This window comes from Carassius auratus, chromosome 16 (genome assembly GCF_003368295.1).
Source record: "Carassius auratus strain Wakin chromosome 16, ASM336829v1, whole genome shotgun sequence".
Classification (NCBI taxonomy): Eukaryota; Metazoa; Chordata; class Actinopteri; order Cypriniformes; family Cyprinidae; genus Carassius; species Carassius auratus.
Window position 1 is genome coordinate 9,232,194 of NC_039258.1, and position 144,179 is coordinate 9,376,372.

A 144,179-nucleotide genomic window follows, 5' to 3' on the forward strand; every position below is an offset into this window, starting at 1 on the left:
GGTGGCGTGTGTGATCCGGCTTTTCTTATGTCCAGGTCAGGTACCCCTCGGCACATTAATGCGCAAGGGCGAGCAGCGCGCTATGAGAGAGTTGCGCTCTTTTAGCAGCTGTAGAACCCTCCGAAATGGTCACATGGAGACTTTCCCTCACCCTCACGCATAATGAACCGCTCCAAATGGTCAAGAGACAATAGGCCCCAGCGACCTTCCCATCCCCAAAATCCAATTTGTCAAGGGCAGAGAAAAGAGAGTGCAGAATCAAAGGTCTGGCGCAACCATTAATCCTCAGCATGTGGCTTTGTCCGCCAGACAGTTCCGATATTTTAAGTGACAAATTCACTGTATAATTTCTCCATAAATTCTCTCCCCTTTTATTGTTCCTATACAAACCAGTTTTTGGAAATCAGTGACTACTTTAAATCTACTTGGCTGCATCCTTTTAGGTTTTATGTACTTCAAAGCTCTTTATTCTCTCCCTGGCTGCATTGTCTGTTGCAGTTTCAACAAAAGGAGCAGGAATGTTTGGGAGACTTGTTAACTTCTATTGACTCCCGGCGTGTGCCGTGCTGGGACCGGGCAGGTACTCAACGGGAGAACCAGCCAAAAAATAATAATAATGATAATAATAAAAAAATAAGAGCCGCGTTCAAAATAACCACCACCTTATCATTTCACACTTTTTGACAACAGGTCACGTACCAGGATGTGCGCGTTCGGTTTTGACGAAGCGCCCTGCAGGGCTCCAGAATGAATGGTAATTTTTTATCAAAGGATGCAGAACAAAACACGAAATCTTGTACAAGACAAGAGTTTCTGCTTGCCAATATTTCATCTCCTAGCAGATTTCGTTGTCTTCACTTGTATTAAATAGAAAAGGAGAAATAACTATATATATATGTTTTTATTTATTTTATTGTTAAACATTCCGGAAAAGTAATCATTTAGCCTGCACGAATTAATACACTTGAACATTTCACATTTTCTTTTTCTTCTGCTTTTTTTTTCATTAATTCAGACATATGGCAAGAGGAGTCCACTACATTCACTCTTGACACTTGGTTGTCATTTGAAGTGACTTTAGTGGTATTGTTGCCCACTGGTTTTAAAACTTCGTTTGACCTCTTTGATCGTGGCCATCAATGACTGAACAGAGGTCCAGGGAAAGAAACAATAATTTGTGGGCGATAAATTCAAGCCATGAACATGTCCTGCTAACCTCTGGCCTGGCGACTCTATGATGACACTCGGCTGTAATTGGAGAATCTGAGGTGGGATTTCTTTCTTCAGGAAAAGGTACCCCACTGCTCCTTTCTGAAACTTTCTCTTTGGGCTCCTTAATGAGTCAAAGAGCGTGAACGACACGCGAACAATTTTTGAATAGGCGCATGCAAAGGCCGGCTGTGTGGTGGGTTATTTATTAATGTTGCCATTTGTGACTGGTTCCCATCCGCTCTGCAACAGCGGGTCCGGCCTCTACAGCTCTCACACCAGCCGGTCCCATTCTCATTCTCGTCTTGTGTTCTTTAAAGTCGAAGTTTTCCAACTAATAAATTGTGCACAAAGGCGGAAACGGGGACGTTTTTCTTTTCTGTCCTCCTCACCAGGAGAAGTAAAGGGTGAAAGTAATCCCAAAGCGCTCATTGGAGCAGGTTTTTGGGAGCTAAAGCAGTGTTCAGAGCAAATGGGATGGAAAATTAAATGAAATCAAATAGCTTGAACGCTCGCATTGTCCGCTGTCTTTTAAACGGCACATTAATTACACGGCAGCAGCTTTATTTCGGAACAACATTGTGGACCCCAACGGAGCATTCCAGGACATTTTTTACACGCCGGATTGTGAGATTTGGAGAAAGTTTCAGTCAGGTGCTTGAAAGCATTTTCTCAGGGTCTCAGCGTTACAATTCGAGTTAAATGTTGGATTTGATTTAACAGGTTGCATGAATGTAGGGTATCAGAGACTGTGTGAAGAACTGCAGTGTCTCACCAGGGGTTTCATTCATGCGTCCAAACTGGGCTTGGATGCCAAGGGTTCACCACTCTATCTCAACGATGCACAAAGCCCGAGCTCAACATTTTTTTTAAACCAACCATTAACGATCATCCATACAAATTCCCTTCATGGGCTCTTACTTTCTTTTTTCGTTGTTTTCCTTTCATTGCAAATAAGGACAACAACTCGTTTTGTATACAAATCACTTATTTTTACTTTAGTTGTGCATCATTTTCAACAAGTCGCATGGCATATTGGTGTTGTGCTAATTAAAGCTTGAGAAAATTATGAGTGTTTATTAATGAATGAATGAATGTATTTTAAATGTGTATAAATATGTTTGGCTACAAATATTAATCTTACATGCCTAATGCGCTTAACCCACTCGCTCTCGTTGCGGGAAAGTGCACGCCTAACAAAGGCCGGACTAGCTGCGTCGCAGATAGGGGATGCGGGTGGGACATTAGTGACGCGATTGAATAGTAATTATGCTTGTATGGGAGTCCCACCAGATGACACGATTGGGATTTTAACCCAGACTAATATTCAAAGTCGCATTAGAAAGTGGCGAGATAAGTGGCTACCGATTCGACTCTGTTCATGCGTGCTCCCATTTCTAAATGCTCTCAAAAGGAAGGGGGCTGCTTCGTTTCAGTATTCAAAGCCTGAACAAAGTTAGCTCTGCCTTTTGAACCGAATTTCCCCAACTTTAACTCTCTTGTCTCAGTTGAAAGGCCTCGCATAATGGGGTGTAAATTTGTCTGAATTGAAATGTTTCGGTGTACCTTATAAATTCATACCCTTTTTCACTCGAGCGCGAAAGAATGAGCCTTCAGTCTATCCGATTCTCTCTTCTGACGAACGCCTTTACCGCGAGCTCTATTTGTGAAGTTCATTTTTAGGCAAATTTATTCAGAGGAGGTTTGCTATGAATAGCTCTGTGTGTCAGCCGGGTCTAATTGGGATAAAGGCACTAAAACCATATGCAAAAACTGACCGAAATTCTCAGGTTTTAGAGAGCACCAACTTTTGCCCTCTTTTGATCCTCAGATCAATTAAGTTGTCGCTGGCGAAAAAAAGCTGAGGGAGTTTCGTGTGATGGTGTGTACAGACGGATCATTAGTTTTTCCATTGACGGCATTCTTCAAGTTCAGTGGTGAATTGAAAACATTTTGAATAATTTGTGTCTGCATAATATTTTATAATGTACCCGACAAGTAACTGTTCAGACACAATATTCATCAGGTAAGCTAAAATATGTGGTTTTGAATATAATTTGTAAGGAAAATTGTTACTTGATAAAAATGTTGTCTTTATGAGTTGAAAAATGTCACCTTGAGATCTGTAAATGAAGCCTAGGTGTTTTTGTTTTTTGTTTTTTTTAATTAATTTTGAATGAGACATTACACTTTTCCACACTTGAATTTTTTATTTTAAATGTAATACTTTTTAAAAATTATTGCATTTGCCGTTGATTCTTATAATTTGTAACAGCAAAATTTTCAACAGCTTTAAATGTGTATGTAAGCCTGGCAGGACCCTGGATAGCTCCCGTCTTTCAAAGGTCATGTAGCCACTCACGTAAACGCCAGCTAATTATATTGATAATACACGCATGCAGGCAATGCATGAGGCAGTTCATTTCCATCATGCCGTAATGCATATCACCAACTTTACAACGCCTATAGCTCAGATGTGCATTACTTGACTAGGAAAAGGCATGCTAATGATATGAATCAGCGACCGTCTCTGCGACTGTCAGTAGCCTCTCATTAATGGCCAGGATTGACATTTCTGGGTTTTTCATAATGTCCAGTGCATTTCTGCAGAGAAACAACGAAAGGCAAGTACTGGCCGTTAATTGCGCCTCCTTTTCGGGTGGGATGAGCTTGTGGAAATGATGACTGTGGATAAAATAGTAATGAGGGGCTATTGATTAATCCGATATGTTCAAGACCCTGAATCGTCCCAGTGCTGTCAATTAAAAAAAGGCACAGCGATTTGGCCTGAGATGATGATAAAAATAATTATGCATAAATGAGTTATTTTTATACAAATTGTTTTTGTTTTTGTTTTAAAAATGAAATGAACTGCTGACAAAATATCCTAATAACGATTAAATGACTGTATGACAGTTTTGACTTATTTAAACTAGACTAAATCCCTTGTGTTTAAGATTACATTATTAGTGTAATTAGGCCAATGATTCTCAAATAATGTCAGAAAATAAAATTTAATAATATAAACTTACTACTTATCTTAAACAGAAAGTCAGTGAGGATAATTAATATTTTTTTCTGAACTATATAATGTATACTGTCTAAATAACAGATCATAGAGTAGCGCATGTTATAGGCATACAATTATATGTATAAAATCCTAAATATGGAGAAAGCAAATACCTTACATTCATCTTTATTGTTGCTGATTATACTTGCTCTAAAATTCACACATATCATATGTCAGTGTGCCTCACAACTTTTTTAAAATTTAGACTTCCTTGTCTCAGTTGATTAGTTCTGGCAACCGTTCTGCATGTTTTAGTTCTTGCTATGTGTGATCAGTAATATCTGATTTGCTGTATTCTGTTGACTCACAGGTATGAAGTGTAGTTTGTCAGTGCTCAAGGTCAGGCTCATGCGCTGTCATTTAAAGTCTTTGATGGATGTGTATAGATCCTTTCATATAGGATAAATTAACAGTGAGTTATATTAACTTTAAATTGTTAGAGTGCCACATGCCAAGCTTTATATATCTTTGACTGTTTTGTGGCATGCCCCTTTTACCCACAGTGTCTGGCTTCTGTATAGTTTTATGCTTAAGTACTCCAGTGCACATCTCCTTCACACTTCCAGACAGTATGAGTGTTTGGCATGTTCCAGTGCGGACCGATCAGGATGGATCAGATGCAGAGGAGGAGTGTAGATTTAGATAGAATGGGGCCATACAGTGAGTGTGACTTCATGTTGTGGCAGTACTGTTCTTATGACGGCTTGCATGGGATTCCCCTTTGGCCAAAGAATCGAGCTGATACACTGAGCCTGGAGTGACACATCACTCTCCCTGCCTTTATCCTAAGTTGTTTTCCTGTCTGTTCCTTCCTCATCATCTGTCTCCAACACAGTCATAATGCACCCTGCATCTACACCTGTTGATTGTGTGCACAAACAATGGAGAAACAAAACATACAAAATGATGTGATGCTCAGAGCTTTATTGTGGACAAGCAATGCAAGATGCAAGCTGATCTTTGGTTTGTAAGGCACGCACATCTGAAGGCATGATTGGTGAGCAGAATACACCACTACTCTTCTTCATCAGCAGCTCCAGAGATGGAATACGATTTCTCCAGTGTGTTGCTCTCCAGCGTGTCGTCCTCAGCTTTAACGGTTCTGTGGGAAAAAAGCAATGCAGAATCTAAGTAGCCTAAAATAAAAATCTAAAACAGAACACTTTTTATTTAATAAAGAAATAATATGTAAAGGGAGATACGGGAATGGGATTGGAATTTGACTTAAGGTCAGAACTGAAGTTCATGCACGAACACATGCAAACCACTAAGTCACAGCTCTGACAGAAAGCTTGATTTTAATGCTACCTGATAAGCACAGTCTTCCTCTCAGTCATCTCCACAGCCTGTTCTTGAGTGTAGTCTGCAGCGGCGCCTGGGTCGCCAACTCCACCAGTGATGCCATTAACAAGACCTACTCCAGCACCTCCGCCATTACCACCTTCGAGACTTTTGGAAGGACCATTGCCAATCCCTCCTCCAAGACCTCTGGTAAGCCCACTGTCTAGACCTCCTCCAAGACCTGTGGCTGGAACAACCCCAGGACCTCCAGCAACCCCTGCAACACCTGCTGCTCCAGAACTTTGAACACTTACGCTGCCGCTCATGAGGGACATGGTCTGTATGCCCTGCATCACAGAAGCAATGCGAGAGTCTTCACCCTCAATGAGCTTCCTGTGAACGAAAACAAAAATTTAGAAGGAAGGATTGAAGACAATTGAAAAAAATCTGTTACAGCATAAATTTGAACAGCAAGCATGATCCAAAAAGAACAACAGAATGGTACAGACAAAAATAAATAGAAGGAAACAGAAAAATAATTTATTGTCAGAAATGCATATCTCTAACACATGCAATACTAAAGGGTCAATAAAGTAAAAAGATCACAATGATTATAAAGTATACAGAAAAATAGCACAAAAAATAAATAACAATCAAATTTACAAAATAGGTTTCCATATGTTTCTGAAATAATTGTCACTTGTCATTAACTTCTGGTATGTTTTAAACTGAAAGCTGCGAGTGGTTTTGGAGTGTGGTATTTGTTTGTATTTAAAGAGATTTTCAAGTATCTAAAATCTACCTGTATGTGGTAATTTCAATCTCCAGGGCCATCTTCACATTGAGCAGATCTTGGTATTCACGCAGGAGCAGTGCTGTCCTTTGTTTGGAGGATTTCAGCTCAAGCTGCAAGGCTTCAATTCTTGCCTGAAAATTTTTTAATAAAGATCTGAAGTCTTAAGAAATGCTAGAATCATATTTATATTCATGCATATGCTCAGATTCTTTTTATTTATTTATTTATTTTATTTTACTTTATATGTAGGCCAAGGCATGCTTATATGTGACTCAGTTTCTCACCTGGAGTTCCTCTAGATCTTTTCTGTACTTTTCTTGAGTCTCGCGAATCTGTGCTTCCAAAGCCTCATTTTTGGTTTTCATAGAGTCCAGATCACGCTCCTTATTTTGAATCTAAAAATAAGTAGAATATTAAAAACAAGAGGAAACAACGAATGACTGTTATACTGTAATAATTTTGAATTTGGTTATATTGCCCAATTTAAGCATGTATCAATAATGGTTACTTACGTCCTTCTTAGCAGTTACAATTTCCTCTCGCACGCTACGCGTCTTGTCCACGTGTTTTGACGTTTTGTTGTTGAGATCATCAAATTTAGTTTTGTACCAAGAGTCCATTTCCTGCAGAAAAACTGTTTTGTTAAATGAAGTATTTCGTTTAAACATTTAACTCAGTATTTTGCTTGTTTTTTATTTAGTTTTTTTTTTTTTTTTTTTTTTTTTGAAGCTTTTCACACAAACTTAATTCCACAAAAAAATCAAAATAAAAAATAAATATAAAATAAAATAAATAAAAAAACATGCCACCACTTTCATTTTAAACGTTTAAGATGGAAAACACATAGCAACATTTTTAACTGAAATATTTTAATTATGTATACAGAAACATTCAAACATTTTCCAATATTTTCCAATAGAGATCATGTGAGAAATCCTCACCTGTAAATTCTTCGCGGCAATGTCATCATACTGGTGTTGGATCTGCTGGATGGCGCTGGAGAGGTCTGGGAGGCTGTAGGCGTCTGCTGCTGAGGCGTGGACCACATATATCTGTTTCATAAGCTCCTCGATTTCCTGTATATGTGCGGTTTTGAAAAAAATAATCATTTATCTATTTATTTATTAAGGGCAATACAACTATTTTGCGTTTTAATTACCTCTTTGTGTACTCTTCGAAGGAATTCTAGTTCCACCTCTAGGTTTTCTAGCTGCTTCTCCAAAGCGATGCGCGCGGCGGTGGCGGCGTCCACATCCTGAGGTGATAAAAGATGTTCACCTCACTCTACCTCATTCTATAACTAAATGTTTTCAGACAATTTTACGGTAATCATACCGGACGGAAGGCTTCAATATCAAGCTCGGCTTTCTTCCTCATCTCCAAGGCCTCCTCGTATTTCACCTTCATCATCTCCAGCTGACCCGCCATAGCATCCTTTGCAGCGATAGCAAGGTCCTTTAAAAGTAATTATAGGTATTGACTGTGTCTTAGTCTGATACTATTTCCCCCTCAATACGAATCATTACCTGTTCCCTCCCTCTAAAACAACCATATTCTGCTCCAAAAATAGCCCAGTGTAAATATTTATAAAACATTTATTTAATTTAGGCAAATTAATTCACGAATACACGTTAAACATGGCTGCATGTTAATTTACCAGGTGTAGCTACATTTATTGTAGATCTTTACAATTTTATTTGATACCGGTATACTTAAGATTATATGTACCCGCTGTACTCTCATGTGGTCCGCCAGCCTCTTCAGCTCCTGGAGTTGCTCCTCGTACAGCAGGCGAAGGCCGGTGGGCTTCAAGTATCGATTCTTTAGGGCCTCGATTTCCGTCTCCAGCAATTTATTTTGCTGCTCCAGCGAACGGACCTTTGTTGCGACAGGAGAATAAGACAACACAGTACGCGTGTTATGTGCAATGTCTGTGTGCCCACAGAAGTGCGAATAATGCGCTTTATCTCGCGAGCCAGCAGTGGCATTTCCACACTGCCAGTGCCCGCGACGCATTCAAGCGTGGCCAAATCAGACAAATCCTGTCAAAGATGGCTCTAAAAATGAGGCTTGTTTCCACGAGCATTAAGAGCACTGTTAAATTATGTTGCTTTTTAAATTGTGGTATTAGTTATTAAGTATAGTAGGCTGTGTTATTCAAAATATGAATGGCACCATTAACACTGTGATGAATTTAGTGTTTTAAATATGCCCCAAGGGCATACTAATTATGTGTGAGTACACTTGCCTTCTCGATGTATGCTGCCAGTCGATCGTTGAGCAGAATCATCTCTTGTCTCTCACCGGTTCGTGTGTTCAGGAATTCACGGTTTTCTGCAGAAGCCTGGTCGAGATCGACCCCTGGACCCCCTCCGCTAAGACAGATGGATCCCATTCCGACACTGCAATTAGTTCAGATTTATCAGAACGTGAATTCCTAAGGTAAAATGAGATGTGAAGTGAATGCAAGGTAAAGTGTGGATGATATGGGAAAGATGCAGTTGTTTGTCACTTTTGTTATTATTGGGTCACACAATTATTGAGGGCGCTTGACTTTTCTAGAGGCCTTGTGTGATTTTTATCGGATCAGTAAATACAATTTAAAAAAAGTGTTCATGTTCTAACAAAGAAGTAAGTTGCAACCAAACAACAGAATAGGCCTATGTATATTTGGCAGTTGAAAAATCTCTCTAATTATAAGGCAGATCATCTCCTAAATGCCATAAAATATGAATTACTTTGAGATGAAGAAGAAGAGAAAAAATAATTCTGTATAGGTTAAACAAATTGCATTTCGTTTAATGCATGTAATGATTTTCTGCTTTGTTCCTTTATTTATCTGTGCAGGCAGGATGGGCAATGCTTACCCAGTCATAAAGGGCTGACTGCGTGAGGATGAGATGGTCCTCCGACCCAGTGCCATGCTGCTGCTGACAGCTCTGGCTTTACGGGTGTAGCTGGCTGAACGGCACCTCCCGACATCCCGTCTGATGGGAGAAGGGCTGCTGACCCTCACCTGGTAAGAGGAGGTGCTGGTGTCCTCGAAATGCCGGCGATAGGATGAGATCCTTTCTGGGCTGCGACTCATCATGGGCAAGTGACTAAATGTTAAGGCCTTGCTGTGTGTTGATCTTCCTCTTACAAGCTCGCAAATCCAGACTCCCAGAGATCCAGGCTTTTTATACTCTGTATAAACATGAGTCAATGCTATGGGAATGTTGAGCCTCTGCTCAATCAAGAATTAGTACTGTCACTCAAACATCTGTCAGGGTCTTGAGAGGTGTTGAATAAAGGGGTAAATTATGAGACAAGGTTTCATTAGAGGTGTAGTCGTGATGTGATTTGATATGTAGGGTTTTAATTACACATGCTTCTCGATAGGGCAAGGAGTAATGTCACCAGGTCAATCTGAGCAGAGGGAGATGACACTAATGTGGTCACTATTTACATGGCAGAATGTGCAAAACTAGAGTGTGCCTGTCTGAGATTCATGCTTGAGATGACTAAAGAATGTAAGTGGGGAATTACAAAGTCCTTAGATTCTTTAATCAGGATCTAAAAAATATTTCAGCTGAAATATGGTCTAATTTTTAATCATTACAGAACTCTTTTTTTTTTTTTTTTTTGAGAATGCTGACCGAATGTGGTTTATGAGATTCTATCCAACTATCTAAGATTTGCCAGGCAAGTGGGAGGAAGGCTGGGTCTACATCTAACTGAGATGTGAGCAGTGGCTAAATGAGCTCAAACACTCAGGCGTTATTTTACTCCTGCTGTCTCGTTCCATTACAGTACATTAGTCACTCATCCCTATAGCAGTGCTCACACAGAAAAAACAAACTATGACAGCATTGGTAAAGACAATAGACTATCCTCTTTATTGCCAATAATAAGCCACTGTTATATTTGTCTGCTCATGCTGCTTTGCTCACTTTTATTTAAAAAAAATTTTTTTTCAGATTCACCAGTAAGAGACAGCTTTGTCCCATCCACATTAATGGCATTAATTCTTATAAGCATAAACATATCAAAGACTAATACGACTACTGCACTCTCAGAAAAGAAAGTTAGTGAGGTATTCGCATGTTCATTAAAGGCACTATTTTTTAGTTAATAATTAGGTACAAAGATTTACCTTTGAAAGTATACTGCCCCATGTTGACAGATTTTGTACCTCTTTTAGACAATCTTCTTTGATTATATAATGGCAGTGCCCTATACAGCTCATTATCATTAGTCACAGATTACACTGAAAAATGCATAAGCAAATAAACATTAACAATATCATTAAAAATTTAAATGTAATTTATTCCTGTGATGAGAAAGTTGTCCTGCTTAATATTTTTGTTAAAAACATTAATTCAATCAGGATTCTTTGATGAATAAAATATGTATTTGCACATAAATTAAAGTTTTTTTGTAGTTCAATAAAAAAAACTGTTCATCTGATTTTTACATTATGTGAAGAAAACTTGACTAATTTTTTCCTGTGCAAAACTGAAGCCACTAAATTAAGTATTGATATTCATATTCGTAGCACAGATGATGAAGGACGAGTTACACCCTGCATTCTAATATTTATTTCAATTTTACATTAAAGTAAAAAAAAGTTTTTTTTTAAACAGTGCTATGTTGACTTCATAAATCACTGAATAAAATGCATACATTTTTCCCCCTGTTATTTGGATTGCCTTCTCAAAATATTTAGGTTTAACTATTAGGCAAATAAACAAGAGCCCTATGAACAGAAGTTATAACATACACACTGGCCACTGCACTATCCATTCAAATTAACCACATCAAATAAAATATCATTATAGAATGTGCACTATTCATCTTTCAGACTTAACAAAAAAAGGTTTTATTTATTAATGTTTTGCCCATTTTTGCCTTCCACCTGGATAATGCTGGACCCTACAAGAAGACAGAGACAACTTAGACAACTAAAGCCAACAGAACTTCAATATAGAGCACTATAGCATATTGATCTTAAACTGGTTTTAATGTGCAATTTCTTTTATTCAGAAAAAGCATTTTATAAAAATACATGCCACTGAAGCTGAATAGTATTCATTATTTGCATCAGTCTCTTTGAGTAGACCTGCAAACATAACACAAAACTATTGTTTTGAACCATACTCTGGTTGCATATAAAAAAAAAAATATTTTAATAAAATATAGTTGGAAAATGTTACATTTAATTTTGGCCTATGGCCTGCAATAAGGTTTAAATTTTGGCTCATCATAGTAAAAAGTAAAACGTTTGGGCAGCCCTTCATTAAAATATTGTAATCATGCCTTATTGTATATTAACTGTTCACTTTGTGACCCCGGTATGTTCCCATATTCCCTGAGTTCCCACGGCTCACGGACGTCTATAACCACACTGGAGTCTTCTACTGCTCTTAGGACACATCTACTGAAGGCTGGCTTGAAGAGCTGAGATTTCGTAATGAACTACCATCATAACGAATTGTACGCATGCGCACAACTACCTATTACCTTACCAGTTACGTTGGCTCCTCTTTCAAATCCCAAACTCGAATGCTTCTTTACTATTTATTTATTTTATATCGTTAAAATATCGTTATCTTTTCATTTTTTTTGTGAATCTGTTTAACAAAGTGCTATACTGTATTTTGATATAAGTAATTATGGTCAGGTGTATTGGATTATAGTGTGACAATTAATCTTAGTAGTGAAAGTGGACATGCAGGAATTAAATATTTAAGTAGCGGTACTTGGCTTGATAAGAAAATGTAGCCTACCTTTATTTTAATTTCTATATGAAAAATACATTATTATAATATTACTTGCATTACAAATACGAAAAATGCGAAGACAAGTGAAATGTGCGAATACAACATATAGGCCTAATGCATAGAGATGCTGCAAAGTGAAACTGATTCAATTATGCAAACAGTAAAATAAAATAGACCATCATAAAAAATAGAAAAAAGTTACGTTTTCTATATTATACTGCCCTTTTGCGCTAACATTTATACAAAACACCACAGCACTTTTTAAAACAACTCTTTTGTAACCACAGATATACAAACGAGTTTGGCCATACAAGTATCCGTAGTGCGTCGTTGAGGATGCGACCACGTGACACATGTGATACTTGTGCTTTCAGTTCTCCTCCAAATGCGACCAAATACGCGGACAAAATCTGTTAATCAGATTATAAACGGCGTCTCCGGATTACTCGATTCCTGATTGTCGAAGTGTAAGATCCGAAAACCAAAACCACAGGCAGAAATTCTTTCGTATTTCTAAACTTGGAAGCATATGTAAGTTAACAGCTTCGCTCTTCCACCTGGCCACTTGACAACTGACGTTCACTTGGTAGTGAGCCTGGAGAGGAGGGCACCATAAACAGGGTGAGCTGGGTTTATTACTGTAAGCCAAAGACATTTAATGTTTATAACTACTCTTTTGGAGCAACTTTGTGCTATAAACAGTTGTGACTTATTAAAGAATCAAAGGCCTTTAACCCAATATCGGTGCCTGCTGTCAATTGTATCAGTTACCTGGGCAAGTCTCAGGTTTCGTGCCCTTGTTTTCTTTGCCACAGCCCACAGTGGCTGTGCTAATAACTTATTTCCTTTGTGTGTCTTTATTATCCTCACTTCCTGATTCGTAAGTTCTAATTTATATGGTTGTACTGGAGACTTCCTTATCAAAATTGTATTCAAATGCTGTCCTCTTTGGTACAGTATACATGTGGTGTAAATAGGACTAAAAGTGACTGCAGTGTCTGCCTACTGAGATGGAAATGAACAATACTCAGGAGTGTCAATAGATTATATTAATTACAGTTTTTAAAACGATATGTTCTTCAGTGAAAACAAAAATTGTTGAGGGGAAAACTAATATAGTATTTTATTGTTATTTAGTTTGTTAGCCTTTTTTTAATTTTAGTTACATTTGTATTATTTAATAAAAATCCTGCCCTGTAGTTGCATTTATATATTTTTTTGTATAATTGTAGTTGATAGTTAATAAATCTTTTCATATATTTTAAAATTTTGTAAAAAAAAATGTGCCTATTAGTTATTTAAAAAATGTTTTAGTCTTTTAATGACAATGTCTCGTTTTAATATAATTATTTTAAATGAAAATTAATTTTATTCCCACCTTGTAAGCTTGCCAAGGCCCTCTTGTGAGCCCTGGCTCCCGGGCATGTGTTGTATGATAATGTTCAGAGTTTTAGGCTTCTGTGTACTCTCATACTTAGTGAGTGACTTTTTTTTCCTAGATACAAATGCGGCTGAAAGACCCCTTCTCTTTAAAAACCGCAGACATGACCAAGCGGTCTAACAAGCCAAAGAAGCCTCGTGATGAAGACTCTTCTGACGAGGTTGGCGGTAAGTTAAGGTTTCAATGTCCTTCCTCATTCCAGTACATTATTCATGGGACACTTGGTACTCATTTAAAAAAATCACAGAGGAGCATCTAAGGGATTTATCAGACATTAAGGATCTATCATGCATGAAGTTCATTTTGATTCAGATTGTAGGTTTACCAATGCTTGCACAGAGTTGTAAACTACATTTTGGTGCCATCCAGGGTTGACATGCCAGCATGTGAGCAGGGCTGTGGACCTCAGCTCAGTGAAGAAGGCAGTGACAGGCAGCCTGTGGTCTGTATGCTCCGATTGCCTTAAAGAGAGGAACATTCATGAGGGAGAACCGGCAGGAGCACATGACATCCTTGTGTGCCTCAAGTGTGGGTTCCAGGTGAGATCTTCTCTTTCTGCTGCAGTAATATATTGTGCTATGTAGGCGTTTTTGTCAGCGTGCAATGACAGGTTGCATGTATTTGATTGACAAATACAGTAAAATCAGTGAAATTGTAAACTATTATTACGATTTAAAATATCTGTTCTTTATTTTAATATATTTTAAAATGTAATTCATACCTGTGATGACAAAGCTGAATTTTTATTCATCATTAGTACAGTCTCCAGTAACATGATCCTTCATAAACCATTCTTGTTAATGATCTGATGCTCAATAAACATTTCTTATTCTTATCACACTTGTAACAGTACAACAGAAACTGAGATACAAATTTTTCAGGATTGGTAACTGGAAAATAACAGCATTTATTTGAAATATATATTTTTTTAACAATGTAAAAGCCTTTCACTCTCGATCAATTCAATGTGTCCTGGCTGAATAAAATTTATCAATGTATTTATAAGGGTCATATGATGTTGCTAAAAAAGAACATTGTGTTGTGTATTTGGTGTAATGCAATGCATTTATGTGGATTAAGCTAAAAAGAAAACACACACACATTATTTCCCACATACTGTACATTATTGTTTCTCCTCTATGCCCCGCCTTTCTGGAACGCATAGATTTTTACAAATCTCATCGTTCTGAAAAGCACAGTATGCTCTGATTGGCCAGCTATCCAGTGTTTTGTGATTAGCCGAATACCTGTTACGCCTCTCACCATACTGTGAATGACATGTGTCGTGCGCATATGACAAGACAAAAACAATAAAACCCTTTACAAATGAGGCATTTGTTGCATCCAGTGGGGACATAATTACTGATTATAATGACTTGTACTGTCTTTTTACGCATTGCGCTGCATAAACATAAAACCATGTCTGCCTTTGTGATCAGAGAAATGACAAACAACACGCTCAACTCTACACTGCTCTAAACTCGTGTTTGGATAGTCAGTGGCAAATTCTTTAAATATGAAATCGTACTTACAGACTGTGAGTTAGAACAACCAGCATTGTAGTCTACTCTCCCAGGTTCAGGAAGCAGTCCTCCGTAAGTAGGCTGCGCACATCTGAATATTTGGTTTGAACTGTTCTGGAACAGTGTTGTAAATACAACTTAACCACTGATTTCTAGATGTGTCCTCTTTTGGAAAACCCTAGAAAGTATTTTCTCTGCGACATAGCGGCAGCAACAACACTTTAGCGAGAATCAAAGTTTAGCCTTCTTTCTTTGCATAAACATTTGGGCGCCATTATACAAATCTTCCCTCACAGTGACATAGACGTGGGGGCGTGTTTAAGCGAGCCATTTTAGGAGGGTGTGGACAAGTCTTGACTTTTATAAAAAATATCTCTATGGGTTTGAGACTTTAGTCTTTGCATCTTTAAGGATCTCCTTTATTCACAAACAGCTTGTAACACTCCAAAGAGTAAGGAGAACGTGAAATCACATCACATGACCCCTTTAAAAAATATATCTTACACTGACCCCAAACATTTGAACATTGTTGTAAAAAGTAGAGATAAAAAATGATGGCTGGCCTAACACAGCAATGGCGGTTGGGTACTGCAAGTTTTAAAACCAAATAATGAAGTTTTATTAGGCCTGTGTGTAAAAGGTCATATTATTCACAGACTCCTGGTCCAAAGCATTTTATAAAAGTAATTGGAGTGTCCCTACTGTTTCCTTTGCATTTTACCCGCAGTTTTTGTACGGTACATTTAAGCCGTGACAGCACATTTGGCAATATGACAGGTTTGTTTGGCCTTGATTTGACAGTGTGTTAAAAAAAATTGTGTTTGCAATCACTCAATTTTATTGACCATGCTGAACAGAAAGAATTGTACTAAAACTTGTCCAAAACTTTTTTTTCCATCAAGAGTATTATATGGTAACCTTACTTCTGTGTCTCTCTCTTTCAGGGTTGTAACCAGGCAGAAACTCAGCATTCCACAAAACACCAGCAAGGTCATCACTCTGACTCTCACTGTATCACCATCAGCCTCAGTACATGGAAAGCCTGGTAGGAAATATCAACTGATACTGTATTCATGATTATTTATCCTTATGCGTTTTTTGAAAGATCACCATATAAGAAAAAGTTTGGGGCAAGAGCAAGGATGCATTAAAATTGATCAAAAGTAACAGTAAAGACATTTACATAGTTACAGTTTTCAAATAAATTCTGTCCTTCTGAACTTTCTATTCATCAAACATCTCAGTTTTAACAAAAATATAAAGCAGCACAACTGTTCCCATTATTGATAAATCAGCATATTAAAATTATTTCTAAAGACTGGAGAAATAGATGCTGAACATTCAGCTTTGCCATCATATTTAAAAATGTTTTAAGTTGTTGTATTTTGGATCAAATAAATGTGCCTTGATAAAAGCTTTAGTAAGCATGAGAGATTTTTTTTTTTTTAAACATAAACAATTCTTACGATCCCCAAACTTTTGAAAGGAAGTTGATGCTCTTTTGTAAAAGACATGAAAGGCATAGTAGATGTAAAAAATTCTCCTTTAACAGGTGTTTTGAATGTAAGGAAGAGCTCTCCACTCATTGCAATAAGAAAGCGCTGGCTCAGACTCTGGATTTCCTGCAGAAGCACTCAGCAAAGGCCACCTCAGGTAGTTATTTCACAGGAAAACAAGCAGAAGTGTGACTTTCTTTAATCATAGAAAAACACCTCTTTTTTCACCTGTGTATAGTAGTGACAGTCATTCACGCTGTGGTGGAGATTCAGCTTTGAAAAAATGAAAAATGTTCTTGTTTTCTAGTGTTGTATGGAGCTCAGAGAAGAGCAGATTTCTCTTAATTGGCTCTTTTAGAAGCTCCTCATTGTTTCTCTGTACATAGAAACGCTATGTCGGCACATCTGTGAGTCATTGACCTTTGTCCTGGCGGGATCACTGGTTTTTAGTTTGCCAGATACAATGAGGGACATATGTTTCATCCCACAGTTTTTAGGCAGCCTGAAAGCACTGTGATATTTCACAGGTAGAAACTTCTTCAATATCCTCTTCTATACTCACTTAAATTAAGTTTAATTTGTAGCACTTTTCACAATATATGAGGTATTTTACACTTGAAATAGTTAACCTTGGATCATTGTAACTCCTTGGTAAATTAAATCCTAGGTTATTTTGTCTCATTTGTGACTTTTCACACCACTTGTACTTTATTTAAAATCTTGTCTTTTTTACACAATGTTTCTGAACAGCATTAGCAACCATAATTGAATAAATTATGTTTGCAACTGATGCCATAAATCCTTCTTGGCTCACAGCATGCTGTGTTTCAGTTACTGTTTGAAGTTAATGCTCATAAATGTTATGATAATTATTGTAAGAAAGACATTTAAGTGCTCAAGACAGAAAGTACAATGACCCTCTCATTGAAAACGATGAGTTTTGTAAAAAATCAATGCATTTCATAGAAGCGGGGCATAGAAGAGAAACAATAATGTAGAGTATGTGGAAAATCAGTTTTTTGAACCTTTGTTACTAGCTGACTGCTTTCTTTCATAACAGCAGCTCCCCGGCTCCACCTAGAGGTCCAGCAGCAATGCTGCCTTGGATGCATGCGGAAGTTACTCTGTTACACATTTAGAATGAGTAGCATTTTCTCAGTTATTTCTCCACTTACTTGTCTTGTCTTGTCAAGTCTCAGAAAAGTTGTTTCCAAGATAATCAGATCCATGATCAACTAATGCTTTGTATGATTTTATTTTATTTTTTTAATTGTAAATTTGTCTTGTGGGTCAAATTTCACTCCAAAATTTGAAGAATAAAACATAATTAGAAAGGAGGAAATTCCTTTCATGTTTAAGAAAATGTTGCGTTTAAACTCATTGTTTACATGATAACATGCTGAAGTATCACAAAAATAATGTCACTATGCACATTACAGTTCAGACGTTTGTGGTCTGGAAGATTTTTTTTTGAAGGAATCAATACTTCATTATTCAACAAGGACACGTTAAATTGATCAAAATGTTAAAGATTTCAGTTTCAAATAAAAGCTGTTCTTTTGAACTTTTTGTTCATCAAAGAACCGTTTTTTTTTTTTTTCACAAAAATATTAAGCAAACATAATGTTATTAATAGTTCATGTTTCTTGAGCCCCAAATCTGCATTTTTTGATTAATCATATGACACTGAAGACTGAAAATTCGAATTTACCGTCAAATTATCCAATTTCATATATTTTGTTTTTGTCTTGTTGTTTTTACAATTTACATTTTGTTTTGCGAAATTGGAGTGAGGTATGACTTGAACATGTTCTTGCAAGTCTTAGGAGATTCATTCACCTATATCATTAATCCTGTAAAGCCTAGCTGAAATTATACAAAATAACATAAGAGTATGATCATATGGTTTAGTTGAGAAAACTATCTTAATTACTTTCTGTTACATCTGTCTGTCACGTTTTATTTGAGTTTCACCTCGTAAACGTGAGCTTGAATTCTCTGGTATGCAAACTTAGACACCTTCTCCAGTTTAGTTTGACAGTGAATGCCGAAGCACAGTGTCTGTTACACTTCTCATTTCCCTTTTCAGTGATCACCAAAGGCTAATGTATAAAATTTCACATAGCTGTGAAACATGCTACCACCTTGTCCTTGCATGATACTTAACAGTCATTAAATCCATTTCTGTCCCTGTCTGTGCCCTGATGATCTGGTGTAGCAAAGTTTAGCTCATTTAATCCCAGCATAACTGGTCAACCGCCATTCCAGTAGCAGCTAGGCTCTTGCTGGAGAAGCTGTGCTCCAATTCCGTTACTGCTGCATGGCTGCGCTCATTAATGGCATTAGACGCTTGAGCGATGCTCCTCGGTCGGATTCCCTGAAGAACAACTGCAGCTGTGTAGTGATCTGATCCTGAGCTCGGCTCCTCCCCCCGCCCTGCCAAATCTCCCATGATTCCTCGTCTCTCACTCTGAGCTTCAGGGAGAGGGTCTCATTTTCTTTAGGAGGAGCAGCTTGTTTCCAGCTTGCATTCTCTGCTGTTAAAGGGTTAGGTCACCCAAATTAAAAAATTTGACTGTGTTTTACTCAAACTCGAGACATCCTGGGTGTATGTGACTTTCTTCTTTCAGACGAATCCAGTCTGAGCTTTATAAACAATTGTTCTGGCTATTCCAGACTCTATCATTTTTAATATAACTCCGACTGAATTCGTCTGAAAGAAGAAAGTCATATAAACCTAGCATGTCTTGAGTTGTGTAAAACAAAAGCTAATTTTCATTTTTGGGTGAACTAACCCTTTAAAAGTTGGTGGATGTTGTGAGAAGGACTTTTTGCTTTTGAGGTAGCAGTTGTAATCACATTTACTACAAACATAAGAACACAAAACTCAGTTGTGATTATTTCACAACTACGCTTGGGAAATAACTTTTTATTATTTATTTTAGTGGAAAACCAGTCCACTCCAGACAGAGTCAAACAGACTCAATCATCTTCGCAGGATGATTTTGAACATATTCAAACAGCTTGGTGTTCACTGGATGATAATTGTTTATAATCTCTGATCTGATCAAGCCCGAGAGTCTCCCCGAGCCAATAGATACCAAGACAGAAAAGGGAAAAAACGTTGCACACTTGGTGACTTTCTACTGGTGAGGACTAGAAGGTAGCTGGTGGTGGTCTGTGGTATTTGGCCAGAGTTGGGCCACCTCCTGCCCACATCCTTCTTACCTAGCTCTTTAAATTACCTGTTGCCATTCTTCCATGCTCATTGTTCCTAGCGAGCTGACTAAATGAGGGAGAAACGGGCGTCCATTGTGGCTGTGAAATGGACTGGCGCTGGCATAGAGGAGTCGGTGAAATTGCATTTCTGCAAAATTTGAAGGCCATGGTTTTTTTAGACACAGCCTGTTGTTGTGTTCGCGTTTTCTCATAGACTCGTGGCACAAAAGAGCCCTAGTGAGAATTTTCCAGAATCCATAATAGTTTTCCACAACAACAGCAGGGAGAAGAAAGAAAATCTATTAACTGCGCTCTCTCACCAAAAAGGCCTTCAGCTCAAGTACCAGAGTCTTGGTAGAAAGAGACTTGACCTCAGAGAGCCAGGCTTTTGCTTGAAACACAGCTGGGAAGGCTTTGTTTGAGGAAATTAAAATGTTTTTGCTTCAATAGGCATCAGAGGCTGGCACATGCAGCAGTTGAATCTTCATTTGCTTTTATTGATTTTCAGTCTCATTTCATATTTCATGAGGTGAGGGTTCAAACTTATTTTGCTTTACATTTCTTGTTTTTATTCATGTATTCTTTTTCCAAACACCGTTGTAAATGATTTGCATGAAAATCCTGAGTAAGTGGATGATATTGAAATTAGCATAGAATTGCACCTTGTACTCTGGGTCTCTTTAGTAATCCCTTATGGTTCCTAAACCATTCTAAAACTGCTAAGCACTTAAGCGCATAGTTACATTTACATTTAGTCATTTAGGCCAAAAATGAAAATTCTATCATTAATTGCTCAACCTCATGTTGTTCCAAACCTTCATTCATCTTCGGAATACAAATTAAGATATTTTTGATGAATTCCTAGTGCCATTTTGCAGAGTATAACAGTCTTTAATGATGTTTCTCTGGGTTTGGGCTCTTTCCCGAGCTCGGAACCCTCCCTCTCGACAGCATGCCAAATATGCTACTAATTGCTTAATCTTATTATATGTTAGTGCGAACTCGTCGAGCAACGCATGTACGCGGATACTTTATTTACCTTCAGATCAAAGCTTAAACAATGTATCCGTGTACGATGATGCTGACACAGAACAGCATGCATTGTTTACATTTGTGATATTCTCCAAAATGGCGCTATTGGGTGACACGGAGGAGATGGAAATTGTTGATTAAAGTCATTATTTTTGTTTTCTTTGTGCACACAAAGTTTTCTCGTAGCTTTGTAAAATTATGCTTGAACTAATGATGTCACATGGAAAATTTTAACCATGTCCGTGCTACGTTTCTGAGCCTTGATCGTGTTTGGATCCGGAAAGCTCTCTTAATTCAGCAAAAATATCTTAATTTGTGTTCTGAAGATGAACAGAGGTCTTACAGGTTTGGAATGAAATGAAGGTGAGTAATTAATGACAGAATTAAAAAATTTTGGTGAACAACTATCCCTTTAACAAAGTAACATTTCGAAATAGGGATGCACATATATATATTTTTTTCCATATGAAATTGTGCATGTTTGTTATCCATATTTTAACATTTAGATTCCTTTTTCTTTGATTGAATGCTTACTTAAGGTAACTTCACCTGTAGCATTTAAACGTTTTCACATTTAAAAATGTTAATTTGTAAATTTATTTTCAAAATATTTGAAATTCAAAATAGAATTTTAATTCCAGCGCATCCCTATTTTCAAGTCTACTAAATGCCTCCTAAATTATATTTCTTTACTGGTTCAGTTTTTTTTTGTAACTTTTAATGTTGATTGTATTCATTGGAACTCATTAACCTTTATTTGTTGTGCACTTTTATGGTTTTTAAACCTTGTTTTACATTTAGTCTGCCGATGTTGAGGGTTTTACGGCTAAGTCTTGTTGATTACTAAGGATGATTAGCCTAGGGTGGAAGAATGCTCTTCTATTTAGGTCAATTCAGGGCCAACGTGAACAGCACATTTATATATGTGTGTGTGTGTGTGTGTGTGTGTGTATGTGTGCATGAAAGAATCAAGACGTTGGATACCCTTGGCCTCAGATGGCAATGAAACACGGTTTTCATGCCCCATGGCCACAACAAATTAACAAATTAATAAGACATTTGGTGTTGCTCGGCCTTCCTCATGACTGCTTGCTGTCTTCAGCCTGAGGAGAGCTGTCCTTCACTTAATGAGGAAAAAGGGACGATTTTCAATAGTGTACATGTTCAGTGCATTCACTTCTGGAAGTCTGTGCTTGACTCTTCTTGGCAAGTTCTTCACTGCAACGCATTAAACACTTTTTAGTTTTGTAACACTTGTTTCAATGCTTTTCCTCAAGCACCAATGAATAGTAGTGGTACTTTTATAACCTTTGGAGTTATGTATATGAAGCAAGTTATAAATAATTTCTTCTGTCAGTTGGTTGTCTATGTGGTTATTTACCCACCCTCATGTCATTTTAAGCTTGCTTTCTTGCACTAATAAATGTAAGATTTTAATCACAATTTCCAAGCTTCTTATATGATATAAAGCGGCTTATTTATTTATTTTCATTATTTAATATTCTCTATTATAGATCAGTGGTTGGGGCCTCCTTACTTTTTTGAAGGTATACAATGCATGTGAGCAGTGACGTGGCCCAACTGTGGTCACTGTTTGCTTCTATTGTATAAAGAAGAGCAGCTTAGACATTCTGCTCAATATTGTGTTTCACAATACGTTCTTTCTGGTTTAGGGTGGAAAAAAAGTGTTTCACAGTGCTTATGAAAGATCTTCCTTTTAAAACCATGAAACCACATTTACTTTGGTCAGGGTTTCTGTGGGGTCTTAAATTTAGTTTATCAAATATAAGGCCTAAAAAAGTCTTAAATTGTAGGAGAAAGTCTTAATTATGATTTCAAAAGGTCATAAATTTGGGGACTGAAAGACGAAAATTGCGATTATGGCTGAATGTTATGATTAAACTTCAGAAGACTAACTTTATGATTTCATTGAATAAACATGAGCGCTTCACATTCCAAGTTCAGTGCTGCTGCCTTGTGTTCTGCTGTTATCGGGGAAAGTTATATTTCTACCAAACGCTCAACCTGCTGGCAGAGAATGAATGAGTATTTTCAATACAATGGTTGTTTTGTTCAGAGTTCAGAACAATGCGAAAAATCGACCCATGTACTTACCCTTCAAACACGCAGGCTTTAAATGTGAACCGGTGGATCGATAAGACAATGCATTATAAAAATCTAAACATAGGGGTGTGCAATATGTATGGTCTGCGATATATCGTGATTGTAGTTTAAATGATGGGAGATATGAGTATATCGCGAAAAGCAAACACAAAACACACCTACAGAGTGCACGCATATATTAAGTGATGAAGTTTAGTAGGTTAGACTAGTGTGTGTTCGTGCATTTAGAGTGCCTTCTTTCTTTGCATGCATTAATCAGTCTATTAAAATGCATTTATATTTATCACATAATTTAAGATAGGGGGCAGAAAATTCATATTTACATAATTTCATATAGTTAATCACATGAAGTCTATCACATGAAGAGTGCAGTTTCTTTCCTCCAAAGCAAGCATGATTACAAATGTGATATTGATTTTATACAACAATTGAATAAACAAGTAGTTAATATTAAGAGATTACGTTTTAGACACCATATATCCTGGTTTTGCTCTATTTCTCAAAAGAAAATAAAAATAAATAAATAAATAATTTCCAACACAGCCTTTGTTTTACGTCTCTGGGCTACTTGACGCTGTTTTGTTCCTGAATGGCCAATATCTAAAGTCTATCAGTTTATAAAACTTTGTTTTTGTGAAAACTTGTATCTGAACTGTAAGTTATGCTTTTTACAGTAATTTTATGGTATTTTAAAAGTACCTTATCTAGTTTGCTTTGTCAATTCTTCCACATGTACAGCACATACATGCAGAGAATTGAAATTGCATTATTTTCATACATATAACACTAACAGTAGAGCATAAGGGCATGTAAAAATAAATAAAGTACAGTTAAATAAAGCAGCACAAGACACATGGCAGAGAGTGCAAACCAGTGAAGTAAACAAAAGTGCAAAAGAGCTTATTCAGACTGATTTAAAGTGACAAAAAGCTCAGAGAGCAATTCTTTATTTAAACTGACTGAAGAGGTAGTTGAATGAGGTTGTAAGCAGACCAATGCTGCACAAAGTACCTGGTGCAGGTCAGAGTTTTGCCGCATTTCCACCAAAATTACCCTGAACAATTGTACCAGGAACTTTTTTCCCCAGGATCGGTATCCCCATAGCATCAGTGAGCTTGCCTTGGCTACAACAATTTTCCTCACTGTATATAAGAGGGGAGGGGGTTCAGAGCTTATATGGTACTATAGACATTACCCTACCCCACGCATATAGTATTAATTTTATATGTTCAGGTCTTAAAAAAGGTCTTAAAAGTCTTAAATTTGAGCTTAAAAATTCTGCAGAAACCCTGTTTGGCGCTTGTGCGTTTTATAGAGAGCTGGGTGGGGAGTAGTGGGATAGTGCTGATAGTTTAGGCTGCCCCGGGGACATGCTCCACAGTGTCGCTCCTGCCCATATTCGGTGGCTGAGCAAGGAGAGCCAGGTGGTGGTGCCGAGTGCAGGACAGTCAAGCGTGGCTGTGGTGCATGCTGACATTTGCCTTTGCTAACTGCTGCAGGGAGAGGAAAAATCTGTTTTTCCATATGCTTGTTCAGGGCACCCCCCCCCCCCACCCACCCAAGTCCCCTCTATGTATCTCCTTCGTTGCCATCCTGGCAGATGGCTCTCTGAACATTGTTTACCTTGATCAGTGGGCCCAGATGCGATGTAACTCCATAGGCATTCCCACATCGCACATTTATTCTCCTGGTCCATTCAAAAAATGGGACTGACAAGATGCAAATGTACCTTATTGCCATCACACTCACTCATTATCCTATTTGCTCATTGTATGAGCTGTGCGTCCCTCTTGTCCACACTTGTTTGCACCTCAGTGTTCCTGGACATATGGGCTCCCTCCCGAATGACTGTATGGACACAGACAAACTTCCAGATGTTTCCTTGTAGTGCTCCAGATGCTTTTGGCCCCACTTAGGAATAGCAGCACTCCTCTCTATTGTTTTGATGCCTGATTAACCCCTGTGAGAAAATCGTAAGGGCACAGAAGCTGCCTACTTTAGATTTTAATGGATTTTTTTTTTCTGAACAAGGCTTAATTCTGGGCCAGTTTGCAATAAGTGTGTTTGGATCTGCATAAAATTCGGGCAGCTCCAGAGAGCATTGTTGCACAAAGGAAATCCAATTTACGTCCTGAATTGGAGAAAATGGATTGACCTTGGGCTTTTCCTCGGATGTGGCGGTATGACAATATGGGTTCAGAAGGGGAGCTAAATAAGGTGGTCCTGGGGCTGTAATGTCATTTTAACCTGAAAGGTAACTCAAGACATTTTAGTTGCTTTCCCGATTTATGATATTACTTTTTCCACCCATCCATTTGCCTTGATATTGTCTGAATTTAAGAGATTATATTGCAGCCTTGAAGTCATTAAGATAAATCTGCATTGGGGAAAATATTTATTTGATCCCCTGCTGATTTTGTAAGTTTGCCCACTTAAAAAGAAATTAAGGATCTGTTATTTTTATGGTAAGATTATTTTAACGTATTGAGAGAGAATTTAAATTAAAAAAATCCAGCACATTATGTAGTGGTTAGAAATTGATTTGCAATTCAGTGAGTGAAATAAGTATTTGATTCCCAAGCAAAATTGGTGCAGAAATCCTTGTTGGTTAGCACAGGCAAGACATTGTTTTTTGTAGTTGGTCACCAGGTTTGCACACATCTCTGGCAGGACTCCAACTAATCTGTGGGATCACATAAGTATTTCCCCCACTGTATGTGTCAGCCTAGGTGTGTTTATGAAGAAGCCTGGTATTGTCCAGCAGAGATTCATCAAAGGCTGACATGCAGAAATGTCCCCCATCTCCACAAGCATTCAACAGCTTGACATGTCTATTATTGTACATTTTAAAGTGCCTTTTTTCATAATAGTTTGGAATAGTTGTAAAGGGACCTTCATGTGTAAGTGCTTTGGTTTTGTGTAGTTTGTCTAAAAGATGACCTCCAAGGCATCATGTTCCAAGTTGTTTACAGCTCGTCAATGTATGTTGTCCTCTTTGTGGATATTTCCAACAGGAGGTACCGTATGGGAGAAATCAATGCACACTAAGGCATGTAACAACTAATTTTATCCACTTTCTAAACAGAAATCATTCATGCAAGAATAAACCAATTGGGACACAAGAATGAGGCATATTATTCCACTTGAGGGCAAAACAAGCTGTAGATAGTACAAAACCTGCACTCATCTATATGATATGAATTACTTGAGATAATTTTGAAGCTATTTAGAGCACATTACATGAATACGGTACACTTGTGTCTCCAGCAAATATAATTGTATCAGTAATGGCAAAACAACATTTAAACCCAAATAAGTTATTAGAACTTATTGATATCAGTTTACGTGTGTCTAAGTTTTTAAAATCCTTTAAGTTGCAGTGCTGATACCAATTTTGGCATTTTGTTTATTAGTACATTTTTAAAATATATTTAGAATTTTGATGGAACATGTGGCTGCTTATTTACTTAATATTTATAAAAAGGTACATTTGGTTTCGTGCTCTTATGCATAAAAGTACTACAGAAGAGTATAAATAACAATATTTAGTAGATGCAAGCAGCAACATGCTGACTTTCTCTCATTCTTAGTGCCTTGGGTGCTTGTAGCTGTTCATTAATGCTTAATTTGACAGAACACTTGTGCTCTCCTTCACAAATGGTGCCAGTGAGTATAAAAATCAAAAAGAAGGGTCAAGAGCCATTCATGGATTCAGTGTTTTGTTAAGGCTTGTCCAATGCTTTGTTGCTAAAGGCCACCACCCAGTTTGACAACTGCTCCACCGATTAAAACTTTAAAAAATATCTTGCATTCAAAAATTGCAGGTAAGCTTCTGTTGTGTATATGTAGTCCACATTATTATTCATTGAGTTGCAGCGGTTTTTTATTTATTTTTTTCCAGTGGAACGTGCATAGTTGGTTTATGCATATAAAAGATAATGTCTCGTGAAGGCTAAGTTAATGGCTGCTTCATAATATTTGTTAATAAAAATATTCATGCAAAATATTCATCCAACCTATTTCAACCAATTCCATTCATTTGGAGATTTCTGGCCTTGGCACTGGTTTGTTTTCTCTCTTCGAGCTAGCAAATAAAATAAAATAAAAAAAATTAAATGGGATTTATTATTTTTTAATAAATACGATTATATTCTGAAAGTTTATTGTTTCATGGCTTTTTTTGGCCTTGTATTCTGTATGTCATTGTGTACAGGATATCTACTTTTTACGCACTACTTTCTGTCAGATTTATGTAACAAAATTGAGACTTCCTTTAAATGACTATCATCCAATTATCAAAGCTATTGTTTATTAAGAATTTAAATACACATTGTACAATATAAAATGTATATTTATTGGATGATGAAAGACTGTACAATACAGAAAATAAAAATACTGATTAAATGCTTAAGTTGATATTCAGTTAATTTATTGCAATTTGTGACATTCATTAAAGTATGTGTGTAATAGTCTTTTTTTTTCTTCAGAAATTTGATGATTTCACAAAGAAGCAGTAACTGTTAGAAATTGTTAAAATAAATGGCATTATAATTGTATCTGTATTGTTGAAAACCACAGGCGCTCTTTCGTGAGGGGCTAAGAGCTATTTACAGGACCGACTGCTCGCTATGAATTATCATGCAGGTTGCTTTCATGTCTCCTGAGTGTTGAAGTCAGTGCACCCGTCATTTCTCTGGAGTTTTGCTTTTTTGTGCAGAAAAACTGTCTCTTTCTCTCTCGGCGGGCCTTGTGTTTAGCCGCCTGGGCCAAGAATCTCCCACAGAGTCATGGCAGTAGCGGGGAGCAGCTGGGCTTGTTCCCTGCTCCCTAACCAGTGTAGTCTTATCCAGCTGTCATCTGCAGCCTCTCCCAGCTGCTACCCAGCATGTTAACCCATTTCTCCTGCAGAAAATCAGGCGCACACTGGGACCAGGTCCAGTCTAGATCTACACATAACAGAAGAACTGTTTTCATTTAATTAAATTAAAGTTTAAGTCAAGCTCTCAACTTTTTTTCTTTCTTTATTATTGCGCTGGAAGGTTTTAAATGTAGATGCTTTACTATATAATGTCCTAACTAGAGATTTGTTCATTTATATTCTGTTCTGTTCTTTTAGGAACAACTTCAAAATTTATCAGGTTCCGAGAGGAATCCGCTGAGTATGTAGACCCTCAGAGAGGGAAGACTCCAGTGAATAGCACACTTATCCCAGTCAAGGGCATCAACAACCTGGGTAACACCTGCTTCTTCAATGCTGTGATGCAGGTAAAATTTTGTCCAAGAACTCACATCACTCACCTGACTCTTTATTTGTGTTAGTTCTGTGTGTTTTGGGGGAAGCCAGCTTGTTTATGATCGGGGCAGTTACCACAAATTAATTTAAATATATTATGTGGAAGAGTCACTAAAACTGCACCTTCACCCTTGTGGCCTTGAGAAAACACCCTATTCTTGCTTTTTTCAGAGGGACAAACTTAAATAAGTAATTTCAATAAGATCACTTCAGATAATTTTACAAATGAAGCGAAATTAAATTAACAAATAAAACTATATGTATGTGTGCGTGTTTGCATTTTTTAAAGAAGTCTCTTATGCTCACTAAGTCTGCATTTATTTAGTCAAGAAAACAGTAATAATGTGAAATATTATTACAATTTAAAATAACTGTTTTTATATTTAAATATATTTAAAAATGCAATTATTTCAGTATTCAGTGTCACATGATCATTCAGAAATCATTCTAATATGGTAGTTTGGTGCTCAAGAAACTGTTCTTATTATCAGTGATGAAAACACTTGTGCTGGTTAATATTTTTGTGGAAACTCATCTTTGAATAAAAATAAAAAGCTGTTTGTGTGTTTTGGTTTAGAATCTGTCCCAGACCCACATGCTGAATGACCTAATTCAAGACGTCAAGGAAAAGGGACATAAGATTAAGATCTGCCCCCCTGCTGAGACTAAGTTGGTAGGTTCCAGCTATCATGGACTGGACTAGTCCCGTCTCTGACATAATCTCACTCATATTAAAATATGCAAAACGCCTCACTGCTCTGTGTTTGATATGATATGAGTGCTATGCTTTCTTACAGGTGCCACTTACAGTGACGTTGCCCAGCCCAGAACCCCTCACCTCAGCCATGTTCCTGTTCCTCCAAAGCATTAAGGAGCCTGGGAAAGGGCCTGTCTCCCCCAAGATCCTTTTCAACCAGCTGTGTCAGAAGTATGTTTACACTGTCGTCATTTGTAAATATACACTATGAAAGTCTCTGAAAGCTCTGTGCAACAGCAAATCTAAACTTATCTTATTGATTGGCACTGAACGCCAAGCGGTTTCAAGCCTCTCTTTTAAACCCAAATGGCTGGTTGGATCTCTGCTCTCAGGGTTGATTTTTTTTTAAAGCTGCGCACAGGCTAAACAGTTCACTGACTGTTGTTTAAACCTTGTTTGATCATGTTGAATGGTTGGGTGGCTCAGTCAGGAGCCTGCCAGGCAGTTGGGTGTCTCTCTGGTGCTTCTGTGATATTTAACTCCGCTACTGTGCCTTTATCAGACCTGTGGGTTTGCATATGTGTACATGTGCATTCTGCTCACCTGGCATCGTCTCAGCCTTAAGCGCACCAATCCATTTGAGTATATGTATTTGCACATCATTTGCACATTTACACATCAGCCATTATGAATGCATAAAACATGCACAGTGCTTTGAAAAAAGTAAACACTTCAAATAAAAAATAAATATGAATACTTTTGATTTTTGATAAAGTTAATATATAGAAATATGTTGAAAAAGGACACTTTCTTCACTTTCTCTTTTTCCAAATCCGTCTGATGTCTTTTATGTGTCCTACACATTAACCTTCAAAAGTTTGGGACCTGTAATAAATGGCGACGGTAGAAAGCAAAAGCGAAATCCCGGATATTATGGGTGATTTAGAAATCCCGGCCTGGCGCATTTTTAGGTCCAAAAAGAGGACATGTCCGGGGAAAAGAGGACTTGTGGTCACCCTAGCATTGATAATGTTTCCTATGCAATGATGTTAGCCAATCATAACAGTGACCGATTACTGGCAAACCTTAAAGTACCCACCACTTAAAAGCAGGTAGTTAAAGAGAGTTTCAGAATGAGGGTTCTAAATGAAAAAAGAAATGTTAAGGAGCATGCCATGACCCCTTTAAACACATAGAATTTCTCTACCTCAGATACATCTGTGGTGGACCCACATGGGCACACTTTGAGCACTCCAGAGCGGCAGCTCGTAGGGTCAAGTGAAGGCCTTCTGTGCTGCACAGTTTATGTGTGTGCGCTTGTGCGATCCAGTATGTCCTTGACAGGAAAGATCCTGTTTGTTTAATGTGTTTGTTGACTGGCAAACTACTGGTCACAGCTGTTGGTCGGATGAGGTACTTGAACTCCTGCGCCATCTTGAACACCATCTTGTACATTTGCTATGTTGGACAATGTGGCAGAATGGCATCTTTTGAGACCTCACGCTTTAAAGGAAAGTGTTTTCGAAGGTGGGATGAACACCAACCATAAAATGGGTGAAGAACAAGTAGCCTGTGTGTGTTTGTGTGTGCTACACAGCTGAGTGCTATTGGCATGGTTGATTGAGGGCCAGGTCACGCTGCCAGCTGGACAGATCTGAGCAGCACCAGCGCCAGCAGCAGTCCAGAGAGCAGTCATGGTGCTAGTGAGGGTCCCAGCCTGTAAACACGCACACTGACCCTGAGCCCATATGTCTCTATCTTCCGCTTTCTGTAACAACATTTTAATTGTGTTATAATTATGTCTCAGACCCCTTGCATACTTCACATTTAGGTGGAATGAGACTTATTTCAGGTTTGTTAGTACAGAGATTCAAGCACATGTTCACAGGTTCAGCACTTTCAGGTACAGCACTTTCAGAGATGTTCTGGTTGCTCGAGTTGGCAATGTAAAATAATAAGCTCTGGTTACACTGTCTGCTATTTTGGTTCTCATATCTCATCAGTTTTCTCCCTCTTTACTAATCACTTTATGGTATTCAAAACTGAGCCAGTTACAGGTTGTACTTTCTCAGAATGTTGCTTCTTTTTGGAGTAAAAATAATTGACCTGATTTTTCTGTTTAGTTGTAGTTTAGAGACATAATTGCTGCATTAAATGCTTTACTTACAACAGGACATTAGAAAAAAAACTCAAAAGAATGCAAGAAAAAAAAGAACAATATAGCTGTCATTTATTATGTGAAGATACAAAATATACAAACAGAAAAAGCCACAGAAGAATAACAAATAAATGTAATCTAATCTGCCTGGTCTTCTGCGTTTGAGAGAGCAGTCACAACTGATATCTTCTCTGGCAAGGCATCTTGGGAAGATTCTTTTGGTATGCCTTATCCTTCCTGGTATTATTCAGCTGTAATGATTTGGCATGTGATGCAGCATCCCTTGCATCCTGGAGGTACTGAAGAATCAGATCTTGTAAAATCTCACATTTAAAATCTCACATTCATACAGGAGTCCACACAGACGGATGTTGTTCTAACTGTGTTAAGAGTTTAGGAAAGTAGTTAAAAGCATTGTCAGGGCGATCGTAAGAAACTGTAAAATAAGCAACGAAAACGCAAACATAAACATCTAAAATTTTACCACGTACTTGGAAGAACCAAGTTCTTAGAAAGCCTTAGAAAACCTTGATAAGTATGAAGTAGTCTAGTTTTAAAAGTGTGTTTTCTATATCTTTTTAATTCAAGTAAATTAAATCTTAAAATGTCATACACAATTTTTATAGAGAATATATATTTGTCTAGTTATGCCATGGCAATATTTGATCATGTAAAACAAAACTTTCCTCTTACAAACAGACAAATGTCATTTTGGTTAAAAAGAGTGGAACATTCTGGAATTTATATAATTTATATAATATATATATATACTTACTGTACATACACACACACACACACACACACAACTAGCTTCTGTAATTTAAAAAACTGAGGGAACCATCAAATATTGTTGTGGACAGTTTAGGTATTTTGAAGTCAAAAGGATACCACTGTAACAATTTAATAGATATATATTATATTATCTATCACAGCAGGCAAGCACAGCTATTTGGACATTTGTTACCTGGTGCAATAATCAGTTACAGTTTATTGTAAGGTCATTATACTAAAATATTTGTCTGTAGATTATCGGAATTGACCATTTGGAATCAGGTGTTTAGGAGAGCCATGTTCTAAATGCATTTAATAGATAAATGTGTTATTTAATTTATGATCATTTGTTTCATTTTTATTGATCCCTGATTCTACTGATGTTTGAGATGATTGATGAAATGTTTAATTACCAGATTTTGTGAGTGCTTAGCTATGGGATGAATCTGTGTGGATGTTTTTGTCTCAGAGATCTGTATGTTTTGTGCTCGGCATAAGATGCATGTTTGGGAGTGTTTTATATTTGACTGATAGTAGTATGCTTGTGTGTGCATGTGTGCGTTGCAGCATTGTGATGGAGCTGCCTGGCGTCTGGTAATAACTCATCCGCTGTTAATTGTGTTAGTGGTTACAGCTGTCCGTCTGTGGCAGGGCCATATTGGGTGCACCGCTACAGGCTCCTTAAGCCTTCTCTTCCAGTGGAATGAGCTTCCAGAACATTCTCAGTCTCTCCCACCTCTCCCACTGGAGCCCGTCTCACCCGTCAGCTTCCCTCCAGAACACTTTCACTCTGTTCCTGTCCTTCTGCAGCTCGCTGTGCTTGTTACCACTTACTGTTTGAACCTCTTACCAAAGAGCTAGTTTGAGTTTGACATTGACAGATGTGGATATCTAGAGAGACACTGAAACATAAAAAAATGATCACTCATAAAAAATATATATATTTAGTCAATATCTACTATAGACACAGTGGGGTTCAAATTCTGTTATTGCAAATAACACCATAACAGTATGAATGAAAACAAAAAAGTTTGAAAACCCAAGAAAGTGTCTTTTGGGCTTACCAAAGCTGCATTTATGTATTAAAAAAAAAACAACTAATATTATTGCAGTATGCAAATATTTATATAATTAAAATATATTTTAACGTTTTTAAAAATGGATTTTATGCCCTGTTGGCAAAGCATAACTGTCAGCAGCCATTACTCCAGGCTTTAGTTTTTCATGATCCTTCAGAAATTATTTTAGTTTGCTGATTTGTTGTACTGCTTAATATTTTTGTGGCAACTATAATATTATTTTCAGGTTTATTTGATAAATAGAATGTTTAGAAGACTGCATTTATTTAATAAATAAAAATTTCTTCATTATCATTAATGCATCCTACTGACCCCAGACTTTTATATATACATGTATATTTATAATTTATCAAATTAATCTATTATTATTTTACTTAAAACTAAACTGAAACTCCAGGTTTTATAGATTTTAAATTGGTCTCAAACTTTTAGACTCCACTATAGGTAGCTGTGGTATTTTCAGGCTGGACGTTCTTCATGCATGCTGCTACAGAACAGTAGTTTTGAGAAGAAAAGAAGCAGTGAGAAACAGAGAAAGGGGAGGGAAGCCATCTCTCCAGACCTCCTGCTCATGACCTGTGTTAGAAGCAGGTGGCTGGACATTCTTAAACGCACTCCGGTCACACAGAGCTGCGCAGAACGTCAAAACTCATCAGCCCACGGTAGAGGCGTTCCAGACTGCCTGACCATCCGTCCTGCCAGTACATTCATTCACCCAGCCTGCCCTCACAAACACAGTGCTTGCTAGCTTAGCAGGTAATAGCAAAATCATTGATGAGCATCTGGACAGCCTCAGGCATCCCAACCCAACCCAACACCTTGACTTGCCCCTTTACCCTTGAGTTCATCACCAGGCCAAATGGTCTTCCCATAATCTTGACCAGCTATCCAGTCTCAATGCACAACAGGTTGATGCAGGGCCGGCTTCAAACATCCATATGTTGCCCACAGCTGGCCCACATCTGGCCTGGGTTACCCAGCAGAGAATCTAAGGGGTTGTTTCCTAAACGCCCAACATGTTTTTCCACTAGATTTACCACAGGGTTAGCTGGGAGGAAGGACAAACATATCTCCACAGTGCCAGCTTCTTCCAGTCTGGAGTATTTAGGATGTTCTGGTCTGTGATTTCAGTAATTTTGAGCATGTTGCATTAAATGTGTTTGAACTACATCAAGATATGACAAGTGCATAGGGATGTAGTGAATTTTAGGTCAACGTAAGTGATGGTTATAATCATAAAAGCCATAAATTGCTGAGGTTGGTTTTAATAAACAAGAATATCTTGTAAAAAAAAAAAAAAAATTATTTGAACTGGATGTACTGTAAATGCAATTTTTTTTGGAAAGTGCATAAATACCACACACACATTTTTCTGGGATTACTTTTAATGGTTTTATTATTGAGTATTTACATTTTGCACTTACTTTTTTTTATAACCCTAAGCTTTTCTTGGCTTAATTTTACTGAGAACATTTTGTCCATTTTAAAGTCTTCATTACAGAACAATTACATCTTAATAGCGTAAACTCGCCAGCCTGGGAGAATCAAACTAAATTACACATCAGCAGTGAGCAAAGCTGGTATATAATCACTGTAAAAGGACTTTGTCATGTGAGGTGGTTCTTCACATATTAAAATCCGGAAAATGAATTCTTAAAGGCTCAATTTTTAGATTAATTAAATTTCTCGGTTCTTTGATATCTTAGAGAAATAAATTCCAATCGTGGGTTTATAATTCAGTAGAATTGAGAGAACTGGTGAAAGGTCAGACTATCTTTATATATCTGTTTGTGTGTGAAAGCGTATGTGTGGCTGCGTGTGTGTGACCGACCTCAGCTGGTTGAATGATGAAATGAAAAGTGAATGAAAGTTGTCAGGGAAAAATAATAGCTGCCTCTAAGATCCTGAAACCTCCCGAGAGACGGCGAGAATCACCTCATGCAGCATCAGAGAAAAGGCCTTGAGAGAAGATTATGTCCATTCTTCTCTCGTCTTTACTCGTCTATATGCTGCTGATTGCTTTTTGTGTGTGGCTAATTGGTGTTTGCGTGGCTTTGGCTCCTTTTGTCCCTTTGGATGTATTTACACTTGTGCCAATGTGTGTTGTGTGACAGGAATTCTCATTCTTTGTTCAGGGCACCGCGCTTTAAGGGTTACCAGCAACAGGACAGTCAGGAATTGCTGCATTACCTCCTGGACTCCATGAGAGTGGAGGAGACAAAGGTGAGTGCATGATTTGTTTCTTTATTTATTTAGTTTTTTTCTATTTAAAGAGTAACTTTTGGCCCTTTTTTCACCTGGGATCCGTCTTAGTAATACAGTCAAATCGAGATCATCACGTAGACTTAATGTAATGTGCATCTTCTTTAACCACTTGTGATTGAATTTTAAGGGGGATGTAAAAAAATAAATAAATTGCTTTTAAGGCCATACTCAGATTATAAATAATAAAATAAGTAGTAATATAATTATAATTAATATAATAATAATTTAATTATTAATAGAAAGTTTAAAAGCTATACAATATCTATATAAAAATATTGCTCCGTTTAGGATTTTTAAAGCTGATCTAAATGGATGAGTTTGCGGTCCCTGTTTTTTTCTCTTTTTTTAAAGAATGAGCATGTACACTGCAGGTATAGGGTGGTAGAGTTTTACTCCCTGCTTATGTGTTTGCATTGTCCTGTCTCCACTGGAGTGGCCAAAAACGGGTGTTTATTACCAGGTCTACAGGGGGTCTTGTTCTCAGCATTAGGCCCTCAGTCCTTCTCGCTGCATATATAAACTATACCAGTCACTGCAAAGGGCTACATTTGCAAACTGACGGTGGGACGATGACCTCTTTTGGGCAGATGCATAGTAGTTTGATAGAGTGGTTCTTGTCTTCTTGTGGGTCTCTTAATGTGGACGTGCTAGGGGCCAAGACCCACACAACCCCACCAGTGGCTCTAACTGCCCTAAGAAAGCGGGTGCAGCATCAGGCGATGAGCCCCAGGGCCAGCCAGGCCCATTCAGACTTGTGAATGCGGACAGTTGTGCCACTTAGGAACCTTGCAAGTGGCGCGACTGGCCTCATTGTGCATCCTGGGAAACAGTCAGCTGCTTGTTGAGGCTTTGTGATGGAGGACCGTCCCCATCTCCCTCCCTCCCTCCCTCCCTGCCTCCACACTTAGGGGAGGCTGAGGGGGGAGAAAACAGGAAACAATCTGGTTTAAATGTTCCTCAATATTGTGTACTTCAGTAAATTTACAGATGGCATGTACTTATACACATAGTTTTTCAGATGAAACGAAGTAAAAAATATTTATACGCTACCGTTCAGTAAGTTTTTTTTTTATTATTATTATTCTGCGTAGATGCATTAAATTAATAAAAAGTGACAAAAAAATAATATTTATAATGTTATGTGTTATATATGTTTTCTATTTCAAATTAATTCAACAATTTAAAAAAATTAGTTTCATCAAAAATATTAAAAGTGCACCAGTTTTCAACAATAAATGTTTCTAAAGCACTATATCAACATATTAGAATGATTTCTGAACTATCATGTGACACTGAAGACTAGAGTAATGACTGCTTAAAATTCAGCTTAATTTTTAATGTTTTGACTGTGTTTTTGATTAAAGAAAAGCAGCTATAGTGAGCATGAGAGACTAACTAAAATAACGAATTATATTTGAATTTGTATACTGATTTAGAGATATAAACATGCAGAAGTGAAATATACAAGTATATACAAACAAACAAGATTTTGAACAAAAAACATTATAAAACATATAAACATATGGTTATAAAAGCATTCTCCGAAATGCCTCCTCTCTCACCCGCAGTGTCCAACGGAGTTGAGACCCTTAAGCCAGTCACCAAACATGGACACCACAATATTTATGTTGATTAGCCAATAGGATCCCTGCTCACAATATGCTAATTAACATCAGTGAATTATCACCAATTAGCTGTTGAATAAAACCGTTAAGAATGGGCTGCTTAAGTGAGCTCAACTTATCAAGAGAGTGTGGTGGACTAGTTTTTTTAGGGTTTGTGTGATTAATTAGTGTGTGATGCAGCAGGGTCCGACAAAGATGGGGGTTTGGGGGGTTGAGTAGCTGAAGGAGTGGGATTAACCAGGCTTTTGACCTAAATAGCCCGTCCCGAGCGTGGGGACGGGACAATGGGGGAGACTGGTCGAGCCCCACAGACACCGCCACCACGGCCAATTATCTATTGATTGGTGCTATACTGTGACTGTGTCTTCTAACAGCTCTCTCAACAACACAGTCACTGACCATGTCACCTCTCATTAAGACCACAGGGACACTCGCCTTCACAGCTCTTTATGCCCACACATACATGGGATATACAATGCATATGTGCTGCTGTGTGTAATATGTGAAGCACACACTTACTTTTCATCACGTACACGTTTTCATGGCCTTGCATTTGCTTTAGTTTGTTTACCACAACAAAAACCTGAGATAAAAGAAAACATCCAAGGGTGAAGAGTTTAAAGTCTGAGGTGGGAAAACGGCCGTGACTTATTTGATTTGTTTCTACATGTCAAATTCAAGGAATTTTTCACATATAATGGAAACGTTGACGTTGTTTTGTTTATTTTATTATTTAATTGAAACGTTAACTTTTCATTATTAAAAGATACAAGCTGTGGTACTTTTCCTGTGCCTCTATTATTTTGAGCATGATTAAAGGAGCTTTTTGTGACAGCAACTGTTTGAGCTTCATTATCTGACAAAGTGGCATCACATTGTGTTTACATTGACAGCGCATTAAAGCAGGCATCCTCAAAGCCTTTAACAACCCCACGGAGAAGACAGCTGACGAGGAGACCAAACGACAAGTGAAGGGTGATCAGTCTATGTTTCCGTCACCTGCGTTTCACATCATACAGAACAATATTGCCATCTAGTGACAGCTTGTATTCACAAGATTCAAAAAACAATGACACTATTCACATGGATACATCATTTTAAAAAGGATATATTATTTGTGTTAGGTGTTATTTGAATGTGTCTTTATATAACATTAATATACTGTGTATAACCCCTATATCAAATTTTATACTGTATGTTCTACAGCTTATGGGAAGGAAGGAATAAAAATGAATTTTGTTGATCGGATTTTTGTCGGAGAGTTGACCAGCACCATAATGTGTGAAGAGTGTGAACATGTAAGAGTTTCTCTTTTTTGTAATGTACAATGTCCACATACAAAGCCAGATGATATAAATTGTTCACATTTATTTACAATAAATTAAAAATCTATTTAAAATGTTATAATATTGTAAGTGTATACATATCAATTTAGTTTACTATAATTCAATGTAATATGTATACAATATGCAATATGTAGTACAAATATATATATATATATATATATATATATATATATATTTATATTTATTTATTTATTTAATAATACAGTGATTACTAATTGTAATATGTGTAACGTGTTTATATGCTTCACTCCTAGATTTCCACAGTGAAGGAAGCCTTTATTGACATTTCCCTTCCCATCATTGAGGAAAGGGTGAGACCCACATTTGTTAAATATTTTTTCCTTCATTTTTTTGCATTTGATAATCTGTCAATTCACTAAATGTGCTAAATTGTTTTGAGTTGAGTGATGTCTTTTGAGAGCTGCTTTTTTTGCTCAGATCTCTAAGCCTACAAACCCTGGTAGACTAGGGAAAAGTGGGCGGGAGCAAGATGGACCGGCCTCCCATGATGACTCGTCAGCTACCCATTCACAAGCCAATAGAAACAGCAGGAGGTTGAGTGGACAGGTGGGTGGAGTCAATATTATAAGAGACATTGATAGTTCTTATACACAAACTTTCTGAATTTGTGATCTGAAATATTAAGATATCTTAATGTTTTTGAAAGAAGCCCTTTATACTCAAAAAGGCTGCATTTATTTGATCAAAAATATAGTGCAAATACTAATATATTGTAAAATATAAAGAACCGTTTACCACTACAGTGTTTTCAAATTTAATTTAATCCCGTGATGGAAATCTGAATTTTGAGCTCCAGTTTTCAATGTCACATGATCTATCAGAAAACATTCTAATGTGCTGATTTGGTGTTAAAGATACTATTTTTGTTCTTGTTTCTTTTATTATATCTATAAAAGGCTTTCACTTATGATCAATTTAATGCATCCTTGCTGAATAAAAGCTTTAATTACAAAAAAGTTACAAGTTTATTAATTTAAAAAAAAAACTTTACTGACCCCAGACTTTTGGAGTGTATGTGTTTCCTTGCTTCGTTGATTTTAACATTAATTTGTTTGTTTGTTGGATTATGTGCTTAGAAGCTGCAGGGTCGCCATTCATCCACTTCTCAAGATGAGAGAGGTGCAGATTTGGTTTCTAGCCGACAAGAGGAGGAGCTCTGTGTGGCTGGGCGTGGCCTGGCCAGTTGCCAGGCAGATACAATGGGTAGCCAATCAGACTGCAGCGAGAAGGATTCCAACCTGCAGGACAGCAGTAACGATGCGGACAGCGAGGCCTCCGAGAGTGAATGGTCACCACGAATCCCATCTGTGTCCACTCACAGTAGCCCATCAGATAAACTCTCAACCGGCACGACTTCGGCCTCAACAGCACCAAATCCAAGTCTAAAACCAAACCTGAGCCCCACTTCCTTAGGCCCCATTAGACCTCAGCAGGGCGGTGCTGTAGAGCAGCTTGTCAGCGCTGTGTCCAAGCTAGGCCTGGTGCCCACTTCCACTGATACTCTACCTGTCAGTCACAGCCCAGATGAACCGTCCGAGGTCCGGGAGAGAGACCGTCAGCACCATCAAGGGGCCTTCCAAGCCCTCTGTCACAGTTACACCCCCAGCTCTAAAGAGTGCTCCGTGCAGTCCTGCCTGCATCAGTTCACCTCTGTTGAGCTGCTGATGGGCAACAACAAACTGCTGTGTGAGAACTGTACTGAGAGAAGGCAAAGACAGATGAAGAGGAGTGGTATGTATACACACATGAAATATATACAGTACTGTGCAAAAGTCTTAGGCCACTAGTATTTTCACCAACAAAAAATGGTTTAAAATCAGTTATTTCTATCTTTTGTTGTAGTGTGTCAGTAGTAAATATCAGTTTACATTTCCAAACATTATTTTTGCGATTAATTGTAATAATCCAGTGAGATTTTTGTTTGCACAAGGAGTCTGACAGCAGCAAGTGCTCCACATTGAGATCTGATCTCACCATCATCAGTCTGTCTGGAATACCATGAAGAAACAGAACAAACTGAGACAGACTCAATCCAGAAGAACTGTGGCAGTGTCTTCAAGACATTTCAAGAAACCTGCCTGCAAAGCTACCTGTGGTCACACCAAGTGATTTAATTTAGTTAAGTTAAAAGAAGTTAATTAATAAAATCTATTTATGGCATTATTTTTGATGGCATCCACACTTTATAGCTATTTTACAAGTAGCTTTGCAGATTTCTTGAAACGTTTTGGAGGGGCTATTACAGAACACTGGTTTAAATCTTTATGTAGGAATAGATTAAATAAAAAAACATAAAATGCAATTTTTGTGGCTAATCAGAAATACTGTCAAAAGTGTAGATTAGACAGTTGTTTTATGTATGTTTCAGATAAGAAGGCTGAGAAGGTGTACACCAGTGCCCGTAAACAGATGCTCATCTCGGCACTTCCTCCAGTTGTCACTCTTCACCTTAAACGATTTCACCAGGTGTGAATCCTCAGCGCTCCACACATTATAACCTGCTATGGTCATTTGTGTTGCAGTACATTTTGTGTTATTTTAGACAGTTTGTAACCTTAACACAACTGCTAGATGTATTATCACCATCAGACATAAAATTTTAAGTTTAATTAATTAAGTGCCCATTGTTGTTCTCCAAACCTATTAAAGGTGCAGTAGGAATCTTGGAAAATTCTAACTTTAGCCTGATGGCACCGAAAGTGAACGTCCCACCCTCCTTGCAATCGCCATCCAAACCCACGCTCCCTGAATGCATATATACGTTCATGCACAAGTGCTCACTTCTAACGAGCTGGTTATCCGAATCGGACGTGTTAACTAAGCGAGACATGCAAATTAGTGATGGGGACACGGTGTAACATTATAACAAAACTTTCAAATGTATCTAGTATGATAAAACAGATCTTCCAAGACCCATTACAAACGGGGCATTTGTTGCATCCAGTGGTGACATAATTACTGATTATAATGTCTTATACTTTCTTTTTACACGTTTCGTGCTGCGTTAACTTAAAACATGTCTGCATTTGTGATCAGAGAAACTAAAAACTACAAACGCTACTCTAAACTTGCATTTGAATCATCAGTGGCAAATACCTTAACATACGAAAACTTGCTTACAGACTGTGAGTCATAAAAACGCAGGACTGTCCTTTGCAAAGTTTGAACTGCCCCACTTTATAGAAACAGACACCAGCATTGTAGGCTACTCTCACAGGAAATAGTCCTCATCTCTTCGTAAAATGTGCTGTACACATCTGAATATTTGGGTTGAACTGTTCTGGAACAGTATTGAATTACAACTTAACCATTGATTTCTAGTTGTGTCCTCGGCAACAGCGAGAATAAAAGTTATGCCGCCTTCGGTGTTGTGCAAATCTTCCCACATCGTGACGTGGACATGGGGGCATGTTAAAATGAGACGTTTTAGGAAGACATGGTTGACTCTAACTTTTATAAAGAATCTCTCTTTGGATCTGAGACTTTAGTATTTGCAACTTTACAGATATTCTTTATGCAACAAGAGCTTGTAACACTCCAAAGAGAAAGGAAAATTTTTAATTGCATCATATAACCCCTTTAATGATTGCTATCAGGATGTGAAGAGACTTTCAACCAGCATAACAAAAAAAAAATTCTGAAGACAATCACCTATTGCACCTTTAACCAATCATACTTTCAAGTGTGTGTGTGTATGCATGCATGCATGTATGTATGCATGTATGCATGTACATATTAGTGTTCCTGTGGCTAGAGCATTGCGTTAGCAGGGCAAGGTTGTGGGTTCGATTCCCAGGGAACATGTGTTTGTTAAATTTAATTTAATACATATTTATATACGTATATATATATATATATATATATATATATATATACGTATATAAATATGTATTAAATTAAATTTTTAATAAATGTATGCATTTAGCAGACACTTTTATCTAAAGTGACTTACAGTTCATTCAGGCTAACATGTTTTACCAAACACATATATGTGTGTGTGTGTGTGGGCATGGTCATGTGTTGTTTGCTTTATTGTGTGACGGTACACTGATTGAGCTTTCTTTGTCTTTTGCAGGCCGGGATGAATCTGAGGAAAGTTAATCGACATGTGGATTTTCCTCTTTTGCTAGACCTGGCACCTTTCTGCTCTGCCACGTGCAAGGTACTGATTAGAGTAAAACATATCAGTAAAGACCAATGATTTATGAATCTTTATAAAGTAGTGATTCAGTATGTGTGTGGCAGAACCTCGGGTCAGGAGAGCGTGTGCTGTACAGCTTGTATGGCATTGTGGAACACAGCGGATCAATGCGTGGTGGGCATTATGCAGCCTACGTGAAGGTTCGCACCCCCCAGCGTAAACCTGAGCAGCGCCGGAACCAGTCAGGTAGAAAGCCACACAGGCAGCAATAGTTTCCATATGCTAGTCAATGCATTTCTTTGCAGCTGGTTCTGAAAGACCTGAAAAACCTTTGAGTAAACAAATGGTTGTCTGCATTTCGGCACTGGACCGCAAACTTGAGGACGTGGCTTGTTTAGTAAAGGCCAAGTGGAATTTGTTTGTAGTTTATTATCTATAGAGGTTAGTTCACCAAAAAATGAAAATAAGGCCATAAATTACTCACCGTCAAAGCATCCTAGGTTGTGTTCTAATTATGTCAAAGCTCTTAGGGGGTGCCAAAAAAGAAAACCTTGTATGATTTTTTAAAATATGATTCATATTTTTGTCTTGGCCTCTTTATCGTTGAGTTTATTTTACGTTGATCAGTGAATTAGGTGTACCAGACAATCACTAAGCAAAGGAGAATTAAATATCTAGCCTAGGGGTGAGCGATATTGACAAAAAATAACTTAATATTTTCTGGGATTTTGTTGATAACGATAATCAGAGAGATATTTTGCTGAGTTGTGTTGCACTGCAGGACTGCCATGGACAGCTGACTCTGTGTGATGGTCAGTTCACAGCATTGACAGAAATTAATCATTTCCAACAAGTTTAAAACTATTTTTACCTTTGTAAAGCCATTTTTTTCCCTTTGTCAAAGTGTATCATATTCTTAGGCTACATTTTAATTAATAAAATCAATTACAATAATATGAAATTTGGGGCTGTTACCGAACAAATAAAATTGTTACCAACAAAATGTATTTTTGCAATGCAGTGGAAACACAGAAGTGGCATCTGAAGTGGAATTTAGATGCATATACACTCTGTTTAATGCAAGACATGAATGTATTTAACCTGCAGATGCAAACATGAATAATGTTTTTATATTTTAATCCTAAAACGTTAATACTGATATTTGAAATTAGTTGGGAGATGTCTACCAAGTTGGATCAGCTTAACATTGTGATGTCTGTCAGCCATTGGCAATGGACAATGATATCATCTATAAGCCTAACCCTATTTGAAAAAAAAAAAAAGGTACTTTAAATGTGAAATTAAAGCTGCCAGTAGGTGGCACCAAGTAACTGTAAATAAGTAAGTCATTGCGATTGAACGAATCATTTAAATGGTTGATTCATTCAGGAATGAAACACCAGGCGCAAAACAGTGCTGTGGCTTTGTTTGGAACCATCTTTGTTCCAAACACAGTATTCATACCCCTTAATTTTTTCACATTTTATGTTGCTAACTTATAAAATTCCTTTTTTTTTTCTCGAATCACGTTCGTCCAGGGCCGTACAGTTAATGAATAACGGATCAACTACGACAGCCTACATCGCACATCCTGTGATGTGACTATCCTGGATTCGTACATCGCAATAACAATGCTTAAACGATACATCATGCAGCCCTATTATACACCATACTGACATAGCAAAAACAGAATTGTCACAACTTTGTAAATTTATTAAAAATTAAAAACTCAATTAAGCATATTGCATAAGTATTCATACCCTTAACTAAATATTTAGCTAAAGCACCTTTACAGTCTCAAATCTTTTTGTTTGATGCAACAATCTTTGCTTATCAGCATTTGGCAATTATCTGCCATTCTTCTCATCTCTTCAACTGTTAAACTCTGTCAGGTTGGATGAGGGCAGATGCACATTTTCAGGTTTATAAATATTGGTTTGGGTTCAAGCTCAGGCTGGGGCTGGGCCACTCAAGGACATTTATAGAATTGACTATAAGCCACTCTTGCTGTGTACTTAGGGTCATTGTCCTGTTGAAAGATTAAACTTCTGCCTAGTCTGAGATTCTAAATGCTCAGGACTGTTTTCATCAAGGTATCAATTCTACTCTGACGAGTCCCTCAGTCCCTGCCACTGAAAAACAGCCCCGCAGCATGAGGCTGCTACCAGCACACTTTACTTTTGGGATGATACTGTGCAGGTGAAGAGCAGAACTGGTTTCCTTCAAACATGATGCTTTGAATTGAGGTTCATCAAACCAGATAATATTGTTTCTCACAGTCTGAGGGTCTTTTAGGTGGTGTTTTGTAAATTCCAAGCGTGTTTTCATGTGTCTTAACTGAAGAGAGGATTGAGTTTGGCCACACCACCATAAAGACCAGATCGGTAGAGTGTTGTAGTGATGCTTGTCCTTCTTTAGATTTCTCCTATCTCCACATATGATCATGGAACTGTAACTAGAGTGAACATCAGCTTCTTATAACCACTCTAACCGAAGCCCTTCTCCATCAGTTGCTCAGTTTGGCAAAATGTTAAAAACTTGTTTTTCTGCCTTACAATTATGATGTATGGAGTGTATATTGTTGTGGGGGAAAAAAAAACTAATTTAAAGCAGTTTAACATAAGGCAGAAACATATGAGGTCAGCGTTGCACATGGATCGCTCAGAAGTGACAAACACAGAAGCACAGGGGAGACAAAACAGCTGTCACTAATGAGAAGTACAAAACAAGGATTTGCAAAGAAGAATGTTAGAGGATTTCGATATAATCCAAGAGGAGACTGGTTTTCCTTTGCTAAAGTAAGGAAACTTTGCTTCCTTTGCTCCTGTTAACAAACGTTGGTTTTCACGACAGTCATCGACACATGGGCAGTGCTGACCTCATACGTCATCCTCCCAGAGCTGCTTCCTTGTTCTACTGATGGCGCAAACTACATTATATTATATTTTGAATATGGATATTTTTCTTACAAAAACACATTGTGTATATATATATAAAAAATTTTTTTTTATGGATGGGCACTTTTTATTAACTTCTTTTGGACTGAAGCACTACAGCACCCACTAAATGCCATTAAACAGCTTGAAAGATCAAAGACCTTTTTTAATATAACTCCGACTGGATTCGTCTGTATTGAGGGTGAGTAATTTATGGCCTAATTTTAATGTTACACAGTCTCTAAAAGAGTCACTGAATGGAAGCATCTTTTTTGCTTCTCTCTCCACACTTTTTTTTAGTTGCCTTTTATTGTGCTTCCATTTTAAGGACTGTTAAAATGGCAAAAGTGCCAATAGTACGTCAAATCATTTGGGACGCTTAAATAGTTCCTGTAGAATGAGGAGGATTGATTCTCACATAAAAAATATTGATCTTAAGTGTTTTGAACAAGTCATTTTTATTTATATCATATAAAAAGTAGACCACTCTACAGAAGATAGAGACACATCATGTGTTGTCATTTCATCTTTAATGAAGGCAAAGCTAAAGGTGGCATTTTATTAAAATAGGTTAATTATTGTGATTGTGTTGTAATTAAAGGTTATTTTAGTATTAATTGTGTTCTGTAATTTTTAAAGGGGTCCTATTATGCTCTTTTACAAAGTCTTGATTTTGTTTGGGGGATAGGCTCTCATTCTAGGTTGTTCGAAAACATTATTTTTCACTTATTTTACAGTATTACAACACATCTCTCCCCAGTCTGGCATGACCCGCCCGAATAGTTCCTGTATCAAATGAAGGCCCGCCTTCTGAAATATGAAATGTGCTGTGATTGGTTAGCTGGGCTAGTGTGTGTTTTGATGGGCACCATTTGACGCCTGCTCGGGAAATGTCATACTCCTGTGAGCTTCAGTGTAAATATTTGTCAAAATCAAATAAATTTGAGCGTGATTTAAACCCGGATGATTGTAAGCACTCTAAGTTCGTCTGCCTTGGGAAAGCTAGCGTGTCTCTGACATAGTGATAACACAAGTTATCCTCTCTTGAGCAGCTCAACCAGGTCTCGTCCAATTCGTCTGTATTTGTGATATCACAAATCCCAGAAAATATGCGTTGTAGTCCAAACGAGTTGTTCGTTGTAGTTTTTGACAAGTGATTTCTGTTAAACAAAATATGTCATTTTGAAGTGTACTTTGAGTTTTGTAACTTTGTGGTCTTTTTTCATGCTTAGACAGCAACATTACAGACTAACTACAGTTGAAAAAGCATAATAAGCATAATAGGACCCCTTTAATAACTGATAAATACAGTAGTATCAAGTGGATGTTTTGGAGTTAAGAACTAAATTATTGATTTCAAATATGTTAAATGTGGATGTTCTCTGAAAACTAATATCAATTTGTTTTTTAGGTTCCAGAGAGGCCAGCTCAGCCCCACAAGGCCAGTGGGTGTATGTTAGTGACACCAACGTACAGACTGTACCGGAGTCCAGAGTGCTGAACTCTCAAGCTTATTTACTTTTCTATGAAGAACTCCTATAGATCCAGACGGACGCGTGAATGCAAGATGATCCAGACAAATGCAAAACGCAATATCAGCTCCGACAACAGCGAGCACTTACTGCATGACTGTATCCCTGTATTTTAACATAGGATTCCATGTACTAAAATCTTTGTCTTATGGCTCATTCATTACTCAGTGTGATCTGAATTAAAAATGGGATCCATTATTATCGATGTAAAAGATTATGAGTTTAAGTTATTTTAGATTTGAGTTTAACTTTTTTTTTTTTTTTTTTTTTTTTTTTTGGGAGAGGGTGAAATTGCCAAAAGAGTCTATAACCTCTGTTGTGAAAGGAAAACTCAGCACAATATGCAGCTGTTGTTTCAGAGCCGTTTGTACCAGTCATATCCTGCACTGGATCACACAAACTAGTCACACACACATAGATACGCAAACAACATGTCATCATTTACTTGGAGACAATTTAATATTCACAAGGTTGCTTGAAAACAATAGAATAAATTGTAATTTGCTGATTTTCATTTATTTTTGTGTTAACATTTAACTTTGTTTTGCTTGCTCAGTACTAATGTTTTTGAATGTAGTTTGATTCAAATCATAGAAGTGGGCCCTCTTGTAAAGTTTCATGAATGTATAACTTGAGAACATTACTCTAATGGATAAGGAGTTTGTGCAATATTCCTGGACTTTGTCTCATGCCTCATTTATCTATTTCAGAAATGAATACGAGTAAAAAAGAAAACTATTTCTTATTATTTCCCCTCATGATTTTTGAAACCACATCAGTGCCTACAGTTTATGAGGGCTGAGAACTTTTTGCATATCTTTAGCAAAGTATTCCTCCAAGAGTATAAAGAGAACAGTTTGTGTATATACTGATTAGAAATATACATCATTGTATGTAAAATATGTATCTTGCTCAATACTATTTATTCTGTTTACCACAACACCATAGATTTCTGTGGTGTATAAGTCTTCAGGGTTCCTCTTCTACGGCTTGAATTTTGTGAACATAATCCAGTACAAAATCATTTAAAATGATAATTTAAATACATTTAGTGGAAGAAAACCTTTGAGTGGGTTTGAAATTATTTCATCTGGTAACATTTGGGGTCTCTGGGTGCCGTGTCTCTCTTTCTCTTTCCGGAGATGTTGTCGGCCATTAGTATCCCCTGTCGCCACAAATCCCAGGATGCCATTTTCACTCTGTCCTCGGCTGAGATTCGGCGTGACGGGTGCAAAGGCGTGCTGTTTTAGACCATGTCGCTGACTGGTGAAGAGGAGGTGGGTGTGGAATCAGAAAAGGGCAACGTCCGAAACAATCGTGTCCTGCCTTGCTCCTCTCCTCATTCCATTACATTCAAATCAAGACGGTTATCAGTTACAACAGAAGAGTAAAAACACCAACAAGAGTGTGCAATCTTTGCAAAGCATGTCTATTTAAAAAAAAAACAGGGCTCTCTTTCAGTGAGGTTGTGTGAGTGATTTAATGCGAGGTAATGATTGGATGTGTTTCCCTCAGTCATTGGAAGTGACAGAGAAACCTGATATGAGGGACGGGTGGAGCTGATTTTGCTTTCAGAAGAACCCGTTGAAAGTGAAGGGAGCCATTCAGACATATCCGAGTGGAAAAGGGTTTTTGCTTTTCTTCATACCTTCAGGGCAGACATAACAAGTGGTTCGAGATGATGGCTTGTTATCTTTTTTGACCCAGCTGTGTTTCTGCATTACTCTACAGCATGTAACCTCTTCTGTCACTCTTTCAAATGCAATTCTGTCTGTTTGGGGTGGCAAGGGAGGCTGGGTGAAATATATTCCATCACTGAATTCCACAAAAACTGTATGATATGAATTCTTGGTTTTAAACCAGCCCTACTGTATGTATACATATATCTGCTATGATGTGTTAAAGATGCCAGAGAGGTTATCTGAAATGCCTAGTGTATTCAGCTCTTCTGTGCTTTTCAATTCTTGGTTTGTTGAAGGTTTGCCTTCAAAATACCTTCATTCCACACAAGATTCAGTCGTAGTGTGGTATTGAATTGCTCGCTGAAACATACATACAGTATGGTGTGTCAGTAAATACCACACCACTCTTGTCTTTGAAACTAAATTGAAAGAATTTTTAAAAAAGCAACCGAAGGACCTAAAAGAAAAGATTGTTATGTTAGATTTTTATGTAATAATACAATATATGTCTAGTGTATTTATTGTCATGGGAACTGGTTTTTGGAATTTAAGATGTTCATGTTCATTTAAACTGTCTAGTGGTATGACACTTCCATAGCTTTTAATTAATACAAGGCCTAAAATTGCTTGCGTAAATCTCTCTTTTTTTTCTCTCACTCTCTATCTATTAAAAATATATGTAAACCTCAAGACTCAAAGTGGTTGTCAGCTGGGGGCTGGCGTGGACCCACTGGAAATTATATATATATATATATATATATATATATATATATATATATATATATATATATATATATATATAAAATAGAAATCAAGATGTAAGCTGACATAGTATTTATTTTTTCAATGTGTTCCCCCAACAACTGTAACAAATTTTATTTTTATTATAGTCTTAAAAAGTCATGGTAATGGGGGTCCATAAACATAAATAAGAAAAACCATTTAAAATCATAGTTATATAAATTCAGTTTATAAACTTAATTATATGCAGATGTATATATAACACAAATATGCATACAATTTTTACAATATTCTTTAAAAAAGGCTATCTTTTAGGCTAATAATTTTTCCTTGCTAGGTTCAGCAAATTTAGGTTATTCTTTCAGACTTTTAAATCATACAGTGAAATCGGATTTTAAGATTATTTAAAATGATTATATTTAATAATAATAATAAACAATAAAAAATGTGTATAGAAAGGCGTCATATAATATCATTTTCAAGTGCGCCACAAAAAAAGTCCCTTTAATATTCTATACTCTCTATATTATCTATATTTATATGGTATTTTATTGGCTGCATCCAAACACTCTAAAATGCTGCCTTTGGAGGCAGGCAGCATTCCAATGCAGAAAGGCATCAAGGCACGTTTAAATCTAAATTCTCACTTCCTATCTTCGGAGGTACCTTCTTCTGATTGAATTTTGAAGGCAGCATGATGTATCCCTTCCTTTGATATCCCACAATCATGTGCGTTTTATTTCGTGATCTTTGAGCTAAAAAGGAGAAGGTGCCGTCTGAAAGTTCCGTTTGGTGGTCAGTTTGTGTGTAAATCATAGACTGTATAAAAACAGGTGTAAATGTTTATTTCTGATTAACTTTTTGCACTTTTGATGTTAGTTCTAGCGATAAATCAGTATTATAGTAATAAAATATGAATTTACTTATCACAAAAACTCGTTATATTTTGTTGTAGATCATTAAACCGTTATGCTGCCTCAGAACTCCAAGTAGTCTTTGGTCGCAAGTATCCACTAGAGGGCCTGTGTTGTGAGGTCACTGTTGCAGGCATTGTTTCCGGGTCATAATTTCATCGCCATTTTACTAGTGAGAATTGGAAAGGTAAGGGATCGTAACATGTCTGTAAATCTTCAATCTAAATCTTTAGTCCTGTGCTTCTTATTCTCCTCAGTTGCGGCAATCTCTGAATTTGTAAATTGTGTGCGTTTAAACGAGAGAATAAAGTTTTTTAAATAAGTGTTGATGTAGACGCGGGGCCTAACGCTTGCATAGCTAGCAATACGACGACGCTTATTTCTATGTAATAAATGTCATAATTATATGCAGTGAAATACAGAAAGGTAAACGCACTAAAATCCGTTGTAAAACAACCCGCGTGCATTTGAAGGGTACATGGGCTATCCTAGACTGGTTTTGCAGTAGTCTGAGTGAGAGCAGTATTTCTGTTGTGTCTCAGGAACTGCAGCTGTGCAGCTTACATTACAGCTGTAATGATCGACCATGAAAAAGCAGGGCTTGTTTTTTATGTTCTTATAAGAGAACTGCCATTCAAAACTCTTAAATGCTCTATTTGCACTTACTGTTGATTCTGTGCAAGTAAGTGTTTATTTGGTAAACATCTGCATGTGTATTTCATGATGCTTCTGGCACAGGAATCGCACGGTGAGAGATGTGGGACCAGGGAGGACAGCCATGGCCTCAGTGGCCCCTGGGCTCACAGCAGCAGTGGATGCAGTCATTTCAGCATCAGCAAGATCCAGGTCGGCAGTTGTTCTTTCCTAATTGAGCTTGCAGATACTAATCATATGGTTCAGTTGTTGAACCGCTCGGTTTGGTGCAGTGTTTGAGTTTGGTGTAGTGTTTGAGTTTGGTGTGGGTTTTTTGCAGGTCAAGTGGACTGGGCTGCTCTAGCACAAGCATGGATTGCACAGAAAGAATCCACTGGAGGGGTTGCCGACCAGCAGGTGATTCAGCCCAACGGCCAGGAAATGAGGAGCATGGAACCTCCAGCCCATAATAACCATGGTGCTTTTCCGGGCAATCATAATTTTGGCAGAGGTTGGCAACCAGGTAAGGCCAATTTTTCAGTTTGACTGTGAGCATTTTAATTAACCTAGGCGTATGTGTTCTGCTGGAATGGTGTGCTTCACTGTGGAGTCAGACATCTCCAATCCAGTCAACAATTGTTCGATATAACAAAGCCCTCAACCTTTTTGCTTGAGTATCCATTTCATTCTGACATGCTTTGTAATACAGATGAAATTATCTGTTGCTACTGCTGTTTAGATGGGACTTTAAATATTAAATAATCGGTCAGGAATAGTTCACCCATAAATTAAAATTTACTCACACTACGGGCATCCAGTCCGGGCATTTTTTTTTCCCTCTCTGATACATTACATATTTTACATTTGTTGCATGCCAAAGTAGGGCCAATGCATTTGTCTGTGGAACTTATTGTTTACTTGCAGAGATTTACAAAGTTTGTAACTTAGGTTTGTATTTGCTGATTGTTTATAGAGTGGGGAATGCATGGCCAGCCTCCTCCTCCCCCTCCAGAACAAGCATGGGTTCCTCCTGGACAAGGGCCGATGGATGTTGTCAACCCGTCGGAAGACACTAACAGTCAAGATAGTTTGGAGTTTCCTGGAGACCGACACCATGGAGGCTTTCCTCAAAACAGTCATGGGTTTGGGGGTCAGCCTGAGCCTTACCCTATAGGCCCAGTTGGCGTCAATCAGTTTGATTATCAGGTACACTTACTTGGGTGTGGATTATCAAAAGTTATTCCCAGTCCCTTAACTTCCCAGTCTTAATCACATTTATTTCCGTTTCCTGTTAGCATGGAGCTGCGCCAACAGGGTCAGCATACGGACCACCCTCCACTGGCTTTCATGCACCTTATTGGCCCGAAGGACCACAGAACAGAAGAGACCGGCTCCCTGGCTTCAGACCTGAACGGCCCAGATCCCCCAATCAGATCGAATTTAAACCAGAGACGCCTACTCTTGGTGATTTATAAATATTGATTAATGTCGATGCATAGGAAAAACTGCTGTTATAAAAGGCTTCAGTTGAGATATTGTCTTAATTCCTGGTCTAGATGCTGTTAAACGGAGGACTTTGCCTGCGTGGATTCGAGAAGGCCTTGAAAAGATGGATCGTGAGAAGCAGAAAAAGATGGAGAAGGAGAGGATGGAGAAAGAGCGTGCTGAAATGGCAAATAATGAAAGGGATAACGATATTGTAGTGGAGGAAGGTGATGGGCCTCGGTTGCCACGCAAGAGCAAATTTGTAAGCATCCTTTTTCAGAATCTGTTTACAACGAAGGAATCTGCTGCGGTTACTTTGGCAACTGTTGTCCCGGGGTTCGCTGACAAGCACTTTACATGATTGTTATCTTAAATCAAAGACCCCTTGAAATTTCCTTGATGAGCGTGTTGATGTATTTTAATTAGAACATTTTAAAATGTGTACACTACTGTTCGAAAGTTTGAGGTTAGTATATTATTTTCTTTTCTTTTTTGAAAGAAATGCCTTTTATTCAGCAGTGCCTGCATTAAATTGATCGAAAGAGATGGGTTAAGACTATTTACTAAAAAAAATTTCAAATGTTCTTTAAACTTCTTATTGATTTAAAAAAAAACAGTTTGCACAAAAATATTAAGTGGTGTGCAACTGTTTTCAACATTGATGATAATACTATGTTTTAGTCTCAAAACAATAATATTAGTAACTTTTAAACGGTAGTGTATATCTGCTAAAATATATATTTTTGACAACTTCTAAGAGTAATCTAGCACATGGGTTACTAACTGACAATGACAGAGCCACAAAACTCCAACTGATTTCATGGACTCTTTAAATTGAGTTACTTTGCTTGTTAGCAGCTGCACACTAACACTAATAATTCCTCTCGGCGCTTATGTCATCCAGAAGCGTATGGTTTCTGGTCCAATCACCTACTCCTCTTTAATTTAGGACAGTGATGATGAGGATGGTGAAGAAGATGGTGCCGGGGAGGATGGCGTATCAGGAAGAAGGTTGGAGTTTGGTGGTAGAAGTTCTCCTCCTGTTCAAGAAGACCAAAGTGAACCAGAAATGACAGAAGAGGAGAAAGAGTTTCAGTTGGTGGGTTCACACACGCACACTTCTGTCTCGGCATATATCTTCCACACTTGTGACTTGTGCTTCTCAACCAGTTCTATTTGCTCCCCACAGATGCTGATGACTAAAACTCTTCTTACCGAAGTCCTCCTTGAAGTCACAAATGAGGAAATCTTCCTGGTGGCTAAAGAGACTCATCGCAAAGCCACTAAAGGTCTGCTCCTGTTCCCTTCTGTCCGTGCAACTGTGCCTTCAAGTTTAATTCTGAAGAAAGAACCACATTTCCACAGAAATTAGACTTGGTTATGTTTTGACTGATAAATATGGTGCCTTTTTGTCTGACATGCATCATGGTAATACTTTATGATAAGCCAAAGTGCAATTCTTCATCGGCCATTCTCTGCTAATGCAACAGAAGACATAAACCGCAGAGGCAGGTTGAAAATGGTCACATAGATGCAGTTAAATGCTATCTTACCAAGGGTTCTCAGTCAAATCTGTTCCTAGATTTACTTCCTGTAAAACAAAAGTACTTCCTCACGTCTATGTTTGCCAGACAGCTCCTCATTACGAAAGTGAGACTGTATTAGTACACACAGGTTCTTTCCTCCTCCACTGTTTGCTGTTTTTGATGGACTTTGTGTGATAACTTTTTTCTTCTCTCCATCTTTTTTTTTTTTATTTGTATCCTTTTTTCTTTTATTTTGCCTAAGGCAGCTCTTGTGAAAAGTGCATATGTGTACCCTCATCTCTAGAGACTCTTGCCTATGCGAAAGTGGTGGCTGTATGTGTTTTTAACATGTTGTTCCTGTTGTTGATGTGAATCAAAGCTCCTGCAAAACAGCTGGCACAGTCAAATGCACTGGCTTCTCTGACTGGTCTCGGTAAGTGTCTTCATATTTTGGCCCGACGGGGGGTTGGGGGGAATAAATGGGGGTGGGAAGAGGGGCTCTCTAATGAACTTCAGTACATTCTCGAGCTCAAGCAGCAGATCTTCTCAATAGTTAGCTTCCAGCAACACAGATTATAAAAAAAGCATGCTTCGTTTATTGAGGTGGGCTTTAGTGAAGTATCATGTAGTGGAACGAGGGACTGTTAGCGACTATGATTGCCATGCTCCTGCTGTCCGTTATAAGAGAGGGGCTTTGTTGCTGCAGGAGGGCTGGGTGAGTACGGCTCGGACGAGAGTGAGGATGAGGAGCGAAGTCCAAAGGGGTCAGACTCCTCAGACACAGACGATGAGGAGCTGCTGCACCGCATTCACCAGAAACAGGATGCCTTCCGGCGCAAAGAGAAGGAGCTACAGCAGCTGCAGGAGAGGCTGGCACTGGAGGTACAGACTGTAAAAGGTGGGTGCATCTAGAGAAAAGTGTGAACATTTTAATGGCATTTAAAAAAAAAATTTTTTTATAGTTTATCAGAAGAAATTTATAAAATGTATTTATTCATTAAAATAAATTCTATTATTTTCATGTATTATTATTTTTTGTTTAAATTACATAATGTAGCGAATAATCAAATTAATTATACTTAACATTTGGCTGAGAAATTACCATCAAAAGAAAGTCATTTTGTTAAATGAGAAAAGCATCATATAAACATTTCAAAAAGTACCTTTTGAAAGGAATATTTTGTGTGATTTATCAGGTTTACACAGACTTAGGCTACAATGGTTATGGTAATTTTTTATAACATTTTTAATTTAAAAAATATTTTATTTATACTACTTTTTAAGTCCTATAATATGTTTTTATTTGTTTTAAATATATATTCAACCTTCTTGTCAAATGTGTGTACAGTAATTTTTCTTTGTGTGTGTTTTCAGAAGATTTGGCATCAGACAGAGTAAGCAGAGAGAGGGCAGGTTATGAGGAGGAGCAGACAGAGTCTAAACACAAACAGGAAGTTAGGGAAAGGGAGGCAGAGCCCACATTAGAGCGACGCAGGTCACGTAGTGAGCCAGAAGTCAGTGAGGTCAAGTGGGCAAGCAAAGAACACACAGGGCGTAACGGAGGAAGTGCCAGCCCCTTGGCAAGTGAGCAACGTAGCCGCACCTCCACCTCCAGCTCTTCCAGCAGCCGGTCCTCTTCATCCTCCTCATCCTCAGCCTCCTCTCGCAGCTCCTCTCGCTCCTCGTCTCCCAGAAGGAAAAGGCGTCGCAGCCACTCTGCCTCTCGTGGGACTCGCAGGCGTAGCCGAAGTCGCAGCTCTCACAGACGTCAGTCGGAGCGCGACAAAGCCAGAGATAGAAGGCGGAGTAGCCGTGCACGCAGCACCGAACGTTCCTCTCATCACAGGAAGCGCAGCCATTCACGGCAACGCAGATCCAGCAGGGGCCACAGGAGCAGGTCCAAGGCCAGTCGCAGCCGCAGCAGGGAGAGGCAGCGTAGCAGGGACCGCAGGCGCAGCCGAAGTCGCAGTACAAGCCGCAGCAGGAGGAAACAGAAGGCCTCCAGCAAGGACAGGGAGAGAGACAGGAGGAAAGAGAGGAGCCGGAGCCACGAAAAGGATAAGAAGAAGAAAGAGAAAGATTTAGATAAAAAGAGAGACAAACAGAAGGGCGAGGGCAGTTCAGTAAGGGACGAGGAAGACGATGCCAAATCGAGGCGAAAAAAGGAGAGCGACCCTCACAGTGAGAGGTTTTCCCGGCAGGACAGTAAATCTAGCAAAAAAGGCTCTGCCAAAGCTAGCAAGAAGTACTCTGATTCAGAGTCCAGCAGGAGCAGGTCCCCTTCACCTGAGGTTAGCAAAGAGAAAAAGTCTAAGAAATCAAAACGTAGTCGATCAAGGTCAACGGAAAGGTCACACAAGTCTGGTAAGAAGGCAAGCCGCAAACACAAGTCTAAGTCACGATCAAGGTAGTATCCATTTTCTTCCTACTACTTTTTTTTTATTTATTTTTTTATTGTTTATTGTGTGTGTATGATTAATAGTATTTATAATATCACAGCTGTTGCAATTCAAATTATCCTGAAGTTGATTTTAAATGAATGTGTTTTTTATATTCACAGTCACAATGTTGAATGTGTAATTTCTGAATTGTGCACAAATGGTTCGGACTGTGCTTCCTTAGTGCTACAGACATTGATGTCATTTCCCCCTTTTCTCATTTAGTGTTGATCCAACAGCTGTTTACAGAGTGTGTATAAAGTTCTGGATGTGCTCTGCACTTGTGATTGCACTAATAGTCTGTCCAACGCTTCTCTTGCAGGTCGACGTCTCCCAGCCGCCGCAAGCGTTGAGGGGCGTTCTGTGCACTTCTTTTAAAATTCCATGAGTTAACAGGCTTGTCTCATTATCGAGGCAATGTTGTAGGTGAACTCTGCACTCCAAACCTCCTCCCTCCCCTCATTTTGTAAATATATGGTATTTTTAAGTGTTGTCTTCAAAACAGGAGATTTTGAATGAGTTTCTTTTTTTTTTTTTTGCCTTGTATTATGCAAGACTAAGCGTTCAAGTAGTCAGTAGAACCTTGAAACTGTAACATTTTAAAACCTAACACCAGAGGAAATAAATTCTCGTTTCATGTATATTGTCCAATAAAACAAGAATGATTCTTTCTGTCTGACATGGCCTGCCTCTTGTTTTTAAAGCTTGCTGCTTGAAATGTCTGATTGAAGACATATGGAAAAAAAAAGTAAAATAAATTACGGGCATATTTATAATAGATATAGATTTTTTTTTTTTTTTGTTAAACCACATGAAAATTACAGTTTTGATCACACTCTCGTGGTCCAAGAAACATGAGAAATATCCATCAACTATTTTCAATATAATGAAAGTGATATGGGGATATGGATGTCAAACTCCACAAAGACCATAGAGCACCATAAAGGCATCTCTTGTATTCTATAGGTACTAGATAGTATTATTACTATACTGAAGCTATGTGGTGCCTTTCACATTAAATGATGAGCTGTTAAAACCTAACTAGTTTTATGAACTGAATTATTCTTCACAGCAAACAAAAAGTCATACACGTTTGAAATTAAGCGAGGGTTAGTATAATTTTACAGTTTTATTATATGAACTCAACTTAAATTTGTTTTTTTGTATTTGTTATTTGAGAAGTGCGTAGAGAGCAGGGAATGTTAAGTGGTTTTGAAGTCAAGCACACACTGTATGTTGTGGTTGCAGATTTCTGGTTTAATTTAAAACGTATTCCCTTTTTCAGTTTTTAATCTTTTGAAAAGTTAATCGGTTAAAAAAAAGTGAAAATGTGAGTCGTACTGTTATACAGGATAGGAACGCTTTTTTTTTTTTTTACATCATAATGTTTAAGGTTATTTTTATGAATGTATACCTACCTTATACATTCATTTAATTTTTTTAAGCTAAGATAAGGTTTTCTGCACCATATTGCTTTTATCAGATAATTTTAAATGGTCTTATTTTCCATGACACATTAATGTCTAAAAGTGATGTGATGTCATCATAAAGGTTGTATGCACAATAGCTTAATTTTAAAATTTCAAAACACTGTTTTAATTAGGGATGTGCAATATACTTTTTTTCTGCCTATTTGATTTCTTTATATAACAAATTTAACTGCATTTTCATCACCTTTTATTTTTGACATTAAGATGGCATTTTATGTCTTATAATGCTTAATCTCTAAAAATGTAATAACCTCAAAAGTTTTGTGAAAAAAATCAGAACTGTGAGTTTTTATCTTTTAATTCTTACTTTAAAACTGGAAACTGAGTTTATATCTCACAATTCAGAAAAATTCTGAGAAATTAAACAAATTTTGGAAATATTATTAGAGTTGAAACGAATTGTTTTCTATTTTTATGTATTTTGTAACTTATTCCTGTGGTTGCAAAGCTGAATGTTGATCCATATTTCGTCCCATGATTCCTTGATGAATAGAAAGTTCAAACAGAATTTATGTGAAACAGATTTTTGATCAATTTAATGCATCCTTCCTTGAATACAAGTAGTCATTCTTGATGATAATAACCTTATCTGAATCATTTCTGTTAATCCAACTCAGACTGTTCTATCAATAGTACTGGCACGTCCAGAGATAGAAAACAGAAGCATCTGTCCCATGTCCAGGTAATTTCACCAATCAGGATGAAGGAGTGAGGACAGCAGCTAGAGTTTATGCAGCATGTCTGTGATTCTTGTCTTGGCAGCTGTTTCCAAAAAGGTCAGGATGGATATTGCGATTGTCACTGTAAGCCTTTCCCCTCGCCTCCTGGAATCATCCAGTGCACAATTTCTTCTCCTTCCATGAACACGAGATGAGTTGTAGTGTACAGCGTATATGGCGGTGCCCCGGGGGTTTGTTTAAATGAGGGACCTCTGTGCTGTTGCTGGTTATTACGTTGTACTTGAGGAATGTGTGTTTTCTAGTGATCAGGCAGGGAATTCCTTCAAAGCCGATGGGGTTTGTTGGCAAAGATGGGCTGAGTTAACAGGATTGGCATTGAGCACCTCGGGCTTCTTTGGTCTGCATGGTCCATCCAGGCTTTTGGGGAAGATCGTGAGGATGATGCCCTTAGGTCCAGCGAGAGGAGCAGTGAGGATGTGCGATCGCTTCAGGATGTCAGAGGCATGTGTCTAGCCAGAGGGGCTAGCAGTAAGACGTGTTTGTGGCCCAGGAAGCGCACTGTGGAATTGCATTCTGTGATTAGCTTTGGATTTTCTGTTTCACGTCAGTCTGATGCACATGCATTCTGCATGACCAGACGTGATATGTTTTCTATCCTAATGCCATCTTAACCTCATTTTGTGACCTTTGACCCCATTTTCAGGGATAATTTGTTGAATGTGCATGGCGTGCGGCAGTTGAGCAAACCTCTAGCTGGACTCCGAATCCTGGATGTCGCCTGTGGTGGAGGTGTGCTGAGTGAGGTAACTAGTGTTAATTATGAAAATGGCTACAAATAAGTATTGAGCTAGCTGTATTAGTATTTTTTCAGTTTACTGTATGATATTTTGTTATTTGAGATCTGGTCTGGGTGTGGTAGCAGTATAAAGCTGGTCTCACGTTTGTTAGGTTTATAACATGCATGATTATTTTTAGCTGGCCACAAATGATAACTGAAAACCTACCAACTGAACTACACGATTAAAACAGACAGCTTCACGCCCAGTGATTTCCTCCACTGAGATAAACACACTTTCTCCAGGCTGTCTCTTTGCCTGATGTGTCATTGTTTTGTTTTGGAGAGCATGATGTCTCTTGAGTGTATGTCATGCAAAAGCTTCTGTTGGAAGATCCCCTTTAGGGCACATCATTGGTAGAGACAATTGACTAGTTACTGCAGCCATATTTCTGAATGACCAACAGAGGGCGATGTGCAATTTTGTTATTGTTGTTTTTTTTCCAACTTTTTTTTTTATATATACACCTAAAAGTTTTACATCCAATTTTATTTTCCATTAAAATGTGTTTACCATACAAATCTAATACAAATCCACAATTAAAAACTGCTAATATCTCTCCTGTGGGTTAGTGTTGTTTTTAATATTTATATATATTATAAAGTTATGTAAGTATATATACTTATATAATATATAAGTTTACATTTCTAAACATTAATTTTTGCCATTAATTGTAATAATCCAGTGAGATTTTTGTTTGCACAAAGTATGACAACAACCAGCACACAGAGATCTGATCTCATCATCATCCAGTCTGTCCGAGTGACATGATGAATAGCAAAAAATGGCAATGAAAACTTTTCTACTGACACACTACAGCAAAATATAGAAAGAACTGACTTGACCATTTTTAGCTGGTGAAAATACTAATATAGATTAGATAGATCAGTTTTCATGTTCATGTTAGTTTTAGTTTAAATAATTTGTCTGCTTATGTCATTACTATTCTTCGTTTATTTTAGTTATTTTAGTCATTTCAGTAATTTAACTGAAATGTATTTCACTACATTTGCCTAGGCAACATTTCTAGTTTTTATTTTAAGTTTAATGTGAATACTTTATTTTGTCAGTTTTGTTTTAATTGCTAAAAATAATATGTAGTAATTTTAGTTAAAGTGAACAATAACTAACACTGCTGTGGATGCTGTCAAAGACGGCTATCAAAAAACAAAGTAGCACTAACCTTTCTCAGCCTCTAGGGAGGTTAGGAGCAGACGTCCTGGGAATCGACCCAGTGGAGGACAGTGTGCGGACCGCAGAGCTGCACTCCTCCTATGATCCTGATTTACGAGAGGGAGTTCGCTATCAGGCCTGCACCCTGGAGGAGCTCGCTGAGGAGGAAGTAGAGGGATTTCATGCTGTAGTGGCATCTGAGGTGGTGGAACATCTGGCTGACCTGGATGCCTTTGCCAGCAGGTGTTGACGGTGTGTCAACATCACTGACACATCACTGACATCTGAAACAGTGACAGCAGCATAAAAAAGTGACCGTGGGATTCCCAGCAAAGAGAACAGAATGGACTGATTTAATCTCCTGTGTCAGTGTGCCAGAGGACAAGAGTTACTCCAAATCCCCATAATCTTTATAATCTCTAATGCGGTGACATCCAGGCACTTTCATCAGTCAGTTTCTGTTTTGCTTTCTTTGTTTCTTTTCAGTTTCATTTTAGATGGTTTGTTGTTTAGAATTGACAAAAATCACTGAATAATTTAAATGTAAAATAAAATACATTGATAAATCTGAAATTATATTAAAAAAATATTACAATAAAAAAAGTATGTTACTGCTTTTATATGCATTTATATTTTAAATGTATTTAATTCAAGGAGGGAACACTTAAAGGCAAGGCAGTTTATTTATATAGCACATTTCGTACATAATTGTAATTCAAAGTGCTTAACATAAAAGAAAGTAAAATAGTCATGAAGAAAAGTAATACAAAAATAAAAACAAGCAATTTTAAAACTTTGGAAATGATTTAAAAATTGATTTATTTAAAATGAATTTAAAACAGTTAAAATAGAAAATTATTTTACATAAAATACAGTGCAATCGGTTCGGACATCGCACAATACTTATTCAATAAATGCACAGCTAAACAAATGGGTTTTGAGTCTAGATTTAAATGTGACTAGTGCTTTAGCACATCTTATCTCTTCTGGAAGCTGGTTCTAACTGCGGGCGGCATAGTAACTGAAGGCGGACTCCCCTTGTTTTGTGTGAACCCTTGGTATTTCTAACTGACTCCTAATGATCTTAGTGCTCTGTTAGGTTTATATTCTGTGAACATATCTGCAATATATTCCGGTCCTAGGTCATTGAGTGATTTATAGACAAGGATCTTTTTACACAAAATTTGTGATATCATTATAGTGTAAATTAAATTAATGTTAAAATACAATTATACAATAATAAAACAATTAATTGATGTATGCTATGAATTATGTTTGTTTGATTGTTTTTTTTTAAGCCTGGTGGCTCTCTTTTCATCACCACTCTTAACAAAACCAACGTGTCCTACGTTTTTGGGATTGTGGCAGCGGAGCAGCTGTTGAGGATTGTTCCGAGTGGAACTCATGACTGGGAGAAGTTCATCAGCCCAGAGGATTTGGAACGACTTCTGGAGTCTTGTGAGTGTTGCCTTTGTCTTCCATTTCATCTTTCATTGATCAGTTTCTGGGTATTACCCCTTCACTTTTCTATCACAGATCTTCTTTGCAGTTACTGTTGGAAAAGCCTGGTGTATATTACATAATGGTTCAATATGATCTCTTTTTTTCCCTGCTATAATGATTAATGTACAGCAGAATGTATTCCTTGCTTTTACCATCTTTTTGTCTCACTTTATCCCAGTTGGTTTCTACGTGGAGGCTATCAGAGGCATGATATACAATCCTCTCACAGGAGCGTGGAGCTGGCAGAAGAGCATGGCCATCAACTATGCACTGCATGCAATCAAACGCAAAGAAGAACCCCAGCCTGACGTGGTCTGGGCTGAAAGTGAGAATCTGGATGAACCAGGTCGAGACACAAGTTACAGCTGAGCTATTATAATGTGGAAATGCTATCAAAACAGACTACACTTGCTCGAAAATAGAGAAATAGCCCAAACTCAAGGTGTCAAAATATGTTGCATAGTGAAGAATTGCTGAATCAGTAATAATAATTCTTTGCATTGTGTTACATTGTGATGAGAATTTGAGACTGAAGCACTTTTGATCCACTCAACATGCCATAGTCCATTTCAACATTTCACATGTCATTTCAAAGATTCTTTGGTATATTTTTAATAACCATTTAGTTGTGTGTATTGTGGTGGTCATCTTTGATTGGTTCTTGTCAGAGGCCAAACAGACAAAGAGAATTATATAATGATTTGTGACTTAGCACTTTAAAACTGTAGGTACTTAATAAAATGAAATCAGTTATCATTGAGAAGGAGTTTTGTTCAGACCGAACAATTCTCTACTTTGAGCACTTCCTTAGAGTTGTACTGTATCTATTATAAATTGAAAACTATTTCAATGTATTATTCAATGTACATTTATTAATTTTTGTAACATTTTTGATAATTTTACATTATGCATGCATATACTTTTTATTTATTTACAAAACAAAAGGTTTGGCAGTGACATAAATTTTGTGTTTTGCAAAGTTTTATGCTTAAGCTGTTGTGGTATTCATTCACACTGTTTCTAGATTATTGTGTAGAGTGACCAGATGCATTTTTATTGCTAGTATTTTACATTTGAGCCCCTGAGGAACTCAAGCAATTTATCGTGATGTGCACCTATGAAGAAAAGCGAAATGGACGCTATTAATCACTGCAAACCACGATGTCCTTCGAATTAAGTTTAGCTCTGCGTCTGCAGTTTAATAATAATAATAATAAAAATAAAAAAACGGAATATGTTTTATATTCCTAGCTTCCCTGTGTGATGCGTCGTGACGTCACTGAGCTCCAGCACAGCAACAAAAGAGGATGCGGAGCTGCGCGCGGGAGCCGAATCCCGTTAAAATGCATGTGTTTTGCTTTACGAGACCTAACACATAACCATGTAACATTTGTCCGTATTTATATGGATAAATGAAGTGGCGCAGGATTCGTTGTAGGAAGCGGGGGGAGAGAGAGAATGTACTGGGTCGCTGGTTTTGCCTCCTCCCGCTCGTTCGTGGTTGATCTTGGCCGGAATCAGAGCCCGTCCCTCGGGTTGTGTTGCTCTGATGAGCGTCACTTATTTCATGGATACATAGTAGCCATCCCTGTGCAGGATTTCGGCGGGATCATGTCGGGTCTGGTATCGGATTCCTGGTGGAGGAAGACGCTTTACATCACCGGAGGTGCCCTGCTGGCTGCGGCTGCGTATCTGCTGCACGAGCTGCTCTCCATCAGGTCAGTGCTGTGGCCTGCTGCTGTGATGTCAAATGATAACATATATGAAATGACTTACTGTCATTGTTTACAATATTTCGTAATGCACGCATTATACACATTTGAACCTCTTGAGGGAAAAATGTAAATACTGGTCCGCTGGCAATGTCAGTGTCAGTGAGGTTCTCGTGTTTTCTTTGAGCTCGTGTGTCCGCTGGGCTTTATCAAGTCACGTTTTCGGTTTTTGACCGCACGGGAGCATATGAAAACGCCCCGTCAACGATACCCAGCTGCAATTGCCCTTGTTTACATTCGCACTGAACAAAACCTTGATAAATTCGTTTTCTTTTTAGTGTAAATAAAGCGTCATTATGCAGCACGTGATCTTGACTGTTTACTTCGCTGGATCACGATGTCCTTGAGTTGTGAAGCGACCTTTCTTGGCTCATCTGCAAGGCCATTACCTAATAAAAATTCAAGGGTGGCCTGAAATGCTCTTGGAGGAACTAAATAACTTCCGTTTTAGCTGTAGTTAGTTTTAATGTGGAGACTAGACGTGGTTACAAAACTTGACTACTTGACTGGAGGATTTCAGCACCACAGGCAGTGGACAGCGTCATGTTTGAGTGTTGAGCTCTGCAGCATTTGGATCGTACTGATGCTTTACACTTGCAATATAATCTAGATTGGTCTTTGATTTTGTCGTAAAAAGACATAAATAGACATAGTTAGGCCATCAGAATGTTAATTTTAGAGCCACGTGGAAGCATCTAAAATGCATATATGAGAGGGTGAGTAGCATCCTTATAGATCTGAATGGCCTTTTTATGGTCACAGTCTTCAGCTAGTGTGCCCAGGACGGCCACCAGAGGGCACTCCTGTGTCTGTTTGTAAGCACATGGCTTGTCATTGTTGCTCTCAAGTCTACTGTCTGACTCAGCCCTTCTTTTCTCATTATTGTTTAAGTTACCCCACCTACGTTTCCCTCGTTTGTGTCCCTAATTATTCTCCTTGTGTTTGCAATCCTGGGCTTCTTGGTTCTGTCACAGTCGGCGTGGAGAGATGAGGCGAAGACTCAAATGCAGGAAATTGACTCTTTATTAAAAGTAAAAAAATAAACAAAACTAACAAAAAAGGAGGAAAAACAAGCAGGAAGGCCAGGCCCAAACCAGGAACACACAGGCATAGCCGACCACATACAACAACAAAGAAGCACAGGACTGCAATCACAAGTATAATAAATAGGGAGACACAGGTGGAGTAACTGAAACAATAATGAGATAACAAGAAGGGTGGGGTCACACAATAGACTGAAGAACACATGGAAACAACAAAAACAGTGACAAGCCATCTGATCAAAAACAGACACAGGACTTCCCTTTGTTGGCCGTCCTGGGCTCACCAGCTAAAGACTGTGACATTTGTTAATTGGTAAAACATTTCCAGAGTTTGTCTCGGCCTGGATAATAAACTGTGACTGTCTGTTAACTCTAAAAATTGCATAGCACCCAAACAAATAAATACATGCATACATGGAAAATTGTTGTGATCTTTTGACATTAATTTCTTAACTTTAACCTAATGGTTAATTACAAATCCACAGGTGTAGTAGTTGTGTTATGTGATCATCATGCAAAGGAAAATTTCTGTAAAATTTGTTTAATGCACTATAAAGGTATTCATAATTTGTGTCGTAATGTATTATGTTTTCATAACTTAAGTTAAAATGCATTAAAATATATTTGCAGATTCCTTATTACATCTGCAATTGTGTTTATCGTGTGTTTTGATGTATTATGCTTTCTAAACACATTTTAGATGTTTTTTTAAATATAAATATATTTTATTTTCTAAAATGTTTTATTTTCTAATATTTTAGAAAGTGTTATAATTATTATATTATATAACACTTTAAATAATAATAAACAACCAAATTAAGATATAAAAAGATTATTCAATTATTATAATGCTTTTTAAAAAGATATAATGCATTATGAAATTTAAATTTAAATTTAAATTTAAATTTAAATTTAAATTTAAATTTAAATTTAAATTTAAATTTACATTGTTGTGTATTATATTAACCTTGCCCTGACAGGGTCTCCTATTCACTTTACCAGTAAACCCTGTTATTATTTGGATATCTGTGTTTGTTATTGATGCTTTGAGAGTAGAAATCATGATTGCTTTTTTCTATTAATGATGGCTAAATGTGGACGGATTTGTCCCATTGCACCTCAGAATCTGTGCTAATCTTTCTGATCTATATTGAAGGGATTTCAGGAAATTCTAAATCATTTTTCCCCTTCCCCCACAAAATACCCCGAATCAGAATCATATTCAATAGCCCATATGATTTGGATAGTTTGGTTATACAAATCACATTTTTAGAATATAGTTGAGAATTTTTGAACTTGTGATCAGAATAGGACTAAGCTGGGTTGTTTTGAAAGCTCAGGCTTGGACTTGTAGTTCCTGCTTGTGAAATAAGACCTGTCTGTGTCCTCCCACACACATCCTGCTCTTTTCTCATAATTATAGTATAAGACCTTTTCCGATGCACTCCACTTGTTTTGGGGGACTAAATAGCTGCTTTCAAAGCTAAATAATGTTCCTATAAAACCATTTTCTTCCTGTACTTCAGCTGGTAAAGAATGGTGCCTTTCAATGCCAGGGTGATGGATTCTCCCAAAGAACAAATATGCTGATAAAATGCATACCTGTTTTTGCTCAAAATGCATGCTAACTAAATACAAATAGGAAGTTTTGTTCCATATGTCTGACTGTGATATTTAATCATTAGTATTTTGAGTGATCTTTAATTCATCTGTTTATATTGAAATCTTGAGTGAAATATTTTTCTGGTTTTAATCTATGGTTGATTCTCCTCCTTACAGGAAAGAACAACAGTTGGATTCTAAAGATGCCATCATCCTTCACCAGTTCTCCAGGCCAAAAAACGGGGTGCCAAGCCTTTCACCTTTCTGCCTGAAAATGGAGACCTATCTGCGCATGGTTGATCTCCCCTATCAAGTATGCATATAGGAGCAGTTTGGATTTTGGAGTCCTATTCCTTTGATCAGTGGTGACATGCAGTTATTGGAAGTCACACCTCTGCTGTTGAAATGTCAATGAAATTCATGAAAACCCTTAGAAAATAGGATTGTTTTTTAAGTTCACATCCAGATGCTTCAAAAGAAGGAGTGGTGTTTGGGTTATATTATATTAATAATGATGCTTATTATTAATTGCTAAATTAGAATTTATGGTTTGTGTCTTTTCACCCTCAGTATGCTTCCTTTTTTCAGAATTACTTCGATGGAAGCCTCTCTTCCCAGGGCAAGATGCCTTGGATCGAGTATAATTACAAGCAGGTGTGCGGGACTGAATTTATAATTGACTTTCTGGAGGAGAAACTTGGTGTGAGCCTAAACAAGAGTCTAAGCGCTCAGGAGCAGGCGGTAGCGCAGGCCATCACCACCATGGTGGAGGAACACTTGTACTGGTGAGTCATGTGCTGCCTTTCAGAATGAGTCACTCTTCTTCTGTGGAGCCATCTCTGAAATGTGAGGATCAAATATGCACTTACAGATAATTGACTAGAGTGAGTAGAGTTCTGCAGTTTGTTTATTTGGCTTGGGAGTTTATTATTTATTTTGAAAGGCTTAAAGGAATAGTTCACCCCAAAAATGAAAATTTGCTCAAAATTAATTCAGCGTCAGGCCACCCCAGATGCAGATTAGTTTTTTATCAGAATGTAGTTGTAAAAACTGCAGTTAATGGGTGCCATCAGTTCAAACAACTGATAAAAGCATCACAATAATCCACAAATGATGCACACAAAAAGAGTTGATAAATCTTTGTCTTGTGAAGCGAAACGTTGCTTGTGTGTAAGAAAGAAATTCATCATCATTAACTTCAAACCTTTGCTTCTGTATTGTTTTCTAATGTTGCTTTTCTCCAGTGAAAAGTTGTCTCATCTGAATCAGGAGAGAAATATGCATAGACCAAACATGGTTTATAAGCCAAAACAGTTCTAAACAAATACACTGAAAAAGTGGTATTTTAGCGACATTTTAAATAAACAAATTTAATTGACTAACCTTCAGCAAAATGTTTTTAAATGTAGCTTAAATTGATTCCAACCACTTTTTATAAAAATGAATGAAAAGTTGTATGAGTTTGTAACCATAAACCACTAAAATATGCGTGGTAAGCTTACAGTGTTCTGCTGACATGATTTGCAGTGCAGGCAGCAGATTTATAAAATTACTTGTGCTAAAACATTATCTTACACATTGGGTATCATAGTGTAAGCATTACACTCAGGAACAAAACAATTGTACAACAAGTCTCTTTTCTTTTATTCTTTTGTACTTTTATATTCCTTTTTCTTGTGCATTCTTCACACTGCCTAGAAGTAAGTTACACTGTGCTTGTGCTATATATAGAATTCCACATGGCTATTGATTGAATAATTCATAAGTCTGAATATTTATGTCCACTCCAGAGTAGTGTTGTGTATGTCAGCTGAAGAGCTTGCTGAGCAAGAACATTTATTGAGCTATAAATAAGAGTAATGGATGTCATGCTGGGAAATAGGCAGGAAATCTGGATTCTGACACTGGTGGGTTTTTGATCAGGTAATGAACCTACTGTAACGTACTTGACCCAATTCAGTAAAAAAAAAAAAAAAAACCTATAATATCAGATTAAGACTCAGACATGTAAACAAAACATGTAGTGTACAATACTGTTTGATGGAATCCATATATTATGTCCTGACAAATTTAATGTTGGCCAATGCAATGTTTGAATTTCTGGTGCAGAATTTACACGCTGCAGCTTTGAATCTGATTTAAACTTGATGAAAGGCTGATTGTAAATTCCAAGTGGTGAGTTCAAAGCCATGAACCCAAAGAGCGCTCGAAGCCATTTTGGATGAATGGTTTTTATTAATACATTGCATACTGTGCAAAAAAGTTAATTAGAAGACTACTTTAATTAATTTGATTCAGATAATCACAGAGCAGAGAATTAATTCAAAGTTTAATCTCAAAGGCCAAACTGAGTTTGTTTTCTGTGTGATACTAAAGCTGCACTGTTATAATAAACTCTGAAATATAAACAAGCCCATTTTATGACGAATTGCTTGTGCTTATGATCAATTATTTGTTGAAGATTTCCTCATTTGTAAGTTGCTTTGGATAAAAACAGCTGCTAAATAAATGTATTATGCAAGTTAAATATGCAGTATAGTAAAGTTCTAATATATTTTATTCATGTTGTAATGCACTTAATATATCTGCTTTCTAAAGATTTCAGTTTGGGAATCAATAAAACTGTGCATCTGCAGTTTGTGAATTGTTCCTTTCATCTCTCCTTGCAACATTGCTTACTTAAGAAAAATGACAATATAACAGCCAGCTAATAATATAATACATTTCGTATTATTAATGTGTTGTATTCATAATATGATGTTTGTATTTTACCCACACAATATAAATGGCTCTTTATACATGAACATTTATTCATCTCTTTCTCCACTGATCTCTGTCACTACAGGACCATTGCTTACTGTCAGTGGGTGGATAATGTTCAAGAGACTCAAAGGATGCTGGACTTTCCCGGGCCCCTCAGTGACCTGCTGAAATGGATCCTGTGTCAGCTGACTGGTGGCATTGTAAAGCGAGAGATGTACTGTCACGGCATCGGCTGCTTCACTAAGGAGGAAGTTTACACCCTCATGGAGAAGGACATGCGCACACTGGCCACACTGCTAGGTGAGCAGGACAAATAGAGGGTTAAAATGATACTTTGTCAGGAGCATGTTTTTGCGATGTGTACAATGATTTGCAATGATTTATTTAATTAAATATTTGATTACATTTTATTTTAAGGTCCACTTAACATGTTTTCATGGTATCCATTGGTTAATTGAATAAACGTAAGATCTAAATATTTTAGTGTCTTTTTAGTTTCTGAAAACAGTAATTATAAAGAAGTCTGTTATTTTGTCTTCAATTTTGGCCGGGGATAATATTTATCTTCTGCACCCTCAGGGGATAAGAAGTACATCATGGGTCCCAAGCTGTCCAGTGTGGATGCCACGGTGTTCGGTCACCTTGCACAAGCCATGTGGACACTGCCTGGCACACGGCCCGAGCAGCTCATTAAAGGTGAGCACGACCTCACAACTGCAGTTTTGTAGTCCTAATAGGGCCAATAAAATAATTGGAAATATCTGGAGAACAAGAGATAGATTCATGCATGTCTTTTTTTTTTAGATGTTGTTTTATTTAAAGGGATATTTCCCCCTGAAATTAAGTCTTTCATCATTTTTGTTCCAAAGCTGTATGGCTTTTTCTTTCATGAAACACAAAAGGCTCTATTCTGTGCAATGCTAGTGGACCGGTACACAAATAAGAACAAAGTTATTTTCACTCAATAATGATTTAAATTAGGTCACAAAACTATCATATAGTTTTAGAAGACATGTATATAGTGCATAAGTCACAAGGATTTATTTTGGAATACTTTAGGGTAGCAGTTTTGGAGCCTGACGGCACACATCAACATTCAAAAAAGCAGTTTGGACATTTTGCCTAACATTTCCCTTTGTGTTCCTAGAGGAATGAAAATTAAACGGGTTTGAAAGTTATCCAAAATTTAATTTCCTTTCAATTTTGTGCTATGGTATGGCAGTTTGTTAAATGTCCACTAGATGGCATTATATGCATTTATTTATGCTTCTTCACATTAAAATTTCGACCTAGACAGAATGTCAAACCACCTCAGCAGAATAGAGAGCACGAGTCCACTTCTGAAAGTAAATGAAATTGTATACATTTTATCCACTGGGCTTTTTTTTAGATGAAAACTACATTACCCATGATTATCTACCAATCAGAGAATCGCTGAGAATGCATCACAAGAGCGTCTAGCAACCACTAACTCTCAGAAAGCACTTTGAATAATGTAATGCAATAAATGTAAAATATGTAAAATCCATCCAGTACACAGACTTGAACTCTTTGTGCAATTTTTTTTTTTTTTTTTTTTTTTCAAATCAAAGTTTCTCATTACCCTTGTTGCTGGTTGGTTTGGTTCATTGCTTATGACACTTTAATAAAACTTTTTTTTTTTAATCCAAATGGGTAAAATGAATGAGGAAAATACTTGGAAAAAGTGGTTGGGGATTATTATACTCTACATAAATATGTTGCTGTATTCTAAATTTGACATTAATTCTGAGTGGAGACACAATGACAAAAACCAGCCATTGAGCAGACCATGTTTGACAGGTTTCAAGCTGCACAATGAATAACTATTTCCATCTGCACACAGGAGAACTGATCAACCTCGCCATGTACTGTGAGCGCATACGGAGGAAGTTCTGGCCCGAGTGGTTTGTGGACTTGGAGGACTTTTGTTACGACAGCGACAATGATGCTAGCAGCGGGACACCTACCTGCTTGCTGGACCTTGGTCTCTTTTCCAGGACAGACACTTTAGAGGGAAGTGATCTAAGCCTCCGGTCACACAGTAATACACACTCGCAAGACTCGGACCACTCCGCACGCTCGCTCTCAGACTCTGACATTGAAGCAGATGGCTCGGATGTGGAGCAGCAGGTCACGGGTAAAATCTAATAGAGGTTGCTTTTTATCTGGTGTAAGAGAGCTTTTTGGGATGCATTGTGGCTCCAGAACTCTTATTGACATTTTTTGCCTGGATAAATCACACTTTGATTAACCTAAATAAAAAAAACTAAACGTGTCAGTCATGGACATGTACACATCAAGATTTACACCACAGAAGTTGGACACATGTTAAAGATCCTTCATTCTCATCATTGTAAAAAAAATTGTCTCCATCCTTTTCAGAACTGTTTGTTTGTTTCATTATGGTTTCTAATTAGCTTTCATTTCAAGGAAACAAATATTTCATGGTTTTACAGACCACTTCCCAGACAGCAAGCAGTTTTCGGCCCAGAATTGGCCCACATCTGGTCCGCATGGATTTCACGTGGGCCAGATGTGAGCCAGATCTGGGCCGAAACTGCTTGCTGTCTGGGTTTTGATGTCTCTTTTCTCTCTTACTTGAATCAAAAATTTGCTCCAGAACAGAATCATGTACCAAAATACTAGCCTGCATGATTCTAGGATGTTTGTGCAAAGTTGATAATTTAACGTTTTGTGCCAGCTGAAGAGAAATCTGTGTGAACTCCTTCCTCCTGTTCAAACCTAATCATTCCGGATCCCAGATCAGCCAAAGTAAATAAAATAGAATTGATGGAGATGGATAAAAGGATTTATAAAGCGTTTAATCCCGATTCCGCATAAAATAAGAAAATTAGAATCCAATCTCCACAAATATTTCGGCTAATTCAATAGAACCAAATCCCGTTTTATTTGTTAGGGCTCCAGTGTGTGTCATCAGTGTCAGACTCTTGATCAGTCTGAATGGTGCTTAATGCCTGTGTGCCTGACTGCAACCATTTGTACATGTGTGACGGTCTTTTCTCTTCATCCCTGTGTCTCTCTCGGTTGGATTCTGTAATACAGACCGGTTTGTGTGTCCCCAGCAGAGGGCACTGTGACCATTCACATGTCGAGTGGCTCCTATTGCCGTTGCAAGAGTCTCTTCAAGCTTCTGCCTTAAAAGAACGTTTTAAATATTAATGACAACAGTGAACCTCTAGCGAACTCTAAACGGACATATTTTGTGGTGTAGGAGTCTGATTATACTTTTTGTGTGCGTGTACCTAAAGTGTAGTGCATTGGAGCAGATTTGTCTTAGTTGAGGGAAGATTGTTGCGATCAACAGCCGCATGATTTTACCCTCTTTTTGATAAATTTACTTGAAACCCAAGCCTGTACTAAATTAATTTATTTAAATCCCTAATAATAATCTTTTATGCTGAATTCTGTTGTTTACTTTCCATGTTGTTTTGCACATTTTAGATTATTGAAAGATTTTGGACAATGTAAAGATATGTATTGAAACATTAGAGGACTTAAAACAGGGTCCATACAATCAGTGAGGTATATTATGTGTGTGTATGATATACAGTAGTTACCTGCATGTGTGTTTGTTTGTGCGTCTATATGTGTGAGCTAGTGTAAAGTTCACCAGAGGAAATCTATCAAATATTTATCCCCTGTATAGAATCAAGGTTGAAGTTAAATACACATAAACCCAGTCTCTTATGAATTTTGTGTTAATGATAATTAATTTGACACTTATTTTTGGGCATAAACTAATAAAAAATATTTTTCAGTGACTTGAGATGCTCAGCTAAAAATAGTCTTTTCGATTCATTATAAATAACAGCTGAAGCAAAATTCACATTAAAAAAACATGCATAATTTTACCCTATGCTGTATGTTTATTAATAGACTTTTAGAAATGTGTCGGTGTGTTCGGAACATAGCTGGATTATGTTCTCATAAGATGTCAGTTTTGCTATAGATCTTTAAGCCATATTAGAGAATTAATTTCCTGTTTGTGGAAACAAAATGATGTGTGTGTGTGTATATATATATATATATATATATATATATATATATATTTAATACACAAGATTTTACCTACTATGAATCAGCTATAAAACATGTGCATTAAAACCCTCTCTTGAATGCTTGGTTAACCTGAACTGAGTGGTTGCTTGACAGTTATTGCTCTAAAACGTCAATTAAAATAGCTGTGACAGTTTAAACATGCATGATGCGTATCTGTTTGTTTTCTTCTGCTTTTATTAAGTATTATGCAACAGTTATGGTCCTCAAATTTGACTAATAGAGGGGTGCTCTCTTGAACTTTTTACTTTTTGAGTCACTCTGTTTGTCTGTGTTTGTGGGTTCCAGACAGACTTTCATTCTGTGCATTAGTTTAGTTTACCTCAGAAGATTAGTTCAAATACTGATTTATTCAAGAATGAAACAAACAGCTGGTTTTAGGAATGAGTCGTTGAATGATTCACTGTACCAATTCATTCACAACACAAATTAATCTAGAAACTAAAGATGTGACTATTTTTAATGAGTGAGACATTGATTCACTCACTGTGCTGATTAGTTCAAAACACTGATGCATTCAGGAGTGACTACGTCCGAAATCGCATGTTCTCCGTAAGTTTCTTTCTTTCTTTCTTTCTTTTTTTTTTAAAGTAAGTTGTTACTTTGCAGCCCTTAAATAACTTCTAGTATGTGTGTGTTTATGTAGTACAAATGTAATCCAGACACACTACATCCACCTTGTCATTGTCATGTGAGTACCAGTGGTTTCATGGGATAGTAAAGTGGCACTTATAAGAATCCATCCAGGTACTTGTTTTGCCTATGGTTTTATGAATACTGTGAATACAGACATATTACTCTTTTCACATACTGTTTTTTGTCTGCTATACGGTACAGAAATATGCAATTTCAGATGCAACCAGTGTTTTTATGAACACTGAATCATTCACTTTCCTGATCTGTTCAAAACACTGATTCATTCAGGAATGAAACAGATGGCTTGTTTTTGTATTAATGAGTCATTGATTCATTCACTGTGCTGATTTTGTATGAAACCTTGCTTTTTTCACAAACAATACTACAGAGTGTTACTTTGACTTAACTTGGAACAATATTTTCATTGGTGCGGCTAAAATACCTGCGATAAATTTTAGTTACTCAGGCTTGTTTGTTTAGTAAGTTACTCGATATTAAACTTATATGTTCTTTCGTGCTGATTTTCAAAACAATAGTGCTCTTGCTTGCACAATATGTTTGAATATAGGTTTTAATCAGTGTGAATGTTTTCCAACCTATGTGTATGCGTGTGTGTTTAGCGTGAGCTACCATCTTTTCAATCAGGCTAATGAGTGGCAGCCATCCATGCGCAGAGGAGGGCTGATTAAGGCGTTTCCAGGCACTGGAGACGTGCAGAGGAAACAGCAGGGGAGAGAGAGGGAGATAGAGAGACAGAAGAAAAGAGAGACAGGAGAGGGAGAGGGGCTACGGATCAGGAACCAGGTTCCCGCGGGATGGAGCAGGTGCTGGCTGCGAGCAAGGCCTTTGGGCCCGACGGGGCAGCCAGAGCTTAAAACAATCTGCATAGTACCTTCTTTTAATTTAGCCTCTTCTACACCCCACCTCTCTCTCTCTTTCTCGCTCTTACTGCTGCTTTACAGATCAGTGCTCCACAAAGAGGGGTAAACAGAGAGAGGCAAATTAAAAAGGGAACTCCCCTGATACCCCAAAACAAATTAGTGCAAACAAATTACACGGAGTCAACACGCAAACACTGCAGCATCTGTGGCTTTGGACTGAGGATGGCAGCGGCAGGCACAGCCTGTGCACACGCTCAGAACCAAGACAAACATCCAGCAATAGGGAGACTTCAGGTCATTCCAGTCTCAGACCCTGGAGCCAGTGCCTTTAAAGCTCCCGTTGGTTCCTGCTAACAGACAGAAGCGTCATGCGTATTTAAACATGTCCCCTCAGATTTATTAGCCCAAAAATATTTGTATTTTTAACATTTAAGTTACAAATAAAATGCTGTAGTAAAACTGCCATCATCTACGTATTTTTATGTTGATCCGAACCCTTTTTACTGTGGAACTCGAGTGTAGATATTAAGTAGACGTTATCAATTCAGGTCAGGATTTAATGCTTTTAAAAGAATTGTTTATAAATATATAAATACATATTATTATTATTACTAATACTATTATTCAAATATAAATGCCATTTATTCCTGTAATGGCAAACCTGAATTTTCAGCAGCTAACATCACATCCTTCAGAAATTAATATAATATGCAGATTTTCCTCTCAAGTAACATTCCTTTATAATAATAATAATAATAATAATAATAATAACAATAATAATATAGTATGTGTAAAAAGTGACACCTTAAAAAAAAAGTAAACAGAACAGCCTTTATTTGAAAAGTACTTTTTTTTTGTAGTATTATAAATGTCTTTACTGTCCATTTTAATCAGTTTGATGCATCCTTGAATAAAAGTAACATTTAAGCATCCTCCAGTTAAATTATTTACTAATTAGTAATTATATTTACAATTACTTTGTGTTAAGTGTCACTCTTGTGTCACAAAAAGAGAATAGATATTTAACATATATTCATTTATAAATAAGTTTGAGTTTGTGTTTAAATGGTTTAGAATAAAACCTGTCGTATGGGTAATCAGCCTCCAGGAAAATGGCAGAGACTAATGTAGACTTTCTCTGCCATACACTTTCATTTATTCATTTAGTCATCTGTTCACTTGTTTGCACACTGGCTCTTGCAAAAGTCACAAACACAGCTGAGAGTCAACACATATGTTTCACACTCCATATGTAACATACTTCCCTCACACCGTATGAAATAAATAGGGCTGTGAATCAGGATATCTGGAATCCAGCCTGCATTATGTCTTGATCTCATTCTATTTCCCTGTCCTATAACATTAAATGCACAAAGCCCATAACCATAAATCTGACGAATTTCATACAATCGTTGCCCATTTCTTTGAATTGTTATGTGTATATGTCTGGTTTGGTTTGTGTGTGTTATCCGAGAAAAATAATTTCTGGCTTCATCCTCAGGCCCCCTGGCCACCTGGCAGAGACAGTGACCCTTCCATCTGCCCCCCGCTGTCTTCCTGTTTGTGTGTGTTTTGTGGATCCAGAGAGATGGGAATAAAGCGGCCCACACGGCCCAGAGTGCAGCGCTGCATGTGCCAGGTGACTCCCCAGGCCCTTTTGAAGACCTCGCTCCCCTCATCTCTGGGAGCCAGGCTCAGGTGCGGCACATAAAAACAGGGCTACGATGCCAACAGGTGGCGCTGTTTTCTTCTCCAATTACACCTTTGTTTGCTCACTGGCATCCAGTTTGTTTTGGACGAGTCCCCTTGCCCACTGGACAAGCGCCAGGGGGAGTTTTGTACGTGTGTGGGCTGGTCTTTCCACCAACATCGCTTCTCAAAGCCTCCTCGGACCTTGCCAGAAACGATAAGCTCGCTGTAAGCTCCTGCTTTAAATCGAATGCGAATATGCCACGTTCTTGATCATATTCTTCGCAAAGACCCACATATGTCTGACCATTTGTCTCGCAAATGGATGACGACAGAGAAGCCACTCTTGGCATTTGTTGCCTCCAAGTATGTGTTCTCTGACCTCCAGCTTTTTCAAGATCTGCTCTGCAAGGACGTCTTCAACCCCCGTCGTCTCGGTGGATTAGAGCAGGTACTTTTTCAAAAGAGAGAAAGAGAGAGGGCGAGTCACTTTGATACCCCCTGACTGAGAGGGGCATCGGTTCAACAGAGCGGGGCCCCATCCCAGAATCCCCTACTTTTCCCTCATTATCTCCTTCCCCAAGCTGCTGTTCCTCTTCCCCTGGATGTTATCTTCAGCTGCTTATGCCCTAATACCACAATTGTTGTTCTCTAAAAACAATCATTAACAATCCCTTTGAGGCTGAGGGGTTTTTAGCAGCTTTCTCTCTCTCTCGTGATGGTTTCTCCCAGCTCTTTATCTCTCCCTCCTATTTTTCCCTCCTGAAAACAGAGGGATATTGGCAAAGCCTCTTTAAACTCTCTAGCATTACGGTGGATTATTTTGTGTTGAGACCCTTGGACATGTTTTTTTCTTTATTTTTTCTGTCTTTTATTATTTTCCTCACTTCATGGCTGAGGCAGACACGCTAGGTAAACATTTTGGCGTCACACTCGATTGCGTCTCAGAAATTAAAAAACGCAGAGACAATGGGCCCGGGACACTGACACGCTAAGACCTTGGCTCTGGGGGGATGGCTTGCACGCCGCATGACAGCACGGCCCTGGCGGGCAGAACAATGCCGGCCTGCGTTCTTTGGTGTGTGCGCTCAGAGCGCCGTGCTTTAGACTATCTGCTCTAGGCCATCTGTCTATCCTCCTCCTCTTCTCTCACCCCACTGCCACGGCGGATTTGAACTTGGCTCAATTATTCATCTGTTTACAAACATGAGCGCAAACAGAACAGTTGGATCAGTTGGGTGTGGGCCTTTTTTGGGGGCACTGATACTGAAAGTTTTCCCAAAGGCGGTGCAGTGTAAGAGATTTATTTTGTGCTTGCAGGTACTCAAGCGGCGACCTGCTGCAACAACGGCAGACGTGCCACAATATGTGTTGTGCTTATGAGCTTAAGTGGACAGCTGTTTATGGATATATGTCAATAGCTTCACTTAAATAGTAAAAAATTGCTTATCCCTCAATTGTGTATCTTATTAAGGTTTCAAGTATGACACTGTTGTGTCTGACTGCTGATTTATTGATTTATTTGTTGTGATGGTTGACCTGTACAGGGCTGTGCTGCTAGTGCTGATATTCCAGAGTACATTCACCCTACAGCCTATAGAGGGCACTATAACATTATTACGTTGCTTTAACATTATAACTTATTCGAATAATCAAGTCAAACTTTTTTCATTCCCAACAGTGACCAACTGTTTTCTGTTTGACTGATTTGCTCCAAATCGGATGATTTTAGGTCAGCGGTTTGAATGTGACTCAATGGTGCTCTCTGCCGGTAGAGATTGGTAAAATGGTGGATCGAACACTTCCTGTGGCTTCACTTCCTGTTGGCAGTTTAGAACTCAATGAGCGATCCAGTCATGTATAGATCTGTGGTCCAAACCTTTTCTTTTATTTATTTCTTCTGTTGAATGCAAAAGAAGGTATTTTAAAGAATGTTGGAAACCAAACAGTTAACTTTAGTCATTGGCTTTTTTCTGTAGAATGGAAGCCAATGGCTACCGTCTACTGTCTGGTAACCCACATTCTTCAAAATATATTGTGCTCAACAGAAAAAGGACACACACCTACAGGTTTGGAACAACTTGAGGGTGAGTAAATGATCACATAACTTTCTTTTTTAGGTGAACTATCACTTTAGGAAAGGAAAATGATCAATTTTGATTCCATAAAAGTGATGTTTGGCCTATGAACCGGATTCCCTGCCCTTGCTGCACTTCAAGTCAGAAATGTTTGTAATAATTTTAATAATCCAATTTCTCTTTTCTCCTAGAGCACTCATAACAACTGATAAGCTCTTAAACAAACTTGCTAAACACCAGACTCCAGATTTTCTGAACTCTCAAGAAAAACTCTTGTTTTAATCAGCCCTCTCAGCTCTCTCAGTCCACTTCTGTTCTGTTTCACGTCTCGAGACTCCTGTAATTCCCAAACACAAATTTGCAATAAAGATTTGTGCATCGCCCTTTATTCTTGGCGTAACTCAGAGACAGATTGCAACGTTGCTGTCAATTCTCTCACTTTCGTCCTCGGAGACCGAAAAGGTCTGCCCTGAAGCGGCAAGCGTTCCTCCCCACATATAAGCTGCTTCATTGTCACTGTGTACTAAGCCATTCCTCGGAGAGCTTATAACGTTCATTAATCTAATTAAATATGTCTTATTGCCCAAATGAAAGGCTGGAAGCTTTGCTGTAGGATAAGTGTAGAGTAAAACTGGGTCCCAGCAGAGAGGCACACAGTCAAGTCGCGCGAACGGTGCTGTGCTTCATTAGGCTCCTAATTACCTATTGTTTCTCAGTAGTTTGGGCTGTTTTAATGAGAATCTACAGGCACTTAGATCTAATCTGAATTTTCTAATCTACTGGTCCATTCCCGGAAAGTCAAAATGTTATTAGTTTATTTGTAATCATACTTTTAAATGGTGGAGATATGACTCCCCCTGGGGCTATCGCTGGGTTTTGAGTGACTAATTGAATTCTTGGCTCACAGACGCTATATACTTGGGTGTGAGTCAGAGATGAGTGCTCAGTCAGTCAGTTAAGTGAGAGAGCGTAGGCACGGCTTCGGTTACACTCTTTCGCCCAGGATCAAACCCTCAGAACTCACCTTTAGGGTCTCCATGGCAACACCTCTCACTTCTGACGAGTTACATTTCAGTGTTTGTAAAGAGGCCAGAATAAAGCAAACGTGAATGTGGCCAGTAATATCCTTAATCCTTGACAGAGTGATTGTTAATCTGATTAAAGTCCGCATAAACATTCAAAGTGTGACAAATAGAGTGTACTTTGACAAAAATGACACATGGACAAAAACTCTAAAGACTGTAATACATTACATGTACAGCTTTTGCTCTGATTTACAGTTTGCACAAGTTGACAGATTTCATAGAATAACACATAGTGTATGTAAGATTTATAGAACCTATTCCACACCACTGAAAGAATACGAAGGAAAACGTCTTCTCTCATATGCATTAGTTCCTTTTTATCCATTTCCTATCCCTTACCCATCCTCCCTCCACTTAGCTCACCCAAAACAGTCCTTAGAATAATATGTTCTACATGAATGCAATTAATATTTAGTCATATTTATTCTCTACAGTGAGCAAACTATCTCTAAACTCTTGATCTGTATTACCTTTTAGTTTACTTCTTGTAAGAATGAGACCGTTGTACCAGACGCACAGAGACCATTCAAATGATACCAAATATGATTGTAAATATTACTTGCATTCATGTAGGACATTATATTATTCTATTGATCATTCTGGGTGAGTTAAGTGGAGGGAGGATGGGTGAGGGAAAAGAAGTGGATGAAAAGGAACTAATGCATATGAGAGAAGATGTTTTTCTTCGCATTCTCTTAGTGATGGAATCAGATGTCTGGATGTTAATGCAATGTGTGTGTATTTCCGTCTCAGAAGATCAAAGTGTCGGAGGTTCTGTAAATCTTAGTGTATGATGGTCACAGACTGAAGTACTGACTTAATAGACAGTATTTTTTTCATACACTCAGAAATTATTTTGCAAAAATTTTAATTTTAGCGGTACAATAGCTTGAAGTACTGGGGCAGTACCCTCAAATGGACACCTCTGAACCTTCTTTTGCTTTAAAGGGTTCATAAGAGTACATATTACTAAGGCTACATATTTTACTGTCAGTTACTAATATGCACCCTTTAGGAGTAAAGGTACAAAGTTATCTACATTTTGAGCTCGCTGCCTCAGTTATAATTTTTTTTAAAACAGAAACAATCTTTTCTTTTGTATTATGTCCATCTATGTATAAAATTTAAATTCTGTCTGACCTCTGTTGATGCTGGTGATGTTGCAGGGAACATTATCAAATAATGTGCATATATAACTATATAGCATTTTCAGTAAACAAAAAATGGCTCTAAAAATATAAAATAAGAGTGGACCCAAACAACTTCCTTGTGAGACATCACAAACATGTACTCTTCAAAATACCAGATGGTCCAAATATACACTCTTTTGGAAGTTTCATCTCTTTATTAGAGTATGGTGAGCTGTGTGTGTGTGTGTGTGTATGTGTGTGTTTATCTATTAGCCAGAATTTGCAGTGCCAAAGTGCTCATTTGATATGTGACCTGCCACTAAAGAGTCAGGATATTTATCATCTGCTGAATTGCCTTTGTGTGATGCTGCAAAATGGCAGCAATACATTCTCAAATGAAACCGCTTGAAGGTTAATGAGTGGCAATTGCCCAGTGAGGACTAAATCTATTAGCGTTTCATAGAGGAAATCAATCAACATGACCAACGCTCACTGATTTGTCATTTTGAAACATTGCCTGTTTGAATTGAACAGCACATTCTGTTACATGGGATCATCTGTGATGGTTTGATTTGCTCTTCATTAAGGTGATTAATGCTCTTTATTCTGATTCTGGATCAGTAAACAAGCTCTTTCTTCCCATGGTGCTGTGCTGTATTAGGTCACCCCAGACAGTGATAATGACTCCAGATGATTACAGTCCAGAGCTTCAGCTCCTCGCTTGACGTCTGTCAAAGCAAGATGATGAAGTCCACAAGCAGATTAACCTCAGAGCTGGACCTTTTACCTCCATCACTGGCAAGTATCCAAAGTGTTTATTTAATTTCCCACCCATTCACCGGACGCAAAACCTCAGTTAATGGAGCAAAACAACCTCAACATCCAAGATGGCACAACCTGGGGAAAAAACCCCACCTCTAATGAAAACACAATGTGTCAGAGGAACTTTGTGAACACATTTGGTCTATCCGCTTCAGTTCAAACCACTGAGCCCTCTCGCACAAACGCAGAGAAAATGTGGCGGGAGAGTTGAGGGATGGCAGAGGAGGGAGATTCTGCAGATTGTGTGATGATGAAGAGCTCTGTGCGGGGTTCTCATTTGCTGGAAATCTCCTGTTATCATGTGTGCTCAGACTGCACCTCCCTCTCAGTCTTATACGCTGCGTGTATTATTGATTGATGCGCTGTGTAGCTGGGGTTTCATTTGCCCCGTGGGCTCTTGAGAGTATGTACGTCCAGACGTACACTCAATCAACGACTCGAAGCACAGATGGATGCTGCTTACAAGATTCCCTCTCTCTGTTTTGTGCTTGTCTTATCTGTCTTTTTTTGGGAGGAAATTGCTTCATAAATTATTATATATACAGTTCTTGTTTTCCAAATGTGACTGATTGCTGAGCATCTTTTTACAGTATAGAAGAAAAAGTATCTGTATTGAAAGCTGATCCTGTGACAGTTCTTGGCTTTGTTCCAAAACCTTTTTAGCTGCCTACAGTATATTGTTCCAAAAGTTTGGGGTCAGTAATACTTTCACTGAGCAAGACTGTTACAAAAGATTTCTATTTCAAATAATTGCTACTGGACTTTCCTTTCATCAAAGAATCCTGAAAAAAAAAGCTGTTACAAAAACATTAAGCAACGGATTTCTTCATGGATAATAATAATAAGTATTACTTGAGCACCAAATCAGCATATCAGAAAGATTTTTGAAGGATCATGTGACACTGAAGATTGGAGTAATGGCTGCTGAAAATGTAGGAATTAAATCATTTTAAAATATATTAAATTAGAAAATGTTTGTTCAGAGTTATCTGGTCTTTAGTAATGTTTTTAAAACATTAACAAAAAAACGCTATATATGGAACTTTTTCTTCTGAACATTTTTTTAAAGTTTTTTTTTTTTTACTTGAGATTTTGAATGTTGAGAGAACATTGAAAACATTCAAAAATATACATAAAAATTATAATCCTGAACTTTTGCAAAACATTTTTATTGTTAGCTGGGTTCTTTCAAAAACATTAAAATTTTTTACTAAATATAAAACAAAATGTACTTTTGTTTAGATTTGTGCATTAGCATTTTGCTAAACTAAAGGCACGATGCTCTAACAGACCGTAAAATACATAGTGCATACAAATACTCATTTATTACATTAATTTTAATTACATAAAAATCTTTGTTTGGTACTTTTATGTTATGTTATATTTTTATGTTATGTTTTATATATATAACTTTTAACTTATCCTCATCTTTCTCTGTGAAGGATGTGTACAGTTCTGCCTTACAATCTGGCCAAAACAAGCAATCTTAAGAGGCACCTTTCATGTCTATGATGTCTTAAAATGCTGTCTTCATAGGCTACTCAGTAGGTTTTGGAACACATCAGTTGTGATGTTTATGCTTAAGAAAATAACACACAGAGTCATGCCCTTTCCTAGCTGTAAACTGCATCCATTTTTGATTGATGACAGCTTTCAGATGCGATGGGCTTGTTTTTTTATCACGCTGGTGCAAAATGACCGGGGACAGACACAGGCAGAAGAACCGCTTCAGTGGCTAATGAGAGGCATTATTCAAACTCCTGCTCTGGTGTCAACATCGCATGTCCTGCGTCTCTCACTGCTGCTGCATTAGTACAGACAAGCAGCCCAGTGACTGTGACAATCAAAGCTATTCCTCCATGCTTCATTTTTACTAGTGAAAGAAAAAAAACACATCTAAATGACATGGCTAAAATAGATACAAAACAGTGCCAGCTGTCATGTAGATATGCCGTCGTGCCATCAGTTTGTCTTTTTGATCAGCTTTCTTTACTGATAGTAATGGGACACTTAGTAAGACAGGTAACACTACTGTGGAAACCGCTGTCGAACTTTACATCTTATAGCTTTGTGTTCAGGCTGCCTCCGTCACAAGCCATTGGCACTGGCTGTGTAAGTGTTCTCGGACCATCAGACCAGAACGGCTCGAGGTAACGGCAACATGTTCTTGTCTCAACTTTTTGATGGAGTCTCCCTTTTGTGTGTTTATCACTGAGGGAGGATGCACCTGGGGCAGCTGTGGAAAGAGACAGGCCACCACACATGACAGGAGAGAGAGACAGAGAAGGAGCGAACGGAGAGAGCACACCGAGGAGGAGAGAGGTGCCCGTGGTGTTGGAGGGAACTCATCAGACACAGCCCTTTTCCATCTGTCACAAATCATTTCTGCTCTGGAAGTAAGGAAAGGCAAAATGTCAAAATATTTGAATACATTCCATGGGAGTATGTCATGCTCACAGAGGGAGACGCTTGGCAGCAGTGGGGTGGAAAGGGAAAGGGTTGTGCAGTGGATGAATTGGGAATTTATAGTGTTAATACATATTTTTGAATATCACAACTAAATAGTATGTGTAGATAACAATAATGACTAAAATTACTTTTAAATACCATGAGTGTTTGGGATGCAACGCTGCAAGGGGCTGATAGTAATTATTTCTAATAGTATAACACCTGGGGTGTTCATTTTACAATAATGCCGTTTTGACAGAAGTAACTATTTTAAAAGTGTTAATTAAATAAAATGTATCAAGTTGTATATTTACCCAGAAAGTGTTGATTTTTATACACAGAATATTAAAAGGTGTTTCTGATGACACCAAGGTAAGTAAGATTTGCTTTTGCTCTTTGAAAGAAATTAATACTAATGCAAAAAAGTTCTGTTTAAAAGAAAATACATGTTATTCTTTTAAATGATCTATTCATCAAAGGATACTGAAAAAAATGCATCACACTTTACATAAAAATTTAAAGCAACACTTAAATATGTTTCCGACATATTATATAAAAATTCATAACATATTACCATTATTTCTGAATGATCATGTGTCTGAAGACTGTTTGCTAAAAAAATTATTGTAAATATTTCACAATATTTTAGTTTTTACTGTATTTTTGATCAAATAAATTCAGCCTGGGTGAGCATAAGAATCTTCTTTCAACCCTTACTTCCTTCAACCCTAAACTTTTGAATGGCAGTGTATTAATGTCAATGTTTGAAACAGCAGCCTTATTTCCTATCTTTTGCAAATGTGTGATTTAGTTTAATCATTGATACTGATTTGAAAGAATAATCTGCTTCTAAATCATTATTATATACAACAAAACCCTTGAGTTGTCAGTAGCTTTAATTTTCAAGCTGCAAGTGTCACAAAAATATAATTTTATGCAATTTGTATCTTTTTTTTTTTGGTTAACGATTTTTCTCTCTGAGAAAGTGGGAGAGGAGTACTTATTTCACATCTGTCTATTATTTCTACCAGTTGTATATTTGTCTATCTTCCAGATTGTTCTTTTTTGAAAATTGTACGTTTTAAAGCTTTTCTCAAGAGAGAGTTGGAGTTCGTATTGACTGAAGAAGAGGGAGGCAGGTGTGAAGGACGCAGGGATCTGATCTCTGTACCTTTGAGGAATAGTGAGATAAGTGCTCTCAGAAAAGGTTTTGCGTGCCAAGACTGCAGAATGAAAAACTATTAGGTGCAAAATGCAGTCCTTACTTTAAAGATAGCTAGATGTAAGGTGTTTGTAAAATATAATAATTATGGTTAGGTAAGTTCCCTTACTATATACACTGAAAAAAAAGCAAATTTGAGATTTAAATTTAAATAATGTTGTTTATTTATTTCCAAACATCCTAGTTGTTTGGAATTTGCTTGGAGAGCTCATCAACTTACATTAAAATACATACATAAATTCATACATACACATACATAAATGCAACTATTTATATATGTCCTATCAATTATAAGGAGTGAAATGATGCCAGGGGAGTACTGTTCAGAAAACATGTAGACTGAAGGAAGAGGTGTCTGGCTGGATTTAAGGGGTCTTTCAGGATTGTTAAACCATTTTTTTCTGCAAACATTAGACATAGATCTCATCCATAGTGGGAAGATCACAACCAATAAATTTGAAGCAGCCAGAGTACAATCTTGAGTTGTGGAGCTATTAAACCACACTATAAGTGAGAAAGTCAGCACGCTTTCAGTGATAGCTCTATAAAAATTAATCATACCAACTTTAGATATACCAAACTTTTTAAGCTGTCTTAAAAAAAAAGCCTTTGATGGGATTTTTTAATAATGCCTCTTAGGTTGTTGTCCCACTTTAATGTTACAGAGATAGTAGTCCCGAGAAACTACTTATTATCTGTTATTAAACCAATCGATGTAGTATTCTCTGCCCACTTAAAAATTTGCACTGATTTACAATGTGAAACACAATCATTAGTGTTCATAGAGTACAATAATGGTGACAGTACACATCCTTGTGGGACCCCCACACTAATTGTCTTAAGACTTGAGAATGTATTATTAATTTGAACTACTTGTGTTCTGTTATGCAAAAAAATCCAAAATCCAAAGAGCAAGGGAGTGTTGAATCCCCAATCGCCTCAATTGATCAAAAAGCTTAACTGGAATAATCCAAACAGATTTTAGAAATTAGATACCAAAGGACCAATCGCTCAAAGATTTTTATAACAACCAAAGTTAAGGCCAATGGTCTGTAATCATCTAAGCAAACTGATATACACCTTTTTTGTCACTGGAATTATAACAGCTGCTTTAAAACATGGCGGGGCTCTGCATATTCTTAACGACCACTTGAATATGTCAGTGAATACTGGTGCAAGGAAGAATGCACTACTTCAATGTTGCAGATGACATGGAGTCAGGGTCTGCTGCCTTTCTGCTTCTCCAGATTTCATATTCCTCTATTTTAAAAGGAGGACTCATAATACAGGGCCAGGAGTGCAGCGTCAGCTGACCTACCTGTCCCTCTATTGTATTTTCAAATTGACTGTAGAATGCATTAATTCACCAGGCAATGTAATATCATCAGAGATGACTTGATATTTCATCTTATAGCCTGTGATCTGCTCTAGACTTTTCCATACACCATAAGAGTCATTGATCTTCAACTTATTTTTCTAATGTTCACTTATAATTTTCTTTTGCCTTTTTAACAGCTTTTTCAAAGTCACCTTTGGTGATTTTATAAAGCTCTTTATCCCTACTCTTAAATGCCTCGTGCTTCTCCCTCCATAATATTTTAATTTCCTTATTAAACCATGGCTTTTTATTGCTGTATATGGTAACAGCTTTAAAAGGCACACACACACTATCTCATATTATGTTGTAAAAATAATGTCTGTTGCATTATATTAGTCTTGCCATAATGGTGTTTTTTATTTGTACCTCTTTGTATATTTGCATTTAGCAGCTTTATGAAAATCTTCTTGTGATAAACTTTGATTTATCCCTTTACCACCTGTGTTTTATGGTGGTTGTCAGTATATTATAAATTTATACAACAGGAATTCTCTTAAATTAAACCCTTATTGATCGAAACAGTGCCACTTAAAGCCATAATAAGTATTTAAAGGAATAGTTTACCCAAAAATCTAAACTTACTGAAAATTAACGTACCCTCAGGCCATCCAAGATGTAGATGGACTTTTCTTCTTTGGAACAGATTTGGAGAAATTAAGCATAACATCACTTGCTCACCAATGGATCATCTACAGTGAATGGCTGCCATCATAATGAGAGTCCTAACAACAGCTGATAATAACATCACAATAATCCACAAGTAATCAACACAACTCCAATCCATTAACTAACATCTTGTGAAGTGATCAACTGTTAAAAGTGAAATGCCTTAATGATGGATTTGCTTGTTACAAACATTAAGCGTTCAACTTCACATCACATTAATTCATGGACTGGAGTCTTGTGGATTATTTGTGCATTTTTGTCATATTCTTATCAGTTTAGACTCTTCTCCTAACTGTACACAGAGTATATGAAGTATACATACACAAATATAGAAAAACAAATAACTCCTTGTTCATCCTCTGTTGTTAAGCGAAGTTCCAATTTAAGGACATCAACGGACATCTCTCATCATAACTGTTCTTATAGCTACAGTAGCTTGTGTTTGTCTATGCCATTAGATCAGTGCACCTTTTGTCTTTGGGTCACTAAAACACTGTAATTAATTATTTCTCTCTAATCAGAATCACAATGGAATAAAACAATGTTTGTCTGTTTACAATTCTCCCAGGCTAAGCCTGAAATTTGCATGCATTTGATGGCGAAAAAAGGAATCTCTTATCCAGGGGAAGATCAAGGTTATGACTTCCTCAAAGCAGAGTTCCTGAAACCAATTAAACTCAGTGTAGTGAAGTTCAGCTGGAGGACACAACGCTGTAACAATAGGAGAACGTGATGACAGCCAACACCACTATCTCCCTGCATTTCCACCCATGCTAATTATATTTGCAGATTCTGTCATTTAGACAAAAGGCGAATAACTTTGGTAATCATCATGAAACATTTAAATCACTCCCTGGCCGGTGCAAATAGTCGACCTTTCTAAATGAAGTCAATTGCAAGATATGTGGAGGTAATCAAATATCATTTCGATAAGCTGAAAATGGATATTAAATGTGAATAATTATGAGCCGTGTTTACTGTTACAATTAGCAGCAGCTAGGATCTTGATGAAAAGGCAATGATTACGCCTTTTTTCGAATGCCACTAGGGATTTTAAAAGAACCAAAACAAAACAGGTGTGTATCATTTTGGATGAGAGGGATCAAAAAAGTAAAGTGTTAAAAATGAATAATTCACATGTGCTCTCATGTTCTGAAGTTAAAATGTTCGTATTCACACACGTGTGAGCGGCTTATGTTAGTTTAACTCAATGGAAAGCCATTGCTCTACGTTGAGTCATATCCAGTTTTGAGGCACTGGATTTACAAAAGCTCTTTATTTCGAGTGTTTCTCCGTCCATTGTTAACGATCAAAGCCATTCTAATTCAGATAATTTTGCTATAGCCACAGGTTCCTCCCCCTACTCTTGCTCCTGTTCAAAAGACTATCATGCCAAAGAGAGATGGAGTAACTGCTTTTGATTTGAATGTGAAGTGTCATTCAGTTGCGCGGCTGCCGAGCGATTTGCCATGGTGATAGGCCTGCGTTTGAGAACACCTGGCAAGGTGGCAAATGTATTCTAATCTATGTGAATTGTAATGCTCTCACCTGGAGCAAATGGGCTGGGGTATGTGTGTGTGCAAACACAAGTGTGTTCAGAAATAATCAGGCATCATTACTAAACACAAACTTGAGGGGATGAATCAGAGCGAGATGCATAGAAAGAAGCTATAAAAGTAGGTTTTGTCTTTTGCGTCTTTTAAGCAAAAAAATACAAAAAATACAAAAAAATACAAAAAGTTATAATGGATCAACATTGACTAAAACCTCTTGCAACCTTTAGTAATGCAACCAATTCAGTTTAGGTTATGCAGCCACGCATGTTTTGAGACTTGAAACGCATCAAATGTTTGGATGTTACATTATCAGAATGGCTTGAGTGGAAACGGGAAAATTTTTAGTGGGTTTCAATTTTGATTGCTTCAATTCTGAAAATCGCTGCTATTGTTAAGTGAATGGGTCTCTAAAAGAAATGAGAGGATGAGAAGAGAAAATCCACAGACTAGGCTGAAAATGGCAGCATTAAGTAGCCTCTCCTCCTGTGAAAATGCTGAGAGCATTTAATGTTTTAACCTTGTACGTGTAACCATTAAAGACAATGACATTCAGCGACCAGGTCCGTTATAGAAAACTATCTAGCGTTATTAACAGACTGTCCGGGATACTTTATTCTGATTGGTCAATAATGGCGTTGTCTGGAAGTAGTGTTTCAACAACAAGCTTATAAAAATCTCATTTGCATGTGTATTTTATTTGCCAACTAGTCATGTAGAAGAAGAAGAACACTATTCCAGTCAGATTCTTTCATTCTTTCTTTCTTTCTTCCCCTCATTTTTATTAGCCATATAATCGGCAGAATTTTATATTTTATTGTGTTTTGTTTTATAAATTTTTATTTAAATGTTTTATTGAAGGCTGTTGGACACCTAATGTTCAAACAGCATTGTATCTGTGAAGGATCCTTGGTTTTGCTTGGTTTGTTTTCCTCCTCCTTCCCTGTTTGTGTCGGGTAAGCAGCGGCCAAGTGGTCTTTGATCGGCAGTGAGAGGATAATGTCATAGCAAGTCTTTTTTATGACAGCTGATGGAAGGATTGCTGATTTTTTGTTGATGCTGTTGTCTTGTTCCTCTGTGGCTGTGAAGAGAAGGATTAAATGGACTGAGGTTTGTTTTTGGTTTTCCCCTGAGGGTCCTCAGACTCCTCTCTCTCTGCTTTTCCCCTCCCTGCTGCCTTTCCTTCAAGGAATATGGCCAGATTCATTATTTAGCTGTGCTCTTTTTGACAGCTGGGTCGGAGGGAGAATAGGGCTTTGGTGTGTGAGTGTGTGTGTGTGTGTGTGTTTGCACGTGGGTATGGAACAGCAGGCTGGAACTGAGGCCTGACAGAAGACAGGAGGCCTGTCGGTGATGCCTGCAGGAGCTGACAGCTGATCACACTGTCAGTCAAGGGAGCTGTCCACGCTGGAGGCTAACAAACTCAACACCGTCAGCCTTCTCTTTGGCGTTCAGACTGTTCTTCCTGTCAGTCCTTCCACAGTCCTCCTTTCTCCCCCCTTTTTTCTTTCTGAATGATCCACCGTTTCTCGGTATCCTCCAAAACATTGATCTTTTTCCCATCAAAGACAAATGCATCCAACTTCCCCTCTCATCGAACCATCAGCCCGTTTGTGCATTTGGACCCAAAAGAACTGTGTTTTTCCAGGTTAATAGGGTTAAAAAAAACAATATATCACCATACATCACATTAAGAATCTAAACCTTTTTTTTATAACAAGTTTTCAAAAATGTTATGTTTAAATATTATAATTATACAGTATCTAAATAAATATGCACTAATTTGCAAACATTTCCAGAACTGAAATTACATTGGATAAAACCAGATTTGTAATTTTTTTGACCATTCCCATATGCAAATGTATTATATGTTGAGTATATATGAAGGGATACATATATATGAAGGGATATACATAGTTCTTACATGAAATTCTAGATGGCACAGGCTGGTGGTTCTAAATGGAACTGATAATATTCACAGCATTAAACAACTTGGCACAAGCTGATTGGTTCATGTTAAATTTGCAAGTTCCTGTACATGCTTGCAGCAGCAGCAATAATCTATAACAACAGCAATAACCAACAGCAGCAGCATTTCAAATCTATTCCACCAAGACCCAATACATTAACACTGTCATATCCATTACCATGCTAAAATCTTTCTAGAGCAATCCGTAAATCAGAAAATACTGTAATCTGCCCAAAAAAACAAACAAGCAACATTTTTAGGAATACAATTTTGTATAAAATTAGGCAAAGTATATATATGAACAAACCTCTCTATAAAAATCCCCCTCTATAAGAAAATACATAGGTTTATGAGATTTCTTGCTCGATGTGTGAGAAAAAATTATTTCAAGAAAACAGCTAATGTATTTAAAGATATGTATTGTAAGTGAAATCTTAAGATGAAGAAGAGATAAAGTAAAATAATGAATTTGGAGTTTTACATTCCACTTGCCTAGTGTCTTACCTTAAAATGTCATCAGTCCAATGCCAATAGAGGCATTTTATTCATAAATTTCAGGCAGACCTCAAAAACTGATATGGTAATTAGGAAAATCAGCCAATCATAATGCACAAAAAAATGTCTTTTTGGGTTAAAATAAAGCAGCAATTGAAGAAAAACCTGTTGTTCAAAGTCAATTGTCTTCTTTATCCGCCGTTCAGCTCCACTCCTAATGAGAGTTTGGCCTGTGATTGCCTAGTGACGCTTCCATAGAGACTCAATGCTCTTTGTGGTGACAATGGGGCTTCAATTCACCCATGAGACAAACTGACTGGACAAGTCATTCATCGATGCAAATGCCAGCCAAGACGTGGTCATATGCATCTGTTTCCCTCTGTGAGCCCACCACTTGTCCATGATGGACAGCCAGTGGCACGTATTCTTTGGAGCCAAGCCTGCGTGGCGCCTTCTATCCACCAGAGAGGCCAGCAGGACAGGTCATGGGGGAATGTGGCCATTTACGATGAAATAAATGTCACAATCGCCACATTCTCAGTCAATTCTAACAGACAAATGTATTATTCAGAACATCAAAACAATGTCTTTCTTCCAGACTACAAAGGATTGGTGCTTCTCAATGCCTTTTTCATGAGAAAAAGAGTGAGCAACAGAGTGAGAGGAAAGGTGAAAAATTATTGTGAAATTAGAAGTGACCAAACATTATTCTAATCCTTTGTGTGTATTGTGTTATATATGTATTATAAATACACACACACATACACATATATAATTGTATCTTTGGCTACAGAGTAATTTCCAGCTGAATGTGGTGAATAACAATAAATTATAAGTGCCATTTTTTCAGTTCTTAGTCTGTGTATAATATATGTAAAGGCATGATTATTAATAATTCGTTTTTTTGTTGTTTGTGTTTTGTTTTGTGCTTAACACAAAATTTTGACATCATCTTTTACAAGTCGCTTTGCAGCATCTGCTTAATGGATAAATGTAAACATACGCAATGACTATTTTTTGGTAATATAGCCTAGTTTTGACAAGCCAAATTAATCAAATCAATATACTTTAGATTCAACTCAGTCAGAACTCATTAGGGTTTCCTTAACTTTTTACAATAGCCTAATCATTATTCACATGCCACACTAAATGATTTTATGTCAGACCATAGTATAATAATAAGATAATTGATAGAACCACACGAGAGCATTTATAGCATTACAAAAAAAGCTAATTGCAAAACTCACATTAACTTGTTTTTTTTCTTTAATAATAACTTTCAGTAATGAACATAAATAAAAATGGAATCATTTAACCAATATTAATAATCGCTTGATTATCCAAACATGTTGCATATACAGTTTTAGCTGAACATTTTCGGTCTCTCTCTTTTTATTATATTTATTTTTTATTTTTTCATTCTTTTAATTTGAATCTTTTTAATTTCCTCTGCAACTAACAAGTTTATAATATCTGTCTTTCTCTAAGACGGAATTAAAAATGACAAAAATAAATAAATAATAAAATTGCTACTAGCTATGTCTAAACGCTATGGCATTTATATTTAGCAAAATTATTCTTTAGCATATTTTTAAATAAGCCTATTTTGTCTGCACATGTTAAAATTGTGCCTAAGCTATCTAACATTTGTGACCCTGGACCACAAAACTAGCCTCAAGTGATATGGATATATTCGTAGCAATAGCCAAAAAAAAAAAGGGGGTCAAAATTAAGATATATAAATATATTTTCCTACCGATAACATATCCAAACTTAATTTTTGATTAGTATGCATTACTAAGGACTTCATTTGGACAACTTTAAAGGTGATTTTCTCATTATTTAGATTTTTTTGCACCCTCAGAATCCAGATTTTCAAATAGCTAGTTGCATCTCGGCCAGATATTGTCCAATCCTAACAAACCATAGGCCTACATCATTGGAAAGCATATTTAATATAAGTTGACCCTTATGACTGGTTTTGTGTTCCAGGGTCAAATTTCTCGATAATAAATGACGTTCTTTAAAAAAAGGTAAAACATATGAATTATTAAAATCAGTTATTATTATTTGTGTTTTGGAAAGAGTTTGTTTCGTTAATTTAATAACGCGGGATGACGTATGTTAGCACTCCACTTCCCACAATGCATTGTGCAGGGTGAAGCGGATGTTTATATTCCGCATGAAGAGTGAAGAATGAGCGAGCAATGACAGCAGCAGTTAGAGATGGATCGAGAACACAGAACACACTCAGCACAACACTCCAACACACCATCGCATCCGTAAGTTTTCATTGTTTTTAAGTCCGTCAGCGCGGTGTGGCATGACAGCCTGCGTTCTTATATAACTTAGGCGATTCATAACCCAGCCTAATGAACTTGTAGCTCAGCTCGCTAACAGTTCCTCTTCTCTGGTTACTTTTTTAACGTTTCGATCACATAGGATGCCACATATGGCTAAAATCAATCGATTTGGTGGTGATATACGTAGCTAGTAGCCATCAGCAACTGCTTTCAGTCTAACATTAAAGGGATAGTTCACCCGAAAATTCAAATTTTGTGTTTATTAGAAGGAAGTGTGGTTTGAAACAATATATATATATATATATATATATATATATATATATATATATATATATATATATAAATATATATATATTTATATATATATGCATGTGTATGTATGTATGTGTATATATATATATGCATGTGTATGTGTGTTTTAAATATAGGTTTTTGAGTGAACTATTTATTGTATTTGGTACTTTGCCATGTGATTGAATGGATTTCACTGTTTTATTTATTTATTTATTCATGAATCATTATTTGGACAGTAATAGTAGTATTTGACAGCATGATGTCTGTATCTAAAACCACTAGAATATGTTGTGGAAGTAACCGAAATAGATATTAACTAAAGAGAGAAAAAATAATAATATGAATCTCTCTCAAAAGGGGACCTTCCTTGACAGGAAGTTTGCTTTTAGACTTTATGGTTTATGTCAGTAATTACATTGTTCAGGGAAGTTATGCAATACAGTTTATGATATATATATATGTAACATATTAGAAGATGGAGCTTGCCTGGTTATTTGGATTCGATGAATATTCTTGGCAACAAGCGAATTAAACTGTAAGAAAAGAGAACCAACTGTCTTCAGAAATGTTTCGATGACATTTTTATCTGATAAAGTAGCGTTCATGAACTGAGCTGATTTGATTACGATACTGGGGAAACCGCTATGTTTTATCATTCTATTAGCGCCTCCTGCTGGCAGAAAATGAAGTTGCATTTTCAATAAGCCTGTCTCCTGCAATATTTCCAATATTTTCTTAGTTTTTTGAACAGTAAGATTTTTTTAAAGCTATTTATTTTATTTTTTTTGATGAATAGGAAGATCAGGTATGCTTAAAATTGGTGATGATAAAGGCATTTATAATGTTACAAAATATTTCTATTTCAGATAAATAGTGTTCATATTGATATCGAAATTATATCGTATCAACTGAAATTAAGATATATATCATGATATAAATTTGTCCAGCCCTATGTGAAAACAAGTCAATCAACATAACATGCACAGAAAAACACGTACAAATGGATGTGCAGGTGTTAGTTTTCTATTAGTGGTCTCTTCTACAGTTTTTAATATTTTGAATTAGCTTTTATTTTTTTATTTTTTGCTTTAATCTTAATTTAAGTTTTAGTAATTTTGTAATGTGCTTTTGACTTTTTTTATTATTGTTATTATTTTTATTTATTTTTGTATGTTTGTTTAATATTATTTTCAGTTAGCAATGTTTGTGCTTCAGATTAATCAAACTTACTTATTTACCAAGGCAACATTTGTAATTTTCATTTAGTTTAGGTTTAATATATATATTAAATTAAATTTATTTTGTTTTGTTTTAATCAACATAAAAACTGTTTTAGTAGTTTTAGTTATAAAATTATAACCTTGCTCTCAATGCATTTATCTGTATTTGTTTTTCTGAGAGTTTACTTTTAATTAACCCAACCTTTATGAATTGCTTTATGAATAATATACACAAATTAATTTAACTTGTATTTCATGAATGAAGCCCCAAAAATGATATTTTATTTTACTTTATATTTCAGGGTTCTCACAACATTTTGTGTGTGTGTGTGTGTGTCTCTATAACCCACAGGTCATGCATGCTGCTTGGCCTATAGCCTGCACTGTTTAGAGCCTATCGCGCTACAGCGCAGGGAAGAGAAAGGGCTGTGCTTCCTGACACAAACCCTGTCCTGCTGCTCCATGTTTCCTATGCTAACCCTTCTGAGCATGTTTTACTATATCTGTCTACGGCGGCGCTCCAGGAGCGGGACACGGAGCGAGGCGTTGGGCAGCCGGCGGGCAGTGGAGATGGGCCAGCGTTCGGCAATGCCTGTCACCGTTGAGGTCGAACAGTATGGCAAAGAGGTTCTGGACTTCAGTTCTCACTACGGCAGTGAGAACAGCATGTCCTATACCATGTGGAATCTGGCAGGAGTGCCTAACGTCTATCCCAGCTCTGGAGACTTCACCCAGACGGCTGTGTTCCGCATTTACGGAAGCTGGTGGGAGCAGTGCACCAGCTCCACACCACGATTCCGTCGTATGCCACCCAGTTTCCACAGCCAGGACTACCTGGAACTGGCTTTCGAGGAGCCCGTCTATCCCACAGCTGTGGAGGTGCTGGAGACCTACCACCCTGGGGCCATTGTCAAGATCCTAGCTTGCTCGCTCAACCCTTTCTCCCAGAACCCTCCAGCTGAAGTGAGGTAAAATTTTAGGTGTGAGCTAATGTTCTGTTTGTAATCAAAAGGTTGTAGGTTCTAATCCCACAAAATGTGATCCATGGCATTTATCTCCAGGTTGCCCTGCCAGTTTTTTTAAGATGGAGAATTCATCTCTCATATCTTTATTTTTATTATTAGGCTATGTAGTCCATTTATTAGTTATTAAAAGCTTAACAATGTACAGTATCCTAAATGAACAGTCCCAATCCAATAAAGCTTGTCCAGATATATTTCACTTATTCAATGTTAATGTGTTTTTTTTATTTTAATAAAAATTTATTAATTCACTGACAATAAAATGTAATTCTTTAACTAAGCAATTTAACAACTAATATTACTAAAATAGTATAATATATATATATTAATTGTGCTTAATCACATCCCAAAAATGTTTTTGTTTAAATATGTGTGTACTGTGTATATGTATATATAAAAGGCACACACATACAACATATATATTTTTAAATATTTACTTGTATTTACGTGCATATATTTATATTCATATAAATTCTATCATATATAAATATATTTAATATATATACGTAATATATTTTTCTTAAATATATACATGCATGTGTGTGTATTTTTATGTATACATAATAAATAATACACACACATTATGTAAACAAAAATATTTTTTGGAAGTGGTTAATTGTGATTTGACAGCACTAATATACATATTTATAATACATAAAATGTGTGTGTTTTATTTAGCTAATAAAACATTAAAATTGACTATAGTTTAAATAAATTATTTTACTGAGCAGTTTAAACCAAATTCATAGTCCTGGCCGGTTACATACTTTTTCAGCATATTTTTAAATGTTATCATGAACTGCACCAAACTGCAACCAAATTTCAGGTTTCAAGATGTATTACAATATTTAGTAAAGAATCATGATTGAATAACAATATCACAGATACTTCAGAGCTGGATGCCATTGTTTTGAGGATTGTCATGTTATTTTTTGCAGGTGGGAGGTTCTTTGGGCCGGCAAGCCCAACAAAGCTCTGACCACTCAAGCTCGCCAGTTCTCCCCCAGCATCAAGCAGATCAATTTTGCCACCAACCTGCTGCGTCTGGAAGTGAACTGCTCTCTTTTGGAATACTACACAGAGCTGGATGCTGTGATCCTGCGAGGCGTTCGGGAAAGACCCATTCTGGCCCTCTATAAGATCCCTGTCATCGACATCAGTGATCTGAGTGACAGTGAAGAAGAGATCAGCGATGCAGGAGGCCTCTGCTGCAGGTCGGGTGGAGAAAACAGGCACAATCTGGGAAACGGTTACTTTGATAGGCTCCCTTATGAGGTTAGCGATGGAGACTCTCACTGTAATTACTAATGATGCCTGTGAGTTTCGGAATGTAGTTTGTGTCATCAGTGTGTTTAATAAACAGTGTGTATGCCAAGTAACAGAGATTGTTTTCAAGAACTGTTGATAACAACACATGTTGGACCACAGAGTGTTGAAATCTTCTACGTACCAGACACATATTGAAAAGAAATAGTTGAGATGTAGTCTAGTTCCTCAAGCACTGACTTGTGTGGTTGCAGTAGGTCATTTTCAGATAATTAGAGACCATTTTATCATAATTGAAAAATACCTTTCCCATTCGTAATCCCTTATTACCTCCACACAGCTCAGATCTCCTGTCCAAACCACTGCCAACTTTAGTCTCGTTACAGCAAAAGTGAAACATAATCTGGCCATTATCTGCTAACTGATATCCAGCATCACACTCATGCTATTGTTTGCTTTTTCCAACAGTGCACATAGTAAAAACATAATCAGTTCCTCCACAAACTGTCTTGAGAGTAATTTTAGTATCTCTGTCTTTGCAAGAAACTATTTTGATGCACAAGAAGAACATTTGGCACGCTGTGTTTTGGTGTGAAAGTCACTGTTTGTTTGTGTCACTGTAGCTAATCCAACTGATCGTGAGTCACCTGCCGGTTCCGGATCTGTGCCGATTGGCTCAGAGCTGCAAGCTTTTTCATAAACACTGCTGTGACCCGTTGCAGTACATTCAGCTCAGCCTGCAGCCATACTGGGCCCAGCTCACAGACGCCTCTCTGATCCACCTGCAGAGCCGCTGCACCCTCCTGCAGAGACTAAACATGTCCTGGACAGGCAACCGTGGAGCCGTGACGGCCGCTGGTTTCTGCAGGTAATGGCAAGAGTCTCTGATCCAGATATTTAAAATATTTCATCTACCAAATGGATAGTAATAGTCGCTCCATCTCTGTCTTTTTTCCTCGAGCTTTATGAAGGCCTGTGGGGTGAGTCTGGTGTGTTTGGAGCTGTCGTGCTGTCATTTCCTGACTGAAGTGTGTTTAGAAGTGATCGCCCAGACGTGTCCGTGCCTCCAGGAGCTCAATTTGGCTTCCTGTGACCGTCTGCAACCTCAGGCCTTCAATCACATCGCCAAACTTGCTAATCTACGAAGGCTCGTGCTGTACCGCACCAAAGTTGAGGTTAGAGCAAGAATAAAAACCATCTGGGGTGCACTTCATTATACAAAGCTATTAATTTGATTTGAATTTGCATATTTTCTAACTTTAATTTTTTAAGTGGTTTTTACAATTTTCTGCATGCACTGTATCAAGCTCCTAGATCATTTCATTTTCAAAACTGTTTTGTGGAGTTTTTGTGTACTTGGTTTTTTGCAAAGACGTTTCATCAACTAAACAACCTGAATATCAAACAATCGTAGAGTCCATTGAACATCCTGTATTGTACTTCTGTCCCTCACAGCCTCGTTTTCATTCCCATCAAAAATTAAATATGGTACTACCCTGACATTGGTCAATAAGCAGCTGAACAGAAAGCAATAGTAGAAAGGCAAGTCAGCAAATCATCTTGGCTTAAAATTTGCTAACAAGACTACTTATTTTTTAACAAATTTTTGCCACACTGGTTAAAAAAAACTTTTTAATTTACATTAAAGGAATATTTCACCCAAAAATGTTGGAAAGCAGTGGGGGGCCGATAGCCGATATAATTTATATATATATATATATATATATATATATATATATATATATATATATATATATATATATATATATATATATATATATATATAATTATATATATATAATTATATATATATATATATATATATATATATAATTATATATATATATATATATATATATATATAATTATATATATATAATTATATATATAATTATTATTATTTATTTTTTTTGAGAATATTTAAGAAATTTGCAATCATTTGTCAATGGATTAAAAAAATAAATGTGTAAAATAAACATACTTTAGATGACAAAGTATTTTTCACAAATAAATATTTAATAGAAATATAATTAAAAAGGAAGCAAACACTGTAAACAACAGGGCACTTAGTATTCTGGAAAGTTTGTGTGCATTGGGAATCATATTTTTCAAATAAAGCCAGAGTAACCCTCATTTTACATACAGCACACAGTGAAAATTACATGAATATGACAGTGGGCGAATGCATAAAGTGCAGAATAATTTGAAATCACGAGTTAAAGTTTAAAGCATTCAATTCACATGGACCAACCGTCACACAGAGAACACTTCATGCTGGACACACACGACTAAGTTTGAGAATAAGGTTTGTGAAATTAGATGTTCAGTAGTCATTCAAAGATTTGTTTAAATTATATAAATTAATATTTGCTTAATGCTGACGGCAAAAGAGAAAGTATTATAATGTTTGCCTTTCTATTATGAATAATATAAAAACAATTGTAATAATACTTTCTATATACATTAATTCCTTTCCTGTTTAACTGTTCTGTCTGATTATTAGACGGACTTCTATCCGTGTTAGACAGAACTGTTAACAACAACAGTAAACAAGACGGCGAATGTCTCAGCGCCATCAAAATAAAAGTCCCACCCTCGAACACATCGGCCAAGCAGGAAAACTTATTGGCTGATGTTTGAAAAAAAGGCAAATATCGGCGGATATATATACGTTGGCGATATATCGCTCGACCACTAGAAACTTCTGTCATTTATTATATTAATTACCAATAAATTCTTTGTTTATCTTGAGACACATTCTAATAATGACATTGTTAATGACATGTTGATGCCTGATGAAGATCTTACAATTGAAACGTTGCTATTAAAGTATTTATTTTGAATGTTTTGCAAGTTGATAGTGTACAGGATTTTCTTGTTTTCTCATATTTTGACTATATCAGTCTTTTTTCCTATGCACCTATCTATGACCTAGAGGTGTGCGATGCTAATTGATCAATATTGACATTGTTAAAACAGCCCCTGACATCAGTGGTTCAACCGTAATTTTATGAAGCTATGAGAATACTTTTTGCCCACAAAGAAACTGAAAGAATGAATTCTTTAACAATTTCTTCTCTTCAGTATCGATCTTTGATGCATGTTCACAGCAGAACTACAACATATGCATGTGGTGCTGCTGAAGCAGGAGCTGCCGTTCTGACAGAACACTGATGCGCTGCGCCTTGTTTGCAAAGAGAGGAATGTACACATGCATCGTGGTCTTAAAAATTCTACGAATTTAAATGGAAGACAAAAAATTATTTGATAAAGTCATTATTTTAGCTTTCTTTGCACACAGAAAGTATTCTTGTAGCTTCATGAAATTACGTTTGAACCACTGATGTCACCACTGATGAGCTATTTTAACAATGTCCTTACTACCTTTCTGGGCCTTAAATGTGTCAGTTCCGTTGCTGAATATGCAGGTTCAGAAAGCTCTCGGATTTCATTAAAACAATCTTAATTTGTGTTCCGAAAATTAATGTCATATGGGTTTGGAACTGCATGAAGGGTAAGTTATTAGTGACAGAAGTTTCATATTTGGGTGAACTATCCCTTTTTTTTTTTAACAGTGTGGTAAAATGTCGCAAAAGTTTCTTTGTCTAGTTAGAAAGTTTTAGCAGCTAAAAGTTAGTCAGCCAAATGATTTGCTTTCCACAGTACAACACACAAGAAAACAGAAACCCTTCTCAGTTCCATACAGATTAGATGAGCATTGTGGTTTTTGTACCTCTTTGTACACTTCATTACTTGTGTAATATCTGGATTGTGCGATGTTCACTGTATTTCCTGCATCCCGTCTTTGTGACTGTATTCATGATTAAAACAAAAGATTTGGATGGGGTAATGAAGGTTTTTTAACATCAAAGCTGAAATTGCTAATTACTGATCCATGAAATGTTGTGTTCACCCAAAAGTTGCATCACCTTTGTTTATTGTTTATACTACATCATTAAAAAGGCAAGTTAACTTGGGAGTTGAAGAAGAAAACATGCTTATGCCAAGCTATTTTAAGCTGTTATAGTTACCTGTCCTTCTAATTCTATAACATCAGGCCGTGTAAGTCTGGCATACTTTAAATCAGTTCTACATGCTGGTACTGGCCCAAGTGTGCCACTTATCTAGAGTCGTCCCGTCCCTCTGTGTGCGGTTGACTGTGAATCAGCATTTGTAGTTGTATTGGTGCCTCTTCCAACAGGTATAATGTTTCTGTAGAGATGGCGACTGCACATAAACATACACATGAACACAAAAGCAGCAGACTGTCTGTAGCAAACCCACCTTTCTGTCCCCATCACCTAATGGTGTAAATAACTATGGAAATATACACAAAACGAACTGCATCTCCGATGTGAGCGTCCACCATGTGCGCCAGACCGTGAGGTCATATAATAGTTTTATTGTAATACATCTATTTAGAAGAATATTGAATAGCAGTGTTAAATATGTTGTCAACTTTGATTTGTGATATCAAATGTTCGTCTCATTTTGACTCCACTGGCATCTGAATAGAATATTGTTATTCTCTCATTAGTGTTATGTGTTTTTTCTGTTTTTTCCTCTTTTTTTTTTTTTCTTTACACATGCAGCAATCCGCCATATTGAGCATCCTCACATTCTGCCCAGAGCTCAAACACCTCAACCTGGGAAGCTGCGTCATGGTGAGTCCACTGGTCAGTTTGTGGCTAAATCCCAGTTCACGGATTATAATGGGATTTATTAAAAACAGTGGCCGGCATAAAAAAGGCTTTAGAAAGTAATGTTTAGTATTATGAGAATAAGTTCTATTTTTTAAAGAGTGGGTGCGACTATGTTTAACTTCGTTAAATGTGCATGGCTTCCTGTGTTAGTCATTTCAGACTGTTATGCTGCTTTATATTGTGAAATATTGTGAAATACACATCATATTTAGTCAAGTTTTTGTTATTCTAGATTTTTTTTCCTGTAACGGCTTACGTCTTGCAGAAAAATAGCTTGTATCTGCTGTAAAAAAAAATAAGGTGTATTTTCTCCATGTATTCTCAGTATTTTATGACTTTAACTTCATAATTTGACTTTACACTTGTCATTTGACTGAATTTTCTAAATATTATTGGTAACACTTTAGTATAGTGACCAATTCTCTCTGTAGTTGTTTATTAGCATGCGTACCATTATTTTATTGGCTGTTTATTAGAACGTATAAAGCACCTATTTTGCATGACCGTATTCTATATCCCTAATACTACCCAATCCCTAAACTTAACATCTACCTTACTAACTATTAATAAGCAGCAAAGTAGGAGTTTATTGAGGGTAAAGTTATTGTTTTTTTTTAATCTTTTAAATTTTTTTATCTATTTAAATGTATTGGTTGTTGCAAAAGATTTTCTGGGCATCATGCATGTTTATTGGGATATTATTGCCCATAACCCCTGATAGACAAGATTAGTTGCATCAGAGTGCAATTTTATGATGTTATACACTCTGAAAAATAAAGGTTCCAAAAGAGCGTTTTTGCAACATGCCCTAAAAGAACCATTTTCTTAAAAGTATCTTTTTTTAGTATATAGAACATAAAATAAATAATAATAATTCAATAAATCCCATTCCATTTTCTTCTTATTTATTTATTTATTTTTTCATTCCAAAGTGGCCTAATTAATTAGAATTTGCCCTTCTTTTTGTATTTGGGATGTATATGCAAATCGTTTTGTACCTTTTTAGCTACAGGAATATTGTCTGGTGTGGTTGTTTGTCTTCATAACCTCATAGAATGGCTCAGAGACAGTCAGTTATCAATAAGTGCTTCACTGTAGCTTCATGGTGATTTCATCACAGATTGAGGACTATGATGTGGTGGCAAGCATGTTGAGCGCACGCTGCCGTTCTCTGCGCTCCCTCGACCTGTGGCGCTGCAGGAACCTAAGCGAGCGCGGTCTGGCAGAGCTGGTTTCGGGCTGCAGGCTCCTGGAAGAGCTGGACCTGGGTTGGTGCTCCACGCTTCAGAGCAGCTCCGGTTGCTTCCAGCACTTGGCCCGCAGTTTGCCCCGCCTACGCAAGCTCTTCCTCACCGCCAACCGCACCGTGTGTGACTCTGACCTGGAGGAGCTGGCCGCTAACTGCAGCGCTCTGGAGCACCTTGATATACTGGGTGAGTTTTTACTTCAAATTCAAACCGGTATTTCATTCTTCTGTGAAAGATTTTTTTTGGGGGGGAAATATTTCAGTGATTTTGCCTGCAGACGGAAAGCTAAAAACAAAACAACAATTCTTGAATATACATGATCATTTAGAAGTTTGGGGTTGATTTATTTATTTATTTTAGTTGTCTTATGCTCACCAAGGCTGGATTTGTTTGATAAAAATACAGCAAAACAGGAAATTTGTGAAATAATATTACAATTTGAAATAGATTTTTTCTATTTTAATGTATTTTAAAATGTCATTTATTCCTGTGATGAATTTCCAGCAGCCATTACTCAAGTCTTCAGTGTCACATGGTCCTTCAGAAATCATTCTAATATGCTGATTTGGTGCTCAAGAAACATTTCTTGTTTTTAGAAATGTTGAAAACCGTTGCGCTGCTTAATATTTTTCTGCCATTTGTTTGGAATAAAAATATTTGTAACATTAAACTATCTCTTTTAATCAATTTAATGTATCGTTGCAGAATTCTTTATAAAAAAAAAATAATAAAAATTAGGGGAACTCTCTTCGTTGCTGTTTTTCAGGCACACGGATGGTGAGCCCTGCCTCTCTGCGGAAGTTACTGAAGTCTTGTCCTCAGCTGAAGCTGTTGGACGTGTCCTTCTGCTCGCAGGTCGACTCTCGCTTCGTCCAGGAGCTCAGTGGCCTTTTCCCCAATGTGTCCATCAAGAAGAGTTTCACTCAGTAAAACTCGGTGGGTCCTGAGCAGGAGCAGCTTTACGGGACGGTCTTTAAGACCGCAGGGAAAAGGGTGGCACATGGTGCTGTGAACTTACTGCCTTGAACTGCACAGAGCTGTGAACTGCCGGTTCAAAGATGTTATAGATGTTTCACTCATTCTCAGCTTGAATGGTCTCACTAAGTATTGAATCTCACACATTTCATCAGACCTCAGTTTTTGATCTTAATCTCAGGGTTTTATTTTTGTCTTCAGAGATAGACGTTTGCAGTATGCTGTACTTCAGCCGAATGGTTTTGTTTTAAACGTACTAATTCAAGTGTTTCAGTACCAATGTTTTATTTGCTTTGTTAAATGTTGTCAAATCAATGTTAAATATTGTGAAACATTGTACTATGATTATTTATTGATTGATTATAAATTCAGGGCCACATTGACTTGAATTGTGGGCACAGAAATCTTTTGTCGCAATACCTTGTTTGTGTGAAAATTTTGCCCATATCTCCTGTCAATCCTGTTATGCACATGTATGTACACAATAGGGCAAATACCAAAATATAAGCTTTTTTTCTCTATTGCAAAACTTGACATTTCTTTTTACACAGGTGCATGCTAACCAGTAGATGACATATCCTTGTGCCTTAGTTTTAAAGAAAGAAGTACTCTGTTTGTGTGCTGGTCATCTATATTGTGCTATGCTAAATTTTTATTTGCCAAAATCACCCTAAACCAAAGAGTTTATCTTTTTTATTAATACACTTTCATTTTGAAAAAGACAGATGGCAATGTACTGTATTTTCTTTAAATGTGTACAATTATTTAATTGAAATGAAGGATTAAGAATAATTGTTTATTGCTTTTGGTAAAAGTTTTTTAAGTGCCATGCATGTTAAAAAAAAAAAAAAAAAAAGGTTTTCAATTTGACTTACCTGTGCTTTACTAGCGGTATAATAAGCACACCCTGTAAACAAACTCTACAGTTACTTCAAAGCACTCCTAACACTAAATAGATTGTCTTTATGTTCAGTTGTACAGTAGCTACAGTGAATGTCTTGTCATTTTGGATATTGTATTAAATTTGTGCTGTTTGGAAGCAGGAGGCTTTTAGCATCATGCCAGATCTGAGAGTGACAGTCGAGGTCTTGGTTCAATAAAGTGAGGCTTAATATTTTGTGTGTTCGACTTTTTTTGTGATTTTAAGATTATAATAGAATTTATATTATTATTAGTGCTAAATCACACAGATTATGTTTGGCATGTAGTTGATCTATATTAGTGAGATTCAATAATTTGGTCAAGCTGAAAGTCAAAAACTTCCCTGGTCTTAATCCCTCTGAGCTTAACGGTGTATTAATAATGCATCTGGCAGTGACAGTCTCATCGGACTAACAGTGATGTAATGAATTGCTTATGTCTACTTTAATGATGGACCGAGGAGCTCTAATGTGCCCTGAGGACCTGGAGGGATGCAGTTAATTAGATGAAACGATTTCTTGATTTCTATACAACTATTGCTAGTCGGTACACGCAGAAAACTGTCATTACATCCCTGTAAATAGATCAACAGTACAAAGCATAATAACACTGTCTGCCTCTGCTTAAGGACCCTGTAATTTAGAAGTGGCTCTGCACTCCTGTTAGGATGGTTTCAGCATCGATATGCGTTTGACCTTTTCTCTGTTTCATATAACTTTTGTAACAGAATCTAGTTTTACAAAAGAAAGCCTAAAAATGTACCATCATTTTGCAGTTAGTTTCAACCATGCAAATATTGTTTTCCAGAACATGAACATCGTAAAAACAAAATTAATTTGCTAATATAAAAAAGGTTACCCATCATAAATTTTGATGCATTTTTTTTTAAGCCTAATGAAATTTTAAATGGGTTTTATTAAAATGCAACATACTACAGGTTGTGCTCTACAGGTCTGTATTTATATAGTCCTTAAATAATTATATAAACAAGATCATTAAAATGCAATATACAGGCTAGTTATTAACTGATTTGGAATAAACATTCTTTAGAAACAAGAGCCTTCATACACAAGCTTAATTTAACTTGAAATATTTTACAAAAAAAAAGGGGGGGGGGGGTTGCAGTTGAAAGTGAAGCTAGTGGACATTTAAAATATTATTTTCAAAATACAACGGCCAATGTTCGTGTCTCAGCAAAACAGTTCAGAAAGAAAGTAAAAGTAGGAATTATCAAACGCTTTTCGTATTTACAGCTATTGAATGATTTAAGGGGAACTCAGGAGCAACTGTGATTCATTTATGACCCATGGTGTGTAACACAAACTGAGCAAATTAACCTGGCAGCATGTTTAAATCAGAGAGCACCGAATAAAACCCCGGAATGCTGAGCAACAAATCGCCATGTGCTGCTGGTGTTGTTACGTTTAATCAATGTTGCTTTGGGTGTCCTGGAATAAAACCTCACTAGATGGCACTAGAGGATTAGGATGATCGTTTATTATAGTCAATTATTGTCCTAAAATATCTCGTTTTTCCAATATGGAGAAAATTGCATCACTTTGAAGCTTTTTAAACTAGTAGGCCTAGCTGTAATTTATGTCTGATTTGTTAAAGCACTGGGATTTGCATGAGTGACTATTCCAAACCTTCCAAGCAAGCAAGCACCACGAAAAACATGAGAGCAACTCCAAAAATTCAATTCAGCTCACTGTTAGTAATCATGACGAAATTATGAAAGCTGTTACTAAGACGTAATGATTCACGTTACGAGTAAATTTTATTTTATGGTTTATTGTTAAATATTTCAAACTGATTGAATGCAAACAAGAATAGCAAAAATAAAAACACGCGAAATAAATGAATGACATAATAGAAGGCCTATATTGAGGCCCAAGTTTTGATGCCACAAACTAAGCGACACCCTAAATCTCAGTGCTTCATCTGTATCTGGTTCTTGGCGAAATCTACGAAATTTAAATCACACTTGGCCGTACATTTTTATACTGCCCTACCCACAAAAACACTCGCGCCTGTGTTAAACGCAAAAAAAGATACAGGAGAGCTTCAGCAACATATCTCAGTGACAGTGCTCAGGGTATAGCTATAGGCAGTTTTTATTTTTCTATCTCAGGAAAATAAACAAAACTTATCGGTTTGCATATGTTGTGGCTTACAAATTCCACGCTTTCAGTTTCTTTTGAGATTACGCTGACATATCAAACCATTTAAACATGTTGTTCAGTTTTGTTAATTCTTTCACCTTAAAAAAATTAGTTTGAAAACGTGGCCGAGACGCCAATAAATATAAGCTTCATCGGCATTTTTTTTCTTTTTTTTTTTTACATCCGACGACATAAAATGTCAGGTTTGATTCTTCGATTTAGAAAAAAAAATCAAATAAATAAAAATATAAAAAAATACATAGGCTACTACAAAATCCGACTTCTATCACAACCTCGCATTTTATTATACCCACAAAATCATCCAGTTCAACGTTTGATGGTGTCTTTCTGACAGAGTAAATAAAACAACAAATAAATAGCTCCACAGTATTTGTAGAATTACATGACAGTTTGATCAATCAATCTATGTAAATATGTCTTTTGAAAAACAAAAAAGTAGAACGATAATAACAGACGTCCCTAGAATTTCTGTGGAATAGATTTACACCAAAATGTGAATTAAAATATAAGCAAAATAATACAATAAGAAAATAATAATAATAATAATTTCTGATTGTTGTATTGTATTTACACATAGTGACGTATAGCAAGCCCCTGGGAGAAATCTTCCCATTTTTTTCCAATCTTCCAGTGTTTACATTTTCAGTAGCCTTAAACACCACTGCATTATGTCCCTATAAATGCGAACCGGAACCAACACAATGAAGAACTATAAAGCACAAAAAAAAAAAAAAAAAAAAAAACTTAGAACAGACACAGTTAAATCCAAAGTCCAAGTATACTTTTACAGTATAGATCTGATGTTGGGTAAACGTGGAGAATAATTAATAATAATAATAATAGTGCCCGTGTTACAAATTGATATGCTTGATAAATTAAAGAAATATAAACTACACAAAAACGCTTTGTCAAATGAAATAATGAAGATTCGTTTGACTTCAAATTAAAATATTGCAGGTCACATCACTTGCTTTTCCCATTCTCCACGATACTGTGTAAATAATCTCCATTTCAAAATAATTAAAAAAGACATTCAAATGTTTGAGATATATAATATTGAATTCGTTGGGTAGAAAATAGTGCTAACATTGTTGGAGTCTGAACATTGTTTACTATACATAAACATATAGTAAAGTCAGCTCATAATTGATATATATAAAAAAGCAGCTGAATGTGGGTTAAAAAGCAACTCCGCAAGAGATAGCAAGCAATATTCGGCTAAATGACTATAAATATAAAGGCAAACTGTACCAAGACTCGAATGTTAAAGAAATAAAACCAAAATAAAATAAACAAAAAGCTCTAAAATCTTTTCCAAATTCAAAATAATACGAAAAAGTGCTCAAGTGAGAGAATAGCTATGTCCTTTAAAAATTATACAATATTTACAGCACTGTGTGGAGACCTGTGAAACAATTCTATTTTATGGTAATATGACTAGATCTAAGGAAATGACAGATTTCTGTCACTAACCCTTCGGTGACCTGTCTGCAGCTCGATGCTGGAAGTTTCCTTTTATTTCTTTTCAATTTAGAGCCATCCGTATTGATAAAACAGAGAAAGAGACCAGAATCAATTGTGTGCGACTAATTTCTTGGCGCCAAGACTACAACATCTGTTTAGTGTGACCTTGCACCTCACTGTCTCCATGATATGAGAATTGGAAGTACATAACCATGCAGTATGTATAATAATAATAAAATGTTTATTATTATTATACATACAGGCCTTTTGATCCCAAGAAAATTGTTGAATACTGTGGATGGATGCATGTCACACTGATGTTGTTTTTTTTTCAATCTAATCGATGTTCACCCTCAGTCGCCCACAACAAAAGTAAAATCGGCGTGTATTTGTCGAATGCTGCAGCACTAGTCACTTTTCAGGCTAATTCCGCAAAAGAAATGCAGTGAGTGCGTCTAGATGTAAACAACTGGCTATGGGATACCCATGCTCGCGTTTGAGGGACATTTCGCTCGTCTCAAAGTGTTTGATAAATAGTAGGGTTACACCTTAAAACTGCGTCTTTTCACAGTGCTGGGTATTCACAGAACAACCGTTCTCTTTGCTCGCGCGGGGAACGCACGGTCCCCTCTGTGGCAGCAGTACGAATTTTGAGTAACATTGAAGACGGATATAATCTGCTCTCCCGCCTCAGTAGTCTAAACCGCAGCTGCTTTCACATTGGATAGCTCCAACGTGAACATAATCATAAATGAAGACTGAGGCAGTCAGTATGATAAGATGTGTCCATGTTTTTGTCTTGTTTTTGTCTTTTCTCACTGAACTGGCGTCTGAACGCCGTGATGCGGCGGCGTGTCTCCGTATACGTCCTCGGTACCCGGCAGAGGTCCGCCGGGAGGAGTCATCCGTTTCTCTTTCTGTCTTCTGTTACAAAACCAAACCCTCACTACCTCTTTTTCCAACTGCAGACTGTCCGCCAGCGAAGTAATTTCCGACGCGGCGGGCTTTGGGCACTTAAGGAAATGGCTCTCCAAAGCCCCTTTTACGCTTACCTCGATGGAAGTCCTCTTTTTCCGTTTCCTCCCCTGCGCAGCTATCTTGTCCAAGCTCGTGGGGCTGCCAGATGTGGAGTCTGCCTCCTCCAACCACTTGTTCAACAAAGGCTTGAGCTTGCACATGTTTTTGAAGCTGAGCTGCAGGGCCTCAAACCTGCAAATTGTGGTCTGCGAAAACACATTTCCATAGAGCGTTCCCAAAGCTAGTCCGACGTCCGCCTGCGTGAAGCCCAGCTTGATCCTCCGCTGCTTGAACTGTTTGGCGAACTGCTCCAAGTCGTCCGAGGTCGGCGTGTCCTCGTCCGAGTGGTCGTGGTGGCTCTGGTGCGGCTGGTGCTGGTGCTGGGACGGTGGATGGCCGTGGTCGCTGAGGTGTGGGCTGTGGTGGTCCTCGTGCGCGTCGCGCATGCTGTGGTGGTGGATGCCCTGGCCGCTGCCCGGGATGAGACCGTTCACGCCGAAGCCGGGCTGCGAGTAAATAAGGCTCTGTCCGTTCGACGTGGCCATGCTGGGTATGTGAGCCGCCGTCGTCGTTCTCCATGCCCTTGAATCGTGATGGTTCCCGTGCGTCTGATGTACCAGATGGGGTGGCCGCGTCTGATGCTGTAGATTGCTGGAATTGTGCATCTCGTCCCGGGGGCTCTGCACCGCTGGCTTGATGTCCTGCTCGCCGAGGGGACTGGACGACCACGGACCTCCTTCTCCGTGTGACAAGGCTGTTATCCACTGGTGCGCGTGGCTGAGCGGGTGACTGTTGCTCTGCAGCGAGTAGTCACTCTGCAACAGGGTTTGCGCGTCCCTGTAAGCCGTGGCTTGCTGCATGCTTCCAGGCTCCGAGTGTACAATAGATGGGCTGGAGGTGAGGATATTGTAATGACTGGATGCTGTAGTCGCCATGACTCTCGGAGCCGAACTGATCGCTCCTATTAAAAGAACCTTGCATTTGACAGTTACTCTTTTGCCACAGGCGTCTCCCAGGCTCTTTGCCAAGTGGACGCAGCGGCGCGCACCTGAGCTCCGCCCACCGACGACGCTAATTGGGTGGAAAGGGATGATGGACGCGTTTTTTTGGAGGCAGCCTTCAGTTCATTGGATGCTCGAGAGTCTTAACAAACACTGCCTCCTTGCCTCAAAAGAACTCCGTGTCCTACAGCACCTCTGAAATGTGAGGGACCGACGGGCCACCAAGATCGGAGCGAAGAACATCAAAGGTTATGCTTTTTATAACTTGGAGATAATTCATTTCAAATTTGACTGTTATGGAACTTGGGATTGTGTGTGTTTGTATGTATGTGTCTTGTTCAATAGAATTTATGCAATAAATGAAAACTATTTTATGTGATGTCATCTCATATTTATTGATTACAGGTTCGGGGTTTCATTTGTCAAATAAGGTAAACTATAATCTTTCTAGCGTGATGTTTGCTTGGGCAGTCAACTTTGGATACGACTTTACTGATAATTTTCACATTAAAGAAAAACGTTTTGCAGACCACTTTAAAAAGTATTAACTAATTTGTTTAAAATGTCATTTGTATCATTCAGGTGTTTGATTTCGAAGAACTATAAAAAAAGGAATAAAAGAAAACAGGTCTTTAATGATTAGCCAAGTTTGCTGGCCATCACATTGCAATAACTTTGATGAGTCAAATAAGAAACATGACATGTTACGTTAGGTATGTTGTCATTTTTCTCATTCAGAAAAAAAGAGCAGAAAATATGTTGGTTATATATAGAGGTTATATATAAAAAATATATATAGCCTAGGCCTACATCTCTGTAAAGAATAAAAATAACAGCCGACGTAAAAGTGTATAGGAAGCTACTAAAAATTAAGTAAAAGCTTCAGTTAATAAATAGGTAAGAATAAATCATTAAAAAAAACAGCCTACCATTTTATGATTGAAAGAAATCAAAAAACTCTCCTAATATGAACATTTTAGATTGAAACATTCACCTTAACTGATCCTTGAGAAAAAAAAGAAAAAAAAACAGAGTAATGCCGATTTGGTTCCAAGAGAAGTTATAATTCGCACAGACAGAAGCACGTGTTGCGCAGTGACTTTCTGAAACATTCAATTTAATCGGCATTAAATGCAATGTATGTTTATTTTACTTTATCTTATCTCATTTCATAACAAATATAATAAAAAAATAAAACTATTACTCCAAATATCTAAATGGCATTTTACACATCTATTTACACTTGTCTTTTAATCAACATCTGCCTATTAAAGATGTTAAAATGATATATTTTTCCTCTGGGTTGTTCAAGTCAAAGGAATATTTCAGAGGGAAACAGTGGGCCGTTTGGGACCGCAGGTGTCTAAAGCTGACCAGCTGGCTTCTCTGTGAGCCTCTGTAAAGAAAAGCACACGACATTGTCCGAGGAGGGGGACATTTTTTCAGCAACTCTGCTGGTTGCTATAGAGAGCAGTAAATTAAACAACGCCTCATACGTCACCAGTATCGCCTCCTCTGGAAGGCCCTACGTAAATCAGAATGGGTAGCTACTGGACAAAAGACAAAAAGAAACAAAGAAAGACACACACACAGAGAGAGAGAGAGAGATCAGCTGATTTTAAGGAACTGTTTAAAAGCAGTAAATAAAGTGTAATTTGCACAACTAATGAACTTTGAAGCAGGGCGTACAGCAACGTCCAATTATTCGTCCCTGAACAATAGCCTACCTAATAAACAAGGCAGAAAAACCAGTAAAGTCCATAGGCCTTCAATAGCATTCAATACATGTACCTAAAACTAATTCAAACTCAGGACGTTTATATCACTGGAAAAAAAATAATGAAAAATATTCTAGCTGTTATAGAAAGGGTTTATGAAATGTAAAAGTGTTATTTTTTGTGATTATTATGGGCATACAAACGTTAATTTAGTTTGAAATGGTTAAATTCATTTGTTTCCAAGTGGGACGGGCCTATACGTCTTCTGAAGTGCTTGTAGGATACAGTGTGGTCTGTATGTCTACTTAGTTTTACGATTCGAATAAATAAATAAATAAATAAAAGATCCTAAAAACAATCCCGAGGCATCCAGTAATCAGTTAAACCAGGAAAAGCAGGTAAGAGACGCATATAAAATAATTGTGGGGTTAAAGGGTGTTGCAAAAACGAAAACAACAACAACTTTAAAGACACGTTTTTGAAATTCATCCGCGTAATAATGAACATCATTGTTGCGTAACAGTGAAATCACCCAAATCAAAAGAACATTTATGGCAATTAAGGTTGTAATTCAGTGAATTACCACAACGACACAGAAGCTTAAATAGTCGTGTTGGGAGAAAACCAAAGCACATTACTTTAATGGTATAATATGCAAACTATGGATCGTTCAATTACATGGCTTAACAACGCATAAATGATGCGAGTCTTGTTATTTGGACTGTGGAGTCTATGGCAATTCATTTGGAAGGGCCAGCGCGCTCTCAAATACAGTGAAATCTATTTCAGAGCTCCGGGAGACGCTGCCAAACTACATTTAAGGGAATAAAAATTAATGACAGAGAATCTGAGCGTTAAATTAACAGTAATTATATGACCCGCATGCTGTAAAGATTCCATTTTTTATGGTCTAATTAGGTAACTGTCTCCCCACTGCCTACATCAACATATTTCCCTCTGTGGATTTTCACACAAGATCCCGGTCATGTTCAAATACTGATTGAAAATAATTAATTACATTTTACAAAGACATGCTTTAAATCACACAATAATCAAACTCTTCTCATAGTTTACGCTAATCAATGACGGTCTGATCACCTGACATGCAAATAGAGGCAATTGGACCGTATATATATATATATATATATATAGGCTATATATATATATATATATATATATATATGAAGAGTTCAGATGCAAAAGCCTCTAAATGCCATCTGAAATTTTCATTTAAAATTAGGGTTTTTATCAGGCTCCTATATTTATGTTCAGTTATTTCACTTTAATAGCCTGGAAAAGGACCTGCACATTGCCATTAAAGTAAAATGACTCAACCTAAGCTTAGGAGCTTGATACAAATATTAATTTTAGATGAAAATTTCAGATGGCATTTAGAGGCTTTTGCATCTGAACTCTTCATATATATATATATATATATATATATATATATATATATATATATATATATAGGCTATATATATATATATATATATATATATATATATATATATAGGCTATATATATATATTTATATACGGTCTATTGGCCTATAGGTCTATTGTATCAAGTGGTCTTAGTGCAAACACGTTGTTTCATGCAGATAGCCTATATAGATGTTTAAATAATGTTTTCAGAAGTAGGCTAGAAATCAAATTACATTACAAGTTTATCTGAGCGTGCACTTTTACTGTTTCCAAACAGACGCCAATGAATTACTGCTAAACCAGGTAACCATATAGCGGCACAGCAGTCACGTGCTTGCTGAGCGATAAGCCCGCTAGTAATGCATCATAAATCATTATTCATATTACAAATTAAAACTTCAGTGTTAATCAATTTTATATATTTTTTTTTTTATGAGCGGGCTGTAGTTTAGACGCTAGGGGCAGCGAGCTAACTATTTTTGTTGCGGAAGACAACTTCGCCATATTGCGCGCTGAAAACCTCGCTTATGTTACCATTTAATTACATTACGTTTATATATATATATATATATATATATATATATATATATATATATATATATATATATATATATATATATATATACATATATATATATATTAAATCCTGCTTGCAATTTCCAGTATTTCAGAAAAATGCGAATTAGCTATTAATTATAAAAAGGGAACCAAACAGTGCGCGTGTGTTGAATTGTTTAGGGACTGTGAATGTGGACCATCTCTGTCAGTGGGGGTATCCTTACACAGCTCTTGTTGAACAGGTCTTGCACCGAGAATCTAGTAATTCCATGCAATTAATCCACACAAAGACATCGTTAAATCTGTCCCTCAATACAATTGGCTACTGATTGTTTGCATCCATTGTGGGGGGCGCAAGAGACCACCCCTGTGAGGCAAAGTGGAGACCTGTTATGCGATCCATCCACGCAACAAAAGTGACTCGAACATCTTCAGAGACTCTGAATCATTCCACTTGAACAAGATCAGTAGGAAAAATGTGGGATTCTTTTCCCCACAGAAGGAGGAAGGATCAAATGGCACAGCCTACGAGATGAAGAAAAATCATCTACTGTGCTTTATTTACTTACTCCAGAATAAATAACACTGCCAAATAACAGACCGACTGCCTGCATTAATTTGAATCAAGCATCTAAACCTTTAATCGCTTCAACATGTTTTCCAATGAACAACAGGTTGCGGACAAAACCAAATGTTAAGAATTGCTAAATATCCTGCTTGCAATATTTCATTACATTTTTTTACACCTTTGGAGACTGATTAAAAACAAAAACAACAACAACAACTGATTTTATTATTGTTTTGCTAATTAAAATATTATTTATAATTTAATTAACATAAATGAGCAGCACTTAATATGCACTCATGACACATTTAAAGATGTCAGTCTTCCAAAAAAGATATTTTATTTTAGTTATTACCTGTCATGTGAGCCACCATTTTTAAATCACATAAGCAGCCATGCTAATCGCCAAATAAAAACAATAGCAACACATAAGAAAACTTCATGCATCCAGACAGATGGGAGTCAGAACAAAGGTCAAAACAGCTGGTCCTACTAAGTCAGTCAGCTAAATGTTAAAAAAAAGTTAATGAGTGCACCTTTAAAGGGATAGTATACCCAAAAATGAATGATTTTATGTTTATTTGCTTAACTCTGGGGCATCCAATATGTTGGTGACTTTGTTTCCTCAGTAGAACACAAACTGAGATTTTTTAACCGAAACCGTTGCAGTCAGTATTATAATGTAAGTGGATGGGGATCACGACTAAAACATTCAATAATAATAAATAAATAAAAATCAACCCTGAGGCTCGTGATGATACATTGATATGTAAAGAGACAGAATGATTGGTCTGTGCAAGAAATTGAACAGTATATCGTTATTTATATACGCAGACTTATAAGTGCATTGCCACCTCCTATCTCTCAAATGGCCCACTGACATTCTATCTACAATCTCAATTAGGAGTGTCAATGGTCCACTTGAGAGATAGTTGGCGGTAATGCACTTATAAGTCTGCAATCTGCCATAAAGCAAGAAGAAGAAGAAGTCTCTTCACGCATCTTCTTGAGAACACACTCAGTAGGACATGCTTAGGAGAGTTCAAACAGTTTGCACATTGCATAAATCAGAGGTAAAAAACAATATATATACTGTTCAGTTTCTTGCACAGACCGATCGTTTTGTGTCACATCAATGTATCGTCACGAGCTGCAGGGTTTAATTTGGTTTAGTTTGAGTAAGCTGTTTCTTTTTAGTTTTATTGTATGTTTTAGCCGTGAATCCCATCCACTTACATTATTGCAACGGTTTTAACCGGTAAGCAGATAAACATCAGATAGTTTGTGTGAACTATCTCTTTAAGTCTGCCATAGTGACATTTGCAGAGTCATGCATACCTAACCTAACCCTATAAATACATTGAGATGTACAACACTAAAAAAATGTCTCTCAAGTGGCAACAAGTTAGGCTAATTAACAAACAGTGTATGTCTTTTATAGGTGCATCGGGTTATGCTATTTTTACAAAATGAGAGTAGTTGAGAGTAGATCAGCCAGGCAAACTTGTTGATAGTTGTAATGTCCCTAAACTTCACTTAAGGCATTATAGACAGGTTACCTACCTGAGATGCCAGGCCTACAGATTCCTCTTGATCTGTATAGAGATGTGAATGAGCTTCTGGTCCCATCGCTCATGTGCAGCTCAATTAGCCCCACGTGTCTCGTTCTTCATATGTGGAAGTGCAGCAGATGGTTGGAGACGCACCGTGTTACAAGGCTGCGGCGGTATGTAACGCTGTTCTAATTGAAACATCAATATTGCAGCAGAACCCCGCAGTGGAACAACACTGGAAGTTTGGACAGAGATTACAGATGAAAGTTCTTTTGGAAATTACATCTGGGAACAGTTTCTGTGAAAATGGCCTTATGATCCTCAATGTAGCATAGATTGCATATGTAAGCACATGTTATCAGCCTACCTAACACCATAAAATAATCATCATGGTCTGGAATGCTTTTAATAGTAACACTAAGTATAATCATTTAATAATGATCAGATAAATAGGAAAACACAAGAATATTTAAATTAGTGACACACAGTAAGGAGTTCTTTTTTGATGTTCTTGTAAAAGAGCCTTAAAGGGCTAGTTCCTCCACAAATAAAAATTCTGTCATCACTTACCACATGTCATTCCAAACCCACAAGACTTGAGTTAACCTTTAAAACACAAATTAAGATATTTGTATGAATCCTGGGAGGTTCTGTCCCTTCTAGAATTCCAGGTAACCTAACCTTGGAAGATTCCAAAAGGTAAGAAAGGCATTGTAAAACGAATCCATTGTAAAGCTGTTTTACTTTTATAAAGATAAATAATTGCTTTATATAATGACCAGATTTGATTTGTTAATTTCTAAGATTGTACATCAATAAATACTGAATTTATAAGCTCAGACTGTGTTTATACCCTAACCCTAATCCTAACTCTGCATCACACACACAAGCACACAAATTCACATGCACATAGCTGCTCTTGCTCACTAAATGTAGATTTTTTTGGATACGTTTGCTCTGCAGTTTTGACTTGAAATTTGTGCTTTCACCAGTTGATCTCAGACTCTTGTTGCTTGATTTTTACCGTATAGTGTTTTGAGCTCTATATATGGGGTTCAAGTAATATAAAGTAATCAAATTTGAAGGTATTTGAATACAGAAAACATGATTTAAGATTTTATAACAAACCAAATGCAGTACAGTAAAATTATGCCCTATTTGACGTTGCTCTTTGAAACTCCAGACACCTTTCTGCCAAGAAAGGATCAATTTCCACCCCAAAATACTAAAGGTTCTTTACACATTAATGAAATTAACGAGTTAAAACAAAGGACATCATTTGTAGGCTAAGTCTTGTCTGAGCCCTCTCCTCAGCCGCCATCAACCAATCCAATACAGCCCTAAGGAAAATAACCAAAGCTCTGCGTTTGGACTAAGGTTGGAAGGTCTATTTGCCTCTCCGTCAAGCATCGATTTATCCTACTCTCCAATTTATTTCTCCTCCTCATTCCTGCAATCCATAAGACTCCTGCCTCTGGGGTAAGAACCAGAGGAGAGACGGTGAACAGCCTCCCAACACATTCAAAACCTGATATACAGCCTTCCACAACATAAACCGACCTGTACCTTTACTTCACAGAGAAGAAAACATCTCTGAAAGTGCCTGAGATGGAGTATGTCTAATGTTACCCAGACAGCCATGAATGACAAGGAGCTGCACATGGTTTTTGCTGATTTATATACTGATAAAGATGTTGCCAATATAACTGAAATATGAACCATCATGGGATTTCCTTGATCCTCATAATGCAATGCCAATCAACATAAATCTTGCATGCCAGTTATACTGAAGAAAACAATCAATAAAAAACATCTGAGACATGGCTACACACGCTCCAATATGTTTTGCGGTCTTGCATATTTGCAAGATGAGCAGAGTTTAAATCCACCTGGTATAATTTCCCCATCCCATTTCTCCTGGTTTTCTGTCACATCTCATGCCCTGTCAACAGAAGTTACACAAATAAATAAAATAAGAACATTCTATAAAAAACAAATAGGTACACTTTTGTTCAAAAGTTAGGGACTGGTAAGATTTGAAATACTAGATTTTAAAATGCAATTTACTCCTGTGATGACACGTTTTTCAGCAGCCATCACTCCATCCTTCAGGAAAAAATAACAAAACAAGAAACATTCTTATATTTTAAAATTTAGTTTTATTATCAGTGTTGAAAACAGTCGTGCTGCTTAATGTTTTTGGGATTCTCTGATGAAGAGAAAGTTCAAAAGAACAGCATTTGTTTGAAATAGAATCTTTATGGTTAGCACAGCTAGCTTTGACTACTTACCAAACTGTGAGCCATCACTCTAAATTAAAGTACAGAAGGAGTGGCCTTATTTGTATTTAAGTCATTTATTGCTGTCATTATAAAATTAATTTTCAACACGCATCATTTAAGCTACTGCCGCAAGCCAGTAGAGTCCAATATGTGCTGATGCATTACCCAACAAGCGAGAAATCATATTTAGTCTGGCCATACCTATTTTTGCAAAGATAAGATTCATCATATCCAGATCTACAGTGAAAAAAAAAAAAAGCTACCTGCGACAGTCCTGAGAGAGGCCTGACATGTTTCTATACCGGAAATCGATCAAGTCAATCTTTTCAGGGGAAATTGAAATCTATAGGAAATTAGATTGTTTCAGTGATTTATTGGAATACTTATATCACACTGTGTTACTTTGGGGATGCTGGGATGTTGTCTGCGCAAACCCTCTTATGTCACAGGCCAGTCAGATATGGCGGGAAATGGTTTCTAAATTCACTAACCATGAAAATACAAAACACTCCGCAAAAAGCGCAAACCCCAAAAATGAGACCAAAACAAGCAAAAGAGAGAAGAGATTGCAAAATGAGGCCTACAAACTTCTTCATTCCTTGGAGGAAAGGAGGGCAAAATTCCATCCTCTCTTGCTTTGTCCACATTTAATTGCTTTTTTTTTTTTTACAGAGGTGAAGGAGAAAAAAAAAACCAAGACAACAAACCCCCCCTTCAAAACATAGCAGCGACAGCAGCTAATGGAGGGGGTGTAATTGTGAATGGAGGTATTCATCTGGAGATGCGGCTGGTAAATTGCTGCAGACAATGCATAGCGCAAGGATGCTCAGATCGCCGGCGTTTAGAGACGCTGGGGTAATTGCCCCTCCGCAGAGATGGAGGGAAATGAGCGGGAGAAAAAGAAGGAGATGGCGAGAGAGGGAAGGTGGAGAAAAGTGGATATCAGAGATGGGGCTGGTGAGGACAAGTCTAGACACTGAAAGGGAGAGCGTGGAAGAAGAGGAAAAGGAAAGCGAGTGTGTGTTTACATGAAGAGAAGATGATGTGGGGGAGGGTAATGACTGCAGTGAAATAGTTTCTCAGCACTGCACTTTGCAGAAGAAATAGCCGTCAACCCAAAGAAAATGGTATGAAGGCAATACTGTGTACTCGAGTGCAAAATGTCTTCGGATGCTCGCTACAGAGAAATATATCAGAAGTCTAGACAATAACATTTAAAGAAAAAAATCCAAGGTCACAAAGTGTAGTTGCACGCAAACAGACGCACACAGCAAGGGCTAAAAAAGAAGAAAACAACAACAAGCATGCACAGACAAAACACATCTGTCAACAGAACTGCATCCTCACTAGAGAGAAACATCAGGGAGCAACGTTTCAATTAAACACATCATCCTGGTTAAATTACGGCTACATAATCACTGCAATTCACCATTGCCTAGAATTACAAATTCACAACACAATGGGCTGAAACGCAGCAAGACAGACAGGACCATTGATAGCTTTGGCAGGAACGAGATGGTGTGTTTTGATACACGGAGCTGCTTGCAGCTATTAAACTCTGAGGCTGCGTGAGGCGTTTAGAACTTCTGAAGTTATATTTTCATCAGAAACCGGTGCTAAATGCCTCTATTTGCATTTAATTAGCCAATATATAAAGATGTTCTGTTTGTAGGCCTGAGATATGGAAGAGAATTAGCATTTTCAAGTCATGGCTTCCCTCTGGAATTCCCTCAGGAAAAATATGGGGTTTTACAAATAGTGGTTTTGGATTTATAAGTAAAATAAGGTCTGTGGTTATCGTTACTAGAATAGATATTTAAGGTTTTCTCGACAGCACTAACAAGAGTTTCTAAATAAGCAATACAACTACAATGTAGTCTATAGTTCAAAAGTTTGGGGTCAATAAGATCTTTTTGGAAGAAACAGATTTTTATTCATCAAGAATTCCAATAAATTCTGTTCTTTTGAACATTTCATACATCAATGAATCCTGAAAAAAGGAACCAAGACCTTTATAAAAAAAATTATAAAAAAAGGTGATATGTTTCTTCAACACCAGACCAGCATTTTAAATGATTTGCTAAGGTTTATGTGACACTGAAGACTGGAGCCATTCTAGAAATAAATTATATTTCAAAATATATTCAAATAGAAGAGAGTTATTTAAATTGTAATAATGTTGCGCAGTTTTACTGCTTTTACAGTATTTTTGATTAAAAGAAATGCAGTCTTTGTACACATAAGAGACAACTTTCAAAAGCATTAAAAAACTTTTCAACCCCAACTTCTCAACTTCAAGTTTCTTCAAATGATGTTTTACTCATAAATCCAAAACCAGCTTTCTAAAAACTGAAACTGAAATTTCTGCCCTGGTGCATTAGCCAAACACAATGACATCATGATTTCATTAATGTGTGCAATATGGAAGTTGTGCAGAGACTGAAAATATAAGATAGTCAGTGCACTTGGCAGATATGCTCTAACAAATCAGGTCTAACTTGTGATATTTCCTGACCCCTGTCACCCATTATTTCCTGTCCGAGCTATTCTACTCCACTCAATTATAAAATATAATGAAAGGTGTGATAGGAAATGAATGCTGACGGTGAAAGACTTATTTAAAAACTGGTGAACGCAAAAGTTAGCTTTTTGTTTTACCTTTTTGTGTTGTCATCTTTGTTTGATTTTTGGTGTCATATTAATGCTTTAAAATAATTGTAAAGATTTTTGAACGATTTTAGTGTTGTTAGGCTTGATGTGTTTTTTTTAAACACAACTCTTTCACCTTATCAAATTGAAACTAAAAGAAGAAAATAACCTATAGTAATAAATCTAATTATTTATTTCAAAAAGGTCTTGTGTGTGTATTTGTTAGTGTAGACGGTTGGCAGATGGACAAGCGGTGTGAACTGTGCTAATGCTCTGCCGAGAGTCCATGTCTCACCCCTAAATGCTGTCCCCTCCTCGGCATTGTGGTTAACAAGACTGTAGCAGGCGCGGCACGGCCGACACACACCGCTGACACGAGACGGCTGGGGTCAGCAGGGGTCACGTGGTAATTACACATATAACTCCCTCTGTGAGCTGCAGGCCGGCTGAGCTTATAGCTACTGGTTACTGTGGCACACACACTCTCACGCAGAGCACCATATAGTGCTGACACACGCTGAGAGTGGCCAGTGCTTATGAGGCGCACACACGGTGAGAAAGTGATTACAAGGCAGGAGGAGACAACAAAGCGAGCAGAGACGAAGAGGTGCTGAAAAGCGTAATTATTAGCAGTACACACCGGCAGGGTGGAGGTCTTTGTGACTCTGCCGGTCCCAAACAAGCTCTCATACATTCTCCAAAACAAACCTGAAGCATCTTTATCCTTGAGATTTCTTCTTGTTTGTGTTGCCTTCTTAATGTGGTCTTACTCACATGCTCTTATTTTGCACTTGTTATTTCCCACCTGTAGAAAAACACCAAGAATGCCATGACTGTAATTTTCCTACTCTATTTCATTATTTGGGATTCGAACCCATGACATTCTATTAGTACATGCATTCCCTGAGAATCAAACCCATGACCTTAATGATGCTAGTGCACTAGTGGTGTACTACTACTCTACAGGTTGAGCTTTCGTTTACAGAGTACTTTTATATACACACAATATACACTATTAGGTAATGTATGGAATTATATTTGTTTAAAAAAAATGAACATAACTTTATAAAACTGAACGTAACTTTTTCAGAAACAGCTTGAAGTAAGCTTGTATTACTGAATGACAATAATAACCTGCAAAGAACTGTTGAACACTTTAACATGAATAAAACTTGTATCAATGTTATTGGTTCCTTCAGTAACACAAGCTTACTTCAAACTGCCTTGAAGGACAAGAGCTCATCTTTACAGACTGAGACGATCGAAGGTCAAATATTATTTCTATATTTAGTAATACAAAGCATGACGTATTGCATACAAATCACCGCAAGAGCTTTCCAATATGCACGCCACTGAGTGGCGTGTGTACTTCCCGGTCAGAGAGCACCTGTCTATCAAAAGCTCACTATCCAATCAGAGTAGATCACTGTTAAGCCCGCCCCCATGAGAGGTTTGTGTCAAAACACCAAATAAAAAACTGCGAAGCATAAGCGAAATCTGTGGCAATGCATTCAGAAACCATGATTAGTAAAAACGAATCAAACATTAACAAAGAATTAAGCATATTTGAAGAGCCTGTTAAATTTGTGCAACTGAGTTTATTTTTTTTTTTCATTTTCATTGTATTTTTCTTCTTTTGTAATGGCATATTTTTGATAGTTTCTGAAAAAATTACGTTTAGTTTTTTTCTAAGCAAATATAATTCCATAGTAATGCAATTAAATTGAATAATATCAACTTTCAGCAAAATATTTATTGGCATAGTACTCTTTTCTACAGACATGAATAAACTCCTGAGTACTAGCAAAGCCAAAGTCATGGTTTCGAATCCCAGGAAATGTATCAAGTGCTAAAATGTATGCCTTGAGTGAAATGTAATTCTCTTTGGATAGAAGCATTTGTTGAATGGATAATTGTAAATGTAAGCAGAATATATTCTTGGATCAACATCCAGGTCAATCATCCATCTTTAGTTCATGATTCTGGATGAGTCAGAGTTAGGACTATGTTTGAACACACATTGCTCCAGGACTAACAAAACATGTTGCTCCAGGAACAAGTCTTTTTTGGCAAAATCACTGCTACCAGATGGGCAAAACTGTGGGTGGTGTAGTGGTTAATCACAAGCAATTGTAACTAAAAAGTAGCAGGTTTGATTCCCGCAAAGAGCAGCCTATGTTCTATCACCATTGTGCCACTGAGCATGGTACTTAACCCCAGGTTACTCCAGGGGGACTCTTCCTGACATGAATGTAGCTACTGTAAGTTGCTTTGGGTAAAAGCATCTTCTAAATGAAGGGATGAATTATATTCTATTTATAATGACTTAGTGTTGTTTTAACACAATTGGGTACTAGAATGCCTCAAATATCAACACTTGAAGATGCTTGTAATACGTTTGTAACACCACATGTTCTAAGAAGGATCAGGTCAGAGGATCCAACAGCTGAGCACAGCATCGATTTGTTGTGGGTAAATAAACCACTGGACACCACTGGTGGATCAATACCCCTTCTAACCTAACCAAGAGAGAAACCTATCATATAGAAATGCTGTTCACTTCCTTTATCATTTACAGCGTTCAGCGTGCATTTAAAAAAAAGGAAATTCGATCCCAAATTCTATTAAAATATAATTTTTTATATATATATATATATATATATATATATATATATATATATATATATATATATATATATATATATCTATATATATATATTTTTTTTTTTTTTTTTTTTTTTTTTTGAAAGATTTCTGATGCTGCATCAAAGCTGCATTTAAAAATCTAAATTACAGTAAAAACTGTTTATTTTAAAAATAACTTTTCTGTTTTACTATATTTTAAAATGTATTAATTAATTTACATATAATTTATTCTTGTGATGGCCAAGCTGAATTTTCAGCAACCATTACTCCAGTCTTCAGTGTCACATGATCCAGAAATCATTCTAACATGCTGACTTATTGCCCAAGAAACATTCATTAGTATTATTACAGTTGAGAACATTCACTTTTTTTTATTTCATCAGCTTTTGTATCTTTGCTGAATAAATAAATAAATATATATATATAGGTACTGACGTCAAACTGTTGAATGGTATTACATATATAAACCTGTGACACAAATGCAGCATCAGAGTCTGAATAGGGCCTACTGAAGACTGTAGACATGTGATGACTCTTTAAATGATTTCTAGGACTGTTTCTCATTCTCAGACATGAAATGTTACATGGAATATGAGTTGATCACGCAACATGAGCAATACAATATTATGTCATGGCAGAGTACTACACCTAAAGGCACTCAGAGAACGATGGAAAACAGTAGCCACGGGGTCTGAAACAGATGAAAGCAAAGGTGTTTATAAATGAGAACACAGGCATGTTCATGGAGCGAGAGAGAGATTGCGGGAGATGGATAGCACTACAGTGGGAAGGAGTGAGAAAAGGGACAGGACAGATTGGAGGAGATAGATGAGGAGAGCTGTGTGGAGTTCAGGCAGAAATGAAAGAGATATCATGAGAGGAAGAGATGGCAAGGTAGAGGTGTAGAGACAGAGGACGTATAATGTGAGATGGTCATACGGTGAGCGGCAGACGAGAAAGGAGGCGGTAGAGGTGGGCCGGTGGGATGCGCCAGCAGGGCTCTTGCTGGGTGTACATATGTAGAGCAGCAGGAGAGCGGTAGTGTGGACGACTGTAGCGCTGGCTAAACCCCAGCTTTCCCTTTCTCCCTCTATCGCATCAGTCACTCTCCACAGGGCTACATTTCTTGCTCGTCTTTATCTCTAGAATGGCATATAACACACTTTTGTATGGAAGCCCATTTCTGCCACAGAATTAAAAATAAAGACTTTTTTAAATCTCACAATCTCCCATTTTTTTTTCCTCATAATTCTTTTCTTTACAGAATTGCAAGACAGAAATTCTGAGAGGAAAAGTCAGAACTGTGAGATATACCCTCACAATTACAAGTAAAGCCAGAATTGTGAGATAAAAAGTCACAATTAGCCTACCTTTTTTTTTTTTTTTTAGTTCTGTGGCTTATAAAAAACAGAATTACAAGATTTAAACTGAAAATGACTGAATTTAGGCTTTCATACTTTAACACACTAACAGCATCACACGTACAATTCATATCAAATAAATAAATAAACCATAACTTACATCCCTAAACTCATTAGCTATGCAAATACATGCAAAAATATGCACCTCTACAAATCCACTTTGGGCCAGTGTGTTTTCCCGGATGTGTTTGTGAGTCACGCGTTTGAGTGAGGGAGGGGATTCTCCTTTCGGGATACTGGAGATCATATGGGTATTCCCTCCCTCCTTCTGGGCGATGCTGCTCATGTGATGGTGACCGTGTTTGTGTGTAAATATGGGTGCTGTCAGTCACAGACTAGCCCATGAGGGCCTCATGCTTTAGGCTTCACATTATTGAGTCTCACAGGCCGGGAACCCTTGGAGTCTACCCAGGATTCCATGTAAACACAGCAGGAAGCTGGAACACTTGCTCAGAGCCCTGTCTTACAGGCATGGTTCTGCAGCGAGAGAGGGGGGTTATGGTAAGGGGCTGATGGGGAAGAAACAGGGGGCTGAATGTGCATTAAAAGCTGGTAATGATGTATTTATCTGACTGGAATTTGGTACAAATGGTCATAAAGGGTAAGTTTATCCAAAAACAAATATAACTAATAACCGTGTTGTTGCAAACCCACATACTATGTTATTATCATTTATATAGTATTTAATAGTATTTTGAATTAGCTCTTTTCAGCTTTCATTTTAAATTTTAAGTGTTGTTTTGTGATCGACATAATTAACTTTTAATATTTTTTTATTAGCCTTAATTAATTTTTATTCATTTTCATTAATTTGTTAATTGTTAATTCGTTTCAGGTTTCAATTTTAGTAATTTTATTACTTCAATTTATTTGACTTCAGCTAGTTGGCAAGATTTAAAATTTTCGTTAAAGTTTTTATGTAAAAAATTATACAATATATTATATGTGTTATATTTCAGATTTATGTCCATCAACAAAAATATTTTTTTTAATAGTTTTAGTAAAAAAATAACAATATTGCTGTATAACTTTCTTCTGTGGACAGAAAAGGTAAAAATAATGAAATAAATAATTATTTAAATAAATAAATAAATAATGTGCTCATCGATCTTTAGTATACAATTTTAATAAATTTTGCACAATTTATGTAAACAGTTTGAAACCTGTGAAGGTAATCACAGGAAAGTTTTAAAGAATGACTTCCAGAGAATGCACTATATGCCATATTGTAGGATTTTCTGTAGTGTATTGAACCCTCTGTAAGTCATTCGAAAAACCCATTTTGGGCCTTGTCTTTGTATTTATGTGAGGGGAACCGGGTCTCAGTCACAAAAGGCGACAGTAAATCTCTGGGAAGGGGGGGTCGGCATGTGCGTATGTTTGTCCCTTTCGTCTTCAGACCTCTATTTTCTTTGAACCACTAACCATTTACAGGTTTCCATTCTCATTTCTCTCCAAAATATATATACACATAAACATTCACATGCACACGAACAGACTCATACACACAATCTCTCTCTATGCAACACTGACTTTATATATCATGTGATCCTGATGTCGCCTCCATCTATTGGGTAATAAACAGAAAAACTGAATTTCCATTTGACATTTCACAGCAAAGGAGAGAGAGGGAAAAAAAGACGCCAAGTGTGAAAGCGAGAGAGAGATACAGTGGTTTTATACAGTGAGAGAGAGAAGATCAGGACACACAGAGAAATAAAAGTGTCACATGGGTGTTCTTGCCTAAAATCTAGATTATTAACAAACTGTTTTCCATTACTGATTACAAATTACATGACAAAAATTGTAGTTAGTAACACAATCCATTACTTCACACTTTTTAGGTAATATAACTAGACTTTTTGATTACTTGTATCCTAACTAATTTATCACATTGACTTAAATAGGAAAATATTGTACAATATTAATAACAAAAAAATACAAAGAAAAAAAATCAATTTGTTGTTATTAACAACATAAAGTGTATTAACCATTACATTACTTCAAGGTTTCCCAAACTGGGGTTTGTGAAGCAACTGCACCTACTAGATGCTAGACTCACTGTGGTGTGATTGTGTGTGTGTGTGTGTTAAACTTACAAACAAGTTAGTTACAGGCTGTAAAGACAAATCACTACAGTTTACTAGTGGTTTCCAAAGAGACACATCCTTCACTCAAAGCCTGATAAAATAACTAATGAATTGGACACAAAAACAGTCTAAAATAGACCTCCTGAAGAGAAAGAGCACACACACACACACACACACACACTGGCACATGCCCCATTGTTTTTCTGTCAGCTTTAAGCCTGTCACTGCCTATAAGTCAGTAAAACACTTTCCAAAACCTCAAACAAGAATATCTCTTTATCACATGAGGGAGACTGAGGTTAGTTGTCACACCGTTTATTTCAGTGAATAAAAACTGTTAAATATTATTACAATTTTAAAAACCTGTTTTCTATATTAATGTATTTTAAAATGTAATTTATTCTTGTGATGGCAAAAATAATCTTCAGCAGCCAATACATTTCTTGTTATTATCAAGGCTGGAAACAGTTGAGCTGCTTAATATTTATGTGAAACCACGATTTTCTTTCTCAGAATTTATTTAAAATAGAAATCCTCTGTAACATTATATTGCCTTTAATGTTATTATAGATCACTGTAGAATAAAAGTAGCAAAAACAAAACAAAACAACAAAAGTTGTCACAATGGAATCTGAAACAACCTATTATTTTAAGCAAAGTTAAAACAATTCAACATTTTCTCATTTTCTACATTTTTTTCCTGTGCACCAACCAGCAACTTCAGAGATTGTTGAAACACCAGGCCTGCACATAACAAACCAAAACTTCCCCTATAAAACTTTAGGATTGGGAAAACAGAGAGACTGAGAAAGACGGCAAAGCTGAACAGGTATCAATAATTCAATTGTGTGTTTGTGTTTGTTATTGGACTTGACTGTAGCTTTCCTTGTGTGTGTATACAGCCTGGTAGGCATCTCTCTCAATATGTCTACAAATAAATCAACACGTTAACATGTCTGTACTCTCTTAGGTGTGAATATGTACAGTACATATGAGAACGAGTCTGCTGAAAGGCCTCCTGACTGATACTCTGCCACTATTTGAAGAGGCAACAAGTCATTTGCAGAGATGATGTTGTCCTTTGACACAATCACTTCCTATTCTGTCCGGCAGAGAGGGGAGGCGTTTGCGGTGGGTAATTGCATTGAGAATTGATTTTAAGCAATGTGCCGTCTCATGGGCTGTAATCAAGCACCATTATTCACTGTTAACTAAAGCGCTCCACGCAGGCCAACACAAAGACATGACTCCTGTTAAACAGCCCGGCTCCCTGTGCACCCTCATTAACACACACACACACACACACACACACACACACACACACACACACACACACACACACACACACACACACACACATCTCTCGAAGAATGACTAAGAGCTCTCACACAACACAGGGAGGTAACGTTTGAACAACATACCCACAAAACGCCAAGAATATGAAGTGATTAAGCTGAAATCAGGCCTCTCGTGAGCTCTTATCGGCTGGAAATGAATTGGCTCATTTGCTGCATAGTGTGAAAAGGGAATGTTTGTTGTGGATTTGAGTAGGAGCTTCCTGAACGGATTCCAGATCCATGTCAACTAACATTAACAGAACTGTTATGGTGACCTACACTTTTCACCAATCAAAGCTTGAGATTGGCTCAGAGGGGATTGTTAGCAACCAGTCATATCACAGCAGTGAGGTACTCAAAAGGTCTGCATTCATTCAGTTGAGACTATGCTGTTACATATGAGCTATTTTGTAAGTGCAAAAGCACCTTTTGATAGAAGCATGACCATCAGATAGGATCCTCTGTCTCATCAGTGATTAAAAGTATCTCACACCCATCACCTGAGCCACCAGCACAGGCTATTAAAAGTTCAGGGTCTACATCTATCAATACGGCAAATCTCTCCATGCCCGTTAATGCTTGGGCATCTGATTGATAGAGAGGAAAGGAGAGACAGAAGAAGGGAAAATGCTTGTTAAAAGAAGAGAGGCTTTTCTTGTGCTATTGATGGTGTGTGGAAAAAGTCTGGAGACCAAGCTGTTCAGATAAAATAAAACATAAAAGACTGAATGGGTGACTTGCGAAAGCATTGGAATGTGGAATCTGTTTAAAATTAAAATGATTTGCAGTATTTGCAACACATTTCAGACACTTTTGCTTGCAAGCACTCAACACAGAAAAAAACAGATCTGTATGCTTGATGCTTATATATTACAAAAAGAAAAATGAAAACATACATTTTATTAAATATATAAATAGAAAATAAATATATTATATTATATTATATTATATTATATTATATTATATTATATTATATTATATTATATTATATTATATTATATTATATTATATTATAATAGTCAAGTTATTATAATCAACCTAAATATTCTTATATATATTTAATTTCAATTTTAATAATATTAAACAAGTCAAAAAATCTGAGTTGAATTTAGTATAATAAAAAAAATGTAGTTGGAATGAAGGCTCAAATTGGTTACATTACTTTGATAAGTTAAAATAACAGAAAAAAAAACATATGTTTCCATGACTTATTAATCACATGAATGCACAAGGAGAGAGAGGTCTAAAGAGAAAGAGTGAAAGAGAGAGGAGCCAAGTGAGTTGGTGACTGACAGCAGTAGTGCTGTGTGTACCCAGCATGCAGTTTGTAAAGTTCCGACCCCCTTCCTTCCCACGTCTCACATCTGCGGCCCGACGCTCTCTGGCTCCTCTTTTAGCCTCTCACTGACCAGTGCTTTGAAAAACTTCTCTCCATTCTCTCTCCTTTTCTTCTCTCTCTCTCTTCCCCTGGCTCCTCCCTCGAGCTCCGCAGGCCTTTTCTTCCCCCAACTGTCTGGGGACCCTTTCACTTTTTGTCCCTCCCTGACCTCCCCTGGACCACATTCTGTGTTGTTATACACACCATCTGCTTTGGGAGGGGGGAGCGGCGAGTCTTTCCGAGCCATGTAAAATGGTCAGTGTGTCAGCCCTCCTCCCACCCGGTCCATAGTGTCACTTTGGATTTCAATGTGAACGACGAGCTCGGCCCTCAGAACGGCTTAGAGAGGGTGATTAAAGGTGGAATCATCTCAAACTCACACCCCTCGGGCTGCAGTGGTACGTCCCGCTAATTCCCTGATAGAAGTCTCTTTTAAGAGGCACTCAAGCCGCACTAAGCAGCTGCCTGCGAGTTAGGTCATTTTCCCAGGAGCGGGACAGTGGGCTTTGGCAGGACCTCAGAAAAAGAACACCATCTGTTATTGGACTGAAAAGGTTGGTGACACCTTCTGTGGTACCAACAACCCCTAATTAAGCGAAGGGGAATGCAGGCGCAAGCTGCGAGCCGACTGGCCGGCCAGCCTTACACATTGCCCTGGTGACAAGCCAAGACCATTCCTCATCTGTCCCCCTGTCCCCATCCACATCTGTCCACCGGGGCACCGAGTGAGCGGCCGTGACGGAGACCCTCTGTGAACCTCTCTAGTGCTGACGCTAGCTGTGCTTTCCACCTACAGTACGACAAAAACAGATTTCTATGCTGATACCACAAAAAGACAGTTATGAGAGAGGATCTTTGATTAAATGTTGAGAGAGGAGTCAAACTGGCTTCTCTGAGTAATACAGAGGTGACTGACACCATTACAGCTCTTGTAATCACAAAGCTCTCTTAATATTTATACAATGGTATCCTTTAATTTTCTTGTAGTATATTGTGGATTTCAATATTTATTAGACTTGGATTTTGATGTCTCAGCTCTAATAATATTACATCAAGCAGTATACAGGTACTAGCTTTATCACGATATAGATATACGGTAAGCCAAAATAAAACATCACAATCATAAACATTATTTGAATTGATTATGAGGTAATCTGATTGAGTTTATGATTTTCAAAAATGATTACCAACATCTTTCTTACTATCATGTTAGATTATATCAATTAATAACTCTAAAAACATGCTGAAATATCAACGTTAATCACTATTTTCAAAACTGACATTTTGAGTTTAGAGCATGCTTTTCATCATCCTCTCATTACAACATTTTAATAACTATTTTCAAATAAGTCTACTTTTCAAGATAAAAGTCAGGAATTTTTTTTTTTTTGAAACTTCATAAATTAATTCAAAACTATCAGTATGATTACATTGAGACATAACACTTAACATTTTGAAACTCAGTTGTCATGATACATAACATTTTACAACTAACCATATCTTGTTATCATTTTTTTCTTCTGATATTTTAAGATTAAGACCTAAAGAATAGCATATTAATTAGTATATTCATCTTATTTTATGGGTTGAATATATGGCCAAAATATCTATTTTAAAACTTGAATTAACTTCAACTTGTTATTAAATGTCAAATTATCCAACATATTATAGGAGACTTCAGACTTAAAGATACTTAGCTGAATATTTATCTTTTTCTGAACATATGATCAGAATATAAAAATATATAAATATAATAAATAATATCAAAAGATAATATTAGATATTCAGTTTAGTTTTTCAAGAACACGTAAACAACACCATCTTGTCATTACAGGCTGTTTTTGTTGTGTACAGTTACAGTATAGCTCTATTTCACCTTTGTGACTAATTAGTGTGATTAAGTAATTAAGACAAAAGGTCTTAATCAAACACACGCACACTGGGACCTTGAAGGTGTTGGCACTACAGAGACTGAATTTTGGCTCTCTCTCTTGCTGGTTTAATGCTTTAATGGCATCCTTTAAATAAAGAAAACACCCAAAACATTGGCCTAGCGAGCTGAATCTAACCATCTGCGCTGCTTACATATTTGATAACACACTGCAACATTAACAATGCCAAAGCTAAATCACACTGCAAAGCTTTGGGACTATTTGCTGAGCTGAAGAACAAATCAGTCCATTTGACAAATGACCACTGGCTTTCAAACAGCGCAGAGGAAACAGAGGTGGTGCTAAAAACATCCCACCGAAATGTCAAAGCAAATTATATTGCGTGAAGGAAAAGGCCTTAATGAAAAAGCTGGCGGGGGGAGATGACAGTTTTGGCATGGCTGGTGATATAGTGAGCGCTCTGTTGCATAACACCTGCACTCAGATCAGTGGATTGAGCAGAAAGTGACTCTATTAGAGGGACCGTCACCGTATCACTGCTCTTGATTGCACAGTTGAAGTCAGTTCAAAATTGGCCATCCGTCCACTTAACAAAAAGCAAGAGCCCTTATACTAAATTTGTTTCATGAATCACATAATAAAACACAGATATGTCTTGGTGCTTTTAAAAAAAAGTCACATAACATGTTGTTGAAGTCGTCATTTTGTGTTGAATTGCCATGATGAGGCATTAAATCCTCATCCTAAATCATAAACCCAAAATAAAACATTACAATCTACTGCAAAACAGCCAGTAAAAAAAAAAAAAAAAAAAAAAAAAAAAAAAAAAATATATATATATATATATATATATATATATATATATATATATATATATATATATATATATATATATATATATATATACACATAACAATTACAAAAATGAGAACATGTAACACACACACACACACAACATTTATTATTATTATTATTATTATTATATTATATTATATTAAAAATACCATTATCAATATATTCAGTGATATTATTAATCTGAATATTGACAGCTATTTATACATTTCAAGACATATAGTTTTATATTTAAATATTAAAATAATAAATGTTAAAAATGTAAACAAACTTTACAACATATCCACTTATAGAGTATATCAAATACTACAAATACCAAAACATCTTGATGCTTTTTAAAAAATCAAAAAAGCATGCCATCGAAGTGATTATTTTGTGTTTGTGTGCCATAGACATGCACAGTCCACAAACTACCAAGCAGATAAGAAAAACAGTGTGGTTCCTGCTCTATTAGAAACTCTTGTGAAGATCCTTACAGGGATAATAAGAAGATGTGATTGGATCAGAGGACTTTTGGCTGTCCCATAGGGCATCAAGGTCCATTACATGAGACAAGTGACACCTGACAAGCCTCTCCTGTTGGGGAAGCCTGACCAATCTTATTGGGTAATTTTTCAGCATGTCTCTCTCAGTAGTGCCGGCACAACTCTAGGGGAGCCATACATCCAAGGCTCTGTGTCAGCTAATTGTGTGTTAACATAAATTAACTAGAGATGAGAAAAAAGGGAACTTTATTTATGAATTTCTTGGATTTCTTTATCCCTCCAGCAAAACATCAAAATTGCTACTTAGCATGAATTATACATTAGTGGAGGTTGAGAAGAGGGGCCCTTTCTCCCCTGCGGGGGTGGGGGTGGTGAAGCGGCTGCCCGCACGTGTGCCAACTCATAAACCCCCGCAGAGAGGGCCCCGCCCCTCCGCAGGAAGTGCAGCGCTCCACTTCCCCCGTCCCTCTGGGCAAAGCGGCGTGTCATTGAGACACAGACACATGCATCCCAGTTTATCTGCCCGCCTGTCAATCAAGAGCATGCACAACCGACGCAAACACACCAAAGAACGTCCACAACAACAAAACACTTATGAATATGCACACATGCAGTAGACATAAGCATTCACACACAATGACCAGCATACTCTTGTTTATATGATAAAAGACAAGAGGTGTGCACAGAAATGGATAGGAAATTCACAAATGATACCATTCTTATACTTCAGTCGTTTCTCCTAAACAGCAATGAGATTAAATGGAGATCAAATGGAGACTTTGATGAAGTAGCCTGCTTCTAAGATTTTTCCCCCCGAGAGAAAGTCTCTTGTTATCTCAGGAGTTTCAGAATAGATTTCATAACTGAGAGCAATTAAAAGTCTCAGACATCTATAGGAAACAATACATGCTGAAAAATAAAGTGAATAGATATTATTTTTACTAATACAACTCAATATTCTAAAAAACCAACATTCTACAAAATGTTCACATATAGATGTTTTCCTGAACGTGGAAGTCACGCCTGACTCTTAACTGGAAGGATGCTTTGCTTTTCCCGTCTCCGGTGTCTATAGTTGGTGGCTGATAATCTAACGTAAAACCTATTAAAATGTTTTTAAAAAGCAAATTGCTCCATAGCGCCATCACTTTACAGCGTTGCAATTACCGTCATTTGTCAGTTTCTCAATCCTCAAAGTTTACTGAGTGTGTTGATGACATTAAAAACAGATGGGCACTATTTCAATGGGTTCCTGTGGACACCGGACAAGTTTTAGATGCTGTCAATATTAATAAAATATATTGTGTTTATGCAAACATGCAAAAATGCAGATACATTTTACATTCAAATGATTACTAATATTGATCACATTGGTACAACAACATCCACACAGCAACAATATTTTTTTCTTGTTTTTCTGTAAAAAATATTAAATTAAGTTACATTTACTTAAGAAGTAAAATTTATTCAAATATTAAGTCCCTTTTTCTGAAATGGTGAAATTTGCCCAAAATAAGAAAAATATCTGCAAATAAAAATAAATAAATATATTTATTTCATTTTTACTTATATGTCTAGATTTACTGGAAAACAGGAATAAATACTGGGTAAGAAATCATTCATTTGCAGTGCAACAAGTTTGAATAAAGTAACTTACATAAAGCGCAGATAAAGCTTTAGGTAAGAATAAAACTACAAAAGAGCAACCAGTGAGTAATAGAATTTGCCTTTGTGTAAATCTGTGCAGCTTATCCAGCCCCTCCTAATTACACAGAGAGAAAGCCAAAGATTCATCAGGTTCAAAGTTCAGCGTCAAGCTGCCACGATCACATTTAACCTCTCAATATGCCCCAGAACACAATTTTTGGTCCAAAAGCAATGGGTGTCCTTTCATATGGATAATTAGCATGAACTGTCACAATAACACTCTCATATCCAAGACAAACTCCCACACTGCACTAAAGAAACGCTCAGTCTGACATATACGAAAACAAGTTTCTCTCTCACACACATTCTCAGTCTAGCACCCTCCTACACCGCTCTTTAAAAGCGAGCATTTATGATTTAACCATTAATGGTGGAGGCGCATTTGTGTTTGTTTTCCATCATTATCTCTATCCTGTGCCACTCAGAGCCACACGATCAGGTTAGAGAGGCAGAAGTGCTCTCTGTCCCACGCCATATCTTTAATTAGCTCGACTCTCTCTAGTAAAACACACAATCCGCCGGCTCAAAGTAATTGGCTCAGAGAGAGAAAGTGAGAAAAAAAAAGTATTCCTTTAATTAATTGATCTGCCCGCGAGAGCAACCGGGAGAGCAGCCGCAGGCCAGTTTACAAGCCCGTCAGGGTGATCTCGCTCACACATACACAACACCACCACCTGAGAATATATGGCTTGTGAGTGAGCAGAGGAAATCTGAGAATACATTAAAGGAAGGCACTTAACCTCACACACACATACACAAACACACACACACACACACACAGAGAGCATTCACAGTATATAGCAGCTTTGATTGGACGTTCATTTGCAGTGTTTGGTTTCAAAACAGTGCACGCACCTGTATTGACTGACAGCTTGTTTGAATTCCCTATTTATTCAGGCAGAAATATTTATATGGACATATTTTAAAGAGACACATTTTGTGTTTCTCCAAATCTAAAACTAATATTCCCTGTTGTTCTGAACACACAGTCAGAGCATCGGTCTATGCGTTCACACTCACCGTACGACGCACTGTAAACTTATTATTCATATTTGAAGAATATGAATAATATCATAATTATCAGATAATGTGAGTGAGGAATCATGTATGACTTTCGCAGATTTTTACCCAAGGGCCAAAATATATGAACCCTAAAAAGACGTATCGCGTGTACAAACTAGCGAACAAGCCTCATTAACATCTCCAGTGCCAGGCGCGCACACACACACACACTGCACAGTTGCCAATGTCTGGTGCCACTGCTCTGACACAGTAGATCTCATAACACCCTCTCATTATCCAATCAGAGCTCTGAGCAGTTCGGTGACAGACAGTGTGTGAAACTGCCACTCTTCAGAAGCCAGAGAAGGATGTCTGCCATCTCTCCTCCTGCAGGGGCGCTGTGATTGGGCCATTGCTGTGATTGGCTGTGTCTAACAGGCTCATGACTGCAAATGAAGGTGGGATGTCATGGAGAGTGAATGACGGGTCAAAGGAAAGAGGTAGAATGTTTATATATATATATATATATATATATATATATATATATATATATATATATATATATATATATATATATATATATATATTCTGTTGCAAAATGATCTTATTGGTGAATATGAATGGTGACTGTGCTGTCATGCCTGTTTTTATCCATATTAGGATGGTAAATTATTATACAGATACGGTGGCAGCAATTAGGGTCACAAATATTGATTATTAATTGCATTAAAATAATACTTTATTTAGAAAAGACACACTAAATGTATCAAAAGTGAGAGTATAAAAACTTTATATAAATAGTTTAAAAACAAATGCTGCTCATTAAAGCTTTCAGTTCATCAAAGAAAAAAGTATCACGGATTCCACAAAAACATTAAGTAGCACAACTGTTTTCAACACTGATAATAATAAATGTTCTTCAGCACCAGATCAGCATATTAATGATTCTGAAGGAGCATGTAACACTGAAGACTGAAGTTATGATGCTAAAAATTCAACTTGCCATCACAGGAATATAAAATATATTAAAATAGAAAATATATATTAAATCAAAATACAAAATATTAAGTTTTGATTGTAATAATACTTAAAAAATCTTAATAATAAAAATCTTGGTGACCATTAGAAACTTATTTCAAAAACATTTTAAAATACCATCCTGATCCTATATACAGTATATGTATGTATATATATATATATATATATATATATATATATATATATATATATATATATATATATATATACGTGTGTGTGTGTGTGTATGTGTGTTTTATATGTGTATAATATAAATATAATAATAATAATAATAATGGGAGGTGGGAGCAATTCTGAACACTGAGGAGAGTCCAAACAGAAAAACATTCCAAAGTATTGACTTGAAAACGTACTTATACTATACAAAATACAAATTCAAAGTAAATATCTTGCATCAATTAACTCAATAAAACCATCCTTTCATCATACAAGACATCATACACCATACAAGCATACAAAATATTCACATTCAATGTCTCACATGCAACTAATACAGTCACAGACACACACACACACACACTCAGTCCTGCACACAAGGGCGTTTCTTCGGTCTCCATGTTGGCTCAGGTTCATGTTGGCAGTGGTTCAGCCTCCTCTGTGTCTCAGTTTCAGGGTGCTGGGTTGCTGGCAAAGGCCCACGTGGACACTCTGCTCACAGTGGAGCCCTTTGTATGAGGTGCCATTCCTGTTTTGTTTTCCCATTCCGGTCATAATTAAACCACCTACAGTGCCTCACCGGCTACAAATTGGGCAGCGAACGAGGGAGCACGCAAAGATAAATGGCTCCAGGCATCTAAAACTCTGACAGGACTGATGGCATCCGACTGGGCCCGACCTCAGAAAGGTTAAAGACATGTTCGCTTAGAGAGCAATCAATTACCATGCCGGCATAGCCACTCTCACAGAGCAAAACGTGGTCAATCTTCAGAAATGCCACTAATTTGTGGACAAATGATTGAAACGACAAAGCTATCAAGCTCCTACTGCTTCATAGCAGAGAGCTTAGTGAAATCCAGTTCATTCCTCTCCCTATTTGCTCTTTCTTTTCTTCCGTTTCCCTCTTCTCCTCTTAATTCTTTTTCCTGTATTTGTCCTTGTTGGCTTGGCGGAGCCTCTCAGCTGTTCTGCTGTGTTAGTAATTACCATTTCATTAAGGACGACAGTTTTGGGGGTAGAAGCACCGTTTCAACTAGGTCTAGTGGGAGAAGTGCATGCCAAATTCGGTGCATGAAAGGCAATTATCCCTCTACGCCAGCAATTCACCATTTTGTACTTGGCGAGTTGACGACATTGATCAGAATTAGTGGAAATCGTGCCGAGTACATATCCTGGTATCAATAGTCATTCTCTGGATGGTTTAGCAGCTACATGCTAAAAATATTAGCAAGGGTGTGAAGAGGAAATAGAAAATTGGAGAGCAGACACACAGCAAACTCAGTCAGAACAAACATATTGGCTTAACTAGATTTTGGCATTTCCCATGCATTTGGTGGTGCTTGTACCTTAAAATTTTTTGTTAAACTAAAACTACTTTAGAATTTCATAATTCAAATGTAGATCAGTATTACAGTATAAACACAAGCAAAGGTAAATAGATAAAAACTATACTACTGGTGAGAAGTTTGGATTTGTTTTTTAAGTTGTTGAAAGAAGTCTGAAATTGAAATTTGCTGTTCAAAAAACGTTAATATTATTACTATCAATGTTGAATTGTTTAATTTTGTTATTTTTTTGATGAATGACATTTTTTTGTGGAAACCATGGTACACTACTATTCAAATGTTTGGGGTAAGAGCCCAAAGAAATTAATAAAATAAATTAATTTAGCAAGGATTCAATAAATTGATCAAAACTGTAAAAACAATTACTTAATTATTGATAATTATTAATCAAGTACCAATAATTGATAATAAGTGAGCACAATATCAGCATATTAGAATAATTTGTGAAGGATCATGTGACACTGAAGACTAATGGCGGCTGAAAAAAATCTGCTTTGTCACAGAGATAGAAAAATAGTTATTTTGAATTGGAATAATATTTCACAGTATTATGTATGCTTTTTACTGTATTTTTGATCAAATGAACCCAGCTTTGTTGAGCTGAAGAGTCATCTTTCAATGGGAAACTTTTTCAACAGTACTTTTAAATATCTATATTTGTTTTTAAAATCATAATTTGACTCCTGTTGTAAACACAGCAAGCAAAACTTGTCTAAATAAGCACGTTTGTGAGTATGTTTGTGTTTTATGGAATAAAAAGGAAAGGCGGGGGGAAGGGCTGAGTTATAGTGACAAGACTCTGTGCTTGTCTGTTGGAAACTGCCACAGCTCATCTAATTGCATGTCTAGTCTGAATGATGGGGCACTTAATTCTTACACATTCCACACAATTGCTTTCCACTAACACAGGCCTTGGAAGAGAGACAGAGAGAGAGAGTGCGAGTGAACATGAACATATGGTGAGATGCGCAGGTATAAATAGGTTTTCCCAGCTATGGTCAAGGAGATTAAGCAGCAACTTTAATGGACAGTGTTTCCCTACTGAGAAATGCAAAATAGTTAAACAGGTGAGGCATTCCTGGCACCTCGAACCAAAGAATGGTTTGGGAGCCCTTAGCAGGTCGACCCTGGGATCATCTTCTCCAAGTTCAGCAAGTAACGAGTCCAAGCTAATATATTCACCAGCCAAGATCAATTCAACCAAAGCACTTAATTACTCTAATTGATCTTTATTAGCACCAATTAGAGTAGGACACTGGGGGGAAAACAAGGTTCTGATTCCTGTAGGCAGGGGAGGTGAGAAACAAGGTAAAAGGACAGACTTGATAACTAGATTAAACCTGGTCTATAACTGGGGCCTCATTTATAAAGATATGCATAGAATGATCCAACATGACAATTTCTGAAACCATTTATTTAGGTTACCCTATTTCAAACCAAGTATACACATGTATACTGCTTTTTACATTTTTACATTTATACTCAGTTGGAGTACTACTTGTGCACAATGCACATTTCTAAATACTGAGCCTACAATGTGTTTTAACGTCACTAATGATGAGGACCTTATGATCTTTGTAATTTTTTAAATGTAAGATACTTAAAGTTTAGCTAAAGTATACTAGGAATAGTTCCAATGTACAAAATTAGCTGTTGCAATTTAGCAGACCTTAAGTATAGTTTAGTATACCAAGAGTACATAAACATGTAAATGTATTTGTAGTATACTTATAAAATAAATGTATTTCAAATACATTTTAGTAAATTTATATTTCACTAGGGTATACATGTACAAAATAATAATAATAATAATAATAAATAAATAAATAAATAATATCTATAATGCATCATAATTTCAAGTTCACCTTAACTTTAACTCCACAAAATAGAATAGCCACAAATATTTATTTTTGGAGTAGCACAAATATATTATTATTATTTTTGTAAAATTTCAGTGACATAATTATCATAAAGCAGTTACTTATTTGTTTATATATATTAAAGAATATTATGATTTATCTATTTATGTTTACATTTTAATTTACAATGCTAGATTATTTTTTGTATACAAAAAGTATGCATGCTCTTCAGTTGCTGTATGCCATAACATTTCCAAATCAGATTTTGCCCTTATGAATCCTTATTTTTCCCCCCTCTCTTTTGACATAGGATGAAATTTTTAGAATTTAGGATCAAATGGATTGCTATGTAGGTTTTATAAATCAGGTTGCTGGTCTATGGTGGACTTAATCTCCTTCCGCAACACAAACAGGAGTCACACAATAATACTGGGCTCACTTCACCCTGAATATTATCTGGTCCGCTGGCATACAGTATATTAGTGCTTTGTTTATTATAAACTAACCTGGAGGCATCTGGGTGGGTTTTAAATGACTTCACTTTGCAACCAACATCCCTTTCCCCACTGACTCAGGATATTCTTCTTCTTCTTCACACGGTCTCTCTCTCTCTCTCTTTGTCTGCATAAAAAAAGAAAGGCTTATGGAAAATAATAAATTATCCGTGGCTGCATTAACAGGGATGTAAATCGTTCGGCAATTATGTTTTAATAGCCTTTTAAGAGAATGAGTAATTGGGGGTGACATTACTGGGGTTGATTACACTAACCCATCTCATTCACTCTCTGTCAGGCCGCTGGTCAGCGTGTGTGTGTGTGTGTGTGTGTGATGCTGTGCTGTTGTTGTGTGTACCCTCTGACTCACAGTCAGACAGAGCTGTGTGAGGGCCGGTCTGGAAGTGTTCAAGAGCAGGACGAGCTGGTCTCTGATCAGTGAGGATGTGTTTATACTCTCATACCCTCACAAATCTCCACTGGAGTCCTGACTGATGAGAAGGAACGTGCTTGCTGCGGGGGAGAGAGAACTAGAGACAGAGAGCAATGATGAAAGGAAGCTAGAGGAGTATGAGGGCTAGTTCATTCACTTTACATTACTAGTTCGCTATTTAGTTTGTGCCTAAAGTGCTGAATGTGCTGGAGTCTATGGAACAGTGTTTAGCATGTGTGCTCTAACACACTATATTGCTCTTATGGGTTCAAATCTGGTTTGTGGCTTTTCTCTTTCTGAATAAAAATGGCAAAATGGCTACAATAAATGTATTATAACTCAAATTGGACAAAGTTGACACCTATGTGAACCATTTGATGAAGCGCCACCCACAATAGGGACATTATAAATAAATGTTTGTAGCTCGGTGAAATAGAATGCAGCAGGAATTATGTATTTTTCTAGAGCTAAGCCCAGAAAACCGTTTTTATCACTTCCGATTTATCACTAATTAAGGTGCCGTAATTAAAAAGTAAAATTGTTGCTTGTTGCAGAGCTTGTTTTCTGCAATAATCCAACATCTCTCTTGCTTTTTCTCTATTGTATTGGTTTTGCTCTCTGCTATTCCTAGAGCTGCTGTGCTCCAAGAATGCAGCGTTCTACTGGATCAAAAATTTACGAGCAATTAAAAGGTAGACGACACGGGGCATCCATCAGCAGAGCGTGCAGCTGCCAGGCAAGGTGAAGGGGTGACAGTAAAGCACACGCTATATACTTTTATATCTGTTTTCTCACTAAAGAGGGAAGGTTATGACAAAAAGTTATACTTTATGAGCTGCCGTTTGGCTGCAATATAGACATCGTTCCACATATTGCTTCAGCAGCTGACAGTGAGCATGCCGGGAAAATTCAGCGTCTGTTTGAAGTGTTGCGTATTGACTTGCTTGTATTATAACAGGAAGCACCTATAGATCAAGAGAAGATCAGGGTCAATGTCTGAAATACTGTACTTCACATGAAATATCGCAATTCAAGGATAAAGAAATGGTGCGAAATACAAAGTGGTATCATTAATACCTGCCTGACCCAGATGATCCATAACAACACACTGAACCGAAGCCTCAAAACAATAACATACATCTAATAAGATAATGTATTGCAACTATTTAACTCGAACACACATTTAAAATGTACATTATCTATCTCTCTCGCTCTCAAGCTCTCGTTCTCTCTGGATGCTTTGGGGAAGCTTGGACTCATTTGCCTTCTTAATTACGTTGTAATGTACGTTTAATTTGCAAACGGTGGCAATTAATTATTTTGATACAGAACAAAATGCTGTAAATATAAACATTTTAATAGTCCTTCATAAATCGTGCGTAATTTTTCAAAAGAGTCATTGGCATTTCACTTCATTTTTTATCTGCCCTTTTTTCCTTTCATTCTCTAAATATCCCACCCCACTGCTCTCACATTCTCCTTGATATTCATTTTGTCTTTTTAAGAAAGGACAGGCTGCTTTGATCTTTTCTTTTCTCCAGTTTCTGCACACTTCTGACACCATAATTACAGTGGTTTCACCTATTCTATCAAAAGAGATTAAATGAAATTAAGCTTGTTTGTACGTGCTGTTCTTTCCACCACTTTACATTCTTTAGTTTCTAGGTCAAGAAAGAGTTGTAACTGGGCCCTGTGTGCACTTCTTTGTCTTTCATTGGCTGTTGAAGTGACTGTATTTTAGTATCTCTATCTGTCCGTTCTGAATGTGAAATGCTTTAGAAATACTATTAATTAAATTCAGGCAAAAAATTAATGTGAGAAGAAGTGCCTCCATGTCACTGTGAATGGCTGACTGCCACATCAATACGATAGTTCTACCAGTCAACCATTCCACAGATTCATCTGAATGTGTCCAACTGAAGCAAATGGACAGACTATATGATATGTAGTAAACAACTCTTCTCTCTGACTTCACCACATTCATTCAATTCTAAATGAAAAATATTACTATTAGTAATAATGATTATATTAATAATTATAAGTCTGTTCCAACACAGAAAATGTGACGAGTGTAACTTCAATACAAAACGAATTAATCATAAGAGCTGGTACTTGTCATTGAATAAAAAAAAAAACACAACAGAGCAACCTCTGTATTCTGACTCCTAAACAAATGACTCCAATGGATCAAATACATGTCGTACAATCAGTTTAGTTCAAGTCCCGAACAAAAGACTCTACTGAGCATAATTCAACCTCCAAAATGAATAACTGATTAATTTGAAGTATTTGAGCCTTAAATCAGTTACTGACTTATTGACAACATGTAGTTAAAGTATTAAAAATTCACTAAAGGAATATATTTTTAGAGGTTGTTAATGTTACGTTTTAAAGCCCTTATAACAAAATCCACTTTTCTTCCAAATGGAG

At 37.1% G+C, this 144,179-nt stretch overlaps 8 protein-coding genes across 12 annotated transcripts in view; 5 read left to right on the forward strand and 3 right to left on the reverse strand.

The window, feature by feature from the left end:
- Positions 1–285, reverse strand: part of LOC113116026 (PR domain zinc finger protein 13-like) — a 7,244-nt gene extending 6,959 nt beyond the window's left edge. The window contains exon 1 of the mRNA XM_026283849.1: positions 1–285. This exon is cut by the window's left edge and continues 253 nt beyond it. The gene's annotated coding sequence lies outside the window, so the exon portion shown is untranslated.
- A 4,971-nt stretch (positions 286–5,256) lies between these two features.
- On the reverse strand, positions 5,257–9,444 carry LOC113116817 (glial fibrillary acidic protein-like). Its single transcript, XM_026285137.1, has 11 exons — positions 9,224–9,444; positions 8,605–8,758; positions 8,085–8,234; positions 7,692–7,811; positions 7,516–7,611; positions 7,298–7,432; positions 6,869–6,979; positions 6,641–6,751; positions 6,363–6,487; positions 5,588–5,953; positions 5,257–5,381 (listed from the first exon to the last, which is right to left on the reverse strand). Exons 1-11 carry the CDS (start codon positions 9,442–9,444, stop codon positions 5,294–5,296), a joined length of 1,677 nt encoding a protein of 558 aa, XP_026140922.1. The 3' UTR covers positions 5,257–5,293.
- A 2,990-nt stretch (positions 9,445–12,434) lies between these two features.
- LOC113116027 (ubiquitin carboxyl-terminal hydrolase 45-like) lies at positions 12,435–47,871 on the forward strand. 3 transcript variants are annotated; one of them, XM_026283852.1, is made up of 18 exons: positions 12,435–12,739; positions 13,618–13,726; positions 13,929–14,098; positions 16,027–16,127; positions 16,635–16,735; positions 28,070–28,218; positions 28,824–28,919; positions 29,044–29,174; positions 35,087–35,174; positions 37,735–37,816; positions 38,048–38,139; positions 38,442–38,498; positions 38,626–38,754; positions 39,285–39,939; positions 40,577–40,674; positions 42,284–42,370; positions 42,440–42,595; positions 46,697–47,871. In XM_026283852.1, exons 2-17 carry the CDS (start codon positions 13,624–13,626, stop codon positions 42,545–42,547), a joined length of 2,247 nt encoding a protein of 748 aa, XP_026139637.1. In that variant the 5' UTR covers positions 12,435–12,739; positions 13,618–13,623; the 3' UTR covers positions 42,548–42,595; positions 46,697–47,871. The 3 variants fall into 3 exon arrangements, with proteins under 3 accessions (XP_026139637.1, XP_026139638.1, XP_026139635.1); XM_026283850.1 differs by having other exon boundaries at positions 12,436–12,739; positions 42,454–42,595; XM_026283853.1 differs by lacking the exons at positions 40,577–40,674; positions 42,284–42,370; positions 42,440–42,595; positions 46,697–47,871 and adding an exon at positions 40,139–40,369.
- A 2,381-nt stretch (positions 47,872–50,252) lies between these two features.
- On the forward strand, positions 50,253–56,912 carry LOC113116029 (arginine/serine-rich protein PNISR-like). 2 transcript variants are annotated; one of them, XM_026283855.1, is made up of 12 exons: positions 50,253–50,341; positions 50,893–51,000; positions 51,128–51,310; positions 51,761–51,993; positions 52,083–52,251; positions 52,344–52,534; positions 53,222–53,371; positions 53,462–53,561; positions 54,178–54,231; positions 54,505–54,696; positions 55,176–56,205; positions 56,559–56,912. In XM_026283855.1, the coding sequence occupies exons 2-12, from the start codon at positions 50,910–50,912 to the stop codon at positions 56,587–56,589; spliced, it is 2,424 nt and encodes an 807-aa protein (XP_026139640.1). In that variant the 5' UTR covers positions 50,253–50,341; positions 50,893–50,909; the 3' UTR covers positions 56,590–56,912. The 2 variants fall into 2 exon arrangements, with proteins under 2 accessions (XP_026139640.1, XP_026139639.1); XM_026283854.1 differs by having other exon boundaries at positions 50,254–50,341; positions 55,173–56,205.
- Positions 56,913–58,619: 1,707 nt separating this feature from the next.
- LOC113116766 (ubiquinone biosynthesis O-methyltransferase, mitochondrial-like) lies at positions 58,620–62,364 on the forward strand. The gene is made up of 6 exons (XM_026285098.1): positions 58,620–58,636; positions 59,110–59,209; positions 60,435–60,658; positions 60,794–60,842; positions 61,714–61,873; positions 62,097–62,364. Exons 1-6 carry the CDS (start codon positions 58,620–58,622, stop codon positions 62,285–62,287), a joined length of 741 nt encoding a protein of 246 aa, XP_026140883.1. The 3' UTR covers positions 62,288–62,364.
- An 840-nt stretch (positions 62,365–63,204) lies between these two features.
- LOC113116030 (failed axon connections homolog) lies at positions 63,205–73,130 on the forward strand. The gene is made up of 6 exons (XM_026283856.1): positions 63,205–63,636; positions 66,513–66,648; positions 66,924–67,120; positions 69,181–69,398; positions 69,678–69,794; positions 70,963–73,130. Exons 1-6 carry the CDS (start codon positions 63,377–63,379, stop codon positions 71,265–71,267), a joined length of 1,233 nt encoding a protein of 410 aa, XP_026139641.1. The 5' UTR covers positions 63,205–63,376; the 3' UTR covers positions 71,268–73,130.
- Positions 73,131–93,366: 20,236 nt separating this feature from the next.
- LOC113116031 (F-box/LRR-repeat protein 4-like) lies at positions 93,367–105,392 on the forward strand. Of its 2 annotated transcripts, none has more exons than XM_026283858.1 (8): positions 93,367–93,530; positions 95,590–96,033; positions 97,026–97,362; positions 97,977–98,221; positions 98,315–98,528; positions 101,946–102,017; positions 103,177–103,489; positions 104,070–105,392. In XM_026283858.1, exons 1-8 carry the CDS (start codon positions 93,475–93,477, stop codon positions 104,231–104,233), a joined length of 1,845 nt encoding a protein of 614 aa, XP_026139643.1. In that variant the 5' UTR covers positions 93,367–93,474; the 3' UTR covers positions 104,234–105,392. The 2 variants fall into 2 exon arrangements, with proteins under 2 accessions (XP_026139643.1, XP_026139642.1); XM_026283857.1 differs by having other exon boundaries at positions 93,409–93,530; positions 95,418–96,033.
- Positions 105,393–107,636: 2,244 nt separating this feature from the next.
- pou3f2b (POU class 3 homeobox 2b) lies at positions 107,637–111,472 on the reverse strand. Its single transcript, XM_026283859.1, has one exon. It carries the CDS (start codon positions 110,796–110,798, stop codon positions 109,662–109,664), a length of 1,137 nt encoding a protein of 378 aa, XP_026139644.1. The 5' UTR covers positions 110,799–111,472; the 3' UTR covers positions 107,637–109,661.
- Positions 111,473–144,179: the final 32,707 nt, after the last annotated feature.

What these genes read in the sequence shown, in the direction of transcription:
- LOC113116817 (XM_026285137.1), bottom strand. Translation starts at nt 9,444, where the DNA reads ATGAGTCGCAGCCCAGAAAGGATCTCATCCTATCGCCGGCATTTCGAG. An exon ending in AGTCAGCCCTTTATGACTGG is followed by an intron (nt 8,759 to 9,223) that starts GTAAGCATTGCC and finishes AACTAATTGCAG; the next exon opens with TGTCGGAATGGGATCCATCT. An exon ending in TGGCAGCATACATCGAGAAG is followed by an intron (nt 8,235 to 8,604) that starts GCAAGTGTACTC and finishes GTCGCAACAAAG; the next exon opens with GTCCGTTCGCTGGAGCAGCA.
- LOC113116766 (XM_026285098.1), top strand. An exon ending in GTGGAGGTGTGCTGAGTGAG is followed by an intron (nt 59,210 to 60,434) that starts GTAACTAGTGTT and finishes AACCTTTCTCAG; the next exon opens with CCTCTAGGGAGGTTAGGAGC. An exon ending in GGAACGACTTCTGGAGTCTT is followed by an intron (nt 61,874 to 62,096) that starts GTGAGTGTTGCC and finishes ACTTTATCCCAG; the next exon opens with TTGGTTTCTACGTGGAGGCT.
- pou3f2b (XM_026283859.1), bottom strand. Translation starts at nt 110,798, where the DNA reads ATGGCGACTACAGCATCCAGTCATTACAATATCCTCACCTCCAGCCCA.
- LOC113116030 (XM_026283856.1), top strand. Translation starts at nt 63,377, where the DNA reads ATGTACTGGGTCGCTGGTTTTGCCTCCTCCCGCTCGTTCGTGGTTGAT. An exon ending in CACGAGCTGCTCTCCATCAG is followed by an intron (nt 63,637 to 66,512) that starts GTCAGTGCTGTG and finishes TCCTCCTTACAG; the next exon opens with GAAAGAACAACAGTTGGATT. An exon ending in CACACTGGCCACACTGCTAG is followed by an intron (nt 69,399 to 69,677) that starts GTGAGCAGGACA and finishes CTGCACCCTCAG; the next exon opens with GGGATAAGAAGTACATCATG.
- LOC113116029 (XM_026283854.1), top strand. Translation starts at nt 50,910, where the DNA reads ATGTGGGACCAGGGAGGACAGCCATGGCCTCAGTGGCCCCTGGGCTCA. An exon ending in TCAATCAGTTTGATTATCAG is followed by an intron (nt 51,994 to 52,082) that starts GTACACTTACTT and finishes GTTTCCTGTTAG; the next exon opens with CATGGAGCTGCGCCAACAGG. An exon ending in GGAGGTACAGACTGTAAAAG is followed by an intron (nt 54,697 to 55,172) that starts GTGGGTGCATCT and finishes GTGTGTTTTCAG; the next exon opens with AAGATTTGGCATCAGACAGA.
- LOC113116031 (XM_026283857.1), top strand. Translation starts at nt 95,528, where the DNA reads ATGTTTCCTATGCTAACCCTTCTGAGCATGTTTTACTATATCTGTCTA. An exon ending in AACCCTCCAGCTGAAGTGAG is followed by an intron (nt 96,034 to 97,025) that starts GTAAAATTTTAG and finishes TATTTTTTGCAG; the next exon opens with GTGGGAGGTTCTTTGGGCCG. An exon ending in ACGGCCGCTGGTTTCTGCAG is followed by an intron (nt 98,222 to 98,314) that starts GTAATGGCAAGA and finishes TTTTTCCTCGAG; the next exon opens with CTTTATGAAGGCCTGTGGGG.
- LOC113116027 (XM_026283850.1), top strand. Translation starts at nt 13,624, where the DNA reads ATGCGGCTGAAAGACCCCTTCTCTTTAAAAACCGCAGACATGACCAAG. An exon ending in CTCTTCTGACGAGGTTGGCG is followed by an intron (nt 13,727 to 13,928) that starts GTAAGTTAAGGT and finishes GGTGCCATCCAG; the next exon opens with GGTTGACATGCCAGCATGTG. An exon ending in GCAGGAGGTTGAGTGGACAG is followed by an intron (nt 38,755 to 39,284) that starts GTGGGTGGAGTC and finishes TTATGTGCTTAG; the next exon opens with AAGCTGCAGGGTCGCCATTC.